This window comes from Opisthocomus hoazin, chromosome 2 (genome assembly GCF_030867145.1).
Source record: "Opisthocomus hoazin isolate bOpiHoa1 chromosome 2, bOpiHoa1.hap1, whole genome shotgun sequence".
Classification (NCBI taxonomy): Eukaryota; Metazoa; Chordata; class Aves; order Opisthocomiformes; family Opisthocomidae; genus Opisthocomus; species Opisthocomus hoazin.
The window spans coordinates 4,463,057-4,606,772 of record NC_134415.1 but is presented as its reverse complement, the minus strand read 5'-3'; the positions used below and the strand labels follow the sequence as shown (position 1 = coordinate 4,606,772).

General features: G+C 42.0%; 5 protein-coding genes across 16 annotated transcripts; 3 read left to right on the top strand and 2 right to left on the bottom strand.

The window, feature by feature from the left end:
• Window positions 1–22,666: 22,666 nt before the first annotated feature.
• Window positions 22,667–41,752, bottom strand: ERMARD (ER membrane associated RNA degradation). Of its 9 annotated transcripts, XM_075411989.1 has the most exons (19): window positions 41,732–41,747; window positions 40,886–40,982; window positions 40,181–40,349; window positions 38,951–39,090; window positions 38,343–38,444; window positions 36,465–36,554; window positions 35,265–35,362; window positions 34,551–34,687; window positions 33,148–33,262; window positions 32,459–32,561; window positions 31,974–32,003; window positions 31,397–31,465; window positions 30,415–30,582; window positions 29,445–29,570; window positions 28,536–28,615; window positions 26,577–26,705; window positions 24,900–25,109; window positions 23,832–23,945; window positions 22,670–23,168 (listed from the first exon to the last, which is right to left on the bottom strand). In XM_075411989.1, the coding sequence occupies exons 2-19, from the start codon at window positions 40,979–40,981 to the stop codon at window positions 23,009–23,011; spliced, it is 2,136 nt and encodes a 711-aa protein (XP_075268104.1). In that variant the 5' UTR covers window position 40,982; window positions 41,732–41,747; the 3' UTR covers window positions 22,670–23,008. The 9 variants fall into 9 exon arrangements, with proteins under 9 accessions (XP_075268112.1, XP_075268104.1, XP_075268111.1 ...); XM_075411996.1 differs by lacking the exon at window positions 40,886–40,982 and having other exon boundaries at window positions 41,732–41,752; XM_075411995.1 differs by lacking the exons at window positions 40,886–40,982; window positions 41,732–41,747 and adding an exon at window positions 40,493–40,877 and having other exon boundaries at window positions 40,181–40,383.
• A 4,052-nt stretch (window positions 41,753–45,804) lies between these two features.
• Window positions 45,805–48,922, top strand: DYNLT2 (dynein light chain Tctex-type 2). Its single transcript, XM_009941308.2, is given in 3 exon segments — window positions 45,805–46,208; window positions 47,046–47,204; window positions 48,726–48,922. Coding segments are annotated over 3 exon segments (507 nt in total). The 5' UTR covers window positions 45,805–45,971; the 3' UTR covers window positions 48,837–48,922.
• An 896-nt stretch (window positions 48,923–49,818) lies between these two features.
• On the top strand, window positions 49,819–67,807 carry PHF10 (PHD finger protein 10). 4 transcript variants are annotated; one of them, XM_075411987.1, is made up of 12 exons: window positions 49,819–49,920; window positions 52,528–52,634; window positions 53,187–53,317; window positions 54,112–54,189; window positions 55,058–55,191; window positions 55,306–55,455; window positions 56,757–56,866; window positions 58,276–58,429; window positions 60,857–61,012; window positions 65,749–65,857; window positions 66,141–66,329; window positions 67,722–67,807. In XM_075411987.1, the coding sequence occupies exons 1-12, from the start codon at window positions 49,852–49,854 to the stop codon at window positions 67,805–67,807; spliced, it is 1,473 nt and encodes a 490-aa protein (XP_075268102.1). In that variant the 5' UTR covers window positions 49,819–49,851. The 4 variants fall into 4 exon arrangements, with proteins under 4 accessions (XP_075268102.1, XP_075268101.1, XP_075268096.1 ...); XM_075411986.1 differs by having other exon boundaries at window positions 54,106–54,189; XM_075411981.1 differs by lacking the exon at window positions 60,857–61,012.
• A 76-nt stretch (window positions 67,808–67,883) lies between these two features.
• C2H6orf120 (chromosome 2 C6orf120 homolog) lies at window positions 67,884–70,942 on the bottom strand. Its single transcript, XM_075411988.1, has 2 exons — window positions 70,858–70,942; window positions 67,884–69,740 (listed from the first exon to the last, which is right to left on the bottom strand). Exon 2 carries the CDS (start codon window positions 69,697–69,699, stop codon window positions 69,142–69,144), a length of 558 nt encoding a protein of 185 aa, XP_075268103.1. The 5' UTR covers window positions 69,700–69,740; window positions 70,858–70,942; the 3' UTR covers window positions 67,884–69,141.
• A 2,697-nt stretch (window positions 70,943–73,639) lies between these two features.
• Window positions 73,640–132,382, top strand: WDR27 (WD repeat domain 27). The gene is given in 12 exon segments (XM_075445411.1): window positions 73,640–73,686; window positions 73,975–74,015; window positions 74,018–74,109; window positions 75,269–75,410; window positions 78,958–79,079; window positions 79,675–79,808; window positions 87,682–87,779; window positions 88,092–88,213; window positions 92,499–92,596; window positions 104,097–104,199; window positions 117,767–117,865; window positions 130,337–132,382. Coding segments are annotated over 12 exon segments (1,128 nt in total). The 3' UTR covers window positions 130,367–132,382.
• The last annotated feature ends 11,334 nt before the right edge of the window (window positions 132,383–143,716 follow it).

Sequence of the window (143,716 nt, the reverse complement as noted above, 5' to 3'; positions counted from 1 at the left end):
TAGTTTAGAGCCATTCCCCCTTGTCCTATCACTACACACCCTTGTGAAAAGCCCCTTTTCATCCTTCCTGTAGCCCCTCCAGGCACTGGCAGCTGCTCTAAGGTCACCCCGGAGCCTTCTCTTCTCCAGGCTGAACAGCCCCAACTCCCTCAGCCTGTCCTCGTAGGAGAGGTGCTCCAGCCCTTGGATCATCTTCGTGGCCCTCCTCCGGCCCCGCTCCAACACATCCATGTCCTTCCTGTGTTGGGGGCTCCAGGTCTGGACACAGGACTCCAGGTGGGGTCTCACGAGAGTGGAGTAAAGGGGCAGAATCCCCTCCCTCGCCCTGCTGGCCAGGCTTCTCTTGATGCAGCCCAGGATACGGTTGGCTTTCTGGGCTGCAAGCGCACATTGCCGGCTCATGTTGAGCTTCTCATCCACCAGTACCCCGAAGTCCTTTTCCTCAGCGCTGCTCTCGAGCCACTCTCCGCCCAGGCTGTATTTGTGTTTGGGATTGCCCCGACCCATGTGCAGGATCTTGCACCTGGCGTTGTTGAACTTCATGAGGTTCACGCAGGCCCACCTCTCCAGCCTGTCCAGGTCCCTCTGAATGGCATCCCTTCCCTCCAGCGTGTTGTGTGTTGCTAGCTGTGTATCACAACCTACCTTTATGACATTTATACCCACCTCTTTTTCACCTTTTTTAAAGGTTAATTGTCCAGTCTTTTCAGCCTTTTCTCACGTGGGAGATTTCACACCTCCTTTTCCACTCCTGTCACCTTTCTCTGAACTCTGCCGTGCTTTGGTGCAGGCTTCTGGTGAAAATTGGGAGCATGGAGCGACCAGTCCTGCATACATTATTCCAAATGCGAATGCATCATCGACCTACATTGTTAACGGCTTGCATTTTGCATGTTATTCTCCATCCTGTTCCTTTTGCAGCTGAACATCTTGCCTGACCAATAAATCAGGACTGTGTTCTGCATCCAAATGATCGCTGAGCCGTCCACGGTGACACTCAGCTGCCTTTCCCAAGCCACTGCAGGTAATTGAGAGCCCTGCAAGGCGTGCAAGCACATCAATTTTTTTTTCCTCCCCTTCAGCGTGCAGCACTTTGTCTGAACAGAGCTGAACTTTGTCTGACACCGTGTCACCCATTCATCTAGCCGGACAAGGTGCCTCTGAGGTTTCTCACAGCCTTTTCAGAATTTGGCTAACTCTGTATTCTTTACAGATTTGGTGGATTCACAGTCACCTTCCTGAATATCCCGAGCAACCCAACAGGCAGTACAGAACCTTAAATAACCCAAAAGGCAAATATTTTCCATGATGAAACATAGATATTTAAACCCACTTTTTGCTTCCTATCATCTCAGAGCTAATTAAAACTCTTCTATGAGCAAACCTTACATGGGACTTCTCTTTTTCTTTCTCCTCTCTCAGGACCCAGGTCTGTGCCATCCATATAGGTGCAAGCAGAGAAAGCAAGAGTCCGTCCGGGTTAGCAAGAGGAAGAATCTTTCGCTAAGGCCTCTCCAAGATGCTAAGGATAGCTGCCGTTCCCAGTGGTATCTGCTAACAGCCCTGTGCCTCCTAGAGGTAATTTGCCTCTATTCTATTTTAATTAAAACACCATCATTTTCCTTTATTCCTCTGTCAGCCTGAGGTTTTAGGATCGCTGTGTGTCTGTCCCTATTTTGAGTTTTGTTTTATTCTGAGGGAAGAACGGTGCGTGCTCTTTTCAGTAGTGCCCAACGACAGGACAAGGGGCAATGGGCACAAACTGAGGCACAGGAAGTTCCGTCTGAAGATGAGGAAGAACTTCTTCCCTCTGAGGGTGACGGAGCCCTGGACCAGGCTGCCCAGGGAGGCTGTGGAGTCTCCTTCTCTGGAGATACTCAAGACCCGCCTGGACAAGGTCCTCTACAGCCTACTGTAGATGACCCTGCTTCGGCAGGAGGGTTGGACTAGATGACCCACAGAGGTCCCTTCCAACTCCTACCATTCTGTGATTCTGTGTGATTCTGTGATACAGCGTTGCCCGAGAGCGGCAGACTCAAACGTGGCACGGAGGAGAGCGGCAGGAAAGGTGCCAAACACGAATGAAGTCTGCATTCTGCCAGAACAATGCCGCATCGTACAGGCGTGTGCCGGAGCACACAGCATCCTAGTGATAATTTCACAGAATTCATTTTCCCAAAATTAAACAAAAAAAAAAAAGGCAACAGCACAGAAAGCACGAGGCAAATTACCAACACTAATCAGTCTCCCTCTCTCTCTTCCCTTTCCCCTTGTATGATAATTATGATAATTAACAAGCTAACAAGCTTCTAGTAAAAACAGTTCCAGAATTTCAATGTATAATTAATATTTACATCCATATCAAGTTGTCATTTATGGTGCATGTTGATTTTCTTTTTTCAAAAGAAACTGCGCTTTATACTCAGAAAAGAAAAACCCTTCGAGAACACGCACTAAAAAGGCATCCTAAATTCAGAAACCCTCTCCTTATTTACTATTTATTTATGCAGGGATATGTAAGTGTTTTAACATCTGGGTTTCTTACAAATTATGAGTGAACATATGTAAACGAATGCAGTTTCTTTCTTTTTCTTCACAGAAGAGAAGCCCACAAACCCACCACCATACTCAGGAAACAGAAGCATGCTCAACGCGCTTGTGTTTCAGGCAGGTCCTCGCACTTAAACCTTGTATCATTACTCAGTGACAGAATCCCAGCCTGGCAGGGGTCAGAAGGGACCTCTGAGGATCACCCAGCCCAACACCCTGCCAAAGCAGGGTCACCTACAGCAGGCTGCACAGCACTGCATCCAGGCGGGGTTTGAATATCTCCAGAGAAGGAAACTCCACAACCTCCCTGGGCAGCCTGGGCCAGGGCTCCGTCACCCTCAGAGGGAAGACGTTCTTCCTTGTGTTCAGCTGGAACTTCCTCTGCTTCAGTTTGTGCCCGTTGCCCCTTGTCCTGTCGCTGGGCACCGCTGAAAAGAGTCTGACCCCATCCTCCTGACCCCCACCCTGCAGATATTTACATTCTAAGGCATTTCTAAGGTCCCCCCTCAGCCTTCACTTCTGCAGGCTGAACAAGCCCAGCTCCCTCAGCCTTTCCTCAAAGGAGAGATGCTCCAGTCCCCTCATCATCCTCGTAGCCCTCCACTGGACTCTCTCCAGTAGCTCCTCATCTTTCTTGAAGTGGGGAGCCCAGAACTGGACACAGTACTCCAGATGGGGCTGTGTAAAGCTGAGTTCAGTTGACCAGCCATTTGTAGAAAATATGAACGCTTAGTATGCAAAACTCTGCTGCTTGTTGTTCTGTGTTTTGTCGAGGAAAGTTGGATCTGTCATTTTCCACCTGCTGTGGAACACAGAGCAGGAGGCAAACACTTCACCAAAACAGGGTCAAATTCCTCAGTGCTTGTGCAGGGTGGTAGCCATGCTCAGATATCACAGTGATGATGGACAAGAGTTGCACAGAGAAATAATAGTCAACAGCCACATCTCTTTGACTATAAAAGCATCACCTGTGGGCAGCTGGGTAAACTGGCTGCAACAAACACCTTAAAACTGCAGCTTCTGCTTTACATCTGAAAGATTTTATAACCCAAGGAAGAAGAACGGTACTATCACAAGGGCAGGTACCTACCGAGTTCCTCTTAACCCATCCGTCTGCGATGGCTCTCATCCCACCCTATGGCAAATAGTTTTTCTCCAACTCTCACAACACGTTGGCACTTCAAACGAGTAACTGCAGGAGACAGGACAACGATTTGCATGGCATCAAAAATGAGATTAAATGATGAAGGAAGTTTCTACAGAGATACAGAGATGAGAATCAAAGGAAGAAAAACCCACAAAAAATTCTGGGAAGACTTACTGTCCTAACTCAATAATACTTCACCCAACATAGAAAGTTTTCATAGAATCATAGAAAGTTTTGGGTTGGAAGGGACACCTAGAGGTCATCTAGTCCAACCCCCCCGCAGCGAGCAGGGACACCACTAACTAGATCAGGTTGCTCAGAGCCCTGTCCAACCTGGTCTTGAATGTTTCCAGGGATGGGGCCTCCACTACCTCTCTGGGCACCCCTTTCCAGTGTTTCACCACCCTCATTGTAAAGAATTTCTTCCTTGTATCTAGCCTAAACCTACCCTGTTTTCGTTTAAAACCATTACCCCTCGTCCTGTCACTGCTGTCTCTACTAAAAAGATTGTGCCCATCTTTCCTATCGGCTCCCTTTAAGTACTGAAAGGCTGCAATCAGGTCTCCCCGCAGCCTTCTCTTCTCCAGGCTGAAAAAGCCCAACTCTCTCAGCCTGTCCTCATAGGAGAGGTGCTCCAGCCCTCGGATCATTTTTGTAGCGCTCCTTTGGCCCCGCTCCAACAGTTCCATGTCCTTCTTGTGCTGAGGGCTCCAGAGCTGAACGCAGTACTCCAGGTGAGGTCTCACCAGAGCAGAGTAGAGGGGCAGAATCACCTCTCTCGACCTGCTGGCCACGCTTCTCTTGATGCAGCCCAGGACACGGTTGGCCCTCTGGGCTGCCAGTGCACATTGCCGGCTCATGTCCAGCCTTTCGTCTATCAGTACCTCCAAGTCCCTCTCAGCAGAGCTGCTCTCAATCCTTTATGTTCTTTGGCCAGCTGGTTTTCAGGTTTTGTCTTCCCCACAAGTGCAATAACCGAATTGTCAAAGGAAGCACAGGAGGTTCCCGCAGCCTAGCCCCAGGGGGGACTGCTCGGTGGGAGGATTGGGAACAGGGAATGAGGGGAAGAAAAAGGGAGGGAATACACACCTGGAAAACTAGGGTGGCTTTGAGTGCCTCTGAGATGCAGGTACTGAAGGAAAGGAAGCGCACTGTAAATATCCATGGCCTAGAGACAAATTTGTAGAAGTACCTAGCTTCAGCAGGTAGTCAAGACTCTATATTTAGGTTGGAACCAAAGGTAGATTTCTATAAAAGGGAAGCTGGACCTGAGTTCTGGCATTTACTTCTTCACTAGATGAGATGAAACATGTGGTCTGGATACACAGTCAAGTCCACAGAACCTGAACTAATTAAAACAATTAATTAAATCAGCTGCTCACATCCCAGCTGTGGAGGTGTGCATAAGCATTCATCTACACCAAGTCATCATTTCGTACAGCGTGTCATGGGAAAAAAAGAAAGAGTCATGAACTTGTGCCTCTTCCAAACTACTACTCAGAGAGATCCCTGCCAAATGATGACAGTGGAATCGTCTTGCGGTTGTTTCCCAAGCGACTGTCAAACTTTGAATGCATTCTCTACAAAGAACCGAGATCATGGATTACACCCACCATGGCTGGACGCTTGCAAGAAATTGATTAAACATGCATTAAAAAGTCAGCACAGAAATAGGCCTTGTGTACAAAGCTAGCAGACTCCTTCTAAGCTCTGACTCTTGTAGTTCTTTCCAGCCTGAAGAAGGGTACTTTGCCATGATGAAACGTAGAAAAAGTATTGTCCAGAGGATGCTCAACAGCTGTTGAACCACACATTTGATAAGGGCATAATAATGACACAGGAGATTTAGATTCCTTCCAAAAAGCATTTCACCTGGTGCCATATGGTGTTTTAATTAAGAAACTAGGACATTACAAGATGAAAGCCCTTAGATTAAATTTATTAAAAATTAACTGATAGTTCTCAAACTGCAATTTGAAATGGGAAACCTTTATCACGGGAGTCAATCTCCAGTAAATGGGTGTGACTTTTATACATACAAGGTATATTTATATCTATGTTTATCAGGGGGAAAAATGAGTTTTAACATTGCAGGTGGCATGAGATAACACTCTTCTATTTATCTACGTGCAATTTAAGAATTACGGTAGAAGTTAGGCAGTTCAGGTGGCCTGGTTAAGCCATAAAATATTGCGATGCACTGGAATCCCTCTTTTGCTGTGGAAATTGAAGCATTTCTCTGCTGGAGAGTCAGTCACTTACCAACTGTGCACAACAGTGGGAATATTTCGAGGTTGCTTAGGCAAGGAAATAGCCCATCAGAGTACAGCTACACAGAGCCAAATGAATAGCAGCAAAGCAAAGAAGCCTGCCATCGGTAAGGAGAGGGGTGCAAAACTGCTTTAACAGTGACTAAATAATAAGCTTCAGATGAAAAAGAGGAAATACAGGCACACTTTCTTGCAGGAATTCCAGTTGAACCAGGGGAGCGTCTAAGGACAGGGAGAACAAGTATACCTAGACATGACTCTCCAGGGTAACTAGCAACTGGCAAAAAAAGTTGAATAATTTAGAGCACTTCATTCTTTCCCAACTCTTCAGAAGGATGAGAAATAGATCAAAAGTATATAAATGTGCTTATTATTCCTTCAGATCTTCATCTCTCATGTTCTGCTAAGTGACTTGTAACAGTATGTAAGAATCATGTGCAAAGCCTGTCCGTGCCTCTGGGTGTTTGTTTGGGGTCTGTCTGTGGCCCCAGAGTATCCCTGAGGATGCTGGGTTGGAAAGGGCTGCGCGTGCAGAAGCAGGGAGTCCGCAGCTCACGGTGCCAAGGCAAGTCCCTTTCCTGAGATCCTGGAGCCACCGGGCTGTGAAATCCCAGCGTGAGAATATTCTGGTTAGAGGCAATTTTGGCTCACTGTGGACTGACACTAAATCTCCAACACATAAAAAATTCTCACAAGTTGGAAATCTTGCTTCTTAGTCAGTGGTGAAGCAAAAATTTGGCATGGTCTTTATCATATCCTTGGAGGAAGCCCCAACAAAGCTTCACTTACCAGACATGCAAGCTTTATTCTTAGCACAGGCAACTCATTTTTACCAGGAGAAAGAAGACCACTGGCTGCTTTATTCATCCTGTATCTTTTGATAGCCTGGATTCAGGCCATGGGGACTTGGGAAACAATGACTTGGATCTTACAATCAAAAGCCATCACTGTGCTGCACATCCAGATTTTCAAAGGGCCCCTGCTTGATGGAATGTGTTTCAAATTAGAATAGAGAAGGAAACAAATCTGTTCACATAATAAATAAATCTTCCACTTTGGGTGCAGAGTGCAAGACTTGGAGAACCAAGAAGCTGTTCTCATCTCAAAACATGGCTGCAGTAAGGAAATAGCCCAGAGTGGCTGCTCTGCCTTAACTTCCAGCTTGGACACGCTCATTTTCTACTGAGTGCTGCCAACTGTTAGCCAAGAGGTGGGTCAAGTGGAGTGACCAGAAGGCGTTCTTTGTGACAAATAAAGGCATCTGCTTAAGGAGCTGATTCAGAGCATTGTTTTAAATTCACCCTCTCGCATACACTCACTTATTTTGCAACTGCCTCCCCATGAGGACAGGAGCTGAGCCTACACAAACGTAGGTGCTGTGGGAGATACGTTCCCGGGAAAAAACACGTAGCTTTTCATCACGATAGACGCACTGATGAGCAATGACAAAGAGTGAATGGGGTCGATCTGCAGTCAATCTCAAACACTTCTGAATCAATTGGACACACTCTCTTGCCTGCTCAGGGATGGCAATATTTGTGATGGACATGGGATGAGAATGCATCATCATGCAACTCTGCCTCCAGCCATGATATGTCTCTCAGAATCACAGAATGGTAGGAGTTGGAAGGGACCTCTGTGGGTCATCTACTCCAACCCTCCTGCCGAAGCAGGGTCACCTACAGCAGGCTGCACAGGACCTTATCCAGGCGGGTCTTGAATATCTCCAGAGAAGGAGACTCCATAACCTCCCTGGGCAGCCTGTTCCAGGGCTCCGTCACCCTCAGAGGGAAGAAATTCTTCCTCATATTCAGATGGAACTTCCTGTGCCTCAGTTTGTGCCCATTGCCCCTTGTCCTGTCACTGGACACCACTGATAAGAGCTTGGCCCCATCCTCTTGACACCCACCATTCAGGTATTTGTAAGCATTTATAAGGTCCCCTCTCAGCCTTTTCTTCAGGCTGAACAAGCCCAGCTCCCTCAGTTTCTCCTCATAGGAGAGATGCTCCAGTCCCCTCACCATCCTTGCAGCTCTCCACTGGACTCTCTCCAGTAGCTCTTCATCTTTCTTGAACTGTGGAGCCCAGAACTGGACACAGTACTCCAGATGAGGCGTCACTAGGGCAGTGTAGAGGGGAAGGAGAACCTCCCTCGACCTGCTGGCCACACTCCTCTTGATGCATCCCAGAATGCCATTGGCCTTCTTGGCAGCCAGGGCACACTGCTGGCTCATGGTTAACCTGTCATCCACCAGCACTCCCAGGTCCCTCTCCGCAGAGCTGCTCTCCAGCAGGTCGGCCCCAAGCCTGTACTGATGCATGGGGTTGTTCCTCCCCATGTGCAGGACCCTGCATTTGCCTTTGTTGAACCTCATCAGGTTCCTCTCTGCCCAACTTTCCAGCCTGTTGAGGTCATGCTGAATGGCAGCACAGCCTGCTGGTGTATCCACCACACCTCCCAGTTTGGTGTCATCAGCAAACTTGCTGAGGGTACACTCTAACTCTTCATCCAGGTCTTTGATGAAGAAATTGAACAAGGCTGGGCCCAGTACTGACCCCTGGGGGACACCACTAGTTACCGGCCTCCAACTAGACTCAGAACCGCTGATGACAACCCTCTGAGTTCTGCCATTCAGCCAGTTCTTAATCCACCCCACCGACCACTCATCCAGCCCACTGTCCTCTGTGGACAATTCCCAGCACTCAGAGAGAGCTAGGAAGAGCTGGTAGCTCTTGACATCTTGATCTGGGTGGGATTTCCAAGGCAATGGCTCTCTGGAACCTCTCTTTTGTTCGCAGGAGAAGCTGCCATCTACCACTCTTGACTCAGTCCAGGACTAACAACCATCCTTCATTTTCTGCAGATGCTACCCCAAACAGAGCTTTGAAGCTCAGAGCCCCTCATGGCTAACACACGTATATCTAAAAATATTCCTTAAGAATCAATGTAAGTTTTTCATGCAAGTATGGGGTCTGCATACAGTTAAAGAGAGAGAGAGAAGTGGAAGAGAAGAAGAAAAGAAGAAAAGGAAACAAGTCCATACCCAATGCCAGGGACCTTGACCACACTCTTCACAAAAGAGCAGGCCAGGTGTAATCCTCATACTCATATGGGAAAGTGAAGCTCTCCTGCACTCACACACACTTTCTCTTTTCCTAACGCTGAGTTTCTCTTTAGTCAGTCATCCTTACTGCAAATTTCTTTAAATCGCAATTGGATAAATTTCCATGGTTCTGGGCTGCCCTTTGTCGGAGGAGTTCCTGGACTTACAGCCCCTGTTTGGTGAAGTTGAGAGTTGCTAAATTAAAAAAGGACTGACTAAAGATACAATTCTTTGTTCGTAGTAGAAATCTTATTTTACCAGCACCAATTTCTAAGGAACCCTATAACGAAATATATATATATATATATAATATATATAACGAAATGTTACTGTATTTTACTTCAAATAGGAGTCTGAATTTGTGAATTCCATGACCTGTCCATGTGTCTCATTGCGATTTTGGACTGTAGGTTGCATTCTTCCTACTCTCAACCTCAGAGACCCCAAATGTATAGGCACCATTTGAACTGATTTCCCCAAATCTGTTCCATTTTTGCACTCTTGTGGCTCTTCATCACACGCAAAAAGCCCCACACATAACAAGTGAGCTCTCACTAGCAAAGGAGCGCAGGGACGTACCTGGGACGCGGTCACAGCACCCCAGCCCCGCGGCTGCCTTCCCCTGAGAGCAGGCACGGGCCCGCTGCCTTCTTACAGGCCATTCACATACGGGAAATTCAGGAGATCTGGCTTAGTTGGGACGTGCCAGCATTCGAGTCAACAGCAAACCTGATTTATTCTTTCTCCCAGTAGGTAAGAATGTGCTTCTGTGCGGGGTAGCAGAAGATATCCTCCACCAGCCCCTCCTCGCTGCCTATTTGTTTTCTCTCAGCTAAGTCTGTGAGGAAATCCTCTCGGTAAAGGCAGTTAATAAGATTAGATAAATGTCTTTGAAACCAAAACGCTGATATAAAAATCAGAACAACAGAGCACCAGCTGGCTTTTCTTTTGTTCATTCAAATGCAGCTGGAACGCCGCAGCCAGTAACGTGCAAACTGGGAGTGATAATCAATAAGCAGTGAAACAAGAGCAAGATGCCTCTGGAGGAATTTTCCCTTGGTGAGAAAGATGGATTAACTCGAATTCTCAAGGCAACTGCAGAAAAAAACATTTGCCTAAATTCAGACGTAATTTAAATACAGCTCCAGAGAAATGTGGCAGCCTGAAACAGCAGTGAAACAAGATCCTCCAGTCACAGCCAACGATGCTATTTCATGTTGGCACCGGCCTGTTTTTAATGCAAGGTAGCTGTTGCACTGTACAATAAGCACCACATATTAACGACGTATAATGATTAAAGGCTGTTTAGTTAAGGACACCAGGTGAGAGAACGATATTGCTGAGTAGTACAGCTCTGTGCATACAGCGGCACGCCGTTCTGGGCAGCTTATCCAGCAGGGTGCTGTGTACACAGCAGGCTAAAGACAGAAACATTAACTAAATCATAGGATTGGGATCATTTATCTTATCGTCGCACGGGGGAAGAGTTTATCTTTCGAGCAGGCACACCTGCTCTCCTTGTAAAACTTCACTCGTGCCATTACCGAGCGTGGGGTTGTTTCTTGTTCAAACATGTCGTCGCAGGAGCGGGATGGAGCTGGGGGTGGGTGTCTGTCCCACTTCGAGCGAGCACCCGGCATCTGCACACCCTCGCTCGTGCGGGAACACCAGTGCGGGGCACGACACTGGGCAGCAGCTCCGTCACCCATCCACCGTACCCGTGAGAAGGGTGCCGGGCTAAGATGGAACACGCTTTAGAGACTTCTACGGAAGCAACACGAACTTCTCGTTTCTGCTTCTGTCCTATGGGATGAAGCGAAGGGAATTAAATTTGGGGATTTAATTAAATTTGAGAATTTAATGGGAAGCGTTAGCGTAGTGAACCAAGTTGAAAATCTCATTGACCTGGATTTCAGAGGAAGCCCGGAATGTCTTTTTGTCAAGAAAAAATGTATGTGAAATGTCAAACCTCTGGCCAAAGGGACAACTCTCCGAGGATGGCATCAAACCCACGTGGCTGAATGATGGCCTCGAAAAGTGTATTGGATTAAGCAAAGATCACATAAATACTGGAAATTTGGACTAGCTTCTGAAGAAGTCATATTAGGGATGAGAAAGTGTGCCACCAAAGTTGAAATTGTTCCAGTTGATCTGACCTCCACCTTGTCCCACAAAACAAAGTAAAAAAAAATTCAGGCATTAAATTCAGGCATTAAATATAATGAAAACCACAAAAAATGAGGCTCTTCCGAGGTTAAAGAAATCACAAAGACTCTAGCATGACCTGAAATCTAGATGAAGGCTTCACCACCAGGCGCTGGGAGGGAGGGAAGGAGAGAGGAGGCTGCGGACATGGAAGCCACCACATCCTAAAAAGCTGTAGACTAAGAAAGAGACTGAGTAGGATCCTGGAAAAAAAACGTATCAGGGGAAGCTGTAAGATCAGTGGCAATGTTTTTAACAAATATTTCCAGCGAGGTACGGGCAAGGGAGAATTAAATAAGTGCATGGTGTTGTTCCAGAGCAAAAAACCAAACCCAGCGTGCCTACTTAAGAGAGACCAAGAGGAAAAAGACCTTTATTTATTAGATGATGGTAGAACAACCAGGACCCCTCAACAGGAGAGGCTGCAAAGGTAGATACAGTCCTAGTGTGTAGTGTGCGAAGTAAAGGCAGCGCAGGCAGGCAGATATTTCCACCGTTGTGCTGGATGGTGGTGCAACCTCCTCTGCCAGACTGGGAGGCTTGTGCAAGAGTGGTCCCATGGACGAGGAACTGAAACCAGGACAGGTGCAGAGAAAGGCTGCTGGGTATATCCAGCAAATAACGAACCTATTTCTTGAAGCTGAGCTTGTCTAGCCTACAATATGAAGACCGAGAAAGGATATGGTTCCTTGTAAATACATCAAAGTGGTGAGTAAACATTAGGTAGAGAGCAGAGCTACACAACAAGGGGACAATACTGGCACAAGAACAAATGAATATGAATGGGCCTTGAAAAAAACTGGATACTAGAAGAGGGTTTCTAAGCAACATGAGCAAGGTTCGGATACAGCAGCACATCAAACGGAAGAGTAGGAGAGACAAATTATTTCTGGTACTTGATACAGCTGAAAAAAACAGTGCTCAACCTGGTTGGCTGTAACAGCAGGATACAGCACCTAGGAGGCCTCTTCTAGTCCCATCCTCGACATTTCTAAATGCTTTTCACTAACTGGAGGGGAAACTACAAATGCAAAGGTCACACTCAGCATCTTTAGAAAATTTGGGTAAAACCACCTGAATAAATAGAACTTATATCAGGCCAGTCTGTAAAAGTCAAAAGGAAAGGATAGCTTCCTCCTAGTTGCGAACAGCTGCAATCCCTGCCATCCAGCCAGGGTGTTGGCAAGTGAATCCCCGCCGTCACAGCCCCCCCGACGTACACGACCCATGCACTTGCGCTCACACCCCGAGCGCAGAAGCTTTCCTAGAGCCTGCAGCAGCCACAGCTACAGACCATCGTGCTGCGGACGCAGGGATGTAGGGCTCCTTCTGTCACGCACCCTGGCTTTCCCCCAGACAGGGCTGCACCTTGCTCGACCGCCAATGAAAACAAGCTACCGAAATCTCCACAGCGTGGATTTGACACAGCCCAGGTTAAATTAATCCCTGTGAATCGAGTATACACTGCACCAGTACAGGCTTGGGGTGGACCTGCTGCAGAGCAGCTCTGCGGAGAGGGACCTGGGTGTCCTGGTGGACGACAGGTTAACTATGAGCCAGCAGTGTGCCCTGGCTGCCAAGAAGGCCAATGGGATCCTGGGGTGCATCAAGAAGAGTGTGGCCAGCAGGACAAGGGAGGTTCTCCTTCCCCTCTACACTGCCCTGGTGAGGCCTCATCTGGAGTACTGTGTCCAGTTCTGGGCTCCCCAGTTCAAGAAGGATGAAGAGCTACTGGAGAGAGTCCAGCGGAGGGCTACGAGGATGGTGAGGGGACTGGAGCATCTCCACTACGAGGAGAGGTGGAGGGAACTGGGCTTGTTCAGCCTGAAGAAGAGAAGGCTGCGAGGGGACCTTATAAATGCCTACAAATATCTGAAGGGTGGGTGTCAGGAGGATGGGGCCAAGCTCTTTTCAGTGGTGTCCAGTGACAGGACAAGGGGCAATGGGCACAAACTGAAGCAGAGGAAGTTCCATCTGAACATGAGGAAGAATTTATTCTCTCTGAGGGTGACAGAGCACTGGAACAGGCTGCCCAGGGAGGTTGTGGAGTCTCCTTCTCTGGAGATATTCAAGACCCGCCTGGACAAGGTCCTGTGCAGCCTGCTGTAGGTGACCCTGCTTCGGCAGGGGGGTTGGACTAGATGACCCACAGAGGTCCCTTCCAACCCCTACTACTATTCTGAGTACATGCATTTGCAGAGGTGGTTTTTCTCTCCTCCTCTGTACACAGCATCACAGAACGAAACTGAGAAATCACATTCAGTTCAGACAATTTATAATCTCACTTAGGACATGCAGCCACAGTGCAAATAAACAAAATGCAGTTGTAATGCTCAGGTCTCTCTCCTAAAATCAGTAATGTCTCTCTTTCTTCAGTACATTAACCTGTTTTAAAGTAAAGGATGCTAAGAATCTCTGCTGGGCACTATCTCGTATTACCTGCTACAGACAGTCAACCAAGAAAAAAATCTCCAGAAATAACCCCCTCCAGCTTTATAGATGTGCAAATTATATGGGAGACTTCAGCCAAAAAAGAAAAAAAAAAAAAAGGCAGGCAGGCAAGAAGGTTACACATCAGGTTAAACTGGCCAGTATTTCTACCATGAATAATAGATTGTAAATAAATAAACAACAACGGTGTGGGGTAAAGCTTTAAAGCTCACAATATGATTCCTCCTGTCAAGCACCCACTGATTAATCTGAACAGAAATTAACAGCAGACCAGAAGATCATGGTGCAGCAGCCCTGCCTCTCCCGGCTCCAGAGCGCAGGTGCTGGGCCACATCTGCCCCCGAGGACAGCACCCAGACCATCACTCTTCTCCAGAAAATGCCCTGTCCCACTCGCACACCAGAAGACTCAGGAGGACAGAGAAATGCCATCAATTTGACGGCCATCAATTCTGTAATCATCCCACAGTCATCTCCCCAGAGGTGTATTTAGCATCAGATGCATTTTTCGACCAAATAAATATTCCAGACTTCATTGTTAATACACCATTAAAACGACACTGTCGTGGTACGCGGAATACCGTAAATTAGACCTCGAATGTAACAGGCCAGACAGAAATAGCTATTACTCTCTCCCCTGCCGCACTTTCCCTATCTCTGCCTACCCTCCCGAAGAAAAATATTTGTAAAGAAAGCAGAAAAATCGCTTCCTTGTAGCGACGCCTGTGACTGAGGCAGACGCTCTTTCTCTGCTGATGCAGATCCCTCAATACCAAGAAACAAGCACGGAGAGTGCCAGCCACAGGACATTTTCAGTTCAGAGTGCGGTGTCGGAGAGGTGAGCTGGGCTTGCTGTGCCTTCCCTCCTGCCTCTCTTCACCCCCTCCTCCCGTCCCACCTCCCCTCTCCTCGCCCCCTCCCTGTGGGGCTGCACAGACCAGAGGGCAGGGCACCCAGCTGCTTCCACGGCAGAACAATGTTTGGGCAGAGTCCATGTTGACACAAGTGCAGTATATCCTGAAGGGTCAACTGCAGCTTTGCTTTTTTTTTTTTTTTAAGTAATTTTTTCTTTACCAACTGTGTAGAATTAACCTTGCGCTTTTGCACAAATGAAATTGGTCCAAAATCTAGGAGCTCATTTCACAGAATCACAGAATGGTAGGGGTTGGAAGGGACCTCTGTGGGTCATCCAGTCCAACCCCCTGCTGAAGCAGGGTCACCCAGAGCAGGCTGCACAGCACCGCGTCCAGGTGGGGCTGGAATATCTCCAGAGAAGGAGACTCCACAGCCCCTCTGGGCAGCCTGGTCCAGTGCTCCATCACCCTCAGAGTTGTTCCTCATGTTCAGCTGGAACTTCCTCTGCTTCAGTTTGTGCCCGTTGCCCCTTGTCCTGTCACTGGGCACTACTGAAAAGAGCTTGGCCCCATCCTCCTGACACCCACCCTTCAGATATTTGTAAGCATATATTAGGTCCCCTCTCAGCCTTCTCTTCAGGCTGAACAAGCCCAGCTCCCTCAGCCTCTCCTCATAGGAGAGATGCTCCAGTCCCCTCACCATCCTTATAGCCCTCTGCTGGACTCTTAATTTAATCGTCATCTCCTACCACTGTACTACCCTGCAGCTTTAGGAGTCTTATTAATTTCCCATTAAAACAATTAGAAACCCTCCCCTTCCTTTACATCTAGAAGCTGAGCATAGGACTGGTTAGACAACCAAGACCCCCTTCTCCCATCTCAGGCTTCTGAGCAAGGGTTACCTCAGCCAAAGGTCAAACACAAAACCACAGTATACCAAGCCATGGACCAAATGCTGGCTACCTCCATACCTTGATACAGAATCATGGAATGCTTTGGGTTGGGAAGGACCTTTAGAGGCCATCTAGCCCAACCTCCCTGCAGTGAGCAGGGACATCTTCAACTAGACCAGGTTGCTCAGAGCCCCGTCCAACCTGGCCTTGAATGTTTCCAGGGATGGCGTGTCCACTACCTCTCCCTAGAAGTGTTCATATCTACTCCCTGGTGCAGCGGAGGGCTGCCCAAGGGCTTGGTACACTGTCCGTAACCCCTCTCCACAGCACACCTTCGCTACTCGGTCCTGTGGTCCTTAGGAGCGGTAAACTTTAGACAGGAGAGCCTACAGCCTGTTTGAGAAGCACCTTGGCGAACGCACCATCCCACAGCTCCGAAGGGGCAGCAGCCCGGCCAAAACACTCTGACTGCCACTTCTGGGAACTGGAGATGTTCCTCACCTTTTCAGAAAACATCCCACTCCACAAAATGCACTTATGGCAGAATTTAGCTAGTGGAGTTGCTTGCGGAGAGGTGTAGCAGACCCGATTCCACCCATTACACAAGGAAGTAGCATTTCTAGTAAAGCTCCTCTCAGAGACCAACATTCTATGGAAAAGGGGCCCGGGATTTTTCCAGCTGTTCTAAAGGCGGCACATTTTCTTCATGTTGTAAGTTTTTTTCTGGTGACAATATGCTCCACAGTCTATTGAAAATGGGTTATCTGATGCTGCCTGAATTTTTCTTCCCTGCTAAAATCAGCACCAGGAACTTCAGAAACGCACCTTCACCCACCCACTTCTAAATATCGACTGCATGTCAGTAGTGGAGTGTCCAGGTATTTCAGATACAAACCAATCAAACAAATTACAGGCAAGATTTTTTTATCTAAAGAAATTTCCACCGTTCGTTTTTCCAAGCAAAGACTTTGTGCGTTCGCTCTCCCAAAACCCAACGCCGTGGTATCTCGGAGTTTCTGAAGTGGCAGCGTAGGCACCGTACTCTTAGGTTGCATTGAGTGCTGGTTCAAAACAGCTGCATGTTCTATATAAAACATGTTTACATAGTAAATGTACTTCCTGTAGACACAAAGAAACGTTAATGAATAACCATTCCTGCATTTCAAATTTTGCAGGGCTGTGGGAAGGATCAGTGCATGACAAAATAGTTAATGTTCACCCACTTTCTGGCACACGAAATCTGTTACTACAACTGATCCCTCACAGAGAAAAGAAAACATGGAAAACAAACTGGCACTGGCTGGTTCTACTACGCTTTTTTTTTTTTTTTTTTTTAATAGAAAATAGAGATGCATATACATGGGAGAGGAACAGAGGAGGTATTCAGTGGAGAATGCCAGAAGGCACGGACTCCTTTCGGTAGGCAAGGCTGTTGGCTTTAATTGTCTATATTGTCTTGGATTCTCACCTTCAGAAAAAACGCCGGTTTGATCTCGCACAGTATTCACTGCCCACATTCACATCCTATTGCCTGGGGCCCAGGGAAAGCAAAGAACAGGCATTTTCCTTGCAGTCAATTTCTATCTGAAAATCGATACGGTGTAAAAGACTTCTCAGATAACAGATCTGCGCTTACCCTTGAAAATTTTTAAAAAGCAAAAATGAGGTGATCTAACTTTCAGCATTGCCCCTGAAAGCTTCAAAAACAAAACTGATTTCTATGCTAGATGAAGTTCTTCCCGAAACACAAAAATATTAAAGAAATAAGAAATTGGTGTAGAGCTGTGAAGTCCCACACATAATCCCCACTTCCCTGCAAAGTGAGCCACTAAATTAATTAGGCTTTCCCATCCAGCAATTTTATCTGAAACACATAGCGCTCTCCCGAACTCCCCTGAAAACACGCAAGCCTGAAAAAGCAGCAGAGATAGGAACCAATCCACTCCGAGGGAAACTCAAGCAGCGTGGGGCAGATCCTCCGTGGACTAAAGGATCTGCGCTGAAGTGGATGGGAACGGAATACTTTATGCCAGCCAGGAATCTGCTCCGCATCTGCAGACTGGTTTATGAAAAAAAGGTGATACAGCATACGTGGACCAGATGCCCTAATGTAGGATAAGGCAAAAACAAGCTCCGCTGGGGATGTTCCAACATTTCTACACAAGATTTCACAGCGAACAAAAATGACTCCATGTGAACGAAAATCTTTAACTGCAACCCCTCTGCGTGTTTGAGCATGCTACTGTGGACAAGGTTTTCAAAGGCCACCCAACAAGCAGCGCACAACTGTGTCTTCTTCGCAGGGTGGCATCTGAACCGCACATTTCAGTTTTAACAGACGGCAAAATCATTGCCACAGCAATACGGCTGAGACGTCGGTGCAATCTTCTCAGTAAACACATTCCCTGACAATTATTTTTGGTCAAAAGATGTATTTCGCTTTTGAGATAAGATCTTTTGTGATATCGCAGCGATTAACAAAGGACAATTTGGAATTTTTTCTTTTAGGAACGCAAATGCCTTCTTATGTTTTGTAATAAACAATATCAGTCGAGGAGAGGAGTTGTTGATCAACTCTGGCAAATCTGAAAAGTCCTCAGCAAGTAACGTGGTGAATGTGATAAAACTCCATCTAATTATTAAAATGTTGTTTGCAAAACATTTTTGCAGAGGTGTTCATTTTCTCCCAGTGATCTGGAACAAATGAGGAGAGAAAAAAGTTCCACCAGAAGTAACGGCCACAGTTCAGGACACAGATAACAAAGCTGATGGAATCAGAAGAAAACTTGGTTTCTTTCTACACGTTCTAAGCAAAGAGGTAAGAAAGCAAATGTCAGGATGCAACGTTATTTGAATTACCATACACTGCCACCACGTGTTCACTTCAAAGACTACCAGGCTGCTCGAAAACTGATGAATAAGCATTAAAACATAAAGTATCTCAAATTTGTTGCTCTATCTCTTACGTGAAATATTTCTGTATGATGCAATAGTGATGACAACTCCAAAAAAGTTCTAAGTATTTTTAGCCAGTTGCGTTACATTTGAATAAGAACACACGGCTCTGTCTCCAACTCCTCCTGTCATCGTTGTGGAGAGCACTAACGAGAGAGTGACAAGAGAGAAAATAATGGACAAGCTTCATTTCCACACACAGATGCCTACCCTAATTAACGCTTCATCGTATTCGCACAGTGCTCACCTCAGTAAGCTTCCAGTTCATCTTGATGGTTCTTAAAAGGTACCAAAACCCACAAAAGTTCACACAACTACAACTCAATTATTTCAGAGATCGGCTTTTCTTCAAACGTTTACGCATATGAACAAAACCATTCATATAATGATGGAGACAATGGATTCCGCAGACTTCCTTCAACATTAATTTTCATTAATTCTAATATAAACAGCAACGGATATCTACTCATACTTAAAAACTATGTCAACTTGAATTAAGGGAATTCAATTTCTTATTATTAAATACAATCTCTCACCTGAAAACTCCCCCTGAGGCGGAAGGCAGGCAGACGAAGTGCATCTCGCTACTGAAAAGCTAAAATGATTAGAGATGCTCCTCTTCTCACTTCGATGGGACATTCAAGAAGATGCAAAGGAATTCCAATGACTTAGCCAGAAAGATGGATACCTGATTTTCTTCAAAGTTTTCAAAAGTTCTGTCATAAATTCTTTGAGCTGGGATGCCTCACATCAGCTTGTAAGATGAGGAAGCATTAGAAACAATTTCTCAGCTATTTTTAATTAATATACACACACTTGTGAATGGATTAATTGAACTTGGAAGAACTGACAGAAGACCCATCACTCCCTCACCAGCATTATCCAGGTAAACAGCACATTTCAGCCACCTTCCTCGGAGGATGCTGCAGATTCCGTATGGACGTCTGTACAGATTCACCGAGTGAACACCAGCTCCAGGAAAGCGCAGACCTCGGGGAGCAAGGCCAACCACCAAAACAGACCCACGTAACACTTGGATGAAACAGCACACTTGCAAGAAACCTTCTTTGGTACAGTTCTAGATATTTGTAACTTCAAGAATGAAAGAAATTTGAAAAAAGACTGAACAACTACCAGAATGCCTAATGGATGACTATTCAGTTTTTGACAGCTCAGCTCCAGAATTAATTCCCCTTAGGACAACAAAAATCAGAACACTTGCATTTAAACGTGATGTGTTTTGTCAGCATTACCCATGCATGTACCCGCTGGATGTCTTTGGTTATTCCAAGCTTCTTTTGCCCTCAGAATACTGAGTGTTTGTTTTGGTTTGGCCTGGATAACTGCCAGGTGCCCACCAAAGCTGCTCCATCACTGCCCCTCCTCAGCTGGACAGGGGAGAGGAAATGTGATGAAAGGCTCGAGGGTCGAGACAAGGACAAGGAGAGAGCACTCACCAATCACTGTCACGGACAAACCAGACTGAACTTGGGGAGAAAAGGAAAGTTTAATTCATCACCAGTCAAATCAGAGTAGGATAGTGAGAAATAAAACCAGATCTTCAAACACCTTCCCCCCCCCCCCCCCTCCCTCCTTCCCGGGCTCAGCTTCGCTCCCATCTCTCCCCCTCCTCCCCCCGAGCAGCGCAGGGGGACGGGAATGGGGGCTACGGTCAGTCCATCACACGTTGGCTCTGCCGCTCCTTCCTCCTCAGGGGAGGAATCCTCACACTCTGCCCCTGCTCCAGCGTGAGGTCCCTCTCACAGGAGACAGCTCTCCACAAACTTCTCCAGTGTGAGTCCTTCCCATGGGCTGCTGCTCTTCACGAACTGCCCCAGCGTGGGTCCTTCCCATGGGGTGCAGTCCCTCAGGAACAGGCTGCTCCAGCGTGGGTCTCCACGGGGTCACCAGCCCTGCCAACAAACCTGCTCCAGCGTGGGCTCCTCTCTCCACAGGTCTGCAGGTCCTGGCAGAAGCCTCCTCTAGCACGGGCTCCCCACGGGGTCACAGTTTCCTTCAGGCATCCCCGTGCTCCAGCGTGGGGTCCCTTCCACGGGCTACAGGTGGAGATCTGCTCCACTGTGGACCTCCATGGGCTGCAGGGGAACAGCCTGCCTCACCATGGTCTTCATCACAAGCTGCAAGGGAAGGCTCTCTGCTCTGGCTTTTTGGGCACCTCCTCCCCCCGCTCCTTCACTGACCATGGTGTCTGCATAGCTGTTTCTCTCACATTGTCTCACTCCTCTAACTGCCACCTCACCCAGAGTTTTTCTTCTTCCCCTTCTTAACTATGTTATCCCAGAGGCGCTACCACCGTCGCTGATCGGCGTGGCCTTGCCCAGCGGCAGGTCCGTCTTAGAGCGGGCTGGCACTGGCTGTATCAGACATGGGGGGAGCTTCTCACAGCTCCTCACAGAAGCCACCCCTGCTACCAAACCCTTGCCACGCAAACCCCTAACAGTGAGACAGAGTCAGGATTCTTTCTAACATGTTAAAACTCAAAGTGACTCCAAACAGAAGGCAAAGATGAATAACTGAAGAGGAGAAGTAGTTTCAGGTAACTGATAAAGGACAAAACCATGTCCCTTGCCACTCGTTCTTCAATGTGCATTGCAGAACACACACTTCTTCTGCAGCTCTATTCTACAAGTCTTTTAACAGCAGGAAAAAATTGTAGGCCCCGCATGCAGCTCTACTGGCAAACGACAGCATTAAGTCAGAGTAAATTGGATTGTCCCAGTCTGTTCCAGATTTGTCTAACAATGGATCGTAGTAGTGCTCCCACCAGAGAGCTTCAAAAGTAGGAAAAAACAAACTGGAAAAGCATCTTTGACAAAAGGGCCAGAAATCCACCCTGTTTCTTACTGCAGACTTCAAGCAGTAGATCAGACCTACGGCACTAATTAGAAAAGGAGAAACTGTCAGCGTGCTCCGCCTTGGGTAAAAGCATATGACGACTATGGCATGCAAGATCATTTTAGCAAAGATTAAATAGAGGAACAAAAGAAGCACACATGTCTTTGAAAATACACGTCTGCGGTCTATAAGGTGCTTTTTAGTACGGGAACATATTTTCAAAAGGAGAAAGCGTGTCAGCTGTTTATGTACTTTTAAACCATGACTCCGTGTTTTAATTTCTTGATTTCTTTCCTACAATAAATATGTAGAGCTTAAGTATAATACTCACCACCAAAGCAAGCGTCATCATAAACGCCACCACCAAGCTACAGTTAGCAGAAGTTGACGTTTCTGAGCAAAGCCAATTGGTACAAAATAAGCCTTCAAAAATATAATTAGGATTTGCCAACTCAGCCCTTAAAAAAAGCTGGAATTCCAGACTGTGGCTCATACGCTGCATTTGATTCATTGTTGTCTATTTCTAGTTTCAATCTTTTTTATCTAGTTCACGCTTCTTCACATCACTTAGCTCCATAGTAACAAAAAAAACTTGGAAAGTGACAGTTACATTGCAAATACACACCATACACTGCAGGAGTAGCATAAAGGAAGCAATCTTACGATCTTAGTTTATTTCCATCCCCCACACCAAATAAACTGAACTTGTAATTTCTCTTACTGTGATTTCCAGTCAAGAAACACGGCAAAGATTCTTATTAAAATGCAACTTGAATCTCTAATCCTTTGTAGGGGCAAACATTCTCCAGACATTACCCTCTGCTTTTACTCTCCACAGGAGAAAGCAAATGGATAGAGATTGGTGGTCTTCTGTGAATCTGCTCCTTAACTGATGTATTCCTTTGAAATTCTACTCTATGTGAATGAGAAAGACTTTATTTTGAAAAGAAGAAATTATTCAAACGACTGTTGTGTGCAACAAGAGGATAACTTTTTGAACCACAATAAATATGTGTCTGTGAGCATGTGCATGTCAGTGTTCACATTTAATATGCATGAAATTAACTCACTAACTAACTACACACTGAGAATGCGCAGATGAAATTAAACAAAACAGACACACATATTGTGCTAACGTTATTCCACCCCGCCTCCTTTAAATCCTGGTATCTAAACAGCTGGTTACTGTGTTATCAGCTCTACCTCAGTGCAAGATCTGACTCTCATCTGAACTAGCAACAACAACCACAGCTGCCAACGAGCACTCCTTCACGGTGAACATTCATCATTCCTTAACCTGTTGATAGCAGTGTCTTATTTCCAGTATATTTCAAAATAAAAAAATGTTACCTTTTGGATTTAAAATTTTCCAGAGCTTTTATTCACACTATTTTCTTACATATTTTCAGTATAATAGAAAACTACCAAAAAAAGAAAACAGTCAAGCTACAAAACACACACTATATACTTAAAGTAGAACTCGCATCATCCTGATCTAGCTCACAGTAAATCTTCTTCACCAGATTTGGCAAACAGTCCATTCTTCAGAAGTTTGACCGTTCAACTCCAATCTCAACAGCCACCTCCTAAGAAAAAGACTAAATTTTGGATGCAAAATTTGACAATGACTGATGAAGTTTGCCTTTGAACTCGACTTGTCAAATTTGAGGACTCCAGAACTCTTAAGATATAATAATGTCCACATAATCTTAAACCCATTTAATTTATGTAGCTAGCTGCATTAACATCAGCTTTCTGTCACTGATTTTCCTTATTTTCATCAAGGACTTGTTTGTAAGCTCCATGGTTTCATCCCACTTGTTTCTCTCGGGGCTTGTGTACGTCACCAAGTTCTCAGTATACTGCAAGACTGACTTCAAAAACCTACGAGAAATAAAACCAAAGAAGACAGACACATGAAAGGATTTTAAAAGAAAAAAGTAGTAAGGAAAAATATCTCAGTGCCTGATCTAAAGCTCCTACTGTCTCCAGATTTCCAGATCTCCCTCAGGACGATCAATACATTAAGGTTTCTTCTACTTCTGGAAGAGAATCACTCCCTCAGTCTCACAGTAACAAGTGACAATTTTCAGAACTGCAATTAAACGCTGCCATAGAAGGAACGTGGGGATAAAATGTGCGATAGAGTTTACCCCAAATGACTTCCTCTCCCTTCTCAGTCAAGTGTTTCACAGTGGCTGATATCCAACCAGCTGTTAATTGACACACCATGAATAAAATTACCAGTATATTAAATACAGCTTTTATATATATTTTGAGTGTGCAATCATTATCTATACTAAGGAGCAGTCTAATAAAAATCTAAAATGTGAATAACTAGGCCATGTATTTTCAACTAAGTTATTTTAGTTCTTGAGTGAACGTTGCCTGAGATACAATGATGACTGTAATGATAGAAAGAAGGACAACAATGTACTAAAAGTCATGCTGTTCCTTTTTATTTTTTTCTCTAAAGGATTTATATTACAGACCAAAAAGGAATGTGTACAACTTCCTATTTTCATTAAGTAAATCTTATATACGTACTTTAGATACTGCTGATAATCAAAAGGATTCTTCTTACAAACCAAATGGACATTGACTAGTTCCAGAGTAACCAACACTAAGACGAGCCGTAACACCGGAGACAAAAACTTCATGCTAGAAATAAGCACAATTTTTTTTTAAATAAACAACCTAAACTCAAATTAAATAGAAAAAAATAATATAAAAAACTCTTCAGACTTCTGGATCCACCCTAAACATCTGGATATTGCATAGTGAGGAGGAAAAATAGAACCAAAAACTATGAAAAGTTGTTCAGCGAAGAGCAGAGAAAATACCAAAACCATAAACAAAGACTATAAATTATGAAACCTCAAAAAGAGGAGAAAAGGGGAAATACTTACAGTGAAAATTCCACAGGAAACCTGACCAGCATCCATTACTCCATAGATAATAAAGTGGAGTTCAACTGAACCGCAAATACGTATTGTCAGTTGTCAGTTTAAGCTATGTTTCTTAAATAAGATGGTTCACTTTTTTAGGAACACTACCTGGCCAAAAAAACATAATATTTGGAGTTTTCCCAGGTTTTAAAGTAGATTCATAAATCACTGACAAACACTTGCTAACAGGAACAAAATTAATGGGAAACTAAACAATCTTCTTCTGTCCATAAAGATGCTGACCCAGCTATGATGGTAAAAAGCAACAGAACTAAGGTAGGTAGAGTCACGAAAGAAGTTTAAATTATTGCATTTAAATAAAATTTCAATTGCATTTATATGCTTTAACAGGAAAAGCTACCAACTAAAAAATACAATCAAACATTTAAATGATACTTTCATTTGAAAGCTTATAATTTACAGTGAATTAATCCAGCAATGCTAGAAATACCCATTAAATTATTCTCCAATTTGAGATTTTCTTGTTATTTCCATATTACTACACAATAGAAATCTGGGTTGATGCTTAACTCGGAAACTGTTAACAAGAACCCACAAACACTGTTGACGGCGAACATCCAAGACAAACCACTGAACGCCAGCAACAGCAGCGTGCGGCCACTCTTCATAAAGCTAACCCCAAATAAAGAAAAAACCCTCCGCCAACCTGGTCAACATTCGTAGGTAGTTCTCCCTCTGGCGAGAGCGCAGAGTCTTCTTCATCCACTGCTCGTATCTCAGCTCAGCGCTGGCAATAACTTGTTCAGACACCCGATGGCACTGTGTGCTTATTTTTCGGAGTACCACCAGTATTTCCAGAACAGGTCTCGGGGAATAGAGTGTGCAAACATGCGTATCACAAAGCTCAATCAACAGCCTCCAAAACAAAAAGGAACTGTTAATTTCAATCTTTTGTTCGCTGGGTTTAATATGAGATATATATCCTATTCAGTGTTGTTTGATTCATAACATTTTAACTCAGAAAATCTGGAAATAAACTACTCTTACCTCAGGACTGAAGGCAAGGATTTATGTCATAGGCGTACTGACTGTTCTCCAGCACTTTACTGAATATAAATGCGAAGCTGCTGGTTACGAATATGTTTCCCATTTCAGATCAAAGAAATACAACCACAATAATCAAAACTGCCTGGCTGAAGCGATACACTGCACACATCAAATCACAGCAGGGTTGTGGTTGAAGCCTCCCCCCGTAGTTCGATTCACAATGAATTAGCACCCACCATAATAAAACTCGCTGAAACAAACGGCATGAATTAGTACCACCATCAGTGTGTGGTCTTTCTTCTGGGCAGAACAAGAAGCAGACTTCACATTTCATAAAATGCAGGTGGTGAGGCCATTGTTTTAATCAACACCACGCCAGACTATGCTTTGTTAAAGCACCCAATTATCTTCCTGCTGTCATATTCTAAATCTGCCAGCCTAATGTGTCACACATCACTTTGAACACTCTGTTCCTATAGAAGTGTTTCTTAATCAAATTATCTCTGAGACAGCAAAACATTAATGACTAAAAGTGATGAAGGCAGAAAACTTTCAAAATGGTTTAACACTTTAGTAATTAGGCTTCTTTTTCATAAACGAGAAAATTGCAGATTGACGGGTAGGAAACAGAAGGCACGCACGCTACGTACGGAAAGCAACAGGCGACATCATCTCTGCACTATCCTGCCCACACCTAACGGGTTTGATCAGGAGAGGTTTTTTCCAACATATTCATTCAGTCATGGGACTCTTAAGACTGCTACAAGAGTGCCAATTCAGACTCGAATTGTTTTGATCATTATTCCAGGTCAGACATAATGGGAATTAACATACCCCCAAGTCTGACGAGCATAACAAGGTATGTTCTGTTTCACAGTCTTGATACCAAAGCACTTAAGAATAGAGCTATGTAGCAGCATATTACTATTTTAAACGCCACGCACAGCGGTGACACCAAGCATATTAAAATGAATTTCTGACACAGCTTTAGCACACAAAACAGACTAAAATCAACTTGATTTAGTCAGTACCTAAATTTAAAGCATTTTGCTTCCCCAGTCTGAAAGTAAAATGGTTATTTTTCTCATGCTAATTTCCAAGTAAAATCTCTACTGCAATAATGTTCCAAATCTACAATGTCTCATCTTCATTTTGAAGATGATGCTCAGCTGCATTCTTAACATTTTTAGCTTAAATCAGCACCAACATTAGAAAAACGCTTGTGACATCTCAAATATCGTTCTAAAACCAGGGAAACTGGTAACTTAGGTTTGAGTTCTTGTGATGGGCTGCATGTAGAAGCTGACAGCAGGAACTGGGAGGACATCAAACTCACCTCTCTGTTAAAACACTATTGACTGGATCATCTGAACTAGAGCAATTCTGGGGCATATATTGCTGCAACTGAGATATAATTTCAGATATCATCAAAATTAAAGTACTAGCTTCCGCATTTCCTTCCAACCTTAAAAACAAAAGAAAAAAATATCCTTTGAGATGATAAAACTCCGTAGTACTTGCTATTTATCAAATGGCACATAACAAGATGCAGATTTTTTTGATAGCAGTGTATTCAGTGTCCACTCCCACTCTCTGATATTGTGGTTCTTTTCCCTCCACCTTATCAGCATCATCTTCTTTCTCCAACTAAAACCAACCTTTTCTCAGTCTCAGCAGTCTTCTGAACCTCCTTCTTAATCCTCTATTCATTCACCAAAATGCTGCATCATACTGACTATGTGTCAGATGCACTGAATTTTCACCTCTCAGCTCTAAACAAATACAATTTCCTCCAGTGATATCATTAATAACTTCCTCCTTTTCAAATATCGTGAGAATGTTACATTCTTTTTCTAAGTAACATCTCGTGTAAAGTCTTCCACTGATTTGGTTACCAAGCCCTTTTCAGAATAAGCCATTATTTTCTGTTTTATGTCTGGTGAACCATCATCTTGTTTTAATTGTGATGGACTCAAGCTCTAGTTTATCTTCCTAACAGCCCCTTCAGATCTCTTCAGCACCTCTTCAGAAACAGAATATGGAGTTACTAATACCGTTGTATGTTTCAAATGTCTTCTCATTCCCTTGAAGTCAGCACACTGTTCATAGTTTTTATAGTATCTGTACTGATGTTTATAGGACAGATGAAGCTAAAAAGAACACAAAGGGGTCTTCTCACAACCCCTCTGGTGCCTATCATCTTCCTAGAAAAGTATTTGAACAGACATTTAACCATCCCAAATCTTCACTGTGGAGACCAGAGACGATTGACTCTCCTCAGGGGTGGGTGTTGGGACCAGCGCCGTTTAACATCTCTGTCAGCAACATGGACAGTGGGATCGAGTGCACCCTCAGCAACTTTGCCAACGACACCAAGCTGAGTGGTGCAGTCGACATGCTGGAGGGAAGGGATGCCATCCAGAGTGACCCAGACAGGCTTGAGAGGTGGGCCTGTGCGAACCTCACGAAGTTCAACAAGGCCAAGTGCAAGGTCCTGTGCATGGCTTGGGGTAATCCAAAGCACAAATACAGGCTGGGCCCAGAATGGACAGAGAGCAGCCCTGAGAAGGACTTGGGGTGCTGGTTGAAGAGAAGCTCAACATGACCCAGCAGTGTGCGCTTATAGCCCGGAAGCCCAACCATGCCCTGGGCTGCATCCCCAGCAGCGTGGGCACAGGGCGAGGGAGGGGATTCTGCCCCTCTGCCCCGCTCTGCTGGACCCCCCGGGAGTCCTGCGTCCAGCTCTGGAGCCCTCAGCACAGGACAGACCTGGAGCTGTGCGAGCGGGGCCAGAGGAGGCCCCAGCAATGATCCGAGGGCTGGAACCCCTCTGCTGGGAGGAAAGGCTGGGAGAGCTGGGGCTGCTCAGCCTGGGGAAGAGAAGGCTCTGGGGTGACCTTAGAGCAGCTGCCAGTGCCTGGAGGGGCTGCGAGAGAGCTGGAGAGGGGCTTGTGACAAGGGCAGGGAGTGACAGGACAAGGGGTGATGGCTTCAAGCTGAAAGAGGGGAGATTTGGATTAGATATAAGGCAGAAGTTCTTCACTCTGAGGGTGTTGAGGCCCTGGCCCAGGTTGCCCACAGAAGCTGTGGCTGCCTCCTCCCTGGCAGGGTTCAAGGCCAGGTTGGATGGGGCTGGGAGCACCCCAGGCTGGTGGAAGAGGTCCGTGCCCATGGCAGGGGGCGTGGAACGAGGTGATCTGTCAGGTCCCTCCCAACACAAACCATTCTGTGACTCTATACTTATGATTCCATAACTATTTTGAGAACTATCTTTTTTTTAAAAGCATGTACATACCCTTTAATTGTTCGAACGTGTTCCTCAGGCACTGTTGGCAATTCAGGCCATAAGTGAATGCTCTTCATACATCCCAGCACCTCAGAAATGTATAATGAAAAATGTTAGGTAAAGTGTAGCCTTTGAGAGACTGGACAACACATTTTACTTTTCTTAGTGTCTATTTTAGAAAAAAACGCAATAGGTAGCAAGTTACTTTTTCAGCAGTCATGACTGTGTAAGCCAACATTACTTGTTAAGGTTTATATTAGAGCAAAAAGTCTTGATGTACATTTTCATGCTAAAATATCACCTGAATAAACCAATTTACTATCCTTTTTTTCATTATTTTTAATATAAAAAAATAACTAACATAACTTCTGTAACATACGGTCTGGATGTTGTTGAAAATGAAAACTACTAAGCATGTCTCCTGCCATCTGAAATCAATAGAGGAACATCTTCATGCAGTTCAACAACTCATAAACCGATCACCGGAGAACTACCGCAGCACTTCAAAGTACATTTTGCTACAATGACAGAATCTTCACCAGCTGGCTTTCACACAGTGAAAACCTTAGTTCTAGCCTAATCCAAGATTCCTAGAGACATGACCAAACTGCCTTCCTGTCATAAGGAAGCACAAGGAGACTGAGAAAACTACAGAACAGCAAACATTCGGGTAAGAATAAAACTACTGAGTGATCTAGAGCACAAACATAGCACCAGCTACATCAACAGACGGAGTGCACTTAATTACATCTCATTTTAGCAACTGTAAATTCCAAAAAGAAAAAACTAAAAGCTCTTTAAAAAAATATGTAAGATTTTAACTTTTTAGGACAATCCAAGCACAAAGACAACAATTCAACCAAATTTAAGGATTCACAATTTTAAGGACTGAAATGTTTTCAAGTTGGAAGTACTTACCTGTTTCTTGAGTCGGGAAATTGGATGAAATCGAGAACGGTAGCAACGTGCACAGTTCATCAGTGGCTTTATGACCACGTGTTCCTGATTTGCAAAACCATAGACAATACGCAAGAGTTCTTTCACCTGTCATAATCGCATGCAGACCTAGATTTATACTTTATTTTATACAAGCCACCTACAGCACTGAAGCCAATACAGACTTCCAAATGTCTGAGCGCTGAAAGCAGTAATCAGCACAGTGAGTGTTTAAAGCTTAATTTTTTTGCCACATTTTAATTATGAAACCTGACAGCAGCTGTGAGAAAAGCAACCAAGTATTCTCTTCATGCAGCAGCATGCAATATAAGAGCTGCAACTAATAAACAGAAGATTTATCTCAAAGGTTGCTGTATGATATTGAAAGAAGTAATCCCATCTATTAACAGGAAATTTGGTGGATTAAATATAATAATTGCTCATGTTGCGAAATATCTACTGCTAGACAAAAAATATTCACAAATTCACAGTACAGTGTGGATACAAATCACATCTCCATTAGTGAGCCACCATGATTTATAATGCCTCAGAGAGAAAGAAAGTCTCCAATGTTACATACATCAGTGGCTAAGTTACAGCTGTTCTACATATCTTTCTGATAATTCAGCAGATAAACAGGCTAGGTATTGATACAATTTGACAAATAAAATTAAGTGGAATCACTACAATTTATGGATCAGCCATGTGAACAAGTAGTGGTAAGCAAACAAATTAAGGTACAGTAATAAAGGGTAATCTTTTGGAAAACTTTCTGTATTTCTTTCACTACAAAACTAGAAAAAACATACTTTCACAATTTTTTACTTGGAGGAATACTTCATTTCCACAAAAAGCCGATGTCGAGAAAGATTCGCTCATAAGACTCTAAAATCAGATTTGGTATTCAAAAGAACTGAAAAAAATCTTCCGAGAGTGTACTATTGATCCCTACCTTAAAAGGGATGTCCTCATCTGAGAATCTGCAGAGCAAAGTAATTGCAAATGCAACTATCTGATTAGCTACTTCCCTTGGAAATGCTTTTAGGTTGATCTCTCCATGGCTTAAACGATCTCTTATACGTGGACCCTCCTGGTGGTTCAAGAAATCCCAAAGGAATTCCTGTGGAAACACACACCAAGTGTAAAGAATTTATTCTACGTGCATTCACATAGACTAGAATATATTCAGTGTATAGAATACCTCTGAAACATAGCTATGTGACCACGTCCATGAGAAAGCGGCATTTTGACGGTCAGAAAAAACAATGCCAACTATGCTGGTAGCAAAAAAAGGAAAGGGCAACTCTTCCATCCTGGTAGCTTCTGAGGAAATGCAAAGCTAACACACATGCTGTTTCGTGAGATGTAACAACAGATTTCCTTTGGCTTTGTGTCCCAAGTCCTCCACAGCCCCACCACCTCTGGCAACAGGACGATCAACTCAGGTCTCCCCTAGAGTCCCCAAAGGCCTCTAAATCCAACAGCCCCAGATTTTGTGTTCACCATCTGTTTGGGTGGCAAGATGCAGGATGGGCTCTGGTAGGTTTGCAGCTATGTTTTTGTGCCAGCTGCCCGCGTAGTGTCAGATGTGTCCCAGAAGCAATCAGAAATAAGTTTCAATTTTCTCTGTAGAAGGCATCAGTTCTTCTTGTGCTCCGTGCAGCTGATCTTCTGAAGTCTAAAGAGAACTATCTCCAAGACTTCTTTATTTCAGAAAGTAAGACAGTCTTATATCCTAATCCAACACAGCCTGTCGGGTACTACTTTGTATCCTTCACAATGAAAAAGGGTAACCTGCTTCTGATTCTAAGCTGCTGGAGATAAGCTATGTGAAATAAATGGGTATTAGGCATGATCATAAATATACTACTACATTTAAAAACCAAAACAACAAGAAAAAAAAAAAACCCAAAAAAACCTTTCATAACACTTACCATGGCAGGTTCCTCAAGAACTGTAGGAAGCTGGTTGACTTCTTCATTGTCCAAATGCTTTGCTAGCATCTAGAAAAAAGTAATTTCAATAGAAACTTAATATTGAAAGCCAAACAATCAAAGAAAAAAACACCAACTAAAGTAATTAGTGTCCCTAATTTTAAGCAATTACTTCTGCCACTCAAGAATCAAGGTGCCTAATTACTTCTGACAGACAATTTGAGATAATTCAAGAGAGTTGAAAAATTAAGGATTTCTGCTAGCAATGTTGATTTATATTTATTTGGAATAACTGAATCTAGGAAAAATGACAGAATGTTTCTGTGAGATGAAGAATTTCAAGATAAAAACATTTAGAAGAAATTAAAGTCTGTTCATTAAAATTTGTATTAATTTTGATACTTATCTGGGGGATTCCAAGTTAAAAGTTTACTGTCCATCACCTTCTAATTGCAGAAAAATTAGAAATAATGTCTCATCGAACACAAGAAAGTGCTTTCTGGTTTCTAGTAACGGGAAACATGCATGTGCTTAAATTCTGGCATTGATATATATAAAAAAAAAAAATCACAAGTACCTCATCGAAAGTGGTGTAGAGAGCAGAAGGCTAGAACAAAAGACAATATTATTTGATTTTTAAATTAAAACAGTTAACTAGACATGCATACCAAACTTATATTCATTCATTTGCATGAGATACCAGAGGTGCATGAATACCAGAAAAAAAAACCCCAAACACTTACAAATGTAAAAAAGGGACTACTGGATTTTGTGCCAAGTTTTTTAAAATAAATACGACATGATCGATTTTCCACACTAAACTCCTGTTTCTGAACACTAACCTTCAGGTATTTTTTCAGACCTCTTTTACTGGCAGACATCTTTTCAAAAAGATAAGAGGCATTCATGAAACTATACTGGGAACTTGTAAATAATGCTCCACAGCTGATTGAAAAATTTTGGGGGAAAATCTGTAAATGTTTAGGAGCTATGCTTCCAGAGTAACTATTTTGCAAACATTGTTAGCACTAAATCATAGCTGACTTTAGACAGAAATTTTACCTCAGCTGTCAGCAATCGATTTGGACACTTATTAGTGGCTGTGAAGAGCAATCGAAGTCCAACTTCCAGCTGAGGGAGCAAGAGAATCACACAGTCAGCATACCTGAAAAAACAACAGAGATACCCAAAGGGGTTTTCCCTCCTTATAAATATAATCCAAACGGCCCAAACGCAGATCAGAGGCATGTCGGAGTTACACTCTCAGGTCAAACAACCCAGACCAAAACTCCTTTGCAACGCACTTTGTAAACTAAGAATAAATGACCACCTGTGCCCAACAGCAGCTGACCACCAAATTCAAACCAGCTAAGAGATGCGAATAACTTACAAAAAGGTGGAGCATGGGAGAGGAAAACAAAACAATGCATTTTTAATTTTTTTTTTAACTCCACATGTTAATATCTGAAGATTTGTTTCCACTTGCTTTATAAAGCTCTCCGTTTTGGCTACATCTACAATAGTTGTTTTTAGGTTTCAAAATATAGTTTATAACCCTAGCTGGCATGGAATAAACTAGCAAGTCCACAAACTTTCTGAGAGATCACTGTAACAATGCATAACTGTATGCTGTTAAGCAACAGATTTAGCAAAAAGCTTTGGAATCTACAAATGCTGCTATTATTCCACAAATATAGAATTTATTCTTTTTATATTATATAAAAATAATTTTGAAAAAAATCTACTATTACCTGTTTTGCTTGAAAGCTGTTAAGGCAGCCATCCAAAATGGTAACATTGTTTTTAATACAAAACTGGACAGTTTTACTAGCTCTTCAGCTATGGAAAGTGCTTCATGATTAACATCTGCAAATTAGCAAAACACTGATAAACTACATACAATCTACTGTTTACTAATTCATTCTTAATATTTCCCTGAAAATATAAGATTATTTCACCATTTGTAAAGGGAGGATTGAAAGTTATTCAATTTAACTATGCAAGTACAATGAAAATCATATTTAAGATCAGAAACTGAGTTTGTAAGATTACATTTTTAGTGATAATATAAAATTACAGAGTAAAAACAGTTAAAAAGTTGTGGTTGCTTTTTATTGAGACTAAAAGACTACACAGCAACTGGACCCAGCTTCTGTTGAGTTGTTCTCCACTTCAAATACTTAAAAAAAGTGTTATATATTAATCCTTTTAACTCAGTAAGAATCAGTACAGTCATATGAACATTTAACCACGAGAACTTTGTCCCTACTTTGTCAATTTTCTGTGCTGACATTTAGCATAACAAACTAAAACCTGATACTTCAATGACACCATATAACGAAACTCACGCCTATGAATTCACGTTATAAATACCCTATCCAAGAGAAAGCTTAAAATGGCAAATGCCATTTGATCACAGTAGGTGTTTTTCTGAAGCAACTCAATAGCTATAGGATTTATACTACATGATGATTGGAGCGTTATCAGCTTGATTTGATTCCCAAAAGCTCTGTCTCAGTTCCGTGAACAGATGTGCCACTGGCAAACTGATTACGTAGCACAATCGGACCACGACCACCACTGATACCAAGATTCCCCATACGCTGTTGTTGCTTTAAAAATAGTAGGAATAAACCAAATAAGGTGTGTAGCTAGGGAGATGAGAAGATTTTAATCAGACACTTCAGGTCCTTCCTATCAGTGTACTGAAGATGTGTCACCATGCTTTACTGTTTCAGCTCTACCTTCCCTGCAAGACGCAGGGACCCCCCTCAGCTGGAACCCACTGACTTTGGAAAGAATTACATGTTGTAAAGGCAAACTAGGCAACTGTTACATGAAATGACATCCACCATCAAAAAACTGGAACATGCAGTAATGTGCTTCCTTTAGAAGCAGTAACGTTACAGGTTTCAATGTGTTACAATTATTTTAGAATGCTGTACTTTTTGATTCAATAGCCAGTGGAACTGCCAACATATTAAAAAGTTGTCCTAGAAGCATGATTGATTCACCTAATGAGAGTGTACACAGGTATCTTAGATAAGATTCAATCTCCAAACTGTGGAAAACGCCCTATTTCCAACAGCACTTTCGGACAATGAAACAATAACAAATACAGTACAGTAAAAATTTACTAAAGTTAAATACTTGCCTGGAAATGCATCAAGCTCCTCTAAGCTAACGAAGACCACATAAGGTCGATGTACTAAAATGCATTTAGTTTGCAGAAGATACGTCTGTAACAACTGACCCAATCCTGCAGTCAAAAAAAGCAGCATAGCACAGTATCTAGGGAGAATACCACAATATATTAGAAAAGCTTGTACAACTACATCTTTTGCAAAGAATCAACATTTATGGGATGGGGTCAGAGGAGGTTTCTGCTCTTTGAAAGAGCATCCAAAATCTATGCTCCCCATCTCTTTTGAGCAGGGGCACTTAATAATTAAGTGAATTCACAAGCATGAAAAAAAAGTGTACAATGATGAAAAAAGCATCACTGTATTCTACATAGGCTGCTGTTGCTCCTCCTCCTACCCCATTCCTCTGCCTTCTGTTCCAAGCTATTACTGACTGCCCTGACATACAAGAAACCAGGTTTCTAAAAAAGACTTTAAGCTGTTTTGCTTTTCCTGCTAGTAAAAAAAAACCACTGATCATAAAACTGACCAGCTTTATAAGGGCTGAAGTATTCTAAGGAAATCCCTTCCCAAAAGCAGCAGCAGAGAAAAACTGTCAGGACACTGCCAGAGGCCTTTGGACTTTTTTTTTTTAATTTTTTTCATTAAGAGCAGTAAGTTTTACTAACAGCTTTTCAAGCACTCTCGAGTCTGGTAAGAAAATGAGATTCATTTGGGCAACTTACTTTGCAGGAATTTCTTGTGGGGATGCAAACCCATGCCACAAAACATTCCGAAGATTCAGACCATACGGAGATCCAATGAACACCCTCAGTACATTCATCTAATTAATAAACAAACTGATTACTAAATGAAGAAATCCATTGTTTATTACCTTGTATCTTTTCCTGAGAAAAAATTTCAGAAGTTACTGAGAAACTACAATGTCTACTGCCAAAACAACTGGCCACAGCTCGTCACAATAATGGCAACTCATTATCTGCAATTCCCAGTATTCTCTGAAAGGAAATCTTTCAGCTGACTTGTACATGCTACAGAACATAATAGGGGAAGGACAAAACTAGTTGTTAGACATTCCAAACAGTTATGACAGGAAAACAAATGAGATGAAGTATAGCCCTTACTTCCGGCAGCATAAATCCGCCATAATTTAATACAAATTAACATCAAATGCAGAGTTTGCATTCAAAGCTGTATTCCCAGATTACTGCCAAACAAAAAGGGATTTTTTCCCAATTTTTTAACTGTAAGAGTTGAACTATTCCAATTGCCTTCAAAATTTAAGAAATAATCCTTATAACATTACTAGATCAGCTAACAATGCAAGCTTCTACAGTTTCCTTCCAACACTTTATCCTAACAAAGAATTTACATTTGTAGAACTGTATGAGAAAGACAACCTACTCTGTTTACACAAGTGGGAATTTCATCAGAATTTTGTTTTTATTATGTTTTCCAACGTGGGGATCAACAAATCAGTTTCCTCTATTTTGAAAAAGCCTAGTGTGGTAGATGTGATGAAGCATCGTACTGCAGCGGTGGCAAAGGGGAACACAGCTTGTCAGGAACAGCCAGCGCAGGATGAGTATTTGCAAGTGGTGCAACTCAGAAAGAAGCAGGCAACTCTGCAGCTTGCTCACCCCCTTGACAGATATGTGAAATCTTACATATGTAGGTTTTTCATGTAGAAAAGCAAGTAAGAATTCATGAGCTTGCCTTAAAAAATATTTCCATTTATAATATTCACTGTTTTTGCCATATATCCCCCCAGACTGTAACTTGTATAAAATTAAAGTTCTTCCAATATGTTACAGAATGTGCACACTCTTCTTCAGTGCAGGCAAAGGCTATGCTTGGAAAACTGCCATTTGGCATGAAGAAAACCAGCTCACTATTTATTACTTATTTCATAACTATGCACTTACTACAGCTTGTCCAAAGACAACTGCAAGCTGCTGAGAAGCAAGCAAGTCTCTTAGAAGGAAAGGGCAATCTTTACCAATCAGCAAATATACCTATTAAAAAAATGTAAAACAGATAAGTAATTCAGTACACTTCTTTGTATTTCAAACACACAACTTGACTTTCACCTACTAACCATTTTCACTATTGTAAAAACACTAGCCAAACAAAACCCACCAAATCCTTAAAAAGGCTTTAAATTCTGTAATTTCATGACAAATGAGAATTTACAGAATGTATCAGGAAAGAGTGGATATCCTACTTAACGTTCCCACAGTTAGGCTTTTCACAGTGTCTGTACACATACTGCTCTTCTCTTCCAAATTAAAAAAAAAGTAAAGCACAAGAAGAACACGTAATTACAGGAATAAACTCTACCCAGGACACCAAACTTCGCTCTTACCCTAGAAATCTAGAATCTAGAAGAACAGGGTCTGTCACTGTTAAGGAAGGACACTTGTGGTTTGTCTTCCAATTCTGGCTGTTCCTTAAACTAGATTTTATCCCAGCTAGGCAATCTCAGCACCTCTAGTCTCAATTGCTGTGAAGCCTTCCATTCTTGTATTCTCCCTGACGTTTCTTTCCAGTCTTTGGTAATTTTTCATTACTTCAAAATTTACCACTTGGGCAAATTGGTTTGTCTAGGTGTGAATTAGCCCATCGCTCTTTCTCTGGCATTTCCTGCTCCAGAGCTCCTCACAGAGATTTAACAAGCAGCTACTCTATCTTATCTGTGGGCAACAGACCCCAGCAGCACAGACTCTTAAAACAACTGCTGGTCCCTTCTCCCTAGCCTGCTTGCCCATAAGTAGTGGTGGCATCTGTCTGTGTGGTCACGCAGTGAAGAAGATGAAGGAACTGATCCAGCTGAAAAACAAAAATGGGGGTAGGGATAAAGGTGGAAAGGTACCTGGACCAGTTCATCACTCTAGCTTGCTACTAGGTCTTCAAATATTTGCACTCACTTAACGTAGAGAAAACCAGCAAACAAGGCATATGGCTGCAGAGATGAGTTGAACAAACCTCAGCAGTGCTATCACCAAATGCTGAACCACAGCCTAATTCACATTCCATCAAAAAGGATTTACAGTACAAGTTTCTTAATACCGATCAGAATTCCTAAGCCTAAGCCGTACCACGTATGCACTCCTTGCCTCATGCTGGCTACGGAACTCCTGCAGTTTTACTCTTCAAACTTAACAAGTGCATACTTTTACCAGCTACTACCAGGTAAAGGAAAGAGGGAATGTGTAAACAAGGCAAACGTTCAGGACTACAGGATGGATCCCAGATCTCTCCAGCTGATCAGTTAGGTCAAAAATTTAAGTTGTTAGCTGACTTCTAGCTGTGTTTGCAGCACAAGACTCGTGTTGAAGCATTTAAGCAGACGTATGATCTGTGAACACAGCTCTGAGGAAAGAGTTTACCTAGCAGCCCACTTCCAGCTGCGTGCTTCTGCCTCTCCTCACAGAAGTCACTACATCATCACATCTTCTGTGGAAGGTGTGCTGCCCCCTGTTTCAGTTAAATAAATTAGAATAACAAAGACCTACAATATGTACACTGATTAAGCAAACTGTGCTCTTTTTTAATTAAATTGGTTAGCAACAGCACTCACACAAGCAACTCTACCAGCACACGTGAAAGGAACCCAGAAGATGTTTCTGTTAGCACAACTGGATCCAGAAAAGAATATCTGTCCAACTCAAAATGCAGCTGGGCTATTTCTGTACTACTGCAGCACAGGGTAATCTCACTTTTTCAACATGCAATTAAATCCAAGAGCTCACTCCCATCTTATAAAACCAAATCTGCAACAGACTCCTCATGCTGGCACTTACATCACCCAAGGCTCGCTCCAAGCATGACGTTAGTTTCATTAAGCCCAGAGCAACTTCTGTAGTTTGTGTTCTTTGTAGAACATCAAATACTTCAAGAAACAACTGTATGATGGGGAGAGGAAGAATGTTGTGTTAAATATTCAGAAGGAGAAACCAAATTGTCAAAAGCACAGAGAGACATAAATATTCCTCTGTGACAGTCGCTATGCAAACGTAGAAAGAGAACCATGCCAAGGAGATAACAATGTAGATGCCTGGAAAGAAACCGCCCTAGAGCACCTCCTTTATTTTTAGTTGCAATGTATCTGGTGCCTCACATTTATAAAAATTTATATTGATAACTTGACATTAAGCACAGAGTATAGAAAAGCAAAACCCTACCATCTTCAGTTAGAACAGGCCCAAAACATCCCATGTTCTCTTTGTGATAAATTACATAAAATCTAATTACAGTCAGGAAAATTAGAAGCAACTACGTATCAGAGCACGACAATCAGTTACAAATTCTAAGTATTTTGTTTCACTGGCATCTCTTGTGTGTTCTTACACTAAGCTTCCACAAAGGGTTCATGTGCCAAAATACAAATTGTCGACAGATGTTTCCACACCTCTGTGTAGTTTGTCCAGCGGAACCATACTGCATACTGAACCACAAATTGCTCCTTGGGCAGAGACTGGAAGTGCAAATTAACACATTCACATACAGGTCCGAATGATCGTATGCTTCTGATATAATCCACACTTTGATCTTAAATTGAAAAACAGAAGGTGATTAGAGCACCAAACTTCCCAAACGTCCAATACTTTAAAACTCACAAGAAGTAAAACCTGCTACGGCTTGTGTACATACAGAGCATGAAGAATTTTATCCAGAATATTTTAGCATGACTAACACACTAGAATTTACTGTCCAAAAGTCCACACAGATAACATATAGAAAAGTAAAAGTCCAGTGTGAAATCAGGTAAGATCGAGTACCTTCTCCAAATTAAAAAAAAACAACTTAATGCAAGAAAATATGGAAGAGGATTATTATTTTCTGGTTTTGTTGAAATGGGAAGAACCTACTAGAGTACATGAATTTGACACAATCAAGCTGGAAGCCAGTGCAGGCTCAGAGAGACCAGTCAGATTGCACCACTGACACCCTTTAAAGAGTGCAGATGGATGTGGTACCCTACAGAGTGGTACCACTGCTCTTCGTTGGTGGGATACTTCTACAGGAAAATAAATTCTTTTGATTTACTGAAAGATATTGCTTGAGGCAGAAACATGTATCACTTCTATGATCTCTGGAAATTAAAAACAGACCTTGCATGATGCAATTTGGCAAATTCAGTGAGTTCGTCAGGGCATAAATACCTAGTTTTGGCAAAAAACAATTATAAACTGTTCTACATCCAGAAGGGAAACCAAACAGTACTTCTGTACAGGCTAAAGTTGGGGAAACAAAACCAGAAGCAACAGCAGAAAGACTGATGGCCCCAAAATGTTTTAAATTTACTGCAAAAGGAATATAAAGAACACAGAAGAAAGCAATTAAGAGGTAGGAGAGAAGCAGAATTGGCACATGAAGCTGGGAACCAAGATGAATGAGGAAGCAAAGGAGCAGCTACTCATGCAGCACAGATTGTGTGAATCTTAGAAGCCAGCAATAACCAAACACGGATGAAAAACTTAAAGCTCATTGTAGATATGAACTATGCATACTCTAATCCGCAGCAAAGCTAATGCTGTGCTGAAATAAAATATTATAACTAAGCTAGGATTGCTATGAACTGTACTGAGATTCTGCATCAGCCTTGAACGTATCACTGCTACAGCAAGTACACACCAACCTGATTCAAGGTAACACACATGCTCTGCAACAGCCTGCCAACGTACTTCACCGTTCTCAGACAAAATATTACTGATATCATAGGTGTCTTTTTTCTCAAATCCAAGTCTGCAAATCACATAATGCACAGGTGGAGAAAGACAAGTAGTGACCGAGTCTGACAACGGCATCTAGAGCACAAAAAACAAACAAACAGTCCTGGCACTGAGAAAATACACAAGAACAAAGAAAATTATTATTAAAGCATACCCGTAAGCACCGATCTACAGACAGTAATACAGCATCTGTAAACAAATTAAGTTTTGCAACGCACCTTTCATCTACGCACATGATGAAGGGAACTCTCTAAGCAGAACTACGTTGTGGAAAAAAAGAGGAGAGGATGAATTGCTCTGTTTGCATCACACCAGGATGGTGTATTTCTGAATGGCTCTATCTACTAACCCGATGCCAAGACAGACTGAACCAAAACATCCCAGTTTATACAGATGTTCTGCCTGATCTCTGAGCTTGCAGGGAAACTGACGCTACTTCAAGTCAAACCAACAGCTTCAGTCCTTATGACCAGCAAAATCATTGGCAAGGAGGAACATGTGACTTCTGCATGGGTTGGTAGTAATGGTAGAACAATTACAAGCATAGTGTTACTTGCATATTAGTCTAAACAGAAAGATGGACTGATTCTCTGGAGATACTCAAGACCCACCTGGCCACGGTCCTGTGCAGCCTGCTCTGGGTGACCCTGCTTTGGCAGGGGGGTTGGACTGGGTGACCCACAGAGGTCCCTTCCGACCCCGAACATTCTGTGATTCAGAAGCACACATTTAAATTAAAGATATAGTGAAGGTAAAACTCCTCACGCTAACAAGGAGGAATGAGCTTCTGATTTAGTGAGAAAAGTCACGCTTCCACATTAATCGCACAGAAAAGAGACAAGAAATTGTCTGAAAATGAAGGACCACAACAAAGACTCCATTAAGTAAATAAATGTTTTAAATCCTCTTTAATTAGGTAGTGGAATTGACCCTCCCAGTACGCAATTTCTGAATTCATAGCTTCAAGGACATTTAAATCTTTCCAAATTCATATCTTTAAGGAGACTCATAGCTTTAAATCTTTCTGAATTCACAGCTTTAATGAGATTTTTAAAGAGATTTACGTATTTACACGGGTGGCAGCACAGAGCCAGCCTGACAGTTCTGTAACGGCCTGGTACCAGCTGCCGTCAGGAGAATCCTCCCTCCTCTTAAAGAAATAACCCAGAACGTTCATCACGTAACCGAATCCTTCACCTCAGCCTGAGCCCCCCACGCCTCGCTGCCAGGGACAGCGGGCCCGGGCAAAGCCTGAGCTACCACAGCCACCCCGCACTGACTGAACAGGCCCAGACAAGCGGCCGCTTCTCCGGGACGGGACGGAGCCCCGGGACAGGAGGAGGGGCCGCTCCCAAGCTCGACAAGGCCTGAGGGCAGCGGCACCACGGGCACCGGCGGCAGCAGCAACCCCCAAGCCCCCGCCGCGTCACGTCGCTCGTCCCCCCGCCCGCCGTTACCTCCGCTCCCGCTGGCCCCGCCCCCGATGACGTCACGACGATGCGCCCGCCCGCCCGCGTCTGGCGCGGGAAGAGCCTCGCCCTGGCAGCGGGGGGGGCGGCAGCGCGACGGCCCCGGCTGCCCGCGGGCCTTCGGCGGGAGCGGCGGCGGCGGCGGCGGAGGGGAGCGCGGCCCGCTGTGCCCCCCCCTTCCCCGGGCCGCCAGCCGTGGAGAAGCGCTCCGGGATGCCGAGGTCGGCCGCCGGCCCGGAGGGGGGCCAGTGGCGCCAGGGCCTGCCGGAGAAGGACGGCGTGAGGGTGCGGGTGTGAGGGCAGCGGGAGCGGCCGCAGCGGACCCGGTATTCTCTGTCATCGTTCCCGCCTGTCTCGCAGTCGGGTTGGGGTCGCTCGTCCCCTCTCCGCTGGGCCGGCTGCCGTGTTGCCGGTCACCCCGCAGCCGCCTTTGGCCTCGGGAGGCAAAGGTGTTGAGGCGATGTGGGGGTGACGCGGTGGCCGGGGTGGCCCTGCCGTGGGTGGTGCGGTCCTGCCCACGCCAGGTGCTGCTGCGCGTTCGCAGAGTTGGGAGAAGGTTCGCCCTCCTTGGGAGAAGTAAAGAATCGTAGAATCAGAGTGGTTTGGGTTGGGAGGGTCCTTCAGAGGCCATCCAGCCCAACCCCCCTGCAGTGAGCAGGGACAGCTTCACCTGGGTCAGGCTGCTCAGAGCCCCGTCCAGCCCGGCCTGGAATGTTTCCAGGGTCACAGGGCATCGATCATCTCCCTGGGCAACCTGTTCCAGTGCTTCACCACCCTCGGTGTAAAAAATCTCTTCCTTATATCATAGAATGGTTTGGGTTGGAAGGCATAGATCATCTGGTTCCAACCCCCAGCCATGGGCAGGGACATCTTCCACCAGCCCAGGTTGCTCAGAGCTCCATCCAACCTGGCCTTGAACCCTGCCAGGGAGGGGGCAGCCACAGCTTCTCTGGGCAACCTGGGCCAGGGCCTCACTGCCCTTATGGTGAAGAATTTCTTCCTTAGATCTAACCCAAATCTCCCCTCTTTCAGTTCAAAGCCATCACCCCTTGTCCTATCACTCCATGCCATTGTCACAAGCTCCTCTCCAGCTCTCTCGCAGCCCCTCCAGGCACTGGCAGCTGCTCTAAGGTCTCCCCGCAGCCTTCTCTTCCCCAGGCTGAGCAGCCCCAGCTCTCCCAGCCTTTCCTCCCAGCAGAGGGGTTCCAGCCCTCGGATCATTGCTGGGGCCCCCTCTGGCCCCGCTCCCACAGCTCCAGGTCTGTCCTGTGCTGAGGGCTCCAGAGCTGGACGCAGGACTCCCGGGGGGGTCTCAGCAGAGAGGGGCAGAGGGGCAGAATCCCCTCCCTTGCCCTGTGCCCACGCTGCTGGGGATGCAGCCCAGGGCACGGTTAGCCTGCTGGGCTGCCAGCGCACACTGCCGGGTTGTGTTAAGTTTCTCATCCCCCAGCACCCCCAAGTCCTTCTCTTCAGGGCTGCTCTCCATCCCTTCATCCCCCAGCCTGTGTTGACAGCAGGGGTTGCCCCAACCTATGTGCAGGACCCTGCACTTGGCCTTGTTGAACCTCATGAGGATCACACAGCTCTCCAGCTTGTCCAGGTCCCTGTGGATGGCATCCCGTCCTTCTGGTGTGTCACCACTGAGCTTGGTGTCATCTGCAAACTTGCTGAGGGTGTACTTGTTCTCGCTGTCTATGTCATTGATAAAGATATTAAACTCTGCTGGTCCCAGTATGGACCCCTGAGGGACACCACTTGTCACCGGCACCCATTTGGACATTGAGCCATTGACTGCTACCCTCTGGCTGCGACCTTCCAACCAATTCCTCATCCACCAAACAGTGCACCCACCAAATCTGTATCTCCCCAATTTAGAGAGAAGGATGTTGTGGGGAACCATGTCAAAGGCCTTACAGAAATCCAGATAGATCACTTCCATCCCTTTTCACCTGTCTGCTGAAGTAGTCACTCCATCACAGAAGGTCACTAGGTTGGTCAGGCAGGACTTGCTCTTCGTGAAGCCAGGCTGGCTGTCTTGAATCTCCTCCCTGTCCTCCATGTGCCTTAGCATAGCTGCTAGGAGGATCTGTTCCGTGATCTTCCCAGGCACGGAGGGGAGGCTGAGAACTGCTTCTGTAAAGCAACTGTTTGTTGTTAAAACAGACTTACTAACAAACAGCATTTCTTTCAGATAGCAAAAGCTTTCTTCTCTCAGTGTACTTACTTCTGTACGTCCAAGGTTAAGCCAACGTAGGAGAGCCCAGTAACATAAGAACAGGCTTTTGTGTAGTCAAATGACACCTCATTTCTTGAACTTTTGAGAGATCCTTTCATGAAAGATGTAAATATTACATAGAAATGTAATTGCAACATTGTGCTAAAACACTTAATCACAGTATTTGTATTGTGAAATGCAGAAGTAGGTTGGTTTATTAGCCGTTTGTGTAGAGATATCAATGAGGCTTTTAGTTGCTTCATTAGTAAATGGCTTCTTGCACACGAGGAAATGATTATCAAAACTTCTGCTGCTAATAATAGCAGTTAGAATCGTAGAATCGTTAAAGTTGGAAAAGACCCCTAAGATCAAGTCCCACTGTTGAACTTGTAAGTAACAGCATTGTTAGAAGTCGTGTGCTATAGACAGGAATTTTCTTCCCTCTGTAACGGTCCAGGCTGAAGGTGGTGTGACTCACGCTGAACCGTGTTAGCAAAGAACTGCTGGTGGGATTGTGACCTTTTTCACAGGTTCATTTCCGCTGACGTGGACTGGGATGCTCATTCAAGCAGCTCAGGTGGCAGATGAGGTGGTTTTTATTCTGTTAGGGGGCCTGTGATGAGCAGGTAGGGACTGTGGTGTCTATAGATCTGGGTTTCGGTTAGAAGACTGTGAGAGTCCGCAGCCTAGGTGCAAATGTGTTTGCTCCTTGCATTTTTAGTGTAGTGTAAGTACTGTTCAGAGCTTGCGTTGGTAGCATGGCATCAACAAACACCTGCAGCCAACGTCACTGGTTGTTAACAGAACTATCTAACAGTAAGGAATCAGAGGAGAGATGTAGGTAATGTCCACAGCGTCGACAGGGCTGCTGTGTCAGCGATTTCGTAGGGAAGAAGCTCCTTCCCTTATCCTCAAACTGCTCTGAAAGATCTGTGAGCCCCTGAGGAGTGCATCTTTTCAAATAATTCTCACTAGACTTTTACATTATTCATAAGTGTATGATTTTTTTCTACACTTAGTGTAAGCCTTGCACTATGGTGTTTTATCACCTTCATGATCTTTCTGCTCTTCCGAGAAGGAACTGATGGTTGTCTCTCACCTGAGTTCTAGCTGTAGTTGGGAAGGGGAACAAGGGGCTGAAGAGTCAGCAGGCTTGGAGGTGGTTAGTTGGGAGGTAGCTGGTGGGGAAGACCAGTCTGTAGCATTTGTTACGATCTTGTTGGTTCCGCACGCTTTTCTGTCTCTGTCTTGTCTTGTTACCATTTTACAGTTCTGTTTTAAACCAGCCATGGAGGACAGCAGGTGACATCTTCTGTGTGTGTCGTTAGGCTTGCTGCTGGCACTCACAGAGGGCCAAATTTTGTAACGTGTGTTGAAAGAATGATATTGCACAAGCTGAATGGGGAGAAATCTTGGATCCTCAAATTCTGATGACAAATAACAAGAACTACTACTCTGTTTTTAAGTTCCAAGCAGAATTACAAAGCTCGCAAATAGGAGCATATTTATTCCTGCCTCCCCCTTTTTTTTTAATGAGGAAATTAAGTCATTAATACACAAGGCATTTGTTTAGTAGCTTCACAAGGGATCAGGACAAGTAAAATTACATAGTAAATGAGCACAGAATGTATTTTGGGGTTTGTGTAGCCTGTTTGAATGAAAAGCTTGAAGTTGTGGTTAACAGTCTTGGACACATGTGTTAGTGTCCGTGGTTTTTTACTTGGAAAACTGAATGGATTCAGAGTGGTATGGTGTGTCAATTGACTGAGCTTAAATGCAAACTTCATTTGGATTTCAGTCGAAATGAAAGTAAAATTGAGTGGAAGTTAACCGCTGTTCTCTCTTTTTCCAGTCAGAGCGGTAGTGTCAGAACAGCCAGAAGAAAAGCTATCCATTTTCTAGCTTTTCTTCATTTTTTTGTAACATATTCCTAGACTAATTGTTTTTTTCCTCTTAACTGTACACCATAAAGTATTACTTAGAAACTGCTAAATGCTACAATGCTGACATGTGATGTGGACTGTTTTTTATTACTTTGCACAGACAAAAGGCAAAAGGACTCAAGCAAATTACGAAGCTTTACGTATGGTTTCAATGGAAGATGAGTATTTTAGTGATCCGATGAAAGCTCATCTGTTGGCATTCAAAGCTAACAGGGCAAAGATCAGATATGCTAATACATACAGACTGGAGTCACAGAAGAAGTTTCGTGATTATTTAGTCAGAGACAAAGCTGAAGCGATACTGATGGTATAGTGTTTTTTAAAATGAATTGTCTAATTTTATTGCAAAAGTAGTTTGTCTTGCAAAGATGATATTCATGGAACAGTGTAAGTTGCTTAAATTTAAATAAATGCATAAATCTTTGCAAACTTCATGTTTTGGTGCACAAACATTACATGAATGTGCTCTGTTTTGCAAGGTACAAAGGCCCTCTGCAAGGTAGCCACTAAGCATGTGTTGTTTAAGATGGAGCTGAAGCATCTTAAACTCTTACCCCTTTCTAAATCAAAATGAGCTGCAGCACAGTTTGAAGTACCCTAATCTGAAAAATATCCAGTTATCTAAAGATCCAGACCTTGAATTTGTAGAATTCTACTCCTTCAATTAGTTCTACTAATACCACATGTCCTGCATAAAATATACTCGGTGTCTTTGGCAGTCTGACTGCCACGTAAGAAAATGAAGCAAAAATGAAGGCAAACAATCTGTTGAGACCATAGTGGTCTCTGCTAGTGATACCTTGAATCGCTACAAACAGTTCTTGTAATTCTGCTCTCTGGAAGACGTGCCTTGGATGTTTGGAACAGGTATCTGTAGCACTATTTTCCAGTGAACTGAGCCCAAATGATGGAGAAGAATACACTCCTGTTTGTGAAATGGAGATTGGGGGGACGTGTTTGTCACTTTCAAAAAACAGATGAAACATTTTAAAGTAAAAATAGCGCAGCCTTTGCTCTTTGAGAGCATCATCTGTATCGACTGTTCTACTCTGATGTTCTTGTAATGGAAATGACTGTAAAAGTTGTTCTTTTGCAAAAGACTACCAGGATGAAAACTAAGATCTTTCAAAATTGTTTTTGATAGGATGAACTTCAACAAGCCAAATACGATTGAGTTGCTAGTCTGTCCTTGTGGGCTTCAGTCTCGGCAGAAATATTAAAGGCTGTGGAGTAATTGGACTTTGACTGTTATAAGTATGTGGTGTCAGTACTAATTGTGGAAAAGACAGGTCAGGCGATGAATGTGAGCAACCAAATTCTTCATAATAACTTTTGCAAATTGAAAATAATTTTTAGAACTGTATGTTATCTCCTAGCTGTTCATCCGCCTTCAGCAGCCTAACTGGTCTGAGGTGGTCTGGAAGCCGTTGTGTTCTTTATGGGGAGTAGTATGCCAGGTGACGGTTTAAGGTGCTGCTGTGATTCTGCCTAACCCTGTGAAGGTTGTCTTTCTGCGTTCAGGAACTGCCAGCCAGTTATTTCTGCTGTGTGCCGTGCCGGTACAATTGCAGGACTGCAGTGAATTTTCTTTTTCCAATGTACTTTGCTCTCCAGTTGGGTCGTCGGATTCATGGCAAAATGCTATGCGGTGGTAGCACGCATGGAAAGGGACGGGTGGCACGGAAAGGGATGGAAACTGTGTCAACTGCCACCAAACATGCTCCTCAGACTGCAGATTAACATTAGGGGTCTGAATTTGGCACACCAGAAAGAAAAGTATTCTAGACTTTCCTGTGTAGTGTGTAAATTTACGTGTGTTGCAAGCTCCCAGTGGCATTCAGCACGCTTTTAGGTATCTTGCTGAGTGTCAGACAGCACTTCTGCTCAGGAGCGTTCATCGTCAGCTCTTAAAACCTGATGGAACCATACCTGGTTTTGGTGGGTTACGTGAAACAACGTTTGAGGGGTTGCCAGCTGCAGTGATGAAGCTGGTCTGTGAGGGGCCTGCGTCTAGCTGCTTTGCCTCCCGAGCTGTGCCTTGACCAAGGAGCTGTAGGTGAAAAGGGGTTACTGAAAGGCTCCAGGTTAACTTTTTTTCTCCTCAGGAGCATGTTTGTTCCAGCAGTCGGTTCACACATTTCATCTTTGAAACAAGTTTTATCAAAAAAAGCTGAGAGCCCAGTAAGCAGTCGCAAGTAGACTGGAGTCAGCTGGAGGTGGAGGAGTCGGGGACGGGACTTCTGAGTTGTGTGTGTTCCCCAGACTGATGTCTGTTCACATCGCTTTTGGAGTCACAGAATCACTACGGCTGGAAAAGATCTCAAAGATCATGAAGTCCAACTGTCATGCCAACCCCACCATGCCTGCTAAACCATGTCCCAAAGTGCCACATCCACATGGTTTTTGAACCCCTCCAGGGATGGGGACTCCCCCACTGCCCTGGACAGCCTGTTCCAATGCCTGAGCACTGTTTTAGTAAAGAATTTTTTCCTGATATCCGATCTGAACCTCCCCTGACGCAGCCTGAGGCCGTGAGGGTGCCGCTCCAGCACGCTGAGGTGTTAACAGGTGAACCCGAGGGAGAACGGAGTTTTTGTTGTGGAGATCTTTGGATCTGTCGGGGCGGGAGCTTCACTGTGAAGCAAGAAGCTGTATTTTAGCATCGCATAGGACTGAATTCTCAGTGTAATTTTGCAGTTGTTATTGCTGCTTGTTAACTCTCATGGGGCATTGTATCAGTATCTATGTCACGCTCTGCGTTCTTTTAAAAAATATAAAAGCTGTGCCGCATGTAGACTGACAAACTGCCTCTTCTTTGCGTTAGGTTGCCAGCAGATGGGTCTGGGACGCTCCGCGAGACACCTGGGTCTCAGCTAAACGAGAAACCAAAACCTTCATCGCGCCGGCTTTGGTCACGGCTTCTTGTTACGAGTGACGCTCCGAAAGCCGCGCCTCGCGCTGCCGGCTGCCTTGGAAAACCTGCAGAACGTCATGTCGGGACCAGCTTTTGTCCCACTGCTGTCGGCACAAATACAGTCGCGATAATTTTCCGCATTTTTTTTTTTTTTTAATCCCCTATTATACCTAGCTTTTGAGTCGTGTTTGGGTACGCCGTACGTGACCAACCCCCGGTGGTGGCGGTGCGGGGTGCCCCCCCCCGCAGCCCACACGACGAATTCGTGCCAATTGCCGGGGCGTTGGCCGCGAGCCCCCCCACCCCGCCGTGAGCCGCCGGTCACCGGGCGGGCCCAGCCCCCGGGGGATGGGAGGGGGCTCAGCGCTTTGTTCGTGAGGCGGGGGCCGCCCGCCGAGGGTCTGTCCCGCCGGGGAGGGGCCACGCTCCGCCCTCGCAGGGCCGCGACGGCGGGAGCGGCTTCAAGGGGCGACTGCGCGCCCCCCCCCCCTCCCAGTGCCCCCCCCCCCCCCCGGCGGGGGCTGATGGTTCACTAACGCGGCTCGCAGCCGGCTGACGCTCCCGGAGACGGGAGCCTCGGCGGCGGAGCGATCCCGGCTCTCGGCGCTCCCCACCCCGGGGTGCGGGGGGGATGCTGCCCCTCCGCCCCGCGCCGCTGACCAAGCGCTACCGCGGCGGCTCGGCTCTGCGCTCGCGGCCGGGCCGCGGGGCCGCCCGGGCGGCGGCGGCAGGAGGAGGCGGCGGCGGCGGCGGAGGAGGAGGAGGCGGCGGAGGAGGCGGCGAGGCCCCGGCCCTGGCGCTGGGCCCGCGCGGCGGTAGCGGCGGGCGGGTGCCGGTCCGGCGGCGCGGGCCGGGGTCGCCGCGGGCTGCCCGGAGGGGGGCGGAGCAGGAGGAGCCGCCGCGCTCGCGCGCGAGCTGGCCGGTAGGGGCCGCCGCCACCCCCCGCAGGGGGAGGGGGGGCGGAGCCGGGCGCGGCGCGAGGCCCGGGCGCGCGGCGGCGCTTCCCCTCGCCCAGCCGGCGGCCCCCGCGGCGGCCATGGCGGCCGTCCTGTCCCCGCGCCTCTGCGACAGCGACCCGGCCACCCCCGGCGCCCAGTCCCTGAAGGTGAGAGCGGGCGGCCGGGCCCGGCGCGGCGGACTGCGGCTTGGGCGGGAGGCCGCGCCCGGTCCCCCCCGGCCCGGGCGCCGTGACACCCCCCCCCCCCCCCCTTCACCCCGCCGGGCTCGCCTCACGCCTCCTCCTCCGGGCGCGGGGCGGGGGGCTGAGGCCCCACCGGCTGCCCCGCACCCGTCTTCCCGCCGAAAAGTCCTGAGGCGGCTTCCCGGCCGGGCGCGGCAAAGTTTGGGTCCGGCGGGGGCTGTCCGCGCTCTGCCCGGGCCCGGCGGCTCCCGGGGCTGCGGGTCGGGCCGTTCCTCTTCGAAAGGCAGCCGGGTGGTGGAGGCTTTCCGATGGCAGAGCGAAGGGTCTGCTCTGGGTGACCCTGCTTCGGCAGGGGTGGGACTGGGTGACCCACAGAGGGCCCTTCCAACCCCTGCCATCCTTAGGTAGATCTTGTGATCGATGGACGCACTGGGAGTTCGTCACATAACCTTACTTCTGAGGGACTACCAGGCGTTTGAAGGGAAAAACGCGCTGGTTTTTGGCGAGGTTTGACTTTCCGTGTGAAGAAAGCCACCGGACTGCCCCCAGTTTTTCTCTTCTGTGCGGGAACAGGGGTTGAGCTGCAGCGTGTCTTCGGTCGCGGTGCAAAGGTTTTCACTTTTTCCACAAAGTCCTCTGCAGCAAACTGCTGCGTTTTGCAGAGTGTTGTCGTGTGCGAGCCGGTGTGACTGAATTTGCTGAAGTTTTCAGCAAATGAGAAAGCAAAGATAGAAGTAGAGGACCTTCATCTCTCCCACCCTCTGGGTGCTCGTATTTTTTGATGGTACCGGAGTTAATAAAGGAGACTTTCAAAGCAAGAGGATAAACTGATGCGAGGCACTCAACTGTCAGGTTGAGATCTGTCTTTTAAACGTGTTTTGAAGTCTCGTGGTAGCTGTGGTGTGGCAAAGCATGGCCTTGGTCGCAGTTTTGTTTTTATCTGGTAGCTGGGAAGGTTTGGAGCGCGTTAATCTTCGCTGTGGGGAGTGGGGCTGAACTGCTGATGAGACGTAGCTGTGTCGTAAAGTACTCCAGCGTGATCTTTTTGTTGGGGACTGCTGCTTGGCTTGTCTAGTTAAGTTTATACAGGGTATTCTCAGCAATAGGAGGAAATAGTATCATTAGTAGTACTAGTGGAGATGCTGCTTGCCTGATTTTTGAAGCGTAGCGGCGTTAAGAAAGCAGTTTCATTAAATTCTGCTTTTGAGTTCTTACTGTGTGAAAGATACTGTTCCACAGGAAAGAAAAAAAATGTAAAGAATTGTGAAAAACATGAAATAAACCTAAACCACAGGAGACAAATGGTTTTTCCCTATGGCCTGTCTTGATGATGGTACTGTGAAATGTTGCGTAACAGAAGTAATGTGTGCACATTTGCTGGAATCTTTTTCAGTGGTATTTCAAGTGATGAGATAAGTAAAATGTACTAGAATGAAAGACATTAGTGAAGGTAGACCTAATAATTGTTGTTGTCATTATTTAATATGTAAGCATAATTGTGGGCTTAATCCATTTATTTCTGACAAGTTAATTCTTCTGTCTTAAACTTTTCACAAAAGTTACGGAACGTGATTCTTTCATCCTCCTCCGCTTTAGAGTTTTGGTTACTTAAAGAGCTATCTTGTTTTTGCCTCTACTACCGGTGACAATAGGCAGTTCACCTGAACGCTTCTACCTTCTGTTTCTCAATTATAATCGTGCAAGGGTGATCACTAAACGCTTTGAGAGTTGTTTGTGATGAGCTCTAGGGAGGAGCTGTATAGTGTTATCAGACAACAAAGCAGTGCTAAGCACACAAAGGCCAATGGAATCATTGGTCTTCGAGGTTTTACAGAACACTATTTAAAAATTTTCTTTTCCTTCTAAGTTAACTTCTAAATGTTCCCTTGTAATAGCTTTGTTCTGAAGATGAGATTTGTCTTCTGTATCTGCTGCAATACAAGTTCAGTTTGTCTCTTTTTTCTTTTTCTATCCACAAAAGACAAGTCTTTGCTACTTGCTGTAATCATACCTTTTTGTAAATTGCGTACCGTTCCTTTTATTTTAACTGTATGTCCATAAGCTTCTCTGTTGCTTTTTGGTAATGTTTCCCTTGATTTTATAAGCACCAGCTCTCAGCAAGGGCTAGGTGGTTTTGCTCTGCTCTTGCTGTTGCTTTGCAGAGGTAGCCTGATTAGGTGAATTAGTCTTGTCCCTGACTGGCACCAGTGAGGGAAGTTTGCTGGGCCTACAGCTGTCCGGCCATGCTGATGCCGTAGGTAGTTTATGTCAAGAGTGATGAATTTGGTGGTCAGAGCCACAGCTCTGTCTATTCAGTGTTCCGCGTATGCACCCGGTGAGAAACTGCCCCGTTCTCCTTCTGTGCCACCGTGTCTTGTGCAGCTAGTTTCTAGCAAAGAATCATTTGCTACGTAAATTGTCCTCTGAGTTGTTTGCAAAGAGTGTTATGAAATAACTCAGTAGTTCAGGTATACTTGAACTGTGGATTACCTTGCAGTATTTTTTGATGTTTTGCGTTATCTGCTGAATACTCCTAGTTTTTTTTAATACTTATGTTCGTTTTCGTTTCAGGATGACACAGAAGAAAATTCCAATGATGGCAGCCAGCCATCCAAAAGGCGGCGTATGGGCTCAGGGGACAGTTCTCGGAGCTGTGAAACTTCTAGTCAGGACCTCGGGTAATACTGTTTTTTATGATTCCCACGTTTTAATTGCTAGTCTTATTGTATTGTTCAATATGCTTAAGTACTAGCTCTTCTTTCTTTGCTTGTATGTTCTTCATGTGTCTTCCTGAGTGGAGGCAATGTCCTGTGAGTAGCTAGCCGTCCTTTTCTTCCAGCATATTTTAAGACATTATATTTAAAAAAAGCCCACAAAAGTTCTGCATCTGACACACCTTACATGTTTTTAAAGTATTACATGTTTTTTGAGTGAATTGTGACACTATAGTACCTGCTTTTCCTGGTGTCCTGTCCATTGTCATGGATATTCCTTTCTTCATGTTCTGTCCCTCAGCGTATTGATGGATGCTGGTTTGGAGAAATGCATGTCAAGTGGGGTGTAGCAAAGTGGCTTTGAAATGGATTAACAGGATGCAGTGTTGTAAAGTGCTTGTCCAACTTCATAAATATTGTTCATTGACGTACAAACAGAAATAAGTGAATTTCTGGAAATGTAAGTGTCCCTCTTAAGGATTCTTTGATTTGTTCTAATGTTGTTCTTATGCTTAGATACAGCTATTTTCCTGCTGAAAACTTGATAGAATACAAGTGGCCACCAGATGAAACGGGAGAATACTATATGCTTCAGGAGCAAGTCAGTGAATATTTGGGTGTGACTTCCTTTAAAAGAAAATATCCAGGTATTTGTTTTCAAAGTTTTTCCTCTAAAAATCTTGGTGTTCGTACGGTTTGGGTGTAATGTGTGTCTCTGAGTATAGCATGAGCCAACTGATCAAAGAAAGACCCTGGCAAAAGCAGATCTGAATTATGTGTGTTGTACTTTTTGTTACTGGCATATTGAAAACGTATCCCGTGGTTTTCAAAGTAATTTAAGAGTTTTGGTATTGCCACTGAAAATCAGTAAACAAGTCTGGTGTGGGGGTTAGATCAGCAAGTCCCTTTTGAAAGCTGACCTCAATTTTAAAGTATTTTGTTTGTGTGTATATATGTATGGTATATATAGCTATGTGTCTGCATTCTGTTTCCTGAATTATGGAAACATTTCTATACTGTGAAAGAATTTTAAAAAATGAATCGGGGGCAGTTCTAGGATTTCAGCCTTCATTATTCAGAGTTGTCAAATCTGGTTCTTCTGTCACGGAATTTATTTTTAAAAGGCATATTGAAAGAAAAAAGATGTACCTTCAGTGCCTGATAATGTTTTCTTCATCTGAGCTCATATATCATGTTTCTTCAGTATTTCTGTAAAAGATAGCTACAGGCAGGGTACTCAGAAAAATTGACCATGTCCCTACAGTGTGCATTAAATTTAAAATTAATTTATATAATTATTATCTTTGTAGGAATAACAGTATAATACAGACTCTCACTGCCTGGAAATAAAATTGTCAAAATACTTTGACACTGTTTATGGGGGAGTTTGAGTGACTGCGCACATTTTTATTGCTGCTTTTTGTTTTATTTGGAGATTTAGAAAGACGAGATCTGTCTCACAAGGAGAAGCTCTACCTCAGAGAACTAAACGTTATCACAGAGACTCAGTGCACACTAGGTAAGAAAAACTGTTAGATTCCTTGTTACAGTATTAAAAATAGGACACACGGAAAATGTGATTCCGTTTGGTAGAGAACTGCATCACTCTCAACTAAAAACGTAAATGCTGAAATGAAAACTGGTTTGTTATTAATTTGTGTAAATTGGCCATGAGGTATCACTAATCCAGATTTATTATTAAAAAAAAGGATCTATTCTGATTACTTAGCACAATCCCTTCTATGTTGTAAATTAACTTTTAGAATCTTTTTCTCCTTCTAGGAAAGAGAACACCTTAATTTTTCAAATTAAAAAGTGCATCAGATTAGTTGTGTTGGAACCTTTAAAGGAGGAGTTCTACACTGTAGCTGCAAACTGAGGCATTCTGAGTTCTGAACTTCAAATGCTTCAGTTGGGAGTCGGGCGTCAGTGTGCAGCTTGCTGCTCTGAATTGCCCTCGCAAGAATTCTTCCTTGATTTGTATAGAGAGGTTGTGTAAACCTTGTAATTTCAGTTAAGGTTCTGCAAGTTAATTGAACTAACGCTTGGCCAATATTGGAAACTGAAGCTAACAGTTCACCAGGTCCCGCTTGGAACAAGGGCTCTGCCTGACAGGGGAGCTGAGTAGGTGGATGTCAAGGCAATGTGAAGGGGTCTGTAGCTGTAAGCAAGAGAAGGAGTGAGCCTGGCCTCCTTGGGTGGAAGCAACCACCTAATCAGCCTTGAAAGCGAAACGGCACAAGTTCCCTCCTACCTGAGGGAGAAGCGTTGTGCACAGCGGGCTGTTGTCTTTAGTGGCTCAAAAACTTGAGCTGATCATTGTGGGATATAAATAACCTACGCTTAGTTTTGCCAGATAGCATCATTATTGCTTTTATCTATTTTAGGTCTAACAGCTTTGCGTAGTGATGAAGTAATTGATCTTATGATTAAAGAATACCCTGCCAAACATGCTGAGTATTCTGTTATACTGCAAGAGAAAGAACGTCAGCGGATAACAGATCATTATAAAGAGTACTCTGTAAGTAACTGGCGTATGAGTGAACCAGATCTGTAACATGTGGAGTGCAGGAGAAGGCTGTTCTCAAACGGACAGTGAAATGTATGTGAATTAATAGAATTGTTTTTATTCCAGCAAATGCAGCAGCAGAACACACAGAAAGTAGAAGCCAGTAAAGTTCCAGAATATATTAAAAAAGCTGCCAAGAAAGCTGCAGAATTCAACAGCAACTTAAACCGAGAGCGGATGGAAGAAAGAAGAGCCTATTTTGATCTACAGACACATGTAGGCAGATTTAAATTTCTTCTCAATGTCAATAGGTAGCTCCTTGGTTGTTTTAGTAAGGTTGGTTTTGGCACCATTTTAAGTATTTTATTATCAAGGGTTTTGATTAGTCTTGTTTCAGTCATGTAGGGACTCAAACAGTGTCACTGGTAAAAAGGTAACACTGCAAACAATAATAATCTCAAATATATTTAATGTGAACATTTTTTTAACTTGAAAATACTTGGGAAGCTATAAAAATTGCGGTGTTACTTGTCAGCTCTTCAGTCTGCTGTAGTAGCATAAAACTAGGTCCTGTGCAGCCTGCTGTAGGTGACCCTGCTTCGGCGGGGGGGTTGGACTAGATGACCCACAGAGGTCCCTTCCAACCCCTACTATTCTGTGATTCTGTGATTCTGTGAAAACCAAGAGAGATGTTTAGGTTACTAGGAAGCTTCTGTTGCTATTGTATCTATTCACGTAAATGACTAATTCTTTTTTGGAACACCTCAAAAATTTTGTCTGAGCAGTACCTCGAGTGAAAAAGTGAATTGTTTATCTAAAAGAGTGCCGCCTGTCAATGCTATGCCCTTGTTTTAGTCAGGTGTTACTTTTTTTTTTTGTATGACATATATTTCATGCTTCTGTGCCTGATTTAAAAAAAAAATAAAAAAAAAATTAACTGACATTTTGAAACAGGACTGTTCTGCTTGTGTGAAGGCAGTAAAGCAAACATTTTCTCTGTGCAAGTTAACACATAGCAATCTATTATGGAAAGTTTACATTTTGCTGGTGTTGACCCATGTTAGAGATAAGATAGTGGACAATTAGTTTTATTTCTTTCGAAGGGAAAGAAAGCTTCTGTGTAAGATTTTCCTTTCCATATATTTGTATTATTAATGGGATTTTTTTATAGTACAGTCTGGTTACAGAATTAGATGGATGTGTTCTTGCTACCCTCTACTGATACGGACCAACAATGATAATTCATGCTAGAGATGGCAGTCACAAAAGTTAATGTTTACTGTTTCTATTGTTTGATTTTAATTTTTAAACTATTTTGCCTGATACACTGTTAGAAGTAGTGTTACCTAATACTTGTTCAGTTCACCAGATACTTAGTGATTGGACTTAATCTGTAACGCTGTTTTGTGAGGGGCTCTCTTACCGTTTTAATGACTTGGATTTCCCATGGGAAAACCCGGGTGTTCCAACTCAATAAAACTGGCTCGTTAAAAATATTGTGGGTTGTAGATGGTGGGGAAGGCTCAAAAATTTGTATGTGAAACAAAAATGTCACTGTTTTGTATTAAACAATACAGATTATCCAGGTGCCTCAAGGAAAATACAAAATCTTACCTACAGAGAGAACAAAGGTTAGTCCTTATCCAGTGGCTCTCATACCCGGCCAGTTCCAGGAGTACTACAAAAGGTATTTTGACAGCATCCTAACTGCCAATTCTGTTGCACTGATGTATTTGCTCTATATCTAGCAGATGGAAAACATTTCCGTGTATTTACTATAAGGTTTTGCAGTTACTTTACGCTTGAGGCACTTGCTAGTCTAATGGATGCGTAGCGTGACAGCTTTTGTCAACAGAACAGTGCTGGCTGCAGGAGCAGGGTCTCCGCTGAGGTGTTGCAGTGCCTGAGATTTGACCTGCTCAGGTATTTACTGTGGTGAAAGGAGACATTGAATTCACTCCTGCCCCCCTCACATGTTTACTCATCGTCCGCCTCTGCCTGTGTGCGAAGATTAAAGTTCCTATATCAAAATGTTGTAATGCTGGCTTGTGATCACACCTTCTCCCTTACTGTCCTTTTTTAAATTTTTAGGAAGTTTTTAATTAAAAAAAAAATCTGGTTGGTCTTGTGGGCTAAGTTTCGTGTTGGATTTGTGAGAGAAAAAGGTGATGCCAGCTGGATCGTTATATTTCATGAAAAACATGTACGTGGCTGTCTACACAAATGGAAGATTTTACCAGTGGCATGCTCCCACTTGACAAACGCACGCTGTTGCCGAAGTCTTACCCCCTGTAGAGCGGAGATGGTGCTCGTCCTGTACATGCACGGTGTTCTGTAGAGAAGCTCTTTGTCTGCATGTGCCTTGCTCATTCCAGTGTGTGTGCGTACAGCCCACCCCAGATCTGCATGTCACAGGACGTTCTTGAAGGGCTTCAATTTTATTAATTGAATTAAAAATGCTAGATACCTTGTTTATTTTGCACTTGTAAATTGCAAGTGAAACTGCTTATCCTTCTTAACAAAAGACACAACCTTTCAAAATACGCATCAGAATAACATCCCACTCCTTACAATGCTTGTCCTTAATAGTAAGAGGACTTTCACTTTTTTCTCAGTATTTAAGGTTTAAAAAAGAAAAGAGTAGCTTACAGCTGTTAAGCTGTGTGTAGGTGCAAGCAAAGCGATGAGATCTTCACATTCTTCTGAAATTATATTTTTATATGCATTTTTTGTTCATGTGGGCACTGTACATTTGTAAACAAAGTGTGTAGTCTGTTGGGATTAGTAATGTGGATTGGCTAAAAATTTTTAGAGGTTCCATGGCCTCTTATGATTGTGTAGGTTTGGAACATTGCAAGTAATACTCTTCCTGTGTTCCACAAATATCTGCTGTGCAAAGACGACGAGTACTAGATGGCATCACATTTGGGAGGAGAAATCAATATGTTTCCTGTGTTTTCAGAACTGCATGTTTTTGTGTGCCTTCCTGAAAAAAAAGAGCTTTTCTTACTCTTTCTCACTGAAGTCCTTGTATGCTGTGAAGCTTAATATTTATGCATAAAGTACAGGTGAATTAATTTATTTTTTTAACTTCAGATACTCTCCAGATGAACTTCGTTACTTGCCATTAAACACAGCTCTTTATGAGCCTCCGTTGGATCCAGAGCTGCCGGCGTTAGACAGCGATGGGGATTCAGATGATGCAGAGGAAGGGCGAGGTGATGAAAAACGGAAACCCAAAGGCAATTCGGTGAGACAAATTGAAAGTATTCTTCAACAAAAAAATCCTTTCCCTTCACTTTTGTTAGTTTCAGTAGTTTCCTAGTAGAACCTTGAGTATTTGCAATATGAAGGAGAATCATAAACTAAAAGTGTACTCCCTTCTTTAGTGCTTTTCCTTATTTTGTAACGTTGCTCTGCAGTTTTCTGGTTTGATCCATTTTTAAAGTAAATCAAACAAATACTTGAGATTTCAGGCCCTTTTGTTCTCCTTTTTAAAGAAATCTTAAAGCATCTTCCCAACCGCAGCTCTTCGTTACGCCCTTGTTCCCAAGGGGAAATTGCGAGCGTTTCTGAGGGGAATGAACACTCTCATTCAGGTCGCAGCATGTTTTCCCATTCAGGTCCCACAGAATCTGTCCCTAAAGCAGGGGTGTTGGTAGCCTGGTAACTTTTTCCTCTTGGGACATAGAAGGAGGATGTACTCAATACAGAAACAGTTATTTTATTCCAATTTAAAGAGAAGGCAAAAAGCGCTGGGTTTTTTTTTTTGTTTTACAATACATCTTTAAAAAGATGTTTATGTTCTCTCTATTTATGCAAACGGATAATTAGCAGTTACTGGAAGTTAAGGGAAATTTTCACATACCTACCTTGACAGTGTTTTAAATGTTCAAGAGCGGGTGAGCTTCAGAAGAGTACAACTGAACCACTGGTGTATCGGTGTGGTTGTTACGTTGGTGACAACCACTTTTCAGAAGTTTATCCCTAATTTTAAGAGAAACAGAATGTAAAATCACAGGTACATTAACAGTTTCTAGATCAGTTGATGAACATGTTAGATGGTGGGTACATATAACGTATAATTTTGCTATATAAAAATTTATTTTGTTTCAATATTCATGAGATACTCATAACTGGAGAAGAAAGGAAGGGATCAGCTTGAAGGCTAACAAGGGAGAGACAGCTGTGGATACACCCCTTCTGCTTGCATTTTTTGGAGAAAAATAAATCTTACAAATTTAGTATGAGAAATGTCAACTCAAAATTTTGGTTTTACTCCAGCTTTTTTTACAGTTGATCTTTAGCCGTTTCTTCCCAGTTCCCTTTTCCACCGACTTCCATTCCCCTTAATGGTAAAGAAAAGTAACTGGACCGAGCAGACTATCCTTTCATTTTTCACAGAAGTTCAGAAGTCTCTTTGGTGACAGAATACAGAAGGGAAAATGTCCTTGTGTTGGAAGAGTGTAGGGAAAATTTAAAATGAGATTCCTGCAAAGTGGGCTTAGCTATGGGAGCAGGGGTTCTTTGCTAGTCATTGAGGCATACTGTTCAGGAAAAATATCTGCTGAACACAAAGGTGGGCAGTTGTCAGGCCTCTTTTTCCTGAGCTCTGGGCTACCTGCCATCCGTCAGATCCCCCTGGTGAGTCCTACAATGTGCTTTATGCTTTCTCCTTTTTCACCCTCCCCCACTGTTGGAGTCAGGCAGCAATTTTCCTGTTCTGTAGTGTTCTATGGACTAAATAACCCTTCCCCTAAAATAACAGTGAAACACACCTTTTCTTGTTGCCACGTAGTTTGCTTTGCTTCTGTGTTGCGCACTGTGTCTGTTCTGACTGTGTTGGTTTTAGGCTCTGGGGCATAGGCTGATTGCTATTACATTTGTACAGAGTGCCTTTTACTGTAGGGCACCATTGTTATTTGGCCTTTTGGTTTTTATTGTAATAAATGTGATTAATCATATTGCTGTCTTCTGGAGCTTTTTGAAGGCCTTCATTAACACTTTTCTGAGAAAAATCTTGTGCTGCTGCTCTTAATTATGCTTACATGGATCTCTCACCTTCTTTGAACCTCTTCCCCTCTTTCTTGCCTCCTCATTCCTCAAAACAAAAAAAAAGCGCTTTAACTACAGCGTAAAATCTGTTGTTTTGTTCTGTATCAAATATTGAAGAATGTCTTGCCTTTGATGGCATTCTGCTGCTGCAATCCAAATGAAATATTTAGACTGCTCCTGGTGAAAACAGTAGATGAGGGTGGCAGAAAAAACCTTCACATGTTTAATTCAAGGCAGTGCTGTTTGGTAGTACACTTTAAATGCATGGCAAGGGCACTTTTAACTTTTTGCTGGCCCTTTACTTTGTAAGCAACGTCTCTTGCATAGAGCGGATTTCTTGCTGACTTTTAAAGGAAAATGGTTCAAAGAATTGCGCTGTTATGCTCCCCACTCTGGTATCAAAACCAACTGGAAAAATGACTGCTGATGCCAGCCTGTTAGCATGAGAAACAATAGATAATGAAGGTTATGAGCAAAGGTGTTCTAGATTGTGATGTACCCCATGCTTTTGTAGAAGGAGAGATGTATCCTTCTTTTACCTTAGTTGGCTCTGAGGGGCATAGGAAAGACTTGTCTGTCTATCCAAAAAATAAAAAATATAGCTATGGTATTTTTATTATAGGACAATTCGTCTGGCAATGTATCTGAAGGTGATTGCGCCACAGACAACCAGGAGGATTCTTTTCAGGGAAGACAAAAAGCAAGAGACAAAAGTGCTACTCCAAGAAAAGATGGTTCCAAACGTTCTGTATTATCCAAATCAGTTCCTGGGTACAAGGTAGAAGAAAAAAGCCCCTGACTGAACTTCTTTACTGACCAGCCTCTCCCTGAAACATTTGTTTTTTCAATAATATGGAACTTCTGCTTGCTGTACTTCACTAGCTGCTCTCCTGTTGTGTGCTCCATCTGTTTGCCTCCTTACTTCCTTTTTGCTTTTATTTCACGTGGGGCTTCCGTTTACCCCGGCTATACAGTGGCCTCTGTTCCTGTTAACTTCTCGGATGCCCAGGCAGTAACATCAGAAAAATCCACTGTGGATTTATCGCTGGAACTCTGTGTCTTTCTGTCTGTCTGAACACAGCAGTCAGAATTACTTGCCAGTCCAAAAGTAGCATTCGGTATCCGTTGTTTTTCTTCTGCCGTTTAGCGTGGCAGCATACCAAGAGATCGGTGCTGTAAAGTGCAGCTGTGTGGCTGAACATCTTGTTACGACGTTCGTTTTAAATGCAGCCTTTCATCCTGAGAGGTTACGAGGTCCAGGGTGGAAGGCGAGAAGCTTACTACAGTTGTATAGGCAACACTATGTAACCACTTTATATGGAAAATAGCTTTTTATGCAGTTCATACTATGTAGAAACGTTTGTGGGCGATATGCTTTTATCCAGGCTAAAATCTTGGTGAGGATGTGAAGACATTTCAGCTGGCAAGCAGTGACTGCCCAACCTAAGACCCAAATCATCAGTATTACTGTATAATAATTTCAAAATTAAGATAAAAAATAGATAAAGATAAAAATACTTTTCAGAAGACATGGGAATTGATGTGCATTATTTATGTGTTATTATTCTGCATACTGAGAGGATCTGAATATAACGCAACACTTCTAAAGCACGTTATTGCCCAGTCCTGTTCCACGGAAAGGAACGAGAATTTTCCGTTAACTTACGTGGGAGCAAGAATAGACCCATAAAGAGGGAAAACACTACGTTAAGACAGGGTTTAGTATTTAGCAATCAGGAGTGCTTGTTACGAGAGGTTATGGAAAAAGGAACATTTTTATCAGTGACAAGATCGGACATATTGTGAAACTGTCTCAGTGAAAGTGAGCTGTTGATGGCTTGCATTTTATATTCATAAATATTTACTATCTGCACTTACCAAGTTAACAGTAAATAAACTATAACTTACCTTAAAAAGCTAATTTCCAGCAAGAATTGGACAGCTTTGATAAGCTTTCTCCACCATACAGTATCTGTACGAGTTCATAACAGATAGCAAGCTCCAGCTGTGTTTTCTCTTTTCAGGAACTTGCTAAAGAAATATGCAAACTATGGAGATTTAGACTGTGCTACCATATGTATATTTTTTTATCTGTAACTTTGCAAACTGTTGTAGACAGAGACTGCATACCAATATTCCCATGAACACGAAATCCAAAGATGGGGCTTGAGATTTTTGTTTTTAGCTTTGTTTAACTTGACATTGGAGATGGTGTGCCACTGGTTTACAGAAATTTCACGTGGCTGCGAGATGCCCGAGTGTTTGGTTAGTCCGGTCCGTTTAGTGGCCGTAGGAATGCAGAGAGAGAGGACTGGTGGAACAGAACTTGCTGCAAAGTTCTGAACTTGTAATTGTGGAAGACTAATGGCAGTATGCAGCGTTGCATTTTGCAAATGGATTCGTGTAGCAATTACCGGTTCAGAATCACCGACTGTGTGAGTAACGAGGTGTTGCTGTACACTTACAGCGCCACGTCCCTGCAGCGTCAGCGCACCCTGCCTGCCGCAGCCGTCGGGCTGTTGGTAGGTCAGAGGTGGCGATGCTGTGCTGGGAGGGTGAGGGGACTGGCTTTCTTGTTTGTGGGAACATTTAAACCCAATTACGCGAGCTGTTTTAACTGGTGAGACAGAAAGGTTCTGTTTGTTAGTCTGTAAAACAGCCAGATAATGCTACACCGTATGTGCCTAAAGTGCGGGCACTTTGAGCTGAAGGCTTAACTCCTTTAAAATGTTGTCCCTGTGAATTCTAAATCTTTGTAATATTTTTGTTCTGTATTGTTCTCTAATATTTGACTATTTTTGTAGGACGGTAATCTTTTGGTTACGTGTAGTTCAAATTGAAGGATAATTGCTATGGCATCAACATGCAAATGTATAGTTATAGCCACGTTATGAGTATGACCGGATTCACACATTTCCACTGAGTTATTTTTGCGTAAAAGAAATAATGTATTTTATATGGAGCCATTTTTATTGTCAGTTCTTTAACAAAGAACGGTTGGGGTGTGTTTCACGCTTTGTCATGTTACGAGTAGCAGGTCTTTGTCGCTGCAGGGCTGGCTACTACGACTGCACACAGAGGGTACTGTTAAAAGTACAGGAGGTGTTTTGCACATAAAACTGAAATGTATTGAGAAACTATATTTTACAGCACTTCTGTTTCGGGTCACTGTATATGAAAACGGAACACTTTGCATTCAGAATAGGACCTTACAAAAATGGAGGCGTTGGAATGCTTGCTTTGGGAGCTGCAGCACAGCAGCGTGGAAGTGAAAACTGAGAGTAGGCAGTCGTCACGTTGACCCTGCGTTCGTTTTTCTCTCCTTCCTCATCCAAGTGAGACGAGGACGTAGAAAGCAAAACTTCCTCTCAGCAGATGGGATATCGTGACTTCCCGTTTGGATTGGGGAGACATTTTTCATAGCATTTCTCAAAGCCATTTATGATGGTAGGACTTGAACCAATTTGAAATGTGAATAGTCTTGTCTTTTTTTTTTTCCCCCATTTTTGTAAAAATACTTCCATACTGTTGGAACTTTATTATTAATAGGCTGTGATTCTCACCCCCTCAACACGCACGATTTCTCACGAACACAGTTTAGTGAAGTAAAGAATAAATGGAAGCATTGTTAATAAATGCTTCTATATCAGTGTCTAACTGTAGAATTACGTGTCCCGGAGCGTCACCTGCGGATGCCCCTACCGCAGGTACCGCGACCGAGAAGCAGCTCGCTTCCGTTCCGCCGGAGCGCAGGGGAGCATGCTGCTGTGCATTAAAGGCAGGAAACCACAAATCCATAAATAACTAGAAGTCTGATTAGAAAAGTGCACTTGCTGTTCTAGAAAGGCTTGGTTTATGTAGAAATAGATAAAAACACAATAAAAAAACCCAAAAAAACCCACCTTAGAGCGTAGCCTAAACAACGGAAGGGTAAATGCTGCGACACGGAGGAGGTTTAAGCATGTGCCGCTTTCGTTGGGAGGAGCAGGGTACAAAGGTGTACATGTAGGACACATAGAATAGTTAACAGTAAAAGAGTTTACGTGTGGTTTTGCTTCCATTATATTTATTATTTTGTAGAGACGTTTGTGAATGTTAGACTTCTTTTATTGCTTTATTATATTTATGTATAAAACAGGTTGACTCTGCTTTTTTAAAATAAATAAGAAAAAAAAAAAGTCTGTATGAATGCCTCTGTCATCTTTTGAAGGAAGTTACCTATAAACATCTGGTATGGTGTTTTGTTTTCCTTAAATAAAACTCCTTAGACCAGGCAATTTGAAGCAGGCTGTAGCCATGTTTTAACTTAAAAAGCAGATTGAAAACTTCAGAAAACTGAAAGCCATGTGTCCTGACTACTTAAAAATGAGTCACGATATTAATTATCTTGCCAGGTGCTAGAAAAAACTGGCTGGGGAAACAGACACACTAAAAGATCAGTCGTATTGCAAAAGATCCTGGTCATTTTTATATATATACATAGAGTTCTGTTTTCACTTTTATTTGTTTTAAAATGCAACTTCATTTTTTGCCCCCCACGTGGCTGGTAGTTGACGGGGACTCTTCTTGCTTCCTGACAAGCCGGTTCCTTAGAGAGCAGGAGGTGCCTTGCCCTCCCTCCAGTAGCTGCCAAGACATCTTTTTTGAAGCTCTGGCACGAGTCGGTTTAACATTTTAAACAGCATTTCTCACTAATTGCATTATATGGAGGTCAAAGCTCACCAGTACAACTACTGAAATGTTTCCGAAATCCGTCATGCCTTACCTCTTCCTTGGCTCTCATGGGGATAAAACTCCGCTGGTGTATCTCTTGGGTTGGGACACAGGACGTGTACACAAATGTTACTCATTGTAGCAGCCCACTGTTTCCCTCCTGACGTTTGGATGGATCTCGTGGACCCAAACACACTCCTGATCATCCCCTAGGAAGATGGTGGTGAATATACAGCGGGACTTGAAAGTGAGGGCGTGTATTTCTTACAGCGATTATGACTGGGTACAGGAAAGAAGGGTAGAACGGATAGCCGTGTCCAGCATAGCTAACCAGATTCTCTGAAACTAAAGGTACAAAAAATGAAGTTTATTGCTTTCATAATTAGTTTTCTATATTTAGGGACAAGCGTCATGCAAATGGAAAATTTCGTTTCTTCCATAAACAGGAAATCTGCGTGGAGGTTCATAGAGAAGTATTCTATATTGGAGAAAACCACTGAAATCTTTAATGCTGTGTTGCATTTAGTTTACATTGAGCTGATGAATTAATAGGCAGACGAGAGTACATGCTATTGCTCCGATTTGCTTTACGTAGAACTCACTACGTGTGCCAAATGCAAGATTTTGTGTAGTTAATCTCTGATTTTTTTCAGTGCCGCCGCTTGTCAGTTACTGCCGTCTGTTGTAAGGTTCACACACCGTAACAGATAGTTCTTTAGGAGTTAAGGAGATACATGACATTTCCTTTTAAACCTGTAAATTCTTCTGGCATGAATTTATAGCCCTCTTCTACCCTTCCAGCCAAAGGTCATTCCAAATGCTATATGTGGGATTTGTCTGAAGGGTAAGGAGTCCAACAAGAAAGGAAAAGCTGAAGCTCTTATTCATTGCTCCCAGTGTGACAACAGTGGTAAGTATCTGCATACACTAAGCGGATTCCTAAGGGAGTTTGACAGACCTTTTCGTGGAAGTATTTCGTGTACTACGCTTGGGTCCCAGTGGTTCCGTTGCCTTCTCTGTCCTTCGTTAAGACTCCATCTCTATGTACCGTTACGCTCTACTAGCGCACTCCGGGCACTGCGGGATCTCGCCAGGTGGTCAGCTAAGCTTCAGCTTCTGTAAAAGCAAACAGTCTTTAACTAATTTTACGTTTCATTTCAGACATAAAAGTAATAATATCGGTTTTAATCCAGGCCACCCTTCTTGCCTTGATATGACCCCGGAGCTTGTTGCTATGATTAAGACTTACCCTTGGCAATGCATGGAGTGTAAAACGTGCATTATGTGCGGGCAGCCTCACCACGAAGAAGAAATGATGTTCTGTGATGTGTGTGACCGTGGTTATCACACTTTCTGTGTCGGGCTTGACGCTATCCCTTCAGGTAATTAAGTAAGAGTTAATTGTTCCCCTCCCACCTCCTCCGACTCCTGGGCTTTCTCCGTCATAGTTAATACACGCATTGCTTTTGGAAGAATAGTTTAAAACAAGCGTGAAGGGCAGGAGTAAGCAAGAGCGTAGGAAAACATTCACACTGAAGGACCCATTTTTTTTTTAATAAGCTTTATTTCTCTATATTTGGTTGCGCACAGTTTAACCTGGCAATTCCCGTGTAGGAAATATAATTGGCTTTTACAACAGAATCTGAACAGACTCGCTCAGAACTAGGTGGGTTGTGGGTTGTTTTTTTTTTTTTCCCCATACCACAGAATACTGAGAATAATTACCTCTTTTTATAAAAGAAACCTGCAGAGGCTGTATTGCTGCATATTGCTGGGAGTATAGCTTTCACATTAGTCTTTGTGCTGTTTTTCAGTTTCTAAATCAAAAAGTATGCTCAATTTAATATTTGTAAACACCTTTTTAAACCCCTTCCTTCCCATTTTTTTAAACATCTAAGCTGGAAGTGAAGTACCTACATGTCGGGCAGCCTGTACCTTTAAATTAGCCGGTTGCTCGTATCACCCGGGCAGCTCAGGGCAGTGGAAAGCAAGCTTCAGGCATACAAATACCTGGTAGTGCTGTTGCTTTTCCAGTAATGCTAAATCCACGGCAAGTTAGTTGATGAGCAAGTATCCAGGGGCCACACGTTCTGCAGTGACAGTATTCCCTGTCACTACAGCGCTTCCAATGCCCGTTCCCGTTCTGGGAAGCGCTGGCACCAGCCACCACTTGGTGCAGCTTCCGCGGCCGATCGAAGTTTCAGGCTGACCCAAGGACAGAATCTAACCAGAACAGATCGCATGTCTATGAAAGGGTAAAACTACCTGAGCAGCCTTGATGATCCCAGCTGCTGTAATATAAAAGAGTTAAATGCTTCTGCTCGTTGCTCCCCGCTCCGTTGCTCCCTCAGCGAAGGAGTCTCAGCGCGAGGTCTGGGGATGAAGCCCAGAACCCACGCTGGTTTGGGGAGCGGGACCCTCCCAGCGGGCGAGCAACTGCCCGTGACCTCCAACTGTGGGCATTCCTGGGAAAATACAGCTCCCGAAGTCAAACGTAGTTTGTCAAGCGCTTTGCTAACGACCACCTCCTTCGCAGCGCCAGCGCTTGGTCCGTAAAGATCAGTGCAGCCACCTGTTACACGCAGCGAGTCCGCAACGGAGGGTGGATTTCACGTGCCGCTCTCTCTAGCGTTGAGAAAAGACGCTTCCATTGTAAAGAAAAGCACGGGTTGTTCACGCGAACGGAGGTGCTGCAAATAGTGGCGAAAGGGGCGTAGTTAGACGAGCGAGTAACAAAGGTAGTTTCCCAATAATTGATAACTTTCTTTTCTTAGGTCGCTGGATTTGTGATTGTTGTCAGAAAGACTCTCCCGTACCCAGAAGAGGAGGAAGAAGGGGGAAAAACAGCAAGGAGGGCTAAAGAACCCAAAAAACTTGCTGTCCAAAACTTAACTGCACAAATTGAAGTGATACTTTGGTGCTATTTAACCAACCACTCTTAAGAGGAACAATACCACTTTTTTTTTTTCTTTTTACCAAATAAACTTTTAATTTTGGCTATATAATGATATTTTTTTTTGTGATACAAGCCACTAATCGTGCCCTGTCAGACAGACAAGCCAAATTCCCACTCATGGAGAGAAGGCTTTCAGTAATGAAATTTAAATTGTACGTGCACATTTTGTATAAAATCATAGTACCACACTCCTTTATTTCAGTGCACTCATCAGTAAGCTCTGTGAAAAGAAAATTACAGAGCAAGTTAAATATACACTATTTGCATAGCAACTGGTTATTTTGAAAGACTCAACCAAAGAGAAAAAAGACCAAACCACTCCTGGAAAAGCTAACTTTCAAGGACGAGTGGGCACGGCCTGACCTTCTTACAATGTGCTGCTGCACGTTCCTTTCAGCAGAAATTTTCTTTGCAAACTCATGACTTATTCATAAAGATGTACTAAAAAAAAAAAAACCACTCATAGAAGGCTGTAAAAGGAGGTATAAGCAAACACCTCTCAAGTTCAAGGTGCTATAAGCTTGCGTGGCTTTTGACGAGGAATGAAAATGTCGCATTGACAAGTAACGACAGCTGAAGGCTTACTCTCCCTGTAGTAACAGCGAAGGAGTAACACGCGAGTCAGAGGTGACGAGTGACTGGACAGACCTCTGCTTGGCAGACGGCAGACGTGATGGAGGGCGCAAGCGGTCAAAATACCGATCGTCTGGCCCCCCAGGTGATGGACTGGTTTCTCCTTCCCTCCTTCCCCCAGGCTCCTCAACTTGAATACGCTCAGAACCCCATTGCTGATCAGCTGTGCTGGAGATTCGTGCTCAGAGAAGGAGTAGATTTGCTTTTTAAATACGCTCTAAATTGAGAATGGGCACTGAAGTGCAGCAGTTTGCTATTTCACTTGTCCTTATTAAAAAAAACACGATAGAAAATACTGAATCGGAGCTGATTTTCCCAAGCACCTGCTTAAAGCGAATTTAACAAGATCCCAACTGTACATTCATTTTTAAGCCCTGCTCTTTGAAGAACACTGCAAATACTGCGCTTGATGTTCATTTTACGCATAAGGGAGGATTTACGATACAAAATTAAATATGGCTTTTTCCCCCCACTTCCTTTCTGGTTTAGGAAAAGTAACCTGAGTATCTCCTCAGGAAACACAACAATGAGTATTAAATACTACAGCAAGTCATTCATGTTCAGTTCCACAGGCTGAAGTGCGATTTAGTCCAGTATGTATCCGTTTAAAAAAGAATTTCAAGTATTAATTTCAGGATTCCGATGAGTATAGTCCAGAAAACAGACTCCTCATCCTGCGATTCGTCTTCCGCGGACTGCGAGTATTTCTGCTGCGCCTCCATCTCCTCGGGGTTGTACGACGCCTCGCCGAAGGGGTACCGTGCAACTGTTCGGTCGTAGTACACCTTCATCTCAAACTCGCTCTCCAGGTGAGAGGGGTGTCCATAAATCCCTATTCCCACCGGGCGTCGGAAGTGCGCGGGCACGCGGACCACGTCCTGGCCGCAGGTGACCGACTGCAGCTCGTACTCGTCGAAGCTGGGGTGGAGCGTCACGTCGGACACGTAGAGGTCCGCGTCGCCTTTCAGACTCCGCATCTGCAGCACGATCTTGCCCTCGTGGTTCAGCCTCAGGTAGCTGTAGTTCCCCGCTCCGATCTGGCCTTGGACGACGTGAAGGAGAATCCATTCGTCGGGCACGTCCTCCTCCTCGAAGGCGTTCGCCACAAACAGTACCTGAGCTGCCACGAATATCGCCAGGATTCTTCGCCAGCGTGCTGCCATGGTCCCAAGAGACAGTCAGACTCTGGGTCCTGTGCGCTATCCTGCGAATACAAACCATAATTCAGATTTCAGCAAGAAATTTTTTTTTTATCTGATCATTTTTAGAAATCCCCGTTAGTCCATACAAAGTTAAGCAAATTCAGTTAAGTGTACGTTCATTAACTTTTCTTCTTTTTTAAGAAAAACCATTGCTGGGATTCAGCGCTCCGTGGGCTGTGCGATGGCTTGAAGTTCTTTAAGAAGTTAAACAGAAATTAATCGAGCAGGGTGTTCTTTCGCCCGGAACTGACACAGAGACTTTAGTTTCATTCCACCATGCCAGATTTGACAGGTACCCGGGAAAGATGAAACCCAGCAATGACTTTACCCTCCATATAAAAAAAACAACCAGTTAAAAAAGAAAGCTTTTGCATGCTTGAAGAAGCTGGACTTGGTATGGGGCATCCCGGGCTCTCCCACCCTCTCCTCTTGCCTTCAGTCCAGGCACGCGTCGGGGTGCGAGCACGAAGCCCTCCGCGTTTGGACTTTCACTGGGAACGGGGTCGGGGATGAACCCCAGTGACCTGGTGAGATAACGCAGCAATTTATGATCCTGCTGCAGGGATTGTTTCTAGGAGTAAACGCGGCTTATTTTCCCTGGAAAAAAACCCCAACTTGACTTTCTCAGAACGCTCAGCCCTACAGCACCTGCTTACGACCCAGAATCACACAGAATCCCAGCATGGCAGGGGTTGGAAGGGCCCTCTGTGGGTCACCCAGCCCAACCCCCTGCCGAAGCAGGGTCACCCAGAGCAGGCTGCACAGCACCGCGTCCAGGCGGGGCTGGAATATCTCCAGAGAAGGAGACTCCACAGCCTCCCTGGGCAGCCTGGGCCAGGGCTCTGTCACCCTCAGAGGGAAGAAGTTCTTCCTCGTGTTCAGCTGGAACTTCCTCTGCTTCAGTTTGTGCCCGTTGCCCCTTGTCCTGCCGCCGGGCTCCCGCCGGCCCAGCAGGCCTCCCCACCGCAGGGCCCCCGTTCTGGCAGGGGGGGCAGGCCCCGAGCACCGCCGGCAGCAGCGCCCCGCCCCGCCCCCCCCCCGCCGCCTCCCGGGCCCTCCGCTGCCGCCGCAGCCATCGGGGTGGGTGCGGGAGACCTTGGGCAGAGGGTCGCGGCTCACCTGCACCTGGCTCCAGGCCCCTGTACGGGCTCGGCGGACGGGCGGCGGGTGCCGGGGCAGCGCCGCGGCCGAGGGCGGGCGGGCGGGCCGGGCCGGGCCGGGCGGGGCGGGGCGGGGCGGCCGCCCCTGAGGGAGCGCGGGGGAAGGGGCGGGGCGCCGTGCCCCCGCGCGCCGCGCCCCGCCCCGCCGCGCCCGGAGCCGGGGGAGGGGGGGTGGGGGGGAGAAGCCTCGGCACCGCCCCCTTGGACGCCACTCACCGCCGAGCTGTCCTCCCGCCGAGCCTGACCCCGCCCCCAGCCACGCCTCCCTATCGCGAGAGCGGGCGGGGCCGTCGTCTTGATAACGCGGAAGAGGCGGTGCCCCACTCCGCGCTGGGGGTCTCTGCGGGCCTGGGGCCTGCGCGTCACCGGGGCTGGGCGGGCCGGGCCGGGCCGGGCCTGGCCTGTCCCCGGCGGGCTGAGGCGGGCCGGGGGGACCTTTAACAGGCGCAGACCCCCGTCCTGCGAGGGCAGTGGACAGCTCGGGTTCCGGGAGCCGCCCGGGCCGCGGCCGGGAAGGGGAAAGCTTTGCTGTGTCGGGGTGGTGGTGGGGGAGGGAGGCAGGGCCCCAGAGCAGCAGGCGCTCCCAGGCCCCGTGAGGTGAGGGTGGGTCCGTTGTGAGCTCTGAGGTGGGGGTGACACGTTTGAGGAGGGTGGTGAGGCGGGGACTGACTGGGTATGGAGTTTTTTCTGCAGTACACTAATGATTTTTCACGAAGTCCTAAAATTAATCTAATTTTTATAGGTAAGTCTAATTTATCTGCAGAAAAATCTGGTTTTACCTGCACCGCTGTCATATGCAATGCCCTTACTGGAGGATAGGTTGCCCTTCAGCAATTAGCAACAGTTTATGTGATGATCAGTGCACCTAACATCGCAGAACAGAAAAACACCGTGTGAAGAGAAGCAAAAAAAAAATAATTGGTGTTGAAAACCCGTTGATTTCAACCAAGTTAACTTGACTGAGCTCTTGAAAATTTTAAACAAGACTGAAGGACTGAAACTGAAGGAAGAACCTGCTTGGAGCGTTACTGGGTACTGAGAGACTCTTGTCTGTGTCCCCCGAGGGTCCTGCGTTAACGGAGGGAGCTGGTGCTCTGCCTTCAAACCACAGCGCTCTCAAACCCAGGTAACTCGCTCGGTTCGTTCCCACCTCAAACAAGCAGGCTGCGTGAACCTGCCAAATGTGGATTCTCTTACATTTGAGCTTTATTAAAATCAATTTCAGTCTTGTAAACCGGCTTAGCAACTGCTTAGAACACAATAAAATACTAAAGCTGATAAATGTCGTTATCTAAAATTGTCCTTACGATGACTGAATATGGAGACCGACAGAAATACACTACTGCACACAAAAGCATGATGTTATGAACAACTGGTGTTTCCCTAAAATGCCCTCAAATTTTAACAGTCTTTTTTTTTATTTTTTTCCCCACGTGGCTGGCTGTTCCGTTTGGAATGGGTGGGCACCCAAGCTGCTGGAGCAGCATGCTGCTAGCCCGGCATTGCGTAGGGACAGGGCATTGCGGGGGGTGTGCTCCGTGGCGTGTGGTATACATGTCCTTACGTGTCACCAGTGTCCCCAACAGGGCAGAAGTCTCTGCCTTGTCATGCTCCTGGACGAGTGGCATCTGGGCCACCAAGGAGGAGCAGCACCGGCTGCAAGGGCAAAAGGCAGTGGCAGGCCACTTACTACTAACTTACGGTCTGTTGCAGTTTTTTCTAAAATAGCCAGTACGAAAACTAAAATGTGTTGTCCTGTCTTGTCAGAGACTACACTTTACATAACATTTTTCATTGTGCGTTTCTGAGGTGCTGGGATGTATGAAGAGCATTCACTTATGGCCTAAATTGCCAACAGTGCCTGAGGAACACGTTTGAACAATTAAAGGGTATGTACATGCTTTTAAAAAAAAGATAGTTCTCAAAATAGTTATGGAATCATAAGCATAGAATGGTTTGTGTTGGGAGGGACCTGACAGATCACCTCGTTCCATGCCCCCTGCCATGGGCAGGGACACCTTTCACCAGCCCAGGGTGCTCAGAGCCCCATCCAACCTGGCCTTGAACCCTGCCAGGGAGGGGGCAGCCACAGCTTCTCTGGGCAACCTGGGCCAGGGCCTCACCACCCTCAGAGGAAAGAATTCCTTCCTTAGATCTAATCTAAACCTAACCTCTTTCAGCCTGAACCTTTTACCCCATGTCCTGTCACTCCCTGCCCTTGTACAAAGCCCCTCTCCAGCTCTCTCGCAGCCCCTCCAGGCACTGGCAGCTGCTCTAAGGTCTCCCCACAGCCTTCTCTTCCCCAGGCTGAACAGCCCCAGCTCTCCCAGCCTCTCCTCCCAGCAGAGGGGTTCCAGCCCTCGGATCATTGCTGGGGCCTCCTCTGGCCCCGCTCCCACAGCTCCAGCTCTGTCCTGTGCTGAGGGCTCCAGGGCTGGACGCAGGGCTCCTGGGGGGGTCTCAGCAGAGCGGGGCAGAGGGGCAGAATCCCCTCTCTGGGGGTGCAGCCCAGGGCACGGCTGCAGAGAGTGAACGCCCCTTGGTGACGCTGCCATGAGGAGCCGTTCGGCTGGTGCTGAGCCGTTGCCCCGGCGTGGGGACGCACGAGGCCCTCAGGGGAGCAGCCGAGGGAGCACCATCCCGCTCCGAGACCCGCCGGCCACGCTGCTGCCCCCATTACGGGCCGGCCGCGGGGCCAGGGCCGCATCATCCCATCCGGGACCCCCTTTCTCGGCCGCAGGATGGAAAGTGGCGGGGCCCTTCGTTCGGCTGGAGGAAGCTGCGGTCCTAGCTCTTTTCAGTGATGCCCAGTGACAGGACAAGGGGCAATGGGCACAAACTGAGGCACAGGAAGTTCCGTCTGAACATGAGGAGGAACTTCTTCCCTCTGAGGGTGACGGAGCACTGGAACAGGCTGCCCAGGGAGGTTGTGGAGTCTCCTTCTCTGGAGATATTCAAGACCCGCCTGGACAAGGTCCTGTGCAGCCTGCTCTGGGTGACCCTGCTTCAGCAGGGGGGTTGGACTGGGTGACCCACAGAGATCCCTTCCAACCCCTACTATTCTGTGATTCTGTGATTCTGTTGTCTACGAAAAACACTCGTTGAAATGCAAGCTGCCGTGTGCCTTGTCCAGCTGGCGTGCAGCCACCGTCGCTGCGCTTTCCCTCAGGATGGAAACGAGCTGTGCGTCTGGGACACAGCGACTGCTCAGGTAGAACCAGAACACACCCCTCTGCAGGCTGCTCTTTCAGATGGAGACAGAGGGAAGATGTAAACGAAATATCTGGGGGTAGTGTTGGACTGTCAGGTTTCACTTTAATGGTGGGAAGGTAGCGTTTGTTACAAGCTTGGTTATCGCGGTGAGAATAATATGAGATGCTGCGGTGGGCTGGCCGTGGCTGGGAGCTAAACCTGCCCCCAGGCTGCTGCTCGCTTCTTCCCAGTGGGCTGGGGGGAGAATCGGACGGGCAAAAGTGAGATGAAGTCGTGGGTCGAGATGAAGATAGTTTAACAAGTGAAGGAGAGGGGAAAAAAGAAGCGAATCAAAGGCAGTGGCTCACCACCTCCTTCGAGCAGACCAATCCCCAGCCAGGCTTATAGAATCACAGAGTCATTAAGGTTAGAAAAGACCTCTGAGATCATCAAGTCCAACTGTCACCCCAACACCACCATGCCTGCTAAACCATGTCCTGAAGTGCCACTTCTACACGTTTTTTGAACCCCTCCAGGGATGGGGACTCCACCACTGCCCTGGGCAGCCTGGTCCAATGCCTGACCACTCTTGCAGTGAAGACATTTTTCCTAATATCCAATCTAAACCTCCCCTGACACAGCTTGAGGCCATTTCCTCTTGTCCTATCGCTGGTTACTTGGGAGAAGAGACCAACACCTGCCTCACTACACCCTCCTTTCAGGGAGCTGTAGAGAGCGATAAGGTCTCCCCTCAGCCTCCTCTCCTCCAAACTAAGGCTTCGAGCAACAGCCACCTTAGCAGACAGCCCCCAGCCCCCCAGCAGCTTCTTCACCCAGTACCCCAGCTTCGTTGCTGAGCACAACATCCTATGGCTGGGAATAGCCCTTTGCCAGCTGGGGTCAGCCATTCTGGCCTTGTCCCCTCGCAGTTTGGTGCCCCCCCCTTACTGGGAAAAGGAGAAAGCCCTGCCCCTCTGCAAGCAGCGTTTGGCAACAGGCAGTTAACTCCGTCCCAGCCAAAGCCAGCACAGCTACGTTGTAGTCGATTAAGTGATTTTGAAATCATAGAGAAAAATGAGTAATTTTTTTGTTAATTGCACATCCATTTGTAGTTTTGCATTGTTTGTAATCTCAGTTTGAAGTGACTTGTTTAACTCTTCTTTATCTGCACTTGTCAGTCATTACATTTGTCAGGACACCATGACTCAATTTCTGCGGTGTCGTTTGGAAGCAAAACCAACCCACTTCTTGTCTGCTCTGCTTCTCGTGAGCGTGTGATAGTGTGGAATCCTGATGAACGCACACAGAAGGTGCAAGAAGGTAGAGTGTTATCTATATAATGTATACATATTTTATATATATATTTATATATATATAAAGAAATGGTGCAAAGGTAGTCACTCACCACCTCCTACCAGCAGACCAATGCCCAGCTGTCTCCGAGCCAGGGCCACCTTAGCAGACAGACCCCAACTCCTCCCTTCCTTCCACTACTACTTCCACAAAAAGGTGGTTATTTCAGAGTAGCACGCGTTAGCCGCTTGGATCCAGCAGCCCTAACGGCGATGAATAATGCTTTACTTCTCAGAGTCCCTTCTTCAACAATGCCGAGCCAAATCGGGACGGTAGTGCAACCAGTCTGGTGGTGGGTGCGATACCAGGGGCCTGGCTGAATGGCAGAGATCAGACAGTTCTCATCAGCGGCGCTGAGTCTAGTTGGAGGCCGGTAACAAGTGGTGTCCCCCAGGGGTCAGTACTCGGCCCAGTCTTGTTCAACTCCTTCATCAATGCCCTGGATGAAGGGATGGAGTGCACCCTCAGCAAGTTCGCTGATGACGCAAAGCTGCGAGGAGTGGTGGATACACCAGAAGGCTGTGCTGCCATTCAGCAAGACCTGGACAGGCTGGAGAGTTGGGTGGAGAGGAACCTGATGAAATTCAACAAGGGCAAGTGCAGGGTCCTGCACCTGGGGAGGAACAACCTCATGCACCAGTACAGGCTGGGGTGGACCTGCTGGAGAGCAGCTCTGCGGAGAGGGACCTGTGAGTGCTGGTGGGTGACAGGTTAACCATGAGCCAGCAGTGTGCCCTGGCTGACAAGAAGGCCAATGGGATCCTGGGGTGCATTAAGAGGAGTGTGGCCAGCAGGTTGAGGGAGGTTCTCCTTCCCCTCTACTCTGCCCTAGTGAGGCCTCCTCTGGAGTGCTGTGTCCAGTTCTGGGCTCCCCAGTTCAAGAAAGATGAGGAGCTACTGGAGAGAGTCCAGCGGAGGGCTACGAGGATGAGGAGGGGACTGGAGCATCTCTCCTACGAGGAGAGGCTGAGGGAGCTGGGCTTGTTTAGCCTGAAGAAGAGAAAGCTGCGAGGGCACCTTATAAATGCCTGTAAATATCTGCAGGGTGGGTGTCAGGAGGATGGGGCCAGACTCTTTCCAGTGGTGCCCAGCGACAGGACAAGGGGCAACGGGCACAAACTGAAGCAGAGGAAGTCCCAGCTGAACAGGAGGAAGAACTTCTTCCCTCTGAGGGTGACGGAGCCCTGGCCCAGGCTGCCCAGAGGGGCTGTGGAGTCTCCTTCTCTGGAGATATTCCAGCCCCACTTGGCCGCGGTCCTGTGCAGCCTGCTCTGGGTGACCCTGCTTCGGCAGGGGGTTGGGCTGGGTGACCCACAGAGGGCCCTTCGAACCCCGACCATGCTGGGATTCTGTGAAGTGTAAACCACATTCTACTGCAGGCTCTTTAGGCAGCATAAGAATGCAGCCTGTGCATGTAGTTGTTTTCAAAAGCAACGTAAATGTGAAACTGTGAGGTACGGCACTGTAGGGGAGTGGGAACCGCAGACCACCAGTTAAGTGCTTATTTCATTCATGTGGTGCTTCTGTACTGTTCAGGTTATCCTGAAATCACCTATTCATTTTCTACTTTAGATGCCTTTGGTTTTGAAGTTTCGTAATAAATGTATTTTCTTTTCATTAGAAACCATGATGTGTTGCTCTTACTCAGAGTTGCAAGCAATGGGAACGTAAGGCTTGCCTTTTCCAAGAAATGGCAATGATATCTGTTCGGTTTAAAATTTTCAGTTTCAAAGCAGCATTCACAGCTGATTGCTGAAAATCATATTTTTATAATGCACCATCAGAGAAGAGTATAACAACAGCAATTTTTCTATAAGCCGAATTTATTATATTTTTCCCCTGAAGTGCTCAGTTACAGTTTTCAGTGGTTCCGCTGTGAAGTTCCTCTTCAGTGTTGGCTCTCCAGGTGTCTGTGTCCTGCCGTGAAGCGTAGGTAACGCCGACTAGCTTGAAAAGAGTCACAGCCGGCATGGCCTTTCTGAAGAAGCCTTCTTACAAAGCCAGCTGCTCTCTCCTTCTCGGTGTGCTTCAGGATGGGGGAACCCTGAGTAACGCCGGTTCTGGAGCTCACTGGCCTCTTGCAGGCCAGGTGGCATCTCCTTCGTGGCGCTTGGGGCTTGGGGGACCTGCAGTGCGGAGAGGCTTCAGCTTGTTTTTGTGTTGGTCTTCCAATTTTCCAAACCTCAGATTTTCCTAAAGGTTCTCATGCTCCTCACTTTGGAAAAGTGTTTTGGGTATTCTGGCAAAGTTGGTGGGTTTTTTTTTTTTGTTTGTTTGTTCTTTAATGCACATAATTCAAGGCTTTTGCAAAACCAAAGCCTCCAACTAAACCTTTATATTGAGAATAAAATAAGTATAGTACTTACGTGTGTACTTATCCAGTACTTCTGCAGTTTTCTGGTGAAAATTCTACAGGTTTTTGGTAACTGGGAATTAAAATATCTTGTTTATAAGCCTTTTAATACATATATGTTACCGCAGAAGATCTTAATTGCTGATGTAAATTGATTCACCTTCCTGTAATTTAAAGCAATCAATTTTTTTTTTTATATAAAGCTTCAATGGATTAAAGAGAAAATGTGCACAAGAGGGCAGCACAGGAACTTTGAATGTTTTAAGGCTGGGTGGATTTCATCAGACTTCATATGGACAAATCAGAATAATATGGGCCAAAGTTTGTTAAATTTGTTGGACATATTTTCTTCTTTTTTGAGCTTTTTGATCAGCTTCAATATATTTTTACATCTAATTAATAATTTTAGCTTCTGGATGATGTTTCTGGCTTTTGAATTTCTTTCTTTGCAAGTTTCTAGTCTTGTTTTTAACTGTGTGACAGCAACCTGGAAAAGTCTGTTTCTTGCAGAATCTTTTTGCTATTTACTGGAGACTATAATACAATAAACCACGATTTTTAAACAGGCAGTTACTTTTTTTGTTATCTAATGACATAGCCCTGCAGAAGCTGTTGTAGTGGTGTGTTCATCGTGTTTTTACGAAACCAACTAGCTCAGTAATAAAAGGCTGATCAATAAAATCACAGAATCACAGAATAGTAGGGGTTGGAAGGGACCTCTGTGGGTCATCTAGTCCAACCCTCCTGCTGAAGCAGGATTGCAACTATTTGCAAGGTCTTAAGTGATTTCCAGATCATGTTTAATATAAAATTTCATTATAATATAATACTCAGATTCTCTTTTTGAGTAATACTGTATCTTTGCTTAAACTGAATTTCAAGGATCTCTCTTGAAAATGCTTTTCCAACAACTTGGAAAAAATAGAATCAGAATTATCATTGCCTGATTATTAACGAGAGACATTTTTCCATAGTTTTTGGTGGAAGAAAACATCAATAACTGGTTTACTGTTACCAGTTTTAATCCAATCATTTGAAGCCTGTATTTAAAATGTATTTTAATGTTGTGTATAATTATGTTAAAACAATGTGATTAACTCTGGACAATTGTATAAATGCAAGAAATGAGCTTTATGCTATTTCTGTTATTATTTTTATTAGGTCATGATGGTGCAGTTAATTCTGTTAGCTGGAGTCACGACAAGAAGTGGTTGGTTTCTGCATCAGAAGACAGAACTTTAAGGGTCTGGTCAGTCTGCAATAATGAACCTGCCCTAATTCTGGTAATTAGACGCTTCTGGCAGTCTGGTTCGCAAAGGACGCTGGTTTGCACTTGCATCTGCTTCCGTTTGAACAGCTCTGACGAAGGAACGTGCAGCCTGATTTTCAGAGCTCCTGGAGGGTGGTGATTCCAGCTGACGCTCTGAGCTGGGTGGTCTCCATTGACTTCAGACTAGGCTTTTATCATCATCATTCATGAAAAGCAAAAACCCAACCTTGGTAGATAAAAGTGGCGGGCATGTCTGGAAGTTTTGATTTTATTGTCTGCTCTTTATATTCTGTTTTCATTGGCTCAGCTTGGCTTGACTTTATAGTCTGATCCCCAATTCAAATGGCAGTTTAGAGTATGAAGAGAGATTGTATTAGATGCAATTGACTACAGATACTATTAACATTACTGCCAACTAATTAAAGTAGAACGAAAACTTTATTTGGAGATTAATAGATGTCAAAAATAGGAATGGCCACGACACAGTGGGTTCACCTCCTGGCGTATGATCAGGATAGCAGGGAAACTACGCCTTAACACAAGGAATCTCAGACAAAAATTATTCATTATCTTAGACTCCATTCTTAATAATTTTCTTTGCATTTCAGGGCAAAGAAAAGTTCCATAAGGCTGTGCGCTTGGCACAGTTTTATTTTATAGATGCATTTATATTGCTGTGTTGTGGAGCTGAGTTTCATCTATTAAGTTTACGTCTAGACACAACCAAGGATGACCTCAAACGGTGAGTACAATTTCTCATTAACAGCCCAGTGAAGGTACCTGTACTCTTTGACCTGGGATTTTGTGGGTGGTGAGGTGGGTTGGGGGACAAGAATATTACAGAGGAAAAAAATTGAACAAATAGGAAAAGCTAATAGTGGTAAAAATATCTTTGTTCTGGCGTAACAGAAAAAAAAATCAAATATTTTTTTATGGTGCATACCTTAACTGCTGCAAATACTGTTTTACTATTACTGTTAGCAACTGGGACCATCTGAGCTTTACCTGCTGCCTGTTTACACCTCAGTGTGCATTAATGTCTTAAGTTATGTTTGAGTAGCTATTGCAAATCTTTCTCTTGGGGGAATATTCTATATACTTTTTCTTTCAGAGACTCCAACATGCTGTGATTGTTTTGTTCCTTTGCTGTCAAGTGGAAATATGTCACTTTCATAATTTTCACTGACTTCCCAACTATGATATTGTATCTAATTACTTTTCTTATTATTCTGGTTTGTTCCTGTGTTTCTTCATTGTTAGGCGTCTTTAATGCACTTTCTACTAATACTATTCTGTTTATCATTACATAGCTCCTTCTTTCCGACTTAGAATCAGTTCTTTTATTAAATGTCTGATATACCTTTCCTGTTCTTTTAGTTTACAGTTAGAGCTAAAACTGTCCTTGTATCCTTTTACTAAGTATCTCTGCTCTTCATTTGCTCTTGCTGGTTTTGAGCAGTATTTGTGTAAAGGAGACTTTATAACATTCAAAAAAATATATATATTTATATATGCATGCATATATGTATATCTTTAGACACAATAGCATTTAGAAACGCCTTGAAGAGATATTTTTCTTTCTCTGGTATTCTGACTTTAGATTTTGAGTGGAAGGGCAAACAGAGTTAAGCTGACAACACTGAAGTCCATTAGTTGATCTTGTGAATGGTGTGTTCAGTCTGCTCATGATATTTAATAGTATTGGGCTGCGTCCCAACAGGTGGGAAAACTGGCCGAATTCCTTGGTAGTTTTGCCACTGCACAGAAAAACATACTAAGTCCAGGCTTAAATACGTTTTTGAATAGGAGTGTTTTTCTGGAGTGAGGCATGAAGCTGATAGGTGGAACTTCCCTGAAACTTGAAATGGTCATGCAGAAGACAAGAAGAGTAAAAATGTCAAATTATATCACTCCTTTAAACTATATATTAGTATTAATTATTATTATTATAATTTAAAGGGATATTACCCACATACTTTGAAATTTGAGCCAAAATGATTTTCATAAGGTTACTAGGAATGCTACTCTAGTTGAAGTAGTTATTGTCTGCAATACCGGAAGCCTGCATATCACAGCACTGAAAACCTGATGGTAAAGCTCACACAGTAGTCTGAACAAGGTACAAAAGTGTACAGAAATCTTAGTTCCAAACCATATTTTTGAGTAATCATTTCTTTAATAATCTTGGGTTATGGAGTAAATGTCCTTAGAAAGCTTCAATCTGTCAAAATAAATTCAGAAAAACTATTCTTTTAACAGTGGACATGGAAGTACTGTTTTGATGTGCGGTCTTTTAGACTATGGATTCTTTTTATGTATGTTAATTTCTGTATGGATGCAGCTTTGAAGACTACAGAATGGTGGAACCTGACATCAAACTTTTCAGTTAGCAAAAACTGTGACAGTTACTCCAGGAAATAATTTATTGGTTAACTAATACGTCGTACATAACGGATGAATGTGTTAATAACTGACTAAGCTTATAACAGAAGTTTCTTCCAGGGCCATGATTTTCTATCTCGGAACGGGCCATTCTAGATCAGCAGCTGCATGCACGTAGAGATTTTTCTCCTTGGGAGTATTCACAACGGAATGAAAGCTTAAAAAACAGAAAGGCCAGATGTTGACAGTGTGAAAGTGGCAGTTGGAGTGAGAGCTTTCGGTCAGGTTAGTAATTACTCTGAATGTTTTGTGCGTGAACTACAGTGTAAAGATGGTCAAAGAGGAAAGGAAGGGGAATTTCTTTTGTATATGTGATGGAAAGGAATGAAGATGGAAAACAATATTCTGGTCTTTTAGATCCTTCCCCATTCTGATTGTTTTTCACTTTTAAGATTTAGTTATAAATATGTTTTCCTTCTATTTGTGGGGGCTTAGGCTTTAATAGGGAACTTTTATTGTAATATATAATGTGGTGGCTCTAGGTAGCTTTTTTTTTTTTTTTGTAACAAATAGCCATGCTTCCCAGAGGGAGGTGTCCGGTAACCTGAAGAAAATCCATACCTCGGTTACTGTTGTGGAAAAGTTATCTGAACTAACTGTAAGCTAGTTAGTTTAGAAACTAAAGGTAGTGTGGAACTTAACTGTAGAACCCACTCCAGCAGTTTTTCAAAGACTTGGGCAGGGAACTTTACTGCGTTCTGTGTCTTTCCAGTTGCCTTGTTAGAAGCAGACAATACCCTGGTTTAAAGCTGTTCAAGTATGTATGTAGGGTTGTGCTTATGGCAGAAGTTTGTTCTTGCCATGCTCTCAGTATGTCTTGATGCATTAACACTGACTCAAAAATATGCAATTAGACTCTCTGGGGTAATGCCAAAATACCAAATGCACAGTTGTAGACATTACAACAAACCCACAAGCCAGTCTGAGGCCTTGTTATCTGTATCTAGAATAAAAGGTATGAAAGATTAATTTGCTTTGACATTTTCTTGTGGATTCCCTCCAGTTCATTTCCCAGCATTTCTTTCTTTCATGGAACTCTGCATCATTCCTTTAGTTTCTCATAAGTCTCATTGTGCCTTCTGAGTCAAGTCTGGAGGAACGCTTGAATGGAACTAATTCAAGCAGACACTTGATCTGACCCCAAAGCATGCTTGATACCCTTAATTAGAAGGACATGGCAGTGCAGCCTGGCTCACCGATAGCTTGCTACTGTATTTCAGAGGTGAACACAGTACAATGACAAATCATATCACAGTTTCTCTGTGCAGGTTTCTCAGAGAGCTCCCCATGAGGATTAATTAACTAAGCGCCACCACAACTTGGTTAAATGGTTAAATATTGGCTCATTTTTAAAGATGAAACTGCAAAGGAGAAATAAAAAAGAATGCTATATTCCTTATTGGCTTATTTAAATACATCCTAATCATCAAGGAGATTTATTGCAGTTCTGGGAATAGCATAGAGATTTCCTGACTTCTGCTTCTGTAATTAATCTCAATATGATTCACAACCTAAACAATTTTCTTTGCAATCTCCAAAATTACTAAATATTGAATTCCCATCTTATCAGCACTTGTGCATGCTGGTATGCAGTGTAACTGTTTGCTTCTCAGTTTATTTATTTTTTAAATAATTACTTTTAATTCACCTAAAAATTTGAGCGGAACAAAACATCTAGGAGTTGTTATCTCAGTCTTATAGTTTTATGGGTTGTTTTAAAGACCAGCGTGAGCAATTTGAAAGGAGTTTAAAAAGCAGAAAATTGTGTTCCATTCACAGAAAAAGTGCCTTTTAAAGCCATTGTATTTAGCAACTGGTTGTAGTAATCATACATACAGTGAGGGTAGTAATGATAAAATATCTGCTCTGATGAAATGGGAAACTATACCAGAACATGGTATCGATGGAGAGAGAAAGGGCCACGCTAAGCAGGTTTAAAATTTAGCAGGCTAAGGAGACATAAGAAAGTGTTCATTTTGGGACTTCTGGAAGGGTAATGTTTAATAGGAGAATTATTTTCATGCAAACCACTTTAAGCCAGTTTAAACTTCGTAAGTAAATGGGCTACACAGGTGTGATTCAGCAGTATGATAATAAGAATATTCTAAGCTTGGTTTCTTCAAGCTTTAGCCGTTAGATCAAAGAAGTTAAACACTGTTTTTTATCAGAAACAGAATGGAAACTAGATCAGAAGTTGTAAGGTGAATTCTAACAACTTTTTAAGAGCAACCATGTCTAAATGCTTGAAATTTTCCTGTGCTTATCTTTTCTATGTCAAAGATTCATTACATGGGGTCAGTGAATGACATCCACCCTCCTCTGTAGTGGAAGAGAGAAGATTTTTCAGTTATGATAAATTCTAAGTGTTCCAGAAGATGAAGTGATTTTTTTCCTTTCCATGTAACTGATTCTCTGCTTGTACTGAACTCAAGGCCATGTCTGAAAATGTATAATAGGAGAACAGTTGGAAGATAAATTTTTACTGTGCGTATAAAAATGTTTTTAATAGCCTGACACCTTAGGATCTGTGATGCTGATGATGTTTGTGGTCTGTCACTTAGTTTTGACTTTGTCGTGTGCAGCCATTTACCTTCATATTTTAAATGTCAGATCTGCATCAAGCTGTTTTTTCTGGGTTTTGGGAGGGTTTTTTCAGGTGCCTGTTCATCTTCTGGTTTTAGCACAGTAACATACTTCCATACATTGAAATTTTTTGTCTGTCATCCAAATGTTTGTACTTTATCTCAATCTCCTGAAAAATGCTTCCAGCAAAGTACTTCAACTCTGCTGGAAAGCCGACACACCACTCTCTGCAATCATTGCAGGAAGTGGTTGTACCTTAGAATCTGGTTTTATATTTTATTTCTAAAGATATATCAGTTTCCTGAAAATAACTATATACTGTAAATGTATTCCCCACAAATGATTACATCCCTGAAGTATGTGGGACAGAAGAGATTGCAGATTAGTCATTTACACTGTTGTCAGAATTCTAATGACTGCAGGCGGTAAAGGAGGACAGACTTGTGGTTTTGAGTATATCAACACGAATATATATTTTTGCCTATATTCACTTCACGCGCCTGGCCTTCTTCTGGTCAGCATTTTCTAGGGCTTGTGGTGTTTTGTAATAGCTGAAAACAACTTCGCTACTGCCTGTGACAGTTCATTCACATTGGAAACCCCACAACAAAGGAATTAGCTTTGCTAACGGCAGACTGTCAAATTTATCTATGGAAAGCGGCCAGACCTGAGATGGAACTCTTTATCTAATTTTATATAATTTTATTTACAGAATTTGCTTCCGATGGGAAAATATTTTTTTTTCTTTCCTTCTGAAGATTTCTTATCTTATTTGTTTTTATCTTCTTTTTTTACTTACAACATAACCCTTGTTATATTGAGAGAAGTCTGTTGATTTTCTGCAGACAAAAGCACAGCTATGTTTTTAAATATGACTGCTTACAGATAAGTTGTAATATCTTTCTAATATCTAAAAAGCTTTTCCGTTGTGTGCTCTTCACACCTTTATCTTGATAGATATTACGACACCTTCTAACCATTACTAGATTAATTCCTCTGATTTATTCCTCTACAAGCGCTTTGTAAGTTATATAACAATCTTTTCTATAGCAATCAGGAGATTATTTGAAATTGCAATGTAGAATGTGCTCTTTTGCTTACGTTTCAACATAAAGTTTTATTCTCAAATCCTGTTCTGTATTACAAATGAGTGGCATTTAAGTTTCTGTCTTGTGTCTGTTGGAATTACGTAATACCTTTCTTCCACAATCTGCTCACTTGCCTGCTCTGTTGCCTGTTGATTCTTAGTTTGTGGAGGTATTGTTAAAGCAATAAAAATGTAACCCCAATTTAATCTCTGAGACAAGAACTAATGCACAGTGCCCAGCTCAGTGTTTCCACAATGCCTGGCTGAATTTTAGTTGGCTTGCACTTTGAACTGAATGTGTATAGGACAAGTGGCAAATGCATTGTATCCAAAAAATATAACGTCTTAAATATAAGAAAATTCCTTTTTTTGCTAATGAGTACTCTTGTTCTATTTTTTTTTTTTCTCTGTTACTTTGGTTCAGTTTTGTCCTAACTTGTGTTTGATGAACCTCAGTTTACCGTGATGGTTGAAGATTTGCTTTCTAGGTGAAATTCTGTCTGGGAAACACCCTGTGAGGTGTTTATTTGTGTAGGAGACTGCACTGTAGAAGAGAGATACTTCAGCTCACTTGGAACAATTGGTCCTGCATTTGGGAGCAATCCAATTGTTTCACTACGCCCCTTTCAGCAGGGTAAATGAGAGCAGAGGAAGCTTCGTGCTGCCTTCACTGGATTGTTCCTGTTACCTCAGTCAGGTTATTTAGAGTTAGCTTGGATATCTTTACCCAAAAAATGGAGATAAATGAGTTGTTCCTGAAGTCTACAGCATTTTATTTTTGTAGTTTACTGGGACAAAATATGTTGGAAACCACAAACCTTTTTGGATTAAATTGCAAAACCCTGCATTTTACCTTCTGCTTCACCATCACTGCTGAAGTAGCTCTAATGTCTGCCTGGAAAAACTCAGCAAATCGTTGTTTGAGAATGACAAAGAAAGGAAAAAGCAAGTCATTAACCATTTTTCTTTTGAACCGATCCAGCTGCTGAACGTATTGCTTCTGTCAAATGATGTCAGTTTTGCAAACTTTTAACATTGTTGGAAAGAAATAGTAATTATTCCTACAAGTGTGTCACACGTGGACTTTTGTGTTGTCATCAGGCAGACATGCTAAAATGGAAGCATAAGACTTACAGTTGCACTGGGATTATTTTGCTGCATAGAAGTGCCTGTATTTGGAATAGAATGTAGAAATGTGGAGTTGTTGTGTTGTGTTGACCTTCACTGGCAGCTAAGCCCTCACCCAGTTGCTCACTCACGATCCCCCGGTGGGATGGGGGTGAGAACTGGAAGGGCAAAGATTAGGAAAACTTGTGGGAAGAGATAAAGACCATTTAATAAGTGAAGAAAAAAGAAAAATAACCCAAGTGATATGAAAGTAATTGCTCACTAGCTCCTACCAGCCGCTGTCCAAGCAATGGCTAATTTAAAAAAAACTCCTCCCCTCCAGTTTTATTGCTGAGCTTGGTGTTATACGTTATAAAATATCTCTGTAGATAATTCAGGTAAGTGGTTGTGGCTATGTCCCCATCTGACCTCTTGCACTCCTCCAGCCTACTCACTGTGCAGACAGTGTTCAGCAATAGCTAAAACCCCGGTGTGGTATCAGCACTGTTTTGGTCACAGATGTTAAAACACAGCACCACACAAGCGACGATGGAGAAAATTAACTCCACCCCAGCCAGACCCAGTACAGTTCTTAACAATTCTGTATTCTGTAGGTGACTTCTTCTATGGAAATCACACTCTTCTTGCCCCACATATCCATATGCATATCCATATCCATGGAGGAATGTTTTCTGTTGACTTCAGTGGATTACCAATCAGATCCATGTTGTTTGTGCTGATATATTTCAGTGAACAGAAAGATCTAATCGGATTGAATCACAGCACAGTTCGGTGTTGTGTGATATAAATAAGTCTGAAGCTATTTTAGAGGGCTTGGCATGTCTGCAACATCTGCATGGAGCTGGCAGATGTCCCACAGGACCTTGAAGAGTCCAGTGTATGTTGGGAAGCCAAATTTCTCTGGTAGTGTGTGATCAGCCCATGTGATCAGAACAGTGTTCTGTTCCCATCTAAGTGGAAATTATTCTTTGTTTGCTCCCTGTTTTCTCCTCAATTTCTTTTTATTGCCCCTGTGATCAGCACATTAAATATTATAGTGAAACTAGTGGTATTTATGCTTTTTGATCATAGGTACTTGGCGGATTTTTATTTTCTTTTCAGCATATTCAATATACATAGAGGATTATTTTAGTGTTTTGTGTTGATGGAATATCTATTTTATGTATATAAATATCATGTTTCATTTCATTCAAATGGGTTTCGTTACCAAGTTTTTTAATAGAGTTCAGCAATCAGTCAAAAGGTCTGTAACTTTAATTTCTAATAATGGAAGAAAGCATTTTGATTTGCTCAGTGACTCCAATGGGAGTTTACTGGTGGCCACAAATCATGACCTATTTCATTAACGCTAGCATTCATTTGATATTTTTTGCAGATACAAAGAGAGAAGTGTTTGCAAATTGGTACAGAAATTTCCCATGACTTCAACAACGGAGATTACCATCCTTTCAGCAGTAAATGATTTCTACTCGTGTATCCTTTGTAGTTCTTATTTTCTTTAGAGTTCTTTGGGCTTAATGACATGGAAATAACTTCAGTTAAAGTAGTTAGCATTTGATTCTTTACTTTCTTTTTCTTTTAGATTCTTTTTCTACTAGAGTAAAAATGCTGAAGTTTTTGCGGTATTGAACTTCAGCCTTGGACATAAATATTTTACAGTTGTGAGATTTTTGGTGCTGCTCATAGAGCGCTAAATACAACAAAGTCTTGATATCTATTTATCTATCTTTATCTATATGCTTTTGTTCCTTTAGATCAGTTTAACTTTAACAGAGAACTGTACAGATATTGTACTTATGGCTGGCAGCAACCGAGCATTGGAAGTTTTTGACCTCAATGCAGGCTGCAGCACAGCAGTGATACCAGAAGTTCATACCAGATCAGTCCATCAGATCTGCCAAAATAAGGTATCTACTTTATGGAATTTTATTTGTAGAACCACTACAGCTCCATCAACAAAGGAACTGGAGGCTAAAAATATAGGTGATTGCGATCGATAGATTTTTTTTGTGTTAGGGAGGATGGGCAGGTCATAAGTCTGTGTGATAAAGGCACCCAAGTGTCGTTTCTTCTCTAGTGGAAAGCAGGGAGCAGTGAGAAGGACTGACCACGCTTGCTATTAGGGGAGTGTATACCACCCTTTGCTGTACTTGTGTCAGACCGTAATACTGTAGTTCAGCAGGAACTGTTCCTCATGCAGCTCTTCTCCTCTGAAGTCAAATCTGAAGCCATCCGATTTATTCTGAAACTTCAGAAACAGCAACCAAAAAAAAAAAAAAAAAATTGCTCAGTACTGCAATGGAACAGATGACTTAAAAATCCTCATCCTTACTCTTTTTACTTGAAGATGGATTTGAATGTTTGGAGGTCTGGTGGTACCGTACATGCTGGAATGCTTACTGCGTTGCGTTTGTGGAGTATGGTTCTTCATTCCCAGTTGGAAAGTCCTTGCTTCTGTGGGTTTAAAACAGTTTCATATTATTACTTTTGTAGAAGTCTTTGTGGGTTTGCCTGAGAGATATGATCTGGTAAAACACTTAAAATCATGCTACCTCTTTCAGTACTATTTGTAACACACATAGGCTTAAAATTCTGGCTTTTCTTTTTGCTTGGTCAGCTTAGTGGCTTCAGGTTATTTGATCAGGAAAAACTTTAAAGCTGTGGGTAAGTATTCACTTGGGAGAAAACCTAGAGGAATGTGGTATAGCAAAGAAAATTGACCTTTATTTTTTAAATTATAGATCAAGGTTCTCTATTTTTTCAGTTATATAAAATTAATACTTTAGATAAGTCAAAAGGAAAACTACACATCAACCATTTTGTTACAGCTGTATAGTTTAAAGCTGTTAGAGTAAATATAACTCATTGAATTTACATTAAACAATATGCTGAAATATTTTATAGACTTATAAAAATACGCAGAATGCTGTGTGTAAATTAAATCCTATTTAAAGTGTGAAACATGTTGGTATCCGAGGTTACCTGGTGATGAAGGTGGTTCAATAGAAGCAAATCTGTGGAGTGAAACAGTTGATGCTGAAGACCCAGTGCCTACACAACAAAATTGTGAAGGCTTTCCTTTGGACGAGCTCTAGTCTCGTGCTGTGGACTGAATGCGCATTAGCACAAATCAGTTCCCATGTGCCAAGACTGTTTTGTGATGCTGCCTGGACAGTAGTAAGTGGGAAGGACTGGGAGATTTTTTCTTTAAATAAAAAAAAGAAAATCTGTCTAGAAGGTCTTGTAAACCACTAGGGAAGATATGTTCTGATTAAGTGTGGGAGAAACCTGTTTGCAAATTATTTAATATATAGGATATTCCGGAAATACAGGTGAACAGCATGACATTCTGTTATTTCTGGTTTTGGACAGCAGCAGCTGTAAGCAAATATGTATAATTTGCAATGTGATGACTTTGATTTTAAATTGTTCCTTTGGTCTGTTCTAGAGATTGCTTGCATGAATTTGCAATGCGTGACATTCGTCTCAGCCTGCAGGGTACTTGATTAAGCTTATATCATTCGGAATACATTCTCTTCACAGCAGACATTGTCTGATGTATAATAGAACAATATTCAGAATCTTCCTCCAGAAGAGTTTAGCAGGAAATATTGCAAATATTTATATATATGTATATTCATATAAAAGATTTTGTTGCACTGACTGTTACAAACTAAATCTCTTAGAATATGGTGGGGTGGGACACACATTTTAATGGGTGTCTGTAATTCCTGTTTCATTTTAGATTTTTACTACTCTAAAGGTGAAAATACATTTAAAAGATAAAAGTATTGCTATGTCTGTATGACTTATTAATCAAGAAGCATAGACTGGGAGTGAAAATTAAATAAACTTGTCATATTACTTGTATATGTATATAAGCTGCTGCTAAATCAGTGTTTCTGTAAAGATACAGATTATCTGCATGACACTACAGAAATTTAGAATGCGCTATAGGGAATGTTCAGAGGAGCATTCAATCATTTATCTGTCAGCTGAATGTAAGAACGGGTTGCCTTACTCTCTTGTCTAATTTTGAATATCTCTCTCTATGGCCTGTTAAATGAAACTGTTGTAAAAGTCTTCTGTCTGAAGAATCAAGAAACCTTTGTTTTGCTTACCAAAATACGCAGTAATTGCAATGAAGCCAGAGTAGAATTCTTTGTAGTTGCTCCTCTTGAAATCTGCCCAAAATATACTGGCTAAAATCACTGAGTACACCCTCCCCCCAAATTCTCTAATGACTGTGGGTGGTCAGAACCATCACTTTACATTTAGTAGAGTATAGAACATCCCTTGTTGCAGTGGCAGTTACCAGTGTGATGAAGCTTTGGTCCAGTAATGGTGTGCTGAAGGTGAACAGGCTTCCAGGACCTGAAGGGGCCGACAGAAAGGATGGAGAGGGACTTTTCACAAGGGTGTGTAGTGACAGGATAAGGGGGAATGGCTGTAAACTAAAAGAGGGCAGATTTAGGTTAGATATTAGGAAGGAATTCTTCCCCATGAGGGAGATGAAACACTGGCACAGGTTGCCCAGAGAAGCTGTGGCTGCCCCCTCCCTGGCAGGGTTCAAGGCCAGGTTGGATGGAGCTCTGAGCAACCTGGTCTGGTGGAAGATGTCCCTGCTCAGGGCAGGGGGATTGGAACCAGATGACCTCCAAGGTCGCCTCCAACCCATACCATTCTATGATTCTGTAAATGCACGTGATGTGAAGGCTGAAAAGTGTACTAGGAAGCTCAGAAGCTTCAGTCAGTGAACTTATCCCTGGCCATAGTGACAAACCTATTTGAAGGTGTGTGCTTGCCTGGAAGGTGTCGAGTGTTTTCTGAGACATCTATTGATCGATGACTTCAGCATAAGCCAGCTGCACTGTTTGAATTGTATCAATGGTGTTGATACGGAATTAGTGAACGAGGTAGGGATTCTGTTGACTACGTCCAAATTTTATGGCCAAATTTTAGGTGGTCTAGAGAGAAGCTGAGAAGAGATTACAGTGATGGATGAGGCAGATGATAGGCCATAGGCAAGCAATTTTTTTGTCAAATGAAAAATATTGTTTGAAGAGTGTGTTGGAATATGCTACTTTTTGCATTAGAGTCTCATTATTTATAGATTATGATAAATTAATGGACTACAAAACCGCAAAGAGATGAATTAAATTCAGTTTGCATATTATCCCAACTAGTATATATTTTCCTGTCTTCTATAGCAATCTTCAGTAACAAATCTAGTTTGAACATGCAAATATAACTCTATATTAGTAAAGTATATTACTGTCAAAATGTCAGGGCAGGGAAGGAACAAAGGGATTACGTTTCATCTTGCCTGTATGACTGTTAGTGTATTATAAAATAAAGGAGTAGTACATGAAGTCAATGTGTATATGTCTATAGAACTGTTTGTATTGGACTATGTGATCATTGCTGACTGAGGAAAGGGACGGTGAGTAAAAGTTTCAAAAACACAAAAAGAAAGGGTGCCTATTTAGTGAATGCTGTCCTTTGGGCAACTACTGTCTCTTTTACAGTTACTCTTTTTTGATAGTTATACACAGTGAATGTGAGAATGTGTGGAATGTGTTGGGAAATCTTGCACAGTGCATTTTAGTTCACCTGTTGGAGCAGGCGGTGGTAATCCTTAGTTTAGAAAAGAAACCTGCTTAAAGCAAAGTGAGATCTCCTGTAATCGCTCTTTTAATGCCAAGTGCCCCACTTTGCCTTGCTGTCTGGGGAATGTATGGACTAAATCCTAGAGCATTTTTCAGCTATACGCCAGTTTTCGTAACGAAGAGAAGATTCCTGGCAGTCGAGCACAGATTGTGAGAAATGGCCTTGAGGTTTCTGTGATATATTCAGCCAAATCAAGAATGTGAATGGTGGGGAAGGGAAAGAAGGAGTTTTAACTGTTTATATTTAGTTCCCTGAAGAAGGATTTTTGCAGCCAGCAAAAAGGCAAAGATTTGCCAGTGTGGATGTTGAAAAATCAGAGGTTTAAAGATAGACTGGCTTTAATTATTTAAAGATGCAAAGCCAAAATCAGTCCAGTTATGAGTGAATGCAATTGCCACTGAAGTCAATGGAAAGCGTGCCCAGTTAACCCAGTGCTACACAGAGCTTGTAATTAAATATTGGACTACTCTTTGATCCGTCCCGTTCCCTGCCCTGATCTGAAACTGATTTCATATTTTACAGGGGTCATCCTTCAGCACTCAGCAACCCGAAGCTTACAGCCCTTTCAAGACTACAGCTGCAGGTGATGGCATCAAACTGTGGGATTTAAGAACACTGAGGTAAGGCTGGATTAGGCACCTCGGAATAAAAAGCCGTGCTTTGTCTTCATTCGGAATTGTCCTACTTGCTGTGATACACCAGTAGAAATTTGGATGTGGAATCAGATCTACAGTCGGGCCTTTAAAAAAGAAAATTAAAGGCTAATGGGAACTTACTAATTTTAAGAGACCAGGCAAAATGCTGGTTCTTCAGTTGTAGTTAGTTATGTGGAAGTCACTAAATGGCCAAGATTTATCACCCATGTTTGTCTACCTTTGTAGATCTAATTGTGTATATAAAATGGTATATTGAACCAAATGCTAATGGTGTTTCCAAAACAGTGTGTCATTATTGTGAAAGGAGGTAAAATTTGTGATCCGGCTCTTAATATACAAATGTAACTGTAACAACATTTTTACAAATCATGTATGTGGTGCTATAATTTGCGTAATACTTTATCATAAACTCAGAGTAAAATGCTGCACTTTTTCTAAAAACCTTTCAGTGTTGTACTTGGGAAAGGTGTGGGACAAAGGGAGAGAGTGGCAGGGAGGGAACGTTGCTCAGGAAGGGAAAGATTTGGGACAATCTCTCTAGTGCAAGCTGAAAGAATTGTGTTTAAAAGAAAAGGGGTTTGGACAGGGGCATGTTAAAGTTTTAAAGAGTAATTTCATATTTGCTTTGTGTGTATGCAAACATATATTTATGGAAAGATGTAACAGAATTTTTGTAGTACTGAGTTTTCTGTTTAGGAGATGCTTAATGAGCCTTTCATTTATTTCCACCTTTCTGTGGTAAGCACACACTAAACCTACAGGGGGCACATACGTTCTTCCCAAAAGCACTGCTGTGTTACCCGCGCTGAATGTCAGAAAGTAATGAAACTGGAGAGCGCTGGGGTTGGAATCTGTTACCTTCTTATGTTTTTCTAATAAGCTGCTCAAACCGTGTCGCTGAAGAGTAATGAAAAAGTAGAAAGCTTTTCACAGGTCACTTATCTGTCTCTCTGTTTCTAAATACCAATATAAGTAGAGCAGGTGAATGGTAAAACAGTTAAAGTGTAAAATCTGGGCAATCAATTAAATGAATATGTCCTGGGAAGAGGGGAATAATTTATGTATGTTCTTGCTGTATATTTAATTTGGCAACATCAGTGTGTTCTAGTGTCCACGGAGTTCTATTAGCCAAACTTCAAAAAAGTAATTCAAGTCCTTAATGACACATATTTTAAGGGTGCTTATTAGGTATAACGTATACGTGAGTGTTAGTTACACCTTACGCAGTGGTCAATAGTAGTAACTGTTGTGGAGAAGAAATAGAGAAAATAAATAACTATTTTTCACTTGCTAGCAACTTTCAAGGAAAAAAACCCAATTCTTAAAAATGAGATTTTCTCTCATTGCTCAGCCCAGAGATTGAGTCTTCTGTATTTTAAAATCTATTCTTGAGTTCTCATAAGGAAGAAAACTGTTCACTTTTTCCTAATGTGTTCACCAGGTGTTTTTCACATAAATAAATCTGAAATGGCTGAGTTTGGAAAGCTCTGTCTGAACTTGGAACAAGTCTCCACTGAAGTGTTAGCTCTACTATACAGTTACAGAGGCTGAAAACTTTTGCTTCTTTTTTTTGTCCATAGGTCTTGTCCAATCAAATCCAGTCCATCCCTTGCTCTGTTGGGTGCTTACAAGAGAGCTCAGTTCCTAAACAATGTTATGGTGGGCCAGTACCTTTAATCTCTCCAAGCTGTTGATTTGTAAAGTTGGTGCATCAGCCATTACTGTGTTGTGAATGGTCCCTCTGGAATAACCTCTTTGTTTCTTCTTTGGGTTTTTCAGAATAGGGTTTGTTTAGTGAAATCTTTGCCCAGTGTTCTTGAAATATAGCAAAGGTAAGTCCACCTTCTCATTTATACTCTTTGCAGTGTTGTGGATAATGACACTAACTGCAAGATCTCAACTTTATTTTTCGATGGTTTTGCTCTAAATATTTGCCCTAGACATCCACAGTGAAAACTGTTCTGCTTTTATTTAATCTGCTTGTTGCCCTCAATGAGTTCTATCCATTGTTACTTTCTTTAATAATACAGTAAAGTATGAAATTCTGATTAAATAAGGGAAAGGATCTCCAGCATGGTGCTCCTGAAAGCTGCAGCTGAAAGCATGGAAAATAATTTTCAGAGTAACTCTGCACGATTTCCCTGGAACTCTTAGTTGTTTCTTTATTCAATTTCTTTGATGATGGTTCCTTTTTTTATTCTTATGACATGCATTCATTTTCTCATAATTGACTGAGGAGTCATAGCAGGACGCTCAGGTTCTTTTTTTGATCTCTGCTTAGAGTAAATCTTCAGGCATGTTATCCTGGCCTGCAGCTTTATAGGTTTTGAACACATTAATTTTTTTTTCTCTGAGTTCCACAAGCATTTTTTCCATTCAGTCTGTAGTGTCAAGCTGCATTTTTTTCCAGTGAAGATTCATTTAACTTATCTTTTCTTTAGTTCTTGAAGTTGGTGAGAGTATTTTGCAACTTCCATTTTCATCATCCTTACTGGATAAAGCTGCGAATCTGTCTCCTTCACTATCGGTGAACTGGAGACATTCTGAGATTGCCTCGGAGAGTGCCAGAAAGCCTGATGGGTTCCTCTGAAGGTGGTACAAGAAGAGGCATTTTAACTTTCTGATGTTGTCAGCCAACCTCACACAGCCAGGTTCATCTTGCCAATGAATGATGGAATCTTGGACACTGCTAGTGACTTTTGGATTTACTCAGACTCCTTCTTCATTTGCTTTGAAATGCATGGATTTGTAAAGTTTCATATGAAGAGTTTGAATATTTTTATACTTCTGCATTCTCCTTATTTATAACTGTAGCTAAGAAAAGCTCCAGACAATCTACAAAGCAGAGTTATGAATAAAGAACCAATGAGAACAGATCTTTTTGGAAGGAGAACCAACTCAGGCTACTCTTCTTCCAAGTTAGGAAAATAATTATGAGGCTTTAGGAGTACATGCATTAGGGTAAGATAATGACCTTTGACCAACTTCCAAGACATTGTGAAGAGCAATTTAATTCTATCTATCTTGTCTAAAAGAATGGCTACTTGGAGAACAAGTAAAAACACTTTCTGCTGGGTCCAAGGTGGCAGTGGTGAACGCAGGAGTTAGACTCAGGTGCAATGGGAATCTGAATGAGAAGAACATTACAGTTACCAGCTTCAGGATTACCAAGAGTCAGACAAACATTTAATGATCAGGAGGTACAAAAGGCTGATGAATGTTTATATTTTCTGAAAGAGTTTAAGTGTTCTTTATCATGAAACATTGTAGACTTTTAATTTTCCATTAGACAGAAGAAACTTTACCATTCTACCTCCTTCTGCTGTCTCTCTATTGAATGCATTTTTAAGACATCACAACTCCTGCTGAAGTCAGGAACCTAGCAATGATTCATAGGGATCTGTACTTGTTGTCTCCACCACTTAGTTTTAATCTTTCAGGAAAGTCTGGATTGGAATGACACAAGTTGGTGAGTCCTACAGATCACCCAGGCTACATATTAGAAAATTCCGATACCCTAAGCTTCCTCATGTGCCAATTCTGCCTGTTTTTAGTGACTATGTTCATGAACATATAGGGCAGTGAGAGTCAGATATATTTCGGCACTCCAGTGCTGTAAAACCAATGTATTGAAAGAGTGTAGAAACTTAGCAACCAAGGAAAATTCCTTTCCCTTACAGATTAAAACCATAACAACCCAAAATGGCAGACTAGACTAAATACCAGCTGATTTAATATGTTCATATATCACTTAAATTTCACATGACAGTTTTTAATTCTGTTTTACCAGTCTGGATCCTTTCAATTTCTCATCTCCTCCCACTGGTAGATTAGATAATTCTGTGCATTAACATATCCAGGAGAAAGGAAGTTTCTTTCATTCATTATGTTAGGAGGAAACTATCAGTTCAGAGTGTTGCCCTCTTCACTTTGTTAAATGCCTTTAGAATATTGACTAAACACTGAGTTGTAACACCAGCTTACATTCACTGCCAAAGTTACATGAATACCCACATCTTCATGACTGGCTGACAGTGAGAAAAATCAGCCGTCCAGATTTGTGCAGCAGTTTGCTGTTTTTCTTGCGTGATTCATTCCAGAGTCACTTTCCTAAGAGAGGTTCTAGAATGTGAAGTAGTGTAAGCTTTCCTTCCTCAAGGCAAATTTTAGATCTGCAGAGCTTTTAGGCACAGATGTGGACCTTCCTTGGTCATCAGTGAAAAGTGGCTGAAGAAAGAACACCTGCATGAACAGGAGACTTCTTAATCTAAGATGCAGTGTTTGGCAGAAGCAAGGCACAAGTTGTCTTTGTAGCTGCTGCTTGGGTATTTTTTATATGTTGCCTTACAACATCTATTCAGTAATTGTTCCTATCTCTAGCTGACAAGGAAGACATAGTTTCTATAAATTTCTGAGGAAAAGGCCCTGCAGAAAAGCCAAGAAGAAGGACCCAGGGAACTACAGGCTGGGCAGCCTCACCTCGATCCCTGGGAAGGTGATGGAGCCGCTAATCCTGGAAACTATTTCCAGGCACATAAGTGACAATGGATTAATCAGGAGTAGTCAGCACGGATTCACCAAGGGGAAGTCATGCTTGACCAATGTGAAAAACATCTGTGATAAAATGACTGGCTTGGTAAATGAAGGGAGAGCAGTGGATGTTGTCTACTGTGACTTTGGTAAGGTTTTCCACAGTCTTCCGTAACATCCTCATAGAGAAGTTGGATGAGCAGAGAGTGAGGAGGGTTGAAAACTGTCTGAATGGGAACCTCAGAGGTTGGTCATCAGAGGCATGAATCCTAGCTGGAGGCCAGTAATTAGCAGTGTACCCCAGGGATCAGTACTGGTTCCATCCTGTTCAACATCTTCATTAACTATCTGGGTGACGAGGCAGAGTGTAACAAATTTGCTGGTGACACAAAAATGGGATGAGTGTCTGATACACTGGAGGGCTGTGCTGCCATCCAGACAGACCTCAAAAATCTGCAGAAATGGGCTGGCAGGACCCTCATGAAGTTCAGCAAAGAGGAGTGCAAAGTCACCTTGGCACCAAGTGGAACCCCCAGGCACTGATATATTTAGGGGGCAGGGGGGTGACTAGCTGGAAAGCAGCTTTGCAGAAAATGACCTGGGGGTCCTGGTGGACATTAAGATGAACATGAGCCAGAAACAGGAAACTTACTGGGGCAGCTGATGTAAAGTTGAGTAAGAGAGCAGGATGGGCAATAACAGCTGAAACTGGGAATTAATTTAAAGGGAAGAAATGGGACAGTTGTGGTATGTGGTCAGATGTGCTCGTTACCCACCCAGAGGTGGGGAGAGCAGGGAAGAGTTATTACTGCCCTACTTAGAGGTCTGGGCTGCTACTGTGGTAGGTGTGGGGAGGTAGATGTTGTGGCTGCTAGATTACTATTGCAGGTAATGAGAGTGGCAGGGGCAAGGTGTTGGGAGGAGCTCCCCACCACGACCACGGTAACACCCGTGGTGGCAGGAGCAGCCTGCCTCTGACCCACTGAACAGCTGAGGAATAGAAGTTCAGCTGCTCCAATGCTGTTTGCTGCTGAAACAGTCATTCCTCATGTCTTTCTGGAGAGAAGGCAGCGGGTGCTTATTGGACCACAGTGAAGATACTTGAAGAATATTGGACTGCTTGGACATACGGAATTTCTTCTGCAGAGTACTCAGATGCATGATAATGCTTTGATGCACGATCCCAGGGAAAATCAATTTCACCCTCTTTCAGCCTCTGAAAAGATTTGCCAATTGTATCAAGATAGTTTTAGACATTAAGGTAAAATCTCCAACTAGTAGTATGATCCTGTGCAACTAGATCATACACGTCCCTGGCAACATATTTTAGTGGAATTCCTGCAGCCACATGGAACTCATCTCATACATTTTTCTAACAATTACATTTTGAGAGCCTTAGGGTCAGACATGCAGTTTGAATGAATGGCCCTTCAATTTTCAGATCCTTTTCAGTTTGCTTCTCCACTGTGAACTGACTGCTCGATATTATCCTAAGCAATATACACATACACACATAGTCACAATTTGATTACTTCTTGGTCTCTTCTGAACGTGAGGATCCCATGATGTGCCATCTTTTTTTTTCCTTGGAGCTTTGAATCTTGTTGTCTGGGTTCTGAGGGAAAAAGGGATAAAGCAGTGGCTGGAGTTCCTCCAAGTTTAGAACTGGGGATGCATGAAAGTATACAGGGTGGGGAACACGTGGTCCCTGCTGGATGCTGTTGGTGAAAACATGCTGAGCTCTTATGTGAAGGGTTTGGCGTGTGTTTAAAATGAAACCCATGTGTACAGAACAGCTAAGGTAGCTACTACTACTGTCAACATGTACTTGAATTTCGCAGAGCCTCAGTGGGTCTGCTGGTACTGAAGGGTCTCTGAACAAATACCAGAGCACTGGGACAAAGTAATAGAATACAAGGAAAAGTGGTTAAAAAAATGAAAACTTTGGTTTGTAGTCAAGATTTTTTTTTTTTTTTTAATGCAGCAAGTAGAACAAAATAGACTTATTTGTGAGAGTATTCCCTGATCTATGAAGACATGCACCACTCTGGTATCTTTTTTACAAAAGGCAGAAAACATTACATTTTTTTCTAATATTCTGCAAGTTGTTTGCAACATACGATACATATTTTGGAATGTAGACTAAAAGCTGTACAATGAAGAACATAGGGAAATCTTGGCTGTTTGCTGTCCCATGCAATTACCAGATGTTTGCCATGGTAACCCCTGAAAAGCTCTGACCAGAAAAGCATTCTTAGGAGACTCGACAGCAAGCCAGCTGGCCACTTAAAGCCTGCAGTATCCAAAATAAGTTTGATCACCACCTGTTGCTACTTAAAAAAAAAAAAGGAGAGAAAAAACAAGAAGCCTGAAATGAGAGCTCCTAGAGTAAGCTGAAATGATACACATAATATCTATCTATTTATTCTGGGATTTTTAATCAGCTTTTTTCCATTGCTGTGATACTTGGAGATATCTGGAGTTATTAGATTGCATATCAAAGTTTCTGCTGGATTCTGTGGAAAGTCTAATTGGAATTAGTTTTATAAAATGTCTTTTTAGAGCAGGATTTTGAGGGGGTGGGGAAGCAGCTATATTGTAATAGAACATAGATCCTGATTGTAACGGAGAAGTTGAACAGGAAAACAATGAAGAAAATACAATCCGGAACGTTATTGCTGTGGCCATGCTGGCACAAGGAGAAGTGGCACTGTCCTGTGACTCAGACATTGCTTTATATTGCTGTGGTACAGCAGAGAAAAGATGAGTGAGAGCCTTGGAATCCTGCCAGGTCTTATGCACCCATTTAAAGGTGGAGTAATGGAGTTATTGGTCGCAGATGCGAAGGAGTCAAATTCTTTTGAAAGGAAGTTGTTTGCGGTGATTTATTGGGAGACTCTTCTGTGGAGAAGCAACACCGCATTGAGGAAGTCAGCTTTTTCCGGCCCTGAGAATAAGGCCTTAAACACTGGGAACTGGTCCTGATGGCCAGTGCTCTACGTAAGGAAGAATGGTGATGCTGAAGGTATATTCAGCAGGGACTGAGGATGTGTGAATTTTATTTTTCTTATGAGGAAAATTCTTTCACGGGATGCCGTTGTATCTTACAAGTATAAGAATAAAAAGAAACTTTTTCTTCAAATGTTTCTACAAACGTTGTCCATACGTGACAATGAGAAAAGGCACTGAGAAGGGAGTGTATTTTTGGGGGGACTCTGAAATTCACAAACAATGCACTGGGACTCTGGCAGAGACAACAAAAATGTGATTGAGGCTGAGTTGTGGGAAAGATCTACTCTACACAATAAATAATATTTGGTAGGAGTCTAACAGAGCACAAAATCTTGCAGTGCCACATCTGACCGTGAAGGGGAACAGCAGACAGATGAAACGTATCATGCTTCATTTTTATTTCTGTCTAAGATATTTGAAAGAAAGTCTTGCCTGAAGTTACAATAATGCCTTTTCTGCTTAATCACAGAATCACATAGTGATTGCAGTTGGAAGACACCTTTGGAGGTCAGCTTGTCTAACTCCCCTGCTCAAGCAGTGTCACCTACAGCTGGTGGTCCACGACCATGTCCAGATGGCTTTTGAATATCTCGAAGGAAGGAGATTCTACAACCTTTCTGGGCAGCCTGTGCCAGTGCTCTGTCACTCTCACAGTGAAAATATGTTTTCCGATGTTCAGATAGAGCATCCTGTATTTTAATTTTTGCCCATTGCCTCTTGTCCTGTCACTGGGTATCACTGAAAAGAATCTAGCTCTGTCTTCTTTAAAGCCTGCCTTCAGCTCCCCGATGGCTGATGTCATTGTGAGCCCACTCTCAATTATCTTTGAAAGATCATGGTGATCAGGAGAGGTGCCTGAGAACTGAAGGAAAGTAAATGTCACGTCTACCTTCAAAAAGGGCAAGAAGGAGATCCCAGGAAACTGTGGATTGGTCAGCCTCACCTTGGTCCCAGGGAAGGTGATGGAACAACTAATTCTGGAAACCATTTCCAGTTACTGAGCACTGGCACAAAATGCCCAGTGAAGTTGTGGAGCTTTGCACCCTGGAGATATTCAAAACCTGTTTGGTCGTGGTCCTTGGCAACTGACTCTAGGTGAGCAGACAAGTTGGACAACATGACCTCCAGAGGTGCCTTTCAACCTTAAACATTGGGTGAGTCTGTGAAAGCTGTGGTATGGGATGCATGCACTACCCTTTATGTTTTCTTTTCAGTTACCTTCTGAAGAATAAAGTTCTTTGATAGTATAAATCCAAAACACAAGTACAGGCTGGGCGGAGAGTGGCACAAGAGCAGCCCTGAAGAGAAGGACTTGAGGGTACTGGTGGATGAGAAGCTCAACAAGAGCCGGCAATGTGCGCTTGCAGCCTAGAAAGCCAACTGTACCCTGGACTCATCAAGAGAAGCGTGGCCAGCAGGGCGAGGGAGGGGATTCTGCCCCTTTACTCCGCTCTCGTCAGACCCCATCTGGAGTCTTGCATCCAGCTTTGGAGCCCCCAACATAGGAAGGACATGGATGTGTTGGAGTGGGTCCAGAGGAGGGCCACAAAGATGATCTGAGGGCTGGAGCATCTCTCCTATGAGGACAGGCAGAGGGAGTTGGGGCTGTTCAGCCTGGAGAAGAGAAAGCTCCGGGGTGACCTTAGAGCAGCTGCCAGTGCCTGAAGAGGCCGACAGGAAGGATGGAGAGGGATTTTTCACAAGGGTGTGTAGTGATAGGACAAGGGGGAATGGCTGTAAACTGAAAGAGGGCAGATTTAGATGAGATATTAGGAAGGAATTCTTCCCAATGAGGGTGGTGATGCACTGGCACAGGTTGCCTGGAGAAGCTGTGGCTGCCCCCTCCCTGGCAGTGTTCAAGGCCAGGCTGGATGGAGCTCTGAGCACCCTGGTCTGGTGGAAAATGTCCCTACTCATGGCAGGGGGATTGGAACCAGATGATCTTTAAGGTCCCTTCCAACCAAACCATTCTATGATTCTATGATTCTATGAAATCAAATATGTATTCTGTGATTTGTCCTCCATTGCCTAACCTTTGGAGTCATATATGTTAGAATGCTGCATTTGAGAGGACACTGAGGTAGCCAATATTCTCCTTCACTGTCAACAGGAAGCTTGAATACAGGCAGGTTATTCAGCAGCCCAAATGCAGCCGTTCGATATTGAAAGTCTCTGAATATCTGTGCAAGAGCTATGTGTAAACTGAAGTTAAGAGTGTTTTTACATCTCATTCAAAGTCATTGACTGTCTTTAGAAATTACTTGTCTTTGAACTGCAGTGTTCTCTTAAACTGGATTATTTACAACAGTTTTAGCATAGAACTAGTGAGTTGAAAGGTCTGGTTACTGTGAACTCAAAATGCCCATTGAGATCTTATACAGAAATTCAGCCAAATATATACTATCTGCAAAAGTTCAGAGTTAGACTCTGTAAAATGATGTATTTTCATGCATTCAGAAGTGTCTTCTTTTATACTTTACGAAGTGATAGCCATTGGATCAGTCATAAAGTAATGTTTTTGTTGAAGTATGCCTGTTTCACCTCGGTGAACGAGATCAGCTTGGCGTTCAGTGCGTTCTTACACATACATCCATGTCTAAAGCAGAACAGCACGGCATAAAAATTGAGATATTTCTGGACATGAGTTCAGTCAATCAAATTAACGTAGCATCTGTCATTTCACTGGCCAGAAGAAAGTGTATATCACAGTGCTGGCAGGAGATGTTACTCTCCAAATTTGTTCCTGGACCTAGCATACATAAAAAAAAGAATGTGTGACAGCTGTATTATGGCAAAGTATATGAACTTGTTTTGTAAGGAGAAGGGCAGGTTGACAGCATTCATAGTAAAGGCAAAAGAATACAGATTATTATCAGTGTGTTTTGAAATTATACATTAGGAGTATAAAAATAAAGCTCTGAAATGAAGTATACATATGTAAATGATAATTCTGAATGGGGTTGAAACTTGTATTAAAATGTCTTTAAACATTGAAGCAACTCTAAATACTACTTTTTTCCTTAGTTTTTTAGTGACTACAAGCTATCACATTTCCTTACAACCATGGATTTTATTGAAGTGGATATTAATCTTCATCTCATTAAAAAAATTGTTTTTTTAAAATGGGCCAAGCATGCTCAGCTATCAAAAAATTACTCCGCAACTCTACCTTTCAAGATAAACATAATAAGTAGGAAACTCATTCCTTGCCTTAGATTAAATGCGTTCCTTTCTTTTAGGCTGAATTAACACTGATAGGTAAGAAGCTCTACAGTTGTAGGGTAGATAGCTAGATTTATCGGTTTGGCATGTCATATGGATATTGCCTTTCTTGAGTTCACAAGATATAATAAATTAATGCGTGGAGTAGGAATGTAAATAGAGCAACGCAGATTAAATATCCAGATTTGGGTGTAAGAAAGTCAAGCAACAATTATTTATGTTATGATTCCACATACTGGATATTCATTTTATATACATTACTTGAGGGCAATTTCTAAAGCTTCACAGAGCAGACTGGAGACCACAACACCTTCCCCTTAATGCAGGGGAGTTTGGCTTTCCCTGCTGAGGTGGCTGACTAGGGGTAGCTTAATGGTAGGCATCACAGCTCCTTATTTCTAAATACTAATGATGTTTCTATCTTTGTAAACTAAACAAGGCCAAAGCGTGGTTTTGGGCATCGTCCTGGGGTAGTTTTGTTTGTTCTTTTTGTTTTTAGTCATTAATATCCTTTAAAGTCTTTCAATTTTGTCAAAACTTTGATGCAGAGATATCTATAGCTTCATGTGTGGATTTGCCTTAGTGAATTTGTAGACTGATACAGATGAGTATCAGTCTGAGTATTGGCAGGATTTCATGGAAATGGCAGTAAAAGAGCTAGTTTTTAGTTGGTGTGATTAAGACTGACATTTCTCTGAAGATGTGAACGTCGCTTGGAAGGGCACGCTAGTCGCTGCTATCAGTGTGGAATTGCAGTTTCTCCTTGTGAACGGTTTACAGCCAGCAGATCAGATGACAGATATGTAAGTAATGTTTTTTCTTATTTTCATCCTAAATGATAGGAGCTACTCACACTATATACAGAGTAGTCTTTTTATGCATGTTTCTAGGATTCAGCTTAATGTGCAAAACGAGGTCTGTTATACTACTTTATACTCCATTTATATGTAGAGGTTACATATGATTCCTGATCTGCATGTTCTTCATTTTGCCTGAAAAACCTTTGATCAACAAAATCTTAATGCTCAAAGCAATTGTTAAAAGCTTGTTTCTAAAGGTTTTCATAATGCTCGACTCTGAGATGCCACGTGCCATCGAAGACAAGAAGAATGGTATCCCCTATAGCCCAGCTTCACGTAGCGTGTACATATCTAACCACTGGAAACTACTTCAGCTCCCAAACGCAAGGTGACGCATCTTTCATTACTGGTTTCTTATGAACCAGTCAGCTGAACAGAAAATGAAAAGTCACTCAACTGCAATTAGAACTTTTCATAATTCCTGGTGTAACTTCGTGTGTGTTTCCTCCGCAGACAGGTTCTATTCTCATGCGGTGTCAGCTGTATTTATATTTCTACACTTAGCAAAGAGTCCTGAGCAAAAGGGTATCGCTACCTTTTTGAGTATGCACCTAATTTTATTTCTGTAGGTCCTGAGTTGCTGGCATGATGTTTTTCTTGGTGTTTGCTCAGAGACGGATGATTGCCAGCTTGCAGACAGGGCCCTTGAAACTGGGCTGGGGTTGGGTTCGTTGTAAACACAGCCTTTGAAAACAGCTGGGTAGGAAAGCTGTGTAACTTTTCTTCTAGGTCTTTCTAGGTGACTCATCAGGACTATGACACAGGGTTTCTGGTCAACTTCAAATTCAGAACAAAAGGAGCTTACTGTTGTGGCTAGTTTTGAAATACTGGCTCCAATCATGTGTGAAGGTCAGAGATTTTATTGGCAGATTGCTGGAGGTTTAGCAATAGCTAATGTGTTCTTGACATTTCCACGATAAAAGATATTTTTTTTAAGTTTCTGGTAATTTACATTTCAAAATGTAGTTTGCAATACAAAAGAAATGCTTTTTGCTTTGTGAAACAAAATGCATCTAATATTGATCTCAGCTCATGACGTATGTGATATATTTAGTCGAGATCACTAATTAAGGTTGATTTTGAATAGCATAAATAGAGGCGCAGTCACAAGACCTTTTGTCTTCTCTTTTGCATTGCGGCTATTGTTTGGAATTACTGCTGATGCAAGAAAATAAAGGCATAGAGCATGATTTTGCCCCAAACTCTGAATTATTGGGGCGTGGTTTCTTGTCGTAGTAAGCCGAATAGCTGGACTGTGGCCTGCTCTGGTTGGCATGTGGTCCCTGATGGGCGCAGCGCCAGCCAATGCTGCCTAGCGTGGCTCCTGGGTTGGAATTTTGCATAATTTGCATCGTATGTCTGTGGAGAACTTTCATTGTCCTGGTTGTTGTCCCCTCAGGAAAATTCAGTCCAGTTTTGGACTCTTGCTACAACTGTACTGTTAGGACAAAATACAGTTTTGGGGCATTTTTAGGAGGCTTCTCTTTGAACTGCTGAGACTGGATATACTTTTGTGTTTCCTTTTGAAAAAGAAAATTGAACATGGTACTGGATAGTCCATTAATATTGTTAAACTAATATTATCCTGACAGATGGACTGATGTGCAACTGGAACAGTTTTGAGAGTATCAAGAAGTCACATATTTTTTGCAGATCGTATTCTACTGAGTGAATGTCCACTGGAATTAAAAAAGCTGTATAAAAATTCAGCAGTGCAGATACGAAGTGTTATCTTGAAATAATGCATTCTGCAAATAAGTTATGTAACTTTCCACTGACCAGTAACTGCATCTTCAATCATCTTGGAGTTTAATTTGTCAAGTGCAATGCTTGCACCCTGTGGTTAACAGATCTGATTGATTTTCATGCCAAAAGAGGCAGAATTGGAATGTAATTGAGAGTCATTAATCTTAAACTCTCTTTTATATTTCACAATATCTGACGTGTGTGACAGAAAGGAATATGTTGGCTGCATTAATTAATAGCAAAATCAAAACCATATTCCTACAGGGCATAGAATCAGAAACCAAAATATGTTGTTGTAAACTGAGAGATGAAAATTCTGTCTGCCTTTTTCTCTGCTTACAAAGTATAGAACCTGTTTTATACGAGAACAACTTGGTATAGCTTCTGTGCGGCTGAAGCAGCCACTTGTTTTTATTTGAACTGCTTTTGTGCGTGTTAGCATGAGATATGTACATACTGTAAATCACGGGTTGCAAGTGTTCCCCTACCTGATTAGATTACTCCAGCTTCTTGAAGAAAAACTTAGTCAAGACCTGTGTAGCACTGGATGGTCTAATCAAAGCAAGTACCCACAGTATGCTGGTTTTGAACTGGGATTATCCTTTCCGTAACTCATTGTGATTAGAAAACGCAGGAAGTTAGCATTTCTAATATCAGGTCTTCTTTTTGTCTTAAATAGCCTGAGGTTACAAGTGGCTTGGATTGACTCTGTCTTAACTGAACACATGTAATATTTTAATTTCTAACCATTTTACAAGTGGACAGTTTGAGGTTTCTGAGTATGAGACAGTAGTATAAAGGAAGATGGACAAATGCTGTAATTAGTTTCAGGTTTCCATTCTCCTGGGCTCTGTATAAAAATATTTACCTAAACTTTTGTTGACCAAATCTGGAGAGTGTGAAATGCTACTTTTAAAAATAAAAATAGCTAATCTTCATCTTCTCTGCTCCATGTAATTCTAGTTAGCTGTTTTACTTCATGTCTAATTAGGTTCTTCATTCTTGTCATTGGAGACCTTAGGGCTCTGTGAATAAATTCCAAGTTTCCAGAAATGAAGTAAGGAATGCAGAAATAAAGATTTGGCTCTTTAATTGTTTTTGCATTGATTCTTGCTACTTCTCTTTGAACTGTAGACTTTAAGCCTCACTTTTTGACCCTGGTGCTGAAATGGAACTTGCTGACAGAAAAATCTGTGTCCATGTCAAATCTCCAGGCCTGGGCTCACAGTTCACACTGACTGACTCATGCTGCAAACCCAGAAGTTTTTCAGCATAGTGGGTTGCTACTTCAATAACAAAAAGACATGGGTAAAGGATGAAGTTCTCTTCCATTTATTTACACTTTTCATCAAAGTATAGAATCTTGCCTACAAGATTGTCTTTGAAACACATTCTAAATCCAGGTTTAAATTTATGCCTTCCAACTGTGAAGGCACCAAAGCTAGAGAGAGTAGGAAGATTGTTGCTTCTTCTCTGGAGGGCATCAACGCTGAAAGGGATAACAGGAGACAGGACAAGACAATTTGATGCTTGTGCATAACACCAGTGTACTAACCACTTGTTAATCCCTGATCATTATCATTTGTGCAAAACTGATTTTAAAGTCAATTCCCATTATGTAAGTGATGCTGGAAACATACTGGTCAGGGGGCACATCCAAAGAATTCTGCAAACCTGTGAGCGGTGGCTGGACGCAAACTTGGACCTGATGGTACTTGCAGACTCAGTTGTTTTCAGATACAAGATTCTGCATCAGCTGGCATGACACAAACTGTGAAATTTACTTATAGCTGACGCCTTAGTTTTCAATAGTTACAGAAGCTGATATTCCAAATAGAATGTCAGTCCTACTGAGAAATATACTTTAATGTTTTGCTGCCAGATATTTACTTAGTTGTAAAATTCGCTGTCCAAATTACATAATGTCTTTATGACTTTCCTTATGGGTTAGACTAACAACTTCTTTGAAAAGGACGAGAAAAATACATATTAAACAACAGAACTCTTAGTTTTATTTTTATCTATCCATGCCTGTCATGATGGGTAACTTTAAAAAGATTATTTCTGATTTTGTAACTCATAATTGCATTCAAAATGCAGTGTTCCTATCTGTTAAACTTGTCATCTATTTTACTTGGCCACATGTATTTTGGCTTTGAGAAGCCATAGTGAGAGGAGCTCTGTAATTTGAAGTAGTTTAAATTTTTAAAGTTTTTCCCCATATTTTCTGTAGTGTATGAATTGCCATACACTGGTGCAGAGTGAACACCTACATTTTACTTTGGATAAGCAGGGTGCACACCCCTCCTTGAAGCGTGTCTCCCTGTCCTCCCCATTTACTGTGCTTTGGTTTGTACTACAGAGTCATCTTGGATCACACAGATCGATTCCTTTCAGGGGAGGCTGAAGTGGAAAAGCAACTCCTGGAGCAAAGTGAATGCTCTCTGTGTGCTAACGGTGTTCAGCCCACAGAATCAGAGATGAGATAGCCCAGAGTAAAGCATCAGAATACGTTTGGAGGTTGGGTTGCCAGCACCGTTTTGTTCTATACATCTGCTCCTTTTGCACCGCACCACTTCCTAATGTAATCATTGCCATAGGAGTTTATGATCCATTTCTTGACTCCTGTAAATATAGTATTCACATTGGTCTTTCTATGGCTGAGTTCTGATTTATAAAATGGGGATTAGCAATGGTAACTTTCTTCTTTCCTTTCCTCTTTAAAAGAATAATTTAGATGAGGTCTATCTCAAATTGTTACCACTGTGGTCAGTTACTCTGATCTTATTTATATGAGACACTTCCACCCTTGTTTGTCTGTGGTGTGATGAGCTTAAAAACTGCACCTGGTTAGGTTCAGAATTGCATATAATGATTTAGATAGCAAGGAGAAAAAGACTTCAAGAACCCTAAAACGTGAATGATAAAATTATGTGGTTGTTTGTTCTCCCTTTGAGAGCACAATTTCACTAGAACATTTTAGGTGCTAATTAATGAATGGAAGATAAAAGACTACAGATGAGGGAAGAGGCAGGAGGCTGACAAAGGTATACTGGTATGGATGCATGTAAATGGAGAAGATGGGACTTGCCAGTAGTTCTGAATGTTTAGTTCATTCTCTCTTGTAGGTATCACTGATGTTCAAATTAGATATCTTTGATACAGTAGAGTATGCTGTAGTGTTTGCTTTAATGCTGGGTTTGGAAAAATAGGAGGATATTTTCTTTACTGGAAAATTACTTTTAGAAATGTCTGGTAGTGGAGATGTCTAGTATTGTTGTCTTGGTCTACACTTCGTACCAGCGGGCTTGCAGAACAGAATGTACTATATGGAGCAGTGGTAGGGACTATCTAGGTTATTTTGGTTTTCAGTGCCATAGGTATCCCACTTACATATTGCTCAAGTTTTCTTTTATATGTTCATATTGTTTAACTAAGATAGGCTTTAAGAGAAAACATCTGGAGTAAATAACATTAGTAATGTTTGCTGTGGAAAAACTAGGACTGACATTACTTGGCAGAAGCAAATCCATGGCAGAGAATGAATGACGGAGACTGCGACTGCCTCTCTGCCAGCTGTTGCTGGAGAAAATCTATCCCTTTCCAAAGACGAACACAGCTTGGTGTTACTCTTGAACCTCAGTTTTTTGGATTCTTTCTTACTGTCGTTAGCTTTTAGGCCTATTATCCTAGGAGGGAAGAGATAAACATTGCTTTCCTATTAATACACTCATGACTTTACAGTGTGATGTTACTTGGCTGTCTTTTTTGGTATCTTTGAAGGTTATTGAAAGTCTTCGCCTTGGTAGATTATTTTATGAACCATGGAATTATGTGAGCATAAGAACAATTTCTGCTCTTGTTTGCTTCTTGGTCAGTTCAGACTATTGCTTTATCTACGCCTCTACACCTCAGACCTGGCCACCGTAAAACCAGACCGGCAGTGGAGAGCAGCGGAGGATGTTCTGCTGGCTATTGACACGTTCATGTTTAGCTACTACAGAACTCCTTTTTTCTAGTGGCCTGTCAAACTGATGTTTAGGAGGCTGAAATGTGTTACTGGGTTAACCTCAAAGTTTGGTAATACTTCGGAGAGCTGAGTGGAAGCAAGAGAAATTAGCCTTTTTGCTAAAGAAAAATAGTTTTATGGAAAATTATGCCGTATTCAACTGTAGGCAAAACAGGATGTCGCAGCAGATATGAATACCCAAGGTGTGTTTTTGAATGCGTGCAGCAGTGAGGTGCTTCAAGTGGACATGTACAGATTACGCCCACAGAGCCGGTGTTTTCTATGTGCATGTCCTTCAGTCTACAACTGCTCTGACAGCAGCTGAATTTTGGGTATCGTTGGTATATATGCCTATAATCCTACTAGTTGATTGCGTTGTGCTTGCAGATTTATTAAGATGGGAGGATCCTTTGTAAAGATAATTCCCTGACATGCCGAAACATCTCAATGAAGATCCTCTGCATCATCTGAACCTTGCAGCATTTCTGCCAAGCAGCCAACACCAGCACGCAAGCAGGGAACGCGATTATTGGTACAGCTGATACAGCAGAGTCTTAGCAGCAGTCAGAAAAGAGCCATTTCTTTCCAGAGTGGGTGTGATCCAGCCATGCTGCTTTGTAAAGAGAGGTGAGGTAAATTTTCTTAGGACAAAATCTTAAAGTAATAATTCTGCACTCTGCGAAACCTAAGTTATAAAAGCAAAAGCAACCTAAACACAGCAGTGTGTGGTGCTACATAAATTCCAGAGGCAGGCGAATAAAGCCAATCATATGCATGGGGCTTTGAAATTGCCTAATTAAATATAAACTAAAATCAGGAAAAATATAAACTGGAAGCTTCTAAGAAGTGTGGCTTACAGAGGTAAGTCTGAGATGTGGTTTAGATCTGTTTATGTGGGGAAAATTCAGACTGTGCTAGCTGTAACTGCCAGCACACTGATACATTTGAAAAGCATACCCCACATCTCAAAAGAGGACTGATCTTGATAATATTAACTGTTTTAATAATAAAGAGCACTGTTCATTTTCACTGTTGCTCCTTTTGTAGTTCCATCGAAGGAACTGAGATGGAAGCTGGGATCTTGCTGTAGCGAGAAATTTCCTGTGGCTGCCAGCGACACTGGGGAAGGGACTCCACGATTTGGTGACAGGCTGGAATCAACTTCCCACGCTACCAAGTGGCGAGTGTATAAGATAACCCAGGACCGAAGAGGGTTGATCAGCGCTTACGATACTTGTGAAATCTGTTTTACTACGGCTGGATTTGGCACTGATGCCTGTAGTTCAGGTAGTCTAACACTTTCCACTATAATTCTGTTTTCAGTTGCCTGTAATTGAGAACGTTTTGGGCTGAAACTTTCCATACTGGGTGTCTGCTTCAGGCTGATTGTTGTTTTTCATTTCTGTAGAAGTAGTTCAGGTGCTTTTCCAGTTTGAAATTGAGGAAAAATACATGGGTCAGTGAGAGATGTATCCCAGTGTGAACAGGGGATGGTGGAGTGCAAGCCAAACAATTATATTGTGTAGTGTGGCAGTGTGCATCAGGTTTGGTGGCACTAGTGGAGGTAAATGGAGACTAATGCCTTAGGAATAAATCCAGATGTTTTGCATAAAAGTGTAAGTAAGATTATTTTGTTATTTTTCTATCAAGAGGCTTTAACACTTCCACCTCCTGTAGCTCATTTGAAATATTAGAAAAAAAAGTTGCAGGAAAAGGATTACTTTGGCCAATCTATGCAAAACTTCTGAAGAAAAAAAAATCTGTTTGTGTAAGGTCAAATTAGGTATCTTAGATACCAGTGTCTTTTTTTTTTCTTTTTTTTTTCCTTTTTTTTTCTTTTTTTTCTGTGATCTGTTTGTAGAACGTGCTCCAGTTTAAACCCACAGGAGTTACAAAGGGCTTTCCTTGAAAACGGTGTTGCTTTTCTGGTCCATGTGCAAGAGCTGATAACATGGATAGTTTTTCTGTTATGGTTTCAGTGTTTCTCTTTCTGATTTGCTTCTCCCCCTTTCCCTTCCCAGGAGAGAGTAGAGTGTGAGTAGTTCGACTGAAATGCGTATGGCCGTGGACTAGGCAGCAGTGGCAACAGATGGGGACAAGTTTGCTTTGAAGGCAGAGTGTAAGAAAACAGAGGAAAGAATTCGTAGTGAAACTCTGCAGGTAAAGAGTCGATTTATTTAGCACACTCTCTCTAGCAGTGCAGCAGAATTAAGTAGTTTTCCATTTGGATACTATTTCTTCCCCTCAAGGAGGAACCTTCACCCTTCTTCTCTGTCTCTTGCTACAAATTTAAAGCAGAAAGCACAGGCTTGTACATACATGCGAGGTGCTAAATACACTCTCGTACAGTGGGTTAATGAAAAAAGACCACTCCAAATTTTCTTCAGACTTCAAGTGAAAGGAAACACAAGTAAGTATGTGGTTATGGGTGCAGGAAACTTGTTTGGAAGCCATTGGTACAGGTAAATGATTTTTACTTTTGGCTGACCCTTGGGTAGAAATGGAAAGGAAATACCAATATCTGCTGAATCAGTATTTTTATTACAAGAAATTGGTCTTAATATAAAAAAAAGGGATTGACTTTGGCTAAAATCTATAACAGATTATATACACATATGCATTTTGGGTATTGCTGAGGACTTCCTAGACTGTTTTGCTTTCTTTTTTATTACATTTAGTTTGCTTGAAAATCTGTTCTTCCTCTGACATTGAACTCATATTTTCAACTTTTTTTTTTCTTATGTGGCTAGTGCTATGGTATCATTTGTAATTCACTTACTATTTTTTTTTTCTAAGGAGAAGAATATGCTAAAAAAATCTAGTAAGTATAGAATAGAAAAACAGTTTGAATGACATCAGAAATGAAGTAAAACTTGAATGGTGGCAGACTATAGTAGGAGAATGTTGATACTGGAGTTATTCCATTTCTTATGAATACCTGAATGTCATTTCTGTTAAAATACAATTTCCTTTGGACTGGGTGTTGGTTTTTTGATTTTTTTTTTTGCCGTTGAAGTTAAAAATAAATTTACTGAAAAGTTTATTTTCAATCTTGCACCAAGTTAACTTTTATTCTCGGAATCAAGACTGTTACTGGCTAGCTTAAATGTCCATGACTAGAGTTACTTAAACAGGAGCTGGTTTTATACAATTTTTTATGGTGATGTTTTTCTTTTAATCACATTTTATTGTCTTACATGTCCAAATTACTCTGATTTAAAATATTTTCTATTACTTTCCTTAAAAGCACAGTTATTGGAAGAGAAGATGATAGCAGCCACCACATAATAAACTATTCTGGCATGTAGTCAGGGACTCTGCCACTAGTTCTGTTGAAGCTGAACCACCACACCTAAATATTTACCATTTATAAGGCTAGAAATACAGCATCAGAAAGAAGCTTAACACTAATTCTGTTAGGATAGAGTTGTAGGAGTAAAGTAGAGTGGGAATGTTGTGTTCCCAGCCACGTTCTGTGTGTTTTGTCTAGCAGCTGTTCAATATAAAAGTAGTCTCAGTAGTAAAGATGAGAGGAAAGGTCGTCCCATTGCTGATGAATGCTTTGGTGGTAGCTACAGGCGGGCTTCTATCCATACTTGCTTGTCAATATTTTTCTCTTGCCCAGTGAATCTTGTTACACAATGTAACGATGCAGAAGCAGGCTGCATCCCAGCCTAACCTCTAGCTCAGGGCTTAGAATCATTTCTTGCAAGGCGGGAGGTAAGTGTTTGCATGCTTTTTAGGTTGGGAGGTGTGGTTAGCTAACATCTCTTTTTAGACAACCAGATATGCACTTGCTAGATTCTACTGAAACTGCACAACAGGCTCATAGCTTTTTTTGAAAGAAAGGTACAAGCCAAACGGTTGATTTAGGAACTGTGTGGAAGAGCATAAATTACTAGAATACCTGGGTTTCAAAACATTGGATTTATCTTCAAAATAACAGTGAAATATTATCACATCTATTTTACAGAGAGGAATGGGGCCATTGAGATTAAGCCAAAAATTAATGTGCTTCTCCGCAAATTAAACTGAGAACCTGGAATGGAAAATTAATTTTTATTGGATGAGTTTGGCAAAGTTCTGTAAGCCACTAGATTATGATGGAAAATGTTCGGCTTCACTAACCATGACTCCCTGTGATATGTTCTCTTGGTTAAAACAGGGAGCCATGTGTCTTCCTGGCTGAGAAACTGTTGGAAGGCATGGTAGAACTGTGATTTGGAGCATTTTGTGCTCTTGACTCTTGCTGCACTCGACTTTGCCTCTTCTTTGCACCTACATACGTGAAGGGGAGGGAGGAGAGTAGGCTGGCAGAGGAAAAGATAAGTGACAGTAAGGCAATTTAGGACCAGAAAGAGAAAAGATGGTGAGTGACAGAAAGCATAGTGCTGTCTGCTGCCTACACCTCTCTGCCAAAGACTGGTCTTGTGCTGAAGAACTGATGCAGCCATTCCAAAAACTTGCAGAGTAATTAGCTTGAGAAGGGTCATAATTGCTTGCAGTAGGAGTTTTGTAACTCTATTTTACTAGCTCCTCATGTGTCAGTTGTGCGGAGTCCAGAGGACTTTTGCTGTGTACCAAACACCTGAATTCTAGAGTTGATTTTATTCTTTCCAGTATTTTCCTCATTAGGTGATTTTCTGTTTAGGTTCTAACAAGTTCTAACAACGTTCTGTAGTGTGTTAAGAAACATGACGTATTTGTCCTGTTTTAGTTGTTCTCACGTTTCCAAGGGGGATGGACATGTGTACAATAGCTATGAGGAACAGGATCTGAATCACTTAAAAAAGTGTCATAGCGTCGCTGAGTATTGTGGTTCTGTTGAACCATTTTGACATGAGGTCCACAGGATTTTGGGGAGCTGTTCAGTAAGAATGATTTCTCCCTGTTTTCATGAATACTCTTTTTTTCGTTAATTAGATGCAGAGGAGCATCCTGTTTGGGAGACTGCAGCGCAGCTTGTAATGCTTCTTGCTCTCCTCTCACTCAGCGTACTCCTTTCCTTTCTGGAGTCTCCCTGGATTATGGACTTCTACAGCATCTCATCTCTCGTTTTCTTGAGACTTGTAGATTTCCATCAACTATGGAGCATGGCCACCTTGTTTGCTCTGGCACTATGGTGGTGGTGAAGTACAACCGGACTGAGGTCTCCACACCTCGTCCTTGCTGGAGTAAAAAAGTCATTGCTAGCTCTTGGTTTTGCAATGAAGTCCATGGGGAATATGGACAGGAGGGTCAGGTGATGGACAGTGTGAACAAGCTTGGCTATGAAGAAGAGAGCACGATGTTACAAGTACTGAGATAACACATAGATGTCAGCATCTGATAATTTTGATACCAGTTGAGCCTCAGTATGGTATCATCAGAGTGAAGAAAGGAAAGCCAGTAGGGAAGTAGGAGAATGGATGGATGCAGCCCTATACAATAAGAGAAATTTTGAAGGGTACCATTATGTTCGAACTCTGAAACCTTCTCTGTTTAAACCTAATTACTTGGCAATATTGCAAGGATGTGAAGTAAATAATCGACACCACCTCTTAATATTTTTATATCAGTGAAGAGGAATCTTATGTCTAATTGGAAGTATTTACAAACAGCAATTGCAGCATTTCTGTATGGAAACAGCAAGAACTTGAGTAGTCCTGTGTACAGACCAAATTTACTAATACACGGTCTTGTACTTCCCATCAGAGAAAATAATTTTCTGTCTGCAGACACATCAGAATGCTTTCCTTCATGTCATTATATCACTTTTACCTTGCTTGGGTTCCCCTTACCTATTTGTTCCCTTGTGAACCAATCATGTCCCAAGTGGTAGAAGTCACAGCAGCTGTGGGATGGCCACATGTTTTAAACAAACAAAAAAAAGCTGCTTTTATATGACTAGCAATCAAATACTCATTATTATGACCAGTTTCCTGAGATGTTTAAAAAGTAGGGAGGAGGGTCTTACTTTTTAAGACAGAATTTCCAGTTAACAAGCATTTGCTGTATCCTTTTAGGAAGGATGCAATGATTTTAACACATTACTGGGGACTCTGCTGCTTTCCCAGTTAGTATGGCAGTATCTCTGTGGAATGCTACAAAAGATCCAGAGGTTAAAAATGGATTCCTATGTTTCTGTCTCTTTTTTTTTGATACTTCATTTATGCCAGTAGATGGTTTTAATTCCATATCCTGGACCGAGTCCAGAATATATGAGGTATAGAAACTGGATGCAGTTGAGTAGATTCACAGTTGGCCTCTTGGTTTGTCTCTCAGTGAATAAGGTCATGAATGGAATATTTGACACTGAGGACTATCCGGTATTTCTTCAGTGCTGGTTTGGACTAGAGAATCTTTTGTGCTGGTTGATAAGATTTGTTTTCCAAGTGAGGCATGAAGTGTTTTTCAGGACCTGCAGTGGTCCACGAATCTTTCCATAAGTTGGGGAGACTGTCAGTTGAGTCCACAAGCTTTTGGGACGCATACCTTGTAGCAGTTTGCCGTCTGCTAGGGGAAGCTCAGCTACCTTGGGTCTGAATGATTAAACTCATTTTGGGGGACTATCAACAAAAAATTTAAGACAGGTCCCAGACAGTATTGTAACAGTATCTATGCACAGTTTGGTTAGGTTTATGTTAGGCTGTGCTCTGAAATCCGTGTGCAGAGTCTTACCTGCAGAGAATTAGTGAAGACAATGGAACGTTTTAATTTTTTATTCAAAGTGTAAAGTTTGGATTATTGTCTTTCTTTGACTATTTTTTGCATGCTTTACAATTTATTCTTTTGAGATAGACATTTTATTTATAATGTATTGAATAAGTGCATATTTTCTACATATTTTATGTGTCTTTTTTGATATGCCTTGTGCATGCATATTATCTGATGGTATCCTGCAAATAATTGTGATTTTTACTAGATAAGGCATAGTCTAAAACAATCCTATGTACCTGCAAGTGACTTTCACAAGTGTTTCTTATGCAGAGGACCTATACTACAGGATTTATTTTAAGATATTTTCTGTTTTGTTTATGTAAGAGAATGCTAATTTAATATCACAATGCAGCTGTTTTCATAGTATCAGTACGTCTATGACTTTCACTGAATTTTGGTTTGTTGATGCAGATTTGCACTGGCACTTTTTCATTGTTTGAGGCTGTATCAATGAGAATATAATTATTTTGCTACTAAATTTAATTTACTCCTTCGAAAGCACTTTCCTCTATTTCCTTTGAGAAGCAAAGGCAGACAGTATGCTTTTTCTGATCGATGACACCTGCATCATTCATAAAACTATTGATTTGTTATTGAATTCTATGCTGTTCAATTAAAAACTGCAAAGACCTACACAGAAACAGAAAAATTTTATTTAATGTAGCGACAAACAGAAGAGTTTTCCAATTTAGAAATCAAAGTTTTAGATTCTACATATTTTTACTTTAAAGAAAGAGTTTAAATTCTGAACACCCTTAAAAATATTTTTTAAAAGGGTCATTTTTTACCTGCCTACTTGAAATATACCTAGTGTTTAATTATTTAAGGGGAAAAGATAGCATTCCTTGTTCTAAATCATTTTTTTCATTTGCTAAATTGTCCCAAATTGTACAAATCAACCCTAAGATGTTGATGACTTTTATATCTGTTTAGCTAATATGAAAATTTTCTAGCTTAGCTGTAGGCTGAATCTTTAGTCTTCCTATACTATAATTTAGTGCTTCTAGAATGTGATAAATTTCCTTTAAGTGAAAATATAATCTCATTGTTTTTTAGGCTTACATATATGAAATGCGTTCAAGCACTTTTTTACATAAACTGGGGGGACACAGAGAATCTGTCATCAACGTGAGTTTTAGTCCCTCATCTCCACAGGTAATTTAGTGCTTTTTTTCATCTCGGTAATTGAAACATGTAAAATCTTCACTGTAAGTGTGCTTTTTACTACTTTTTTGTTTACCTGCCACTATGCTGTGCAGCTGTAAGGCCGTTCATCTACTTCCAGCTATAGTGTGGTTATTGGGTCAGTTATAAACTCATGGGAGATGCTGCTTGCTACAGAGACAAATGCTGTGACTGTCTGCCTACAAAGAGAAGTTCTGGCATGGGAACTGTTATGAACCTGTGCTCGATGAATGTTGGGAAAATGTACATCCACCTCAAATCACCTGAGCAGACTACTGATTCAGAGAATTTGAGAGAGAAAGAAGTAGGGACAGGGAAATGGCAAGGGGCTTCGGCCTGCCGTGATTACTCAAAGACCTGAAAGGTTTGAAAAACAGTGTTATTTTAAATGTGCTGTGTCGGAATAAATAGTGAAATAGCTCTAGCACAATGTTTTGAAAAATGGTTACTGTTGTGTTTCAAGCCTTTCGGATATCTACAGGTAAAAAGTACTCCCAAGAAGTTAGGCACCAGGCAATGACAGTTCCTATTTTTTTACTGAATATTACTACTATGCTGTGTTAACAGCCTGATATTTCAATGTAACGGTTTAATTATACTGCAGCAGTATGTACACAGGAGTCTGTTTTCTAAGTTTTGTCTTTAAATCAGCGCTTCCCTATGGCTAGATTATCATGTGAATACTTTGTATACTGTTTTGAATCCTACAGACTTACCTTCTCTGTTTTCACGTATTGAAACTGCCTCGACGCTTTCTGCTTTCTACACTTGTTCTTACTTTACAGAGACAACAGTGATCACTATATATATAAAAGAGTGCACAGTAGCTCCTCTTTACTTCACTGCCTCCTCAACACTGGCTGTACTTGCTACTATTAAAAATTGTTTATGGAGTAAGTAGAATTTCTTTACATGTGGGAGTATTGTCACATTTACATATCTCCTTCCATTTGTAAATAAAAACGCTAGCAGTTCTGTGGTTTTAGGATTTCTGGAAGTTTTATTCCTTACGTGTATGTTTTTTGAGCAGAGAAATTGTTAAGTGTTATCTTGTGGTGAACATTATTTATTTCTGCTCTTTGGATTCAGCAATGTTATATCGAACCAAATAGTGTAGTTTATTAAATTTTGTGCCCAGATTAGGACTAATTTCAGGTTCAGCATCGAACACAGTTCTGCAAAAATTATGTTACATACGGAAGAAAAAGCTGACCATAGTCTTGCAGCATCCTGGTCTGTGGTCCAGCTGCTGGACTGCATTTTGGTGGAAAATGTCTTGTTGGGGTTTACCTGTTGAAGGTCCAGAGGGTCAGCTGCAACAATGCTATGAATCAAGACTTTGAGGTAGCTGAGTTCAGGAAAATCACTTGTTGATCAGAGGGACAGAATCTGTAAAAAGGTGTAAAATAAATATTGGCTGTGGATCCAAGACAGACTGGTCCAAGTCTGAAGGTGTGCCTTAGGGCACAAAGCCTTTAATACTGAACTTTATGAAACATCACACAGTCAATTTATTCTTATGGTTAAGAGCCAAATCTGAAGTTCAAGGACCAAATCTGAAGTTCAGGTTGGCCTGCTCTAGGTGACCCCACTTGGGCAGGGGGATTGGACTAGATAACCCACAGAGGTCCCTTCCAACCCCGAACATTCTGTGATTCTGTGATTCTGTGATTCTGTGACAAGAAACCCTTTTCTTGAAGACCTCTTCCCTGAGAAGCAAAAGCTGTTGATTTGAACCAGCTGAAAAATTCCCCATAGATATGTTTCTGAGGGAAGATGTTGAAGCTACCGTTACTAGGAACACTCTACTAAAAAGCAAGGAATGTGCAGAAATTGCTCCTTTGAAGGATTATAGTTGAAACATAAATTCTATTAATCAGGTATAATTAGCTTCCTGAATGAGTATTTTTGGGGGAGCTGCAGAACAAAACAAAACAAAACAAAATCACCTGAGCTCTCCAATGTAAAGAGTTAGCGTGAAGTCACACTGAAAGGCACTAGGAGAAGATAAGAAATGCAATGGTAAGCTTGTAGAGTGGAAAAGAAGAAATCCACAAACGAATCAGAAAAAAATAATCCCATGCCTTGAAAGAAAGACTTTGTATTAGGCAGACAGAGTTTCCAACACTGGAAGATTTTTATACCTACCGCTACCACTACTATGGGGATTTAAAATTGACGCTATTCTTGTTTCATTTAAAGTTTAAATGAATATAGTCAAGAATTGTATTGGATTCTGAATAACCTCTGCACAAAGCCTCATTTCATTCAAAAGGAAACACTGGCAGGAGAAGGAGTAAAGGTTGAAAACAGAGAAGTGGCTGATGAGTGAAACGCAAACATTATGGCCGAGCTTTCTGCTGTGGAAAGATCCAGCCGAGAGTGAGGTGTACTGGCAGCACTCCAGTTCAGTGGTTGCTTGCCCAGCACCTGTCCATGAGGTAGTTTGTTCCAACCATTATTACACTTCTCACTTGCATAAATGTTCTTCCAGAAAAGAGGGAAAAACCCTAGATGGGTATAATAGTGATTTTTTTTACTGATGGGGAGCACTGTTGCTTTCGTCATAGGGTACTCTAGAATGATTTATAAGATGGTTGCTACAAAAGCTAGAGAAAGACAATAAGACAGAAGCTTTGCTTTTGTCTTAGATTTATTTTCAAGATGAAATCTCAATTTTAGCTTCTCATTGTCACTTCCTGGGTTTCAATCATTGTTCAAAATTTATGTAGGGAAAAGCATTCATCTTATAAAAAATATTAATTGAATTTCAATCTATTCTAGGGAATACACATTAAGGGTTATTATAGTGTTTAACTATAATAACGATAACTATTAACTATAACACATTTGAGTCAGTCTAAGTTAAAGTAGATTGGGAGTCTTCCAAGTATGGGAAAAATATATCAAGTGTCTTTGAAATGTTTCTGAGGCAAGATAAAAGCAAATTAGGACACTATTTCATCTGCTGTTTTTTTGGTGGCTTTTTTGTAGTTGAGTGTTGGGTTCATCTTTGTACAAGCTGGGTGAACGCTGTGTGGCAAAACCATCCAAGTTCACTCTAGCAGAGTATTCTTCTCATCAGTAGTCACATAAAAAAAAAAAATCAGAGAATAAGAAAAGAAGCTCCAAGCTCTGAGCCAAAGTACTGTGCTGGAAGTTATTGTTTCATGACAGAATCGTGACGTTTGAAATGAGTATGCATTGCTACCACCCTACTGATATACTGAGCGGTGGCTTCAAGAGAGAGAAAAAAACCCCACCCAAATACACTTTGATAGAACAGGCCCTGAGCAACCTGATCTGAGTTTAGCATTGACCTTATTTTGAGTAGAAGGTTGGATGAGATGATTTCCTGAAGTCCTCAGAAGGCTACCCGTCTGAAATATAGAGATATTTAAACACAAGCTCAATAAGTAAATGTAGGGCATTTGATGAAAAATAATGAAAAATATCATTTGCATTGGATGAAATATGGCAAATCTGTCCCATTCTCTTTCTAAAGGAAGTAAATATATGACAGTTTGATGTGACCACCCAACTGATATACTGAGAGATAACTTCAAGAGGAAAGAACACAAACCAAAATTAGACTATAATGGAAAAAGTCCTTAGTAACCTAGCCTGAGTCCAGTGTCAGCTTCACTTTGAGTAGGTTGGGTGGTAAGACATCCCGAAGTCCCTGCAAATTGAATTGTTCTCTGAATTTGTGATAGCGCACATGCTCCAGAAATGTCTTGTCACTGAAGGCATGGCAATTTACAATTGCCTTGTAGAAAACAGCATCTTTTGATGACCACAGAAGTTCAACTTCTGGCCTGTTTATCAGTAAAATATCTAATTTATGTGTGTGGAAAGTATCAATTGAAATTGTTACTCAAAGATATATTTTTTTTTTGCACTAATTTAAAAGTCTGATTTTATGTTTAGAAGTACAGCTATATTTCAAATAACATTAATTTCAGGTGTTATCGTATTGTGGCATGTTTAGGTTAAATAAAACCCAACTGTAAGTGCATTACTTGACAGCTGGAGAAAGTTAAGTGACTAGTAGAGATCTGGAAATCTCTTTCACAGATAGATTTGCGTGGAAGCCACTGAAAATTTCATATTGATTTTCTGCTAACCTGCTTGAAGGGAGATATATTTAATGTTCCCAGTAAGGATGTTTGCTTGTGGGTCTCTCGGATAGTAATGCAGTGTAGCATTAAACGCACCACGTTAGTCAGAATTGGCTACAGGTCGTTTTGGATGTGTCTGGAAATACAAGTTTTCATCTTTTACTAGCTACTAACAAAATATATTTTCCTGGTGGAAAATCTGGAAATTTTACTTTAGAACAGCTTGTATAAAAACTCCATTCTTTTGCAATTTTGGTTCACTTCGACATAAAATTTTCCACAATGTAGGCAGCTTTTGTAGTGATATGGAGAATTCTTTTTCCAACTTCAATTTGCTGAGTTTTGGCTTTAGTGTTAAATTAGTCTTGTCTCATTCCTACGTAGGGCACATTTTTTCCAGTAAGGTATTCTTCCTTGGGACTCAGGCCTATCTTGTCACAGACTGAATCATGTGGATTTAAAACCTGTGATCTGCTTGACCTCTAATATGAAGTAGAAGCAGAAGGTGGAAAGTAAGCTAGCTTGGACATCTAAGGGGAAGCTGTAGTCAGAAAAACTTGGGAGGGAGTGCATCTGAGAGTGCGAGCGCTCTCCCAGTGAACAAGAAAGCAGTGAGGAAGCGGCGAGGAAAAGGCTCGAAATGGAGGTCTGAGGAAAGCGAACAGGACACTTATTTTTAAGGCAGATAGCTTGATTAAATTCTGGCAACCCAGTAGCGGCCAAGGGACAGAGATCCTCTTGTACTATCTGCGATAATAAAAACTTCCATATCTGTGAAGGCTAGAAGTGGTTTACTGAAGCCTCAGAAAGGTGGACACTGAGCCTGGGGATGTAAGCACATTTGTGGGAAAGGACACCTGGTAAAAATCTGAAGACTGGTTATTTTCTTCTGGATTTTAATTAGCTTCGGAAGGAATAGGATTTTGCAAATAGGTTACTATTCATCTAAGAATAGGTTCTTTTGTGGAATTTTAGGAAATTCACAGATTGTCCTGAGCTGAACTTCTTCTATATATGCTTCTGTAGTAGAAGCCTATATGCCTCTACTATACATTTTAAACAATTACAGTTAATTTCCTTATAAAATGGATTTCTCTAAATGCAGTAATATCCTGAGTAGGAATTATTGGTACAAGAGAATAAAAGAGATGCTCTTTTTTGATCAGAAATGGACTATCGAATTGTTAATTGTTCTTAAATACAAGAATTCCCAAACCCATTGTTCTACTGTAGAGGCCGTGTTTTGCCATAGGCTTTTCTACTGTAGAGGCCTTCAGGCATCTGCTGTGCTGTGCTGCTACCTTAAAATTTGTACTCATGTGCCATTGTAGATGTTAAACAAAAGATGCTTGCAACTGCAGTGGTTTAAGCTAGCATATTTTACTTGATGCTTTTGCTGAGCTGAGGCTATATATGCAGTCCGTGAACTGCCTTGGCTGAGAACCTTCCGAGGCAGAGTGTGGTTAAGACTGGGTGACAAATCAGAGAAGGCTGTGAAAAAGAGGGGCTATTTAATGTTTCTGCAGCATGTCCTGGTGTGTCTTAATATCGAAACTTCAACTCTTCACTCATTTCACAAACCTATTCTCTTTCTACATACTACTTTAAGCTGCTGAGGAAGACATTTCATCAGTTTTCTGCATGAACAGTTGTGTGCAGTAATGCAGGCTTTGTGTGGATACTGACTGTGCCAAAGACTGTATGGCAGTTTGTGTCTGGTGAGAAGGTGTTTCCTTTACCCATGTCCAGCCAAAGAAGACAGCTGCATTAAAAAGGAAAAAAAAAAAAATCCTGCTGCTGACCTCATATGCATGCTTTCTGAGGCTGAATGCATTTCTCTGCTGGTCTTCTCCTTGAACTGTGAGCCAAATCTGTGTACTCTCATTTGTGTAATTTCAGGGAATTGAATGGGGATTTGGAGTGGATATCTCTTAAATGTAATGAACGTATCAGTTCAATTTTTCTATCCAATTTACCGAAATAGCAGTCTGACTAAACTTTAGTAATATTTTGTTTTCATTCACCATCATGTTCAACATCCCTCTTCTTTTATCCTCAAATGTACAGAATTATTATCATGGTATTAACTGTAAGAAAAATTGGGATGGCAGTTAATACAATTTATCTTAACTCTCATGGGCTAAAGGCTGTTCTAGTTTGATCAACTTGTAAATGGTTACCAAAACATTCATGTAAAGTAGTCCAAGGCAGCTGCATATGCCCTTTCTTATTCTTAAAAGACTCAAGACTTATGAGAAGGGGAAGGTGGATTCACTGGGCCAAACACTGGGGTGAAAAGATCTCTGCAAAGGGTAACAGCACCCTGAGTGCTGCTGAGCAAGTGAATCGTTGAGACAGTGAGTGAGACCTTTGGGGTTTTTTATGTAAGACAGTGCTTTTTTAAAAAATTATTAGCAATCACTGGCTTGTGCAACCCTGTGGTTTACAAGCCCATAACTTGTTAATAATCTATGGGATACTCTTCAAATTTAGAGAATTGCATAACCATTCAACTTTCAACTGTCAAATGGATTTAGAAATTCAGCCAAAGCATAGAAGTACAACTTGTCTTTTATCCTAAATTTAGTCCTAGTCGAAGTAGCTTGGGTGAAAAGAGAGGTTTCAGCTTTACCCACCTTTGGAAGATCCTCAAAGTGGACTTGGTTTCTTACAGTGCCTAGTTTGGCTGCCGCCTTTCAGTCACTGATTAAGTTTGCAAATCTTGACCCTTGCCTTTTTAAGAACTGCTTTCATGGACAAGAATGTAGAACTTTGGGTTCTACCACACTCCTGCAACACGGGTGGTTGAGCCTGTGGAGGACCTGTTAGCGTGACGCAGCAGATAGTCCTCCTGAGTCTATTCCAATTGCTGAGCATTCAGAATCAGAGATCCTCACTGCACGTGTATGTCTCTGCTTACAGCAGGAAGATCATTTCTTTTGCACTTTCTGACAAAACGCAGTAATGCTGCGTGCCATTTAATACAGGAGTTGGGGCTGTTTAGTGGAAAAATTTGTTTATATGAAAGAAATTCTTGAAAGTACATATGACAACTGTGAGGAAGGATGGCAGATTTTAAAAAAGAAAGCGCCTTCTGTAAGCTAGAAAGGACAATATAACTCAGTTTAATCATGGGATACTCCAGCCATTCTAAGTGTGTTGCCAGAAAACCACAGCTGTACTCCACATGATTTTAGATAAATATGCTTGCAGTGGCAAGCTTCTCAGTTCATAGCACATTTATCATAAAATCTTTACTGTACTGCTTACAAGTGTAGATATTTTATTGAATGGCTCTACGAGGTTAAAAGGGGTGGTACTAAAAAATTGGTTATTCTACTGTTCAGTGTGAATTCTGTTTACCAAGTATCTAGACAGGGAAGGCAGGGACCACTTGTGGACTGGAAAGAGATAGGATTGGCTAGGAGTAGGAAGGAAAGACACTAACTGTAGGCATAAGGATAATCTGGAGAACAGAAACCATCAGACAGAGAACAAGAGCGAAGAGGGAATGGTGGAGACTAACTGTAAGAACTGGAGGGAAAGAACATGTGCATGAGGAGAAGTGATGGTATTGGAGAGATGAAGAGAGTGCCTAGAGGGAGTGAATGAAAGCCCTGCAAAGAGAAGTAAGAGAAGATAGCTGCAAGGTTAAGAATTATAGTTTCTGCTCTTTTAGTTAAGCCTTTTTTTCTGAAAATGATAGCGAAAGTGAAATGCCCATGGCTGGGTTTTCAGAGTTGCTGAGAAGTAGAGCTTGCTCTTGATTTAAGAGCTCTGAAAATCAGTGTACTCAATGCCTCAGAAAAAAACTGCTTTGCAGAGGACATGAAGAGAAGCTGCCAGATAAAATAAACCTCTCTTGCACCCTTCACAAATGACAGAACTGTCTTCCAGGAGCCAACAATACAATACTGAAAGGGGTAAGCAAGTGAGCATCTACTTTTCATGCTCCGTGAAGGGGAATGTAGAAAAACATTTTGTGAAATATACTTTGGATACAGTCTCCTCCTCTGCCCTGAGAAGCTGAAGCAACGAAGCTTTGCCAAACAAGAAGAACTAAGGCACTAATCATTAGGAGTTTGTTCAGCTATGTTTTGTGTGTAGAAGTAGGACTTAGACTTTAGCTATCTTACATAGCCTTCTAGGAAGCTGACTTTAAGGTATCTCATTTCTTTTTCTTGCCATCTTGAAAAGAGTCGCTGTCACGTGTTTCTCTTGCTCAACAAATGATATTCATAGAGTGCAGTTGAACATTTGCTGATACTAGAAATCATTCTGGGTGAGGTCTCAGTTCTAAAATTCCTGGGCTTTCATGTGGAACAGGTACAAATCTTCCCTCCCCACTTTGATTACAATGCAAGCTTTTGCACTCCAAGAAGATTCTGCTGTCTTACATGGTCTTTAAGAAACTTACAGCCTAATCGATTGGCAATTATGATATAAATGTATAGAGGATGTATAACAAAGCAGAGTTCAGCCATTAAAAAGATGATTAGATCAAATACAGGGAAACTGAAATTTGAAATAAACTGCATTCTGAATGCACTTTTTGGAAGAGGGAAAGCGAAGTCTTAGCTGACAGATTAAATATGAAAAGAAAAACAGACACAACTTCTGTCTCAAATTAAAAAAGCAACATAAAATGATTCCAGCTGTCTGATGGAGTATGATATAGCCACACCAAGCATTTTGGCCCAACTCCTGGCTGTATCTGAACTGTGTACAGCATAGTGCAAGAAAGGCAGGAAGCAGAAATCCTTTAAAGCTGCCTTTTGTGCCTCTTTTTCCTCGTCCACTGCATAAAGTACAGCAGGCTCAGAAGTTCTCGATTCTGCACTCCTTAACAAGTTTTCAGGCCTGCAGCGTGTGCTGGAGAAGGCAGGGAAGCGTAGAAGCTGATAAGGGGATCCTGTGATCCTTTTTCATATCCCCCATAAATGTTCAGCAGCTGGAATCACCGTTGCTCCTAGCCCCTGTGTTTCTGAAGAGTGGTGTTTGAGATGTTTAACAATTATGGTAATTCACGCATTAGAATATTGGCATTGTAATTTTAAGGGGAATGGTTCATCTATGCTTGTTCATAATTCAGTCACAATGTATGTACTTTGGAATATCATAGTAGCTGAGGCAGCCTGTGACAAGTTTTTTTACAGAACTGTAGCTGTATTCTATCCAGCTAGTTGCTTAGTCATTGAAGAGCCTTTCTTGCCAGCAACGGATCATTTTCCCACTGACAGATCGTACCATACCATACCATACCATACCATACCATACCATACCATACCATACCATACCATACCATACCATACCGCAGCATACCATACCACAAACACACATCTGGGACTTATTCCAGCATTTATGACCTTTATTTCGACTCCTCTAAGAACACCTGGAGAGAGTCACACTGACTCTGCCACTGTCTTTTTGGTCTGGGACCAGGTAGTGAGTGAGCTGTACTGTGGATTGAAGAGACAACTTATGTCTGGAGAAAGACAAATGACAAAGCTGCAGATTATCTTTTAAAATGCCACCTCAGTATGTGCATCATTCTTTAACCTGCATGCAAATGAATGCTTTAATTAATTTTTATTCAGGTCTTAGGAAAGTGTCCATCATTTATCTTATTATAAGGTTCTCATTTTATCCTATGGTATGCCATAATAAAATATGAAATATTTCTGCTTAGTCGACACTTGCTATGCGATAATCTAAGATGTGAATTTAAAGTAAAAAATGTGTTGTAAGAGAAACTGGGTCTCAGTTCTTTAAGAGCTGCTCCTTATAGCTGGTTAGTCTTCTCTTGCAATTTCCTGGAGTTCCTACTCCTTGCTTATTAATTGCCCTCTGTAATATTACAGAAAATTTAAATAACATGAGGAAAACACTAAAAATATAGTCTGTGTTTTAAAAGTATAGGCTGTAAAGTTGGATTTTTTATATCCTTACACCTTTATCCTTACACTGCTGACACAAAAGTGGGGAAACCAGACCCTGTGTAAATTATTCTATGACTGTGACAGAGAAGTGTGTGTATTAGGTGAAAGCCAATACATATCGAAAATGCCGAGGAGGTGGTCTGGCAGGCAATTTGCTCTGCTACACTGCCAGTTCCCTGTATAAAATCTCACAAAGATTGTGTACTCAAGAGAGAAGGTGCAGTTCTAATTTACTCAGCAAAATGGGATTGAAGTTCATGTAAATCAAAACAGAATAACAATGGGTTGAGTACCTGAAGTCTTCCTGCATTTTCCGACACTGACTTGAGGTCTTCAGACTCCGGGAAGAATCTGGCTCTTCACTTTTATTTTATGTTAGTGCTAGCTTTCTGTATGGCATCTGGGTTTATTTGCATTCTTTTCTCCTCCTGTTATGTGTTTTATTTACATGAATGGTGTCACTGAGACTGGTGAAATTACCGTTGTAAGCAACAGTCTTCTCTTACCCACTTAGCTGGCAGTGTGCTTTTTTGCTTTTTGGTTATATACTTTTGGAGAGAAGCTACCTTCCACATGTTCCGGATGAGTTCTCAAAGTTATCAGAAAATATTTTCTCTAGATGTTCAACCTGAAACTTCTATTGCATCTTAGCACAGAGTTACATGTGTCATAGATTTGAACTTTTTTCTAATTCCAGTAGTTTCTGTGTTGAGAGTGATGAGATAGAATAGCAACACTCATATATGAACGCTTTGTGCAATGAGGAAAGTCCTGTTTAACTGATTAGATATCCTTCCATGATAAGGCCACCTGCCTAGTGGATGAAGGAAAGGTAGTTTTTTTGATTTTGGTAAGGCTTTTGATACTGTCCATCACAGCATCCTTCTGGACAAGTTGTCCAACTGCGGGATGAGCACATTCGCAGTGCACTGGGTGAAGAACTGGCAGAAGGGCAGAGCTCAAAGTGTTGTACTCAATAGGGCCACGTCTGGCTGGCGACCAGCGGTGCTCCTCAGGGGTCACCAGCAGTGCTCCTCAGGGCTCGATTCTAATGACAGTTCTGTCAATAGATTTATCAGTGATCTGGATGCAGGAGTTGAATGCACCATTAGCAAGTTTGCTGACAATTCCAAACTAGGAGGTGCTGTTGATTCTTGAGGGTCAAGATGCCTTTCAGAGGGATCTAGATAGGTTGGAGCACTGGACATTGATTAATGGGATGAAATTTAAGAAGGCCAAGTGCCGGATTCTGCAGCTGGAATGGATTAATGCTGGGCACAAGTATAAATTGGGAGAGGAGTGGCTGGAGAGCAGCCCTGCAGAAAGGGATCTGGGGGTGCTGGTTGGCAGAAGGCTCCATAGCAGTCAGCAGCATGCCCTGGGAGCCAAGAGGGCAGATCACGTTCTGGGGTGCATCAAACACAGCATGACTAGCCAGTCAAAAGACGTCACCATCCTGCTGTATTCAGCACTGGTGTGGCCTCACCTCGAATACTGTGTGCAGGTCTGGGCCCCACCATTTAGGAAAGACATTGAAGTCCTTGAATGCGTCCAGAGGAGGGCAACAAAGCTGCTGAAAGGGCTGGAAGGCATGTCCCGCGAGGAGCGGCCAAGGGCTTTGGGCTTGTCTAGTTTGGAGAAAAGAGGCTGAGGGGCGACCTCATTGCTCTCTACATCATCCTGAGGAGGGGGCATGGGGAGGGAGGTGCTGATTCCTTCTTCCTGGGATCCAGTGATGGGATGCGTGGGAATGGCTCAAACCTGCATCTGCCAGGGGAGATTTGGACTTGACGTGAGGAAACTTTTCATTACAGAGAGGATGGTCAAATACTGGAACAGGCTTCCTGGAGTGGTAGTCAATGCCCCATGCCTGTCAATGTTTAAGAAGCATGTGGACAGTGCCCGTAATACCGTGCCTTTAAGTTTTGGTTAGCCCTGAAGTGGTCAGGTAGTTGGACTAGATGATTGGTTTAGGTTTCTACCAGCTGAATTCTATTCTATTCTGTTCCATTTAATGGTTGAACTCGATGATCTAGACAGTCTTCTCCAACCTAAACGATTCTATAATTTTATAATTCTATTCTGTTCTGTTCTGTTCTTCTTCCTGTCTCCTCCTTTCCCTAGCAGTATGTGCTGAGGAAATCTCTGATGACATTTCTTCCCAGCCCTGCACTAGCAAAAGGGATTAAATGTGTAACCATGTCCCAGCCTGGGCGCTGGCTCTGTCGCTTTGTGGGAAGGAGGCATGTACCTTCTGATGGGGGTGAGAGGTGTGGATCGTGTCATGATGATGTGACCATCTGAACAAATTCGCAAAAAGCATGTGTGAAACGCGGTTTGTGAGTCTTCTGTGTTCATCCAGTTTAGTTGTGTTTCCACAGGATGGCAAAACCCCACATCTCGGACACTAACGAGGCTCAGAGATCAAGCCCTCAGTCTGAAGAAGGAAGTGCGCCTGAAATAAATGGTTGCAAATCTTTTTGAGATGAGCAATACCTGTTCATTTCCCCATGGATTTCTTTGTCTCCTTGTAGTTTTTTTTAGAAATACCTGAGCTATTTTCCTTGGAAAAACATGCTAAACCAAAAGATCCTGAGAACAACAGTACTCCGTCAGAGCGAAGGTCCATTTGGCCCAATGCTTTGTCTCCAAAGTGGCCAACCATAAATGCCTGAAGGAGATCATATTTGATTTCAAAGTTTGTCTTACTTATTTTGAGTCATAGCAGTCGGTAACAGGGACATTATCTAACTAATCCTCTTAAGAGCAGTGTCATCTTTGTGGTACATTAATATTGTTAGTTCTGCAGCTCAGGCTTTTTTCCTTTGTTTTTTGAGTGCTCAGGTTGATTCAGATGTCATCCCATTATTTATGCCACAGGAGAAGCTCTCTCAGTAGCAGCATTACTGGAAAATTTAGGGAGTAAAGAACTCTATGCATTACTATTTGGGCCTCCTTGTTATACAGCCTTAGTGTTAGGACTAGCTGTCCTACTTGTAACAACAAGAAATACAGACTTTTGCAATGCTATCACTATTTTAAATGATTTTATATTTTTAAGGCAAAATGGGGAGAAAAAAACAAGTGAAGTCCAGTGGGTCTTGCAAAACTTGAAGTATAATTTGAAACTTATCCGTGCATAGAGTGCAAGCACAAGTATCTCTGCACAGGGTGGACTTTTGAATCATTGTTGTCGTTTTTGGAAGCAGAAATCTTGGAGTCTTGCTCGTCTTGTTATGAGCGTACAGTATGTTTTAAATGTCTCAGAAACTCCCCTTTGACAAGAATTTATTCTGTGTTTTATCACAAGGACACAAAAAAACCCTCCCTATGGGTTTCATACAAATTTTTTGGAGAAAAATCACTAGATTTCATTATTTTACAGTAGGCTGTCATCTCCACAACCAGGTGATCTATACAATATATCTTAAGGATCTGGTAAAGCTTGTATTAGTGAGATATTTACATATAAACGTCTTTGGGAAAGCTGCTTATTTTTGCTTACTCATCCTAGAAGGATACACAGAGGATCCGGAGTTCATGATGCCTTTAACAAGTACTGAAAAAAGAGCAAGAAAATATTTCTGCTATTTCGGTGTGCTTCACACAAGTGCTCCAGTCACATTCTGAAAAAACCTCAGTCTTTTATTTCATTAACTGTTCACTGGAACCCAAGATCCTACCAGGCTCGGTGCCTTCTAGGTGTCCACCCAATGAACATAATAACTGCAAGGAAGAGAGAGATTTCCAAATTTTGTTATGTATGTTTCTGTTGCTTAGATTCCTTAAAAAGCATCATAGTCATCAGATTATTCCATTATTCTTACAGCTAATACAGACATGTCAAATCCTTCTATTTTAGTGGTCTTTTCTGAATCCAAATAATGTGTTAAAATGTATTTCTTCCTTATGATGAATTACTTTGTACAACTTTATTTAAAATAAAAATTATTTTACAGGCTGAAAGAGCCAATTTTTCTGTTGGCATGACTCCACAAACCTTAATCGCATAAAGCCTGTATCTTGTATCTTACTGAAGCGGAGGAATTATTTTTGTCTCAAAAATGATTAAGGGACAAAGGGCTATGTTTTTCATCTAGAATTTTGGGACAAAGTGAAGGCTTTTGCTTATTCTTAACAAGACTGAAAATTCAAGTTTCCATTTTGAAAATTGGTTAACTTACTCCAGGAAAGTGCAATTGCTGTGATGCAGAGACTTTGAGAAATGACAAGGATCCCTTAAATCCTGAAGGAATATCCAGAATTGTTCTGTATCTATATTTGTCTGAATGGGTGTACATATTTTTCATCTATGTGCACCCTATCCATTATAACTAGATACACCAATAATGCAGTTAAAACAAATGAAGGTAGGACTTTTCTGTTAAACTGTGAAAGCTGTGAAATTCTTCATCAAATTGTTAGTGGCAGGAAAACTTAAAAAAAAATCGGTTGGCTTTGGTACTTCTAAAGAAATTCGACCTTGCCTTGATTAGAACACTTTTATTGATATGCTTAAAATATGTTATGTTCTTTACTTTCAAATTTATAAATTTAATAAAATACGAATTCTTGAAACAAATGAGAAATACGATTACTTTGTTGTGCGTCTTTTATTAACGCAGCTCTTAAAAACTAACTAGTGAAATATAAATCTTGTTTCTCATTATTATGCTGAGATAAATTTCAGGCAAAGGCTTTTTATTAGTGTATCCAAAAAGAGATAAAGTAATCATAGTTTTAAATCTATAAATGTGTATATTCGGCAGAAATTAATGTATTTTTTCCTTACTTACAGTCAAGACAGATCATCCATGGTCTCACAGTGTACCCAGAACTCATGATGATAAATTCAACAGTATTTGTTAGGAATAGACGTTGCATTGTAATTACATGCTATGAAGTTTCCGGAGTTCAGCACAAATCTGTTAAGTATGGCACTTGCAGGCATAAACTATGTGGATTATCCAAGGATTTAAGGAAGCTCATTCTTCTCTGCCTTCCGTCATGCAGTTCTGTTTTCGCTCTCCTTTGAATTTTTTCGTTGTTTGTGTTTTGGTTTTTCTCTCCTTTTGAGCACTTGGAAAAATCAAGAGGCACCTTGCACAACACTGAAATTTGCTGGAGATATTTTAGCATTTGGAAACTTCATGGGGAAGGTGAAAATGAGTAGGTCTACTATAAATCTGAAAATGTGCTTCATCAGTAAAAAAGTTAAAAATAAAATTATTCCTGTGTTGATAGGATATTACCCAGGATGAGCAATGAACTCCACAGAGAGGTTTGTTACCGTGTATCTACTGCAGTTCAAAAGTTTTGAAAGCCAGCCTTTCCATATCAGATTTTTCCCCTAGTTCTGTAAGGTCTGGCATACTGCAGGCAATGAAAAATTCTGTATAAGATGGACACTTTTATTATAGGGAAGGGATCCTGGAACAGATACTGATCATATGCAGGCAGCTCGAGCCCATTAGCCTTTACTAGTTCTGTATCAGCAGTAGCCCTGTAAAGTCACCAGTTGGTCTTCACTCGTTTACAAGAGTTTACACTAAAATGTAACATGCTGCCATTGCAGAATGAGATGATGTTGTTTACAATTAGAATTCTAGGTCTGAGATATTGTGATGCATGTAATACAGGAGCCTTTGTAGAACAGAATAATCAGAATTTAATTGCTCAGTTTGAATTTGGACAGAGCACTGGGGGTGAGAAGCCTGTGGCAGTGAAAAGCAACATCTGATTCCAATTACCAGATTTTAGCTAACTTTCCTATATTCAAGATTTTTTACAAATGTATAATGCCAAATATAACAAATAATATAATAGTAAAAAGGAAAACAGAAATCATAGAGCTATCATTCTAAGAAAAGGCATAAAGTAAGATTACAGTTCATATAAATTTATGGAGACTATGACATAAAGGTTACTCTGTCAAGAGTAGATATTTGTGTTAGAATTTCTTAAGAGTAGTAGATATAGAACCAGCAGATGAATCTTGAGAACTTCCAAGAAATTGTACTGTAAACTGAATATGACACTACATCTGACAGCATTGTATTGTACCTGGAGCACATAAAATTTTCTCCTGTGATTCTAAGTAGAAGTTACATTCCTTCCATTTTATTTTCAGGGCTTTTTTAGTACAAAGTCTGATACAAAATTAAGAAATACCTTTGTCGGTTTTGCTTAAGAAGCAGTGAAAAGGTCTAGAGGAATACATTAATGATAACAATAGATGCCTATAGATGCCCGTCATTTGCAATTTACTTCCTGTCAGGTAATAATAATTACAAAAAAGTGCTATTTGGGAAAAATAACTTTTTCATTGGGCTGTTTTAGTTAAATATCTGATAGTACTCATATTAGGGCTAAAAAAATACCTCGTGAGGGACACCCAAGCTGTGATTTGTCACAAAATTAATCAGGATTTCTTAAAAATTTCCTCCCTGCCTTGCAGAATACTGCATTTTTAATGTGAAGAATGAACAGGGGCTACTGTTTTGTTTTCCTTGTAATCTATACTTGATCTGAAAGTTTTCAGTTGATTCCAGCTAGCATCTGGTATCTTAGCATCTGCTCCAAAATAAAACTTTTGAAGTTCTCCCATCAATAACGTATGTACGCAGTTATATTGTGATACTTAGTGACTGAAGTGTTTTTCAATCCTAAGTGCATTCTCCTTCCAAATTTCAGATTTATTCTATATTTGAAGGTTGGAACAAATTCCGTCTATGGATGACTCAACTTCAGAATGTTTTGTTTGCACTGCAGAATATGATACACGCTCCGTTGGGAAGCTGCTAGTCTGGCAGATTCAGCTGGTTTTCCCACTGCCTTACCAAGTGTTATGCAAGCATTGCTATCCCATGACTTGAACAGCTCCTCTTACTTTTACTTTAGATGCAGAAACACAGAGTTTTAAAACATCTTGTGAATAATAAGCTCCTGCATGAAAGTTCAGTGCATTATTACAAGATTCCTATGAGTGGTACAAACGTCTGTATGGAACAAATATGATTCTACTTTCTTTAAGTGTGAGTTATATGGCTTTATTATTTTTAAACAGAACATCCTTTTCTCTTGAAAATCTTTAAATATGCAGTATGTCACTTAAGACCGTGGCTTGGCTTTTGAATTTGCTGTGATCTGCAAAATATTTTCCTGAGGAAAAGGTGGATTACCCAACAATAAAATTTCTTTCTGTGGGTAAATAGATATGGGGAGGAATAATTCAGAAACAAAATATATTTTGAGTCGCAATCCGTATCATCCAGGAACATACACACATTACAAATCTCTCAGCCACAGAGGATGGGCACCATCCAGAGGAAAACAAAACCTTTATAAAAAGGAAGCAATACTGAATTAATAAAACCAGTTGTTATCTAAGTCAGTCATTCAGATGGAATGATGAGGCTGCCTGCTAAGGAACTTACGGGGTGTGTTAGAATGGCAGAACTATACTGCTTTCAGATAGGTTATTTTAAAAGGTAAATCACTATTAACCTTTCATGAATATATGTTTATTACATAACCAATAAATATTGATCAATGCGAGGGCGTTTTATACAGGGAAATGAGCCATAGTATCTCCTCTTTCATGCATGGAGAGCTAATAGAGTTCCCAGGACCTGAGCTGGCGTTTCTGGCCTCCTGAAAAAGGAAATGCAAACAAAAGAGACCATCATGGAGTCTGGAGGAAGAGAGGATGTTCTTTGGTTCTCTAGGAGCAAGTTAAAGCAAACAAATGTTAATATATTTGTTTAATTACATAATTATGACTTGTACTGGAAAAGAGAGAGGCTTTTCTTTATCCTATTGCATGGGAAATGGTAAAGAAGCAAGAGATTTTTATTTATTATTTCATTAAATAATTTTGTAAATAAACGACATGATATCAGGTCTGGAATCCATTTGACTGACATCACTACAGCTGGCCAGCCTCTCATAGTGCTTACAGCTGAAGTGAAAAACAGTCACAGTTTTTAAGCTTCCACTTCTGTAAACATTTCCTGTTCCACGGAGCTATTTTCAGAGTCTTAATGTGCAGTCGTTCCAAAGAAGTGGTGCCAATGAGTAGACTATAAAAAGCGGTATTGAAAATCACTTACTTTAATTTAGTACAATGTTACATATTAGATGGCAAAGTGCCTTTAACCTAGCTATGTATACCCATTTTCTGGCATTATTTGATTTATTAAATATTTGCTCTTTTGTGTCTGATGGGCACAAACTATGGCCTCACAGTTCAAAAGGAGAATGAATGAGAGAGACCATCGGAGTTATATTCAAGACCTAGAATGAAGGGCTTCCTAAGAGCTAAACTTAAGTTACAGGTCATGAATGGATAATATTCAAACCATATTCACTGTGCATCCTCTTGTTTCATTTTCATTTCCACTATGCTTCTAAGTTACAAATTTCTAGACTTTGAAAATTGGAATGATTTGAAAGTAAAACTGAATATTTAAACTAAGAGAACATCAAAGTGACTGAGATTTATACAGTGGATGGTAGGTACAGTATTCTATAGGAAATGGAATTTTGGAGCGTTGATTGAGAGTAGGTCATACAGCAATATTCATGGCAGAGATATTCACAACACAACAGTGGCACTTTATTAAAAGTAATATTGGAGTCTGGAAATCTAAGTAGACTGCAAGAACATGCAACTCATATTAAGGTATCAGAGGTTTTTGTACTTTTCCAGGATTTCATACATAAGAGTGTAAGGCATTTGCTACAGATGTTGGCTTATGGACTAAATAGCAGTGTATAAGAACATTCAACTGGTTTAGGCTTCTGAGAGCTTGCAGATCCTTTTTGAAAATGGGATTAGAACCTACTCATAAGTCAGTTATTTAGTTATTATTTATTAATTTATTAGATCTTTTATTCAGTGGTTGAGCTTTTAGTCCTTTAGCTCAACTCGTGGAGGCTCTTACTGTTTTTGTTGAATGGCCTGAGTCGCGGTCCTCAAGGCAACCCACAATAGGTGGTCATAATGTGTTGGCAGTATGGGAGAGTCCATCAATAACAAATAGCTCTTAAATAGCACGTATCATGGGTGGTCCAAGAGTTTCCTGGGAGGGACAGTTTCAGGAAGACACTTTGGCTAGGATGGGAGCAGTGCTCTCTGTTCATAGATGAGTTCTCCATTTAGTTCTGGTAAACATGGCTAACCTTGTGACAGCCACTCCACTGGGAAGGAGAGAGAGAAAAAGAAGAGTCTGCATACACAGAAACTCCATATGAAATGGTCTCATAGGTTATAGTCTCATTTTAAGGCATACTTTGATGAACTGACTTTATTTTTCAGTGAAGAAAATCAGAGATTGTGGTAAGGTAGTGAAAGACCAGAATATCTGATTACACATCTTGTAATATTTTTAAAAGTAGATAAAGTCTTTACATTAATTTGTATTGTCACATTCTTCTGATAGAATGCAGTTTTGCTTCGTAATACTGTATACAGTTGCACCCTTGTGCTGCTCTCTTGCCAAACCACAGAATTTTTCCAGATCTTGAAGTTGAAGGGAATTTGTGTGCCAAACTGCTGTAGGGAAACGTTGATTTGAATTGTATTTGCTTAGTGTGGGAATGAATCACTTTGATTACCTTGTTATTAGAGCAGAGTTTTGTTTTGTTGATGGTTTCTTAAGAATGACACTACTCCAAGAGTACAGCTCCTTTCGTCTGAAATATCAGTGGTGCTGTTGCTAAGTTTCAATGCCTTTCGTGTATTCCCCATATGACAGTGCGTTTGTCTGTTCTTAGTGGTTTATACCAACATACTTATGTGAGAGATGCTAAACTCCGAAATTTAGCCATCATGAATCAGCAAAGTAGCCATTTCTTTCCTTTCCAGTAGTCTGGGTAATGTATGTTTATTCTGAATTAAATGTAGTCTTATGTCTGTCTTTCTATAAAATGCCAGTCCTGCAATAGCAAAACCAATTATGTTAAGACAAATAGAATGAAGAAAAAACAGAAAAAACATGTTGCTATAAACAGCTACTAGGGTTGAATCATGCAAGAGTTTTGTGAATGTTTTCATTTTAGCATGTAAGTTGTTTATTAATTTCCAACATTTTCTGAACAAATTATTAACACATGTTTTTCTTCTCAGCTCTCACGAGAAAAATCTTTCAATATTTTTAAAGTAAGAAGTGAGCAAAAAGACTTACTATTTGCACTTTTTGTGTGCTTGTTTTTGTCTGTCTCGAAAAATTTGAATACTTCAGTAGCATCAAATAGATGCTAAAATCACAGCAAGGATCTAGTGTGTTCATGCAGTGTCTTTCACTGGTTTGTGAGAAGGGACGGGTGCAGTTTTCTACTGCATCATGTTTCAGACGTACAACAAACCTGTCGTGACTCTTTATGCTGCTTAATTTTGTGGGAAAAAAAGGGTCACAAAGAAAGAGACAATAAACTACACTGCTTTAGTATTAGTTAGTTCTGGCACACAAAGTGGCGTTACAGTCAGATAGAAATGAGCTATTCGTAATTTTATGGTTAGTTATGCAAGCATATAAGCCTGTCTATTTAGTTACTGAAATCTGTAATATGTCTCCGTTTGCTCTCATCCCCCCTACTTGTCTGATAATATGAGAATAGAAACAGACTAGTGAAGTCTTTTAGTTGTAATTAGTGTTGTTTTCTTTCATCATTTGCTGTTTAAAAAAAAACATAGCTAATTAAGTTACAAAAATGAAAGGTTTTTGCGAGATCAACATTGATCATTGATGTCGCCAGTGCAAATGGTCAATACGTTCTGATTTCCTGCAGCTGACAATATGTTCTAATTTCCTGCAAGTTCGCTTGATGAAGAATTCGGAAAAATTGGTTCTTCGTTTCTTTTGTTTCCGAAATTCCTCATGTGAATCTGAAACTGACTGTTGCCTCACAAAAGATTGATTTCATAGTTGATTTCTTGGATGGTGTGGTCACTCCTCTGTGTATTCGTGTTCATGAAAGAGTAAACTATCCCTTTTTGATTTATTAATTCACATTGCTGTTGTTTCATACAGGAATAAGTAAGACTTTCTTTATGTACACACAGTCGTAGAGATCATCAGAAAATCTAGAATTTATCATCTTATTCTGAAGAAAGCTTCAGGTCTAACTGATATTGCCCAACTACAGATGTTCAGGTGTGTTCAGGGTTCTTACATGGCATTTGAATGTTTCTGTTCAGCAGAAATACTTGTCCCTTAAAGAAGGTGGTGAGGGCGGGGTGGGGATGCAATCTTGTAAACTAACATTCTTTGTAGGAGGCATATTACTAGTTTGGAGGAAACAAAGCGGTTACATAGCTCATTACTGGCCCAGTTCCATCCCAGATCCTGAAAGTGTTGGCCTGGCCTATGGTGAGAGCAGCCTCACCAATTTAAGCACGTTAGGAAAGTCATTTACCATGTGTACCTGTGCACCTTCAACCTTTTGTGACTGCCATTACAGCCTGCTTACAATTGTGATGCTGTAGATACTGTCATTTGTCACTGATGACATTTATTTCTTCATGCTGTTTAAGAAATGCAGGTATTTTTAAAAAGTTAATTGATTCTTTGGGCAAAATGAATTTTGCTGATGGGTAATGGCAAAGAAATCATTCATGGGACTGCAGAAAATGAAAGCGAATTAATGATCTATTTGTGCTTTTACATGTATTTGAACATTTCTAAATGGGAAGTTAATTTAGGCAGCAATCTTTTCCTGTCAGTACAGCTGAAAAAATATTTTTACACCGCTAGATCCTATATATGATCTGATACCATGCTGAGGTGGACAGGCGAGGGATAATTAAAACTTGCAGAATTGTTGGCAACACTTTTTGATTTCCATGCGCCCTTTTCTGAGCTGCTCCATCGTCATTTCAAATAGTCTCCGATCGGTTGGTGGCTCTGCTGGACAAGGCACAATCTTGGCTAGAACACTGCTTTGCTCTGGAAATTCAGCATTGATGATATGCCATTTTTGGCTTACTTTTGTAAGTCATTGCAAATGTTGTCAAATACAGTTTGGAAGGAAAGTGTATATTGGCTTAGTCACCAATACAGCTCCTGGTCACAACTGTCCTTGTTGAAAATCAGCTTAATATTAATCTTGTCTGTGATGCTGAGGTGCAACATTCTAAAGGTTTCAAGGACTGCTCATGAGATCTCTTACGAGTTCAGTAGCAGATTTTTAAAAGATATCATGCTAGCAAATTTCGTAGAAAGTGGATTTTCTGCAGAATAGTTCATATGTCTCTCTCTCATATTAATGGACCGTGGATGCTGAGGACGAGTAATGAATGGTAGCCTGATGTTTTCAACAGTCTGTACTCTTCTTCTTTGCCTTATATCAAGTGGCAGAACAAGATCAATCATGAAAGTATTTGCAACAAAACCAAACTCTTGCTTCCATCTTTGCTGCTGTTTTTAATGACTTTCTATGTAAAACTTATAATCATGGAAAACTGATCAGTTGCCATGTTCTCGAGAAATTGTTGCATGTCAAGAGTGGCATGCTTGTCAAAAGCTTTGACGGGGCAGTGAGACTGCCAGAAATATACTTACCATCTAGGCTTCTGCGTAGCATTTCGTCTTCAAGGACACTGTGCCCCTTGGAAACTTTGTGGGTGCTGAGTCAGCAGTGGATCTGGAGAGAAGTTGGAAGGAGGGAGGCTGATGAGAGTGAATTAAATGTAGGTAAGGAAGGAGTAGCACGGGAAAGAAAACAAAGGGATCCACAGGGTAAAACTGGACAGAATTACCCATTTTGACTAAGTTTCAAACATTTACTAAGGTTGTATTTATTTGGAACGATCACTAGGGAATTTTCTGATCCTCCCACAGATAAGCCAGGGAGTTTGCAACAAGGTAAAAATATACATTTTTTTTTTTTTTAAATGACTTCATGAGCCTTCATTGTGTGTCTGCTTGATTCAGAAACATTCTTGCCATAGCATGTAGTTAAAGAAAATTCAGAGACTGCTTACCCTGCCTTGTTATAAATTGTCTTTGTGCTATAGAGGGATTCCATGGTCAGAGTGTGGGCAACTGTGCGTATTGGAATTTCACATCAGACCTGCATTCAGCATGCCCAAAGCTAAATATTCTGTGTTCCAAAGAAACTTAATCTGTGTTTGACATTAGCAATTTGTGTTGAATGATCATTTTTGGCTATTTGTTGGAGACATGCAAGGCATATTATTATAGCTGATGTAATATGGTCTTTTTTTTTTAACTGAAAGATTATATAAGAAATAATAATATAGCTATAGGTCAAATGTCTTGAAACTAGTAAATCTTTTCAATTTAAAGAACTGTGATATTAAAGAATAACAGCTGTCTGTCTCTTTGCATTTTTAAATCCAGTCATTTTTTTCCACTTGCCGGTGAGTCCTCATGCTGCTCAGAGAAAACACATAAGAATTTCTCCAGACCTGTTTGTCTGTAAGTCTGTGTGAAGTCTTTGGTCATTCTGTGAAATAACTTCATCCAGCATTCATTTTCTATTAATAACTTGCAAGAATTAATACTCTGGCAGAGTAACAGTATACCTTACATACATATTTTCTCTTACTTTGTATTACCATAACAGTAAATGTCAAAGATTGTTACTATTACGAAGTAATTTTCTCTGGCATTCAAACATCATGTCTTTGATTTTCCCATTCTAACTATTAACTTAGTTCTGAATCAATTAGATTAATTTCTATCTATCAATATCAAAATAGATCAGTGTAGCACTAATAAACACTTTGCGGCATTCCCCAAGAACTGTTCTGTTCTTTTTAATAGAAGGGCAGGCTAATGAATTATTGATTGCAAAGATGCCTGACACAGATGACTTGTCCTCCTGTGCAAGCAAGATGCTGAAAGCTTGATGCAGAAACAAACTTTACAAATTTGGTAATGAAAATGAATAGCTTAGATCTGATGCAGTGAAAAAAAGAAGGGAAGGTAGCAAGTGGCGTGGTCAAAGTGATGGACTTCTGATTTTTGTTTGAAATCAAGGGGTGACAATAGTGAAGGCAAAGAAGGATGAAAGCAATTAGTAAGTCAGGGATAAAGGATATTGTTGCAATGCAACCTACAGTTTGATAAATGTTTTAGCTGTTTAAGTGAATGTGGAAGACCATATCCTTGAGATCTTAAGCAGCAAGAATTTGTAGGATAAACACATAACCTAGAGGTGATGACATAGAAGGAAATTGAAGTTGAAGATGATTTCCAGTTTAGCAGTCCCAGTGACAAGTTGTTGTCTACAATGATGGAGAAGGTTTGAACAAAAATTGCAGTGAAATAGAAATGATGACCCATGTTCTAATCTTGTTGGACTTGAAATAATGATAAATCATTAGACAGGTGTGGAGACAGGTCTGGAACAGAAGTTTGGCTGTGAGTCATGTTGAGAGAAATAGTAGTTTGACATTATCTGAAGTTAAGACGTAAAGAGAGGGGAGTAAAGAAAAAAGTAATAATGTTGTAGGGAATTGACTGGGAAATGAGAATGCTCTTCTGATTTATGAAGCAGAAAGATGATCAGGACAGAGAAGAATCAAGGAAGCCAAGAGAGATCTAAACTCTGGGAAAAGCACTGTCAGCTGTATCGAAGACAGCTTGATAGATGGAAGCAAAGAAGGATGACATGTTTATTCTCAGTTATGGCTAGGAACAGATCATTAGAAGGACTGTCAGGAATCATTTCAATGAAATTCAAGGGCAAAAGGTACATTAGAGAGGAGGACTGGAAAAACACCCACCAAACCCGTCTGCAAACAGCACATTCTTTGTTATTAAGTGAATGAGAGATGATCTGTAACTGGAGAAACAAGTGTGGACAGCAGCAGGCATTTTAAGGACACAGAAACTAAGGAATGTTTAGGCTGGAAGGAGGAAGAGCCAGATGACATTGATATGTTAATAAATAATGGGAAGAATAAAGGAAAGAAGTTAATATGTGAGATTGGGCCTGAGGCAGGGAAGGAGAGCAGAAAAGAAATGTCTCAATGGACAAGGAAGCAAGCATTGCAGTAGGGGAAGAGGAAGACAAAAGCTGGAAAATAACTGTGGAGAAATAAATATGGTTAGGAAACAAGCAATGGGAATTACGGGCATGAAATTTCATTCTAGAAAAGTAGCATTATTTAGCCAAGGTAGTATCCATACCAAAAGCAGAGAAAGAAAATTCTCAGAATCTTCACTGAAACTTCTGTTAGCAGTTCCTACATTTAAAGCTGTTCTGCTCATCTGTGCAACTGAAGCACAGTGAGCCAGGTCTGGGTTAGATGGATGCTCCTGGATCCATACACATACTAAACAAACTTTATCTGTCATGGGCTTGGTTGGGTTTTGCTATTGCAGTTCCTGTTAACCCGTATTTTATCTTCTGCAGAATTTGTCTTTGAGATCTGTCCTCATAAAGGTAGAAGTGATCACCCTTCATGGAATGTGCAGAGATCTTTGCAAATGTTCTTTCTTTAATCTTTTTTGGTATTATGTATTATGATGCAAAGAGCTGTGAAACTTTTGTTTCTGGGGAAGAGGATGGAGTAGAGTCATCGTCTTTAAAATTCTCTAGAATGCTTTCCTCTCAATTTTAACATAGATCAGTTTGAGCCTCTTAAAAAACTTTATTACTTACGTAGGGCAATATAATATTCCTTATGGATTAAACTTTATAGGAAGGATGGCAGCTCTAGGATTTGCTGTTCCAAAGTGATCCATCAGTCTTAAAACTTCTTGAAGTTTTTACTTTTTCAAATGAAA

What these genes read in the sequence shown, in the direction of transcription:
- C2H6orf120 (XM_075411988.1), bottom strand. Translation starts at nt 69,699, where the DNA reads ATGGCAGCACGCTGGCGAAGAATCCTGGCGATATTCGTGGCAGCTCAG.
- PHF10 (XM_075411986.1), top strand. Translation starts at nt 49,852, where the DNA reads ATGGCGGCCGTCCTGTCCCCGCGCCTCTGCGACAGCGACCCGGCCACC. An exon ending in CTTTAAAAGAAAATATCCAG is followed by an intron (nt 53,318 to 54,105) that starts GTATTTGTTTTC and finishes TTTTATTTGGAG; the next exon opens with ATTTAGAAAGACGAGATCTG. An exon ending in CTCCCAGTGTGACAACAGTG is followed by an intron (nt 65,858 to 66,140) that starts GTAAGTATCTGC and finishes GTTTTAATCCAG; the next exon opens with GCCACCCTTCTTGCCTTGAT.
- ERMARD (XM_075411989.1), bottom strand. Translation starts at nt 40,981, where the DNA reads ATGTTCGGGGTCGGAAGGGACCTCTGTGGGTCACCCAGTCCAACCCCC. An exon ending in CACGTTCGAACAATTAAAGG is followed by an intron (nt 26,706 to 28,535) that starts GTATGTACATGC and finishes TTTGTTTTTAAG; the next exon opens with GTTGGAAGGAAATGCGGAAG. An exon ending in TACCTACGAATGTTGACCAG is followed by an intron (nt 23,946 to 24,899) that starts GTTGGCGGAGGG and finishes GCTTATTTCTAG; the next exon opens with CATGAAGTTTTTGTCTCCGG.